This window comes from Macrotis lagotis, chromosome 2 (genome assembly GCF_037893015.1).
Source record: "Macrotis lagotis isolate mMagLag1 chromosome 2, bilby.v1.9.chrom.fasta, whole genome shotgun sequence".
Taxonomy (NCBI): Eukaryota; Metazoa; Chordata; class Mammalia; order Peramelemorphia; family Peramelidae; genus Macrotis; species Macrotis lagotis.
This window is the reverse complement of record NC_133659.1, coordinates 146,117,895-146,262,073: the sequence shown is the minus strand read 5'-3', so window position 1 is coordinate 146,262,073 and position 144,179 is coordinate 146,117,895. Positions and strand designations below refer to the sequence as shown.

General features: G+C 35.6%; 1 protein-coding gene across 2 annotated transcripts; it reads left to right on the top strand.

Annotated features, from left to right (window-relative positions):
- The first annotated feature begins 30,051 nt into the window (after window positions 1-30,051).
- Window positions 30,052-128,617, top strand: ACTN2 (actinin alpha 2). Of its 2 annotated transcripts, none has more exons than XM_074222950.1 (21): window positions 30,052-30,246; window positions 78,008-78,122; window positions 79,878-79,997; window positions 81,160-81,246; window positions 88,353-88,440; window positions 90,774-90,852; window positions 94,170-94,251; window positions 98,167-98,252; window positions 99,496-99,588; window positions 101,380-101,610; window positions 102,117-102,264; window positions 105,030-105,180; window positions 107,680-107,788; window positions 109,232-109,372; window positions 112,486-112,668; window positions 114,105-114,239; window positions 115,935-116,114; window positions 117,125-117,271; window positions 123,322-123,387; window positions 124,312-124,470; window positions 127,759-128,617. In XM_074222950.1, exons 1-21 carry the CDS (start codon window positions 30,121-30,123, stop codon window positions 127,915-127,917), a joined length of 2,685 nt encoding a protein of 894 aa, XP_074079051.1. In that variant the 5' UTR covers window positions 30,052-30,120; the 3' UTR covers window positions 127,918-128,617. The 2 variants fall into 2 exon arrangements, with proteins under 2 accessions (XP_074079051.1, XP_074079052.1); XM_074222951.1 differs by lacking the exon at window positions 98,167-98,252 and adding an exon at window positions 96,585-96,670.
- Window positions 128,618-144,179: the final 15,562 nt, after the last annotated feature.

Genomic DNA, 144,179 nt, shown 5'->3' with positions numbered 1-144,179 from the left:
AGTTAGGCAACATAGATGATAACCATTGCTTTTATTTCTTCAATTATTATAAATTCATCATTTTTGTTTTTGTTACTGATATCCAATTTAGTTTTTTCTTTCTTTTTAAAAAATAAAATCACCTAGTGGTTTATCCAATTTATTGTTGTTTAAAAACAATTCACTTTTATTTATTAATTTAATGTTTTTCTTCCAATTCTGTTAATCTTCTTTGATTTTCAGAGTTTTTATTATTTATTTCTTTGGAGTTTTTGAAAATAATTTGATCTTCTAGATTTTTAGTTGTATGCCAAATGTGTGGATCTGTTTTTTCTCTCTTTTATATATGTAAGTATTTAGATAGAGCATACATTTTCCCCTAAGCATTGCTTTGGTTACATCCCATTGATATTAGTATATTATCTAATTGCCATTATCTTTAATTAAATTAGCGATTATTATTATAGTTTATCTTTTGAATAACTCATTTTTAGGATTAAATAATTTCACTTTAAATAATTTTTAATTTATCTTTCAAAGTCTCTGTTGAATATAATTTTATTGTACAATGATCATAAAAATGTGTTTAATAGTTTTATTTTTGTTTGCAAAGTTTTTCTGCCTAACACATGGACAATTTTTGTGATGGCACCATGAACATCTATGACATAGGTGTATTCCATTCTTTTCTCATTCAAATACTCTTCAGAGGTCTATTATATTTAACTTTTCTAAAATTCTATTAATCTTCTTTATATTCTTCTTGTTTATTTTATTTAAGAGGTGGCAAATTGATATGCCCTGCTATTATAGTTTTGGTATCTATTTCCTTCTATACCTAAGATAATTTTTTCTTGAAGAATAGATACTATGCCCTTTAGTACATATATATTCAATGTTACTCATAATTTATTGTCCATGGCACATTTTAGTATTATGTAGTTTCTCTGTTTATTTCTTTTAATTAGGTTTATTTTGCTTTTCCTTTGTTTGAAAATATGGTCACTACCTTTATCTTTTTTTTTAACTTCAGTTGAAACATATAGCCTTTGCTCCAGCTCCTTATTTTAACTCTGTGTATCTCTGTTTCAAATATATTTGAAGATTTGAACAACATATTGTCAGAGTCTGGTATTTATTCTATTAGCCTTTTCCATTTTATAGGTGAAACCATCCCATCCATAGTCCCAACTATGATTACTAACTTTGAATTTCCCTCAATCTACTTTTTAATACTTTTTCTTCTCTTTTTTTCCCTTGTCCTTTCTTGAAAAGTCTGTTTTACTTTTGACCACTGCTTTCATCAATCTGCCATCTCCCTTATCCCCTCTTTTCCTTAAGCCCTTTCCCTCTTACTTCCCTATTGGGTAAGATGATATACTCAGCTGTGTGGATTTGTATTCTTCCCCTCCTTTAACCAGTTCAGATAAGAGTGAAGTCCAAGTGTTACCAACTCCCCACCCATCACCTCCATTTGCATAAGTCCTTTTTTGTGCACCCCATTTCTGTGAGATAGTTTTCTCCATTCTTCCTCCCATTATCCCTCTCCTAGTTCATTCCTTTCCCCACACTTCCATTATTTTTTCAAAATCAGCAAAATATTAGAATCACATTCTGACCTTCTTTCTATTTAGATTCCATCTCTGCCCTCTAGTGAAGATAAAGTTCTGAAGGGTTATATGTATTATCTACCTATATATGAATATAAACAGTTTAAACTTGTTTAGTTCCTTGCATTCATCTTGTTTACCTTTCTATGCTTCTCTTAAGCCCTTTGTTGTAATGTCAAATTTTCTCTTCAGATCTGGTTTTTATCTATTTATCTGTTTTAATCTGGAATGCTTCATAATCCTCTATTTTATTAAATTAATTTGATTCATTATTTCATGTTTTTCCTTTGTAGGATTATTCTAAATGCTGCTGGGTAGGTTATTCTTAATTTTAATCCTAGATCTTTTTTCCTTCTGAAATATATTAGTTACTGGGAACAATGAGATCTTACATTGATATGGCACTACAGTATACTAAGATATAAAAGCCTTGTACATTATTAATTAGTTGTACTTGATGGATTTTCTGCAGCCTTTAGAGTCAACACATTCCTTTGCCTGGGTGCACTATGGTATAAGTTAAGGAAGTGAGGAGGAGCTGTACCCAACTGAACTAGTGGTGTATCCTAGGCAGATATTCTTTAATGCTATTGTTGAGTAAACTTTTTTTAGGTTATATATCTATGAGTGTCTTTTGTTCTGATCTCAAGCCTAACTCATGCCTGACTCAGAATACCTTACAAATACTGAAGACAACTATGATGTCCTCCTCAGATCTTCTTTTCTCCAGATTAAATTCCCTTAGATACTTCAAGGGATCTTCATGATCTCTAGCCTCTGGACCCTTCTGGTCTTCCTTAAGATGTGCTACAGTTTTTTTTTAACACCATTACTAAAATATAATGTGTAGAACTAAGCAAAACACTTACTGTGTGTTTGAGTAATATAGTAGCCAAGTTTAATGATTTCTTCTTCTACTCTTTAATTATAGGATTTCTAGGAATAGTACATCTTTATCTAGATTTATAAATGGAAGTCCGAAAAAGGAAAGAGAGACAAACATAGATTAGAGCTAAGGAAAAGATTTAGTAAGAGTGACCAAGATCAACTCTCAATCATCTGCCTGCAGAGGGACCTCAAGACAAACTTTTAAACCTGAGATAGCTTCCATCTTGTCACCCAGTACCTTCTCAACTATCTTCCTCTCCTACTGAGTTCTTTCATATTTAAGAATGTGAACCAATTTTAGTATGAGCCTTGGCAAAATAACACTTTATTGGCAAAACTTCAACCACTTAAAAACCAAGGACCAAAAACCCTTGTAACTTTTCAAAGCAAAATATAAATGACATTTATGTGCCTATTCAATTATTCATTGTTTTAGCACATATATGCTATTGTTTACATTCATTGGATGGGCAAATGAAAGTCCATTGTGTAGTATTTATCTTTGATTTTCCTAGGACTCACTTATTTGTCCTCTGGGGTAAAATGAAGTGATAGCAGAAAATGGTTCATCTGGTACCATTGTCTTGGATTATTTTCCTTGAGGCCATGGCACTTCTGTTTGATGCCACCAGCTATATTGGATGGCATAATTGGATGGCACTAGCTCCTGAAAGAAATATCACTCAAGAAGTCCAGGGAAATCATGGCAGGAATAAAAATTTCATAAAAAGCCTAAATGGCATTCATATCAAAATTCTGATCTAAAGAAAAAAAGTAAAAGAGATGTATTTTAAACATCAATGAAATTTCTCCTCTGAGTATTTGAAAATTTCTGACAATTTGTTTATTAAATATATATATATATATATATATATATATATATATATATATACGGCATGGCATACTTTAAAATCCAATCTGTATGTATTTTTAATATTTCCTCCATCATGTTCTTAAATTCAGATAACAAAAATGTAAGATGTTTGCTAATATCTGAAGTGTAAATGTTCACATGGAAACTTCAATAACTGACTTCAGAAGGCAGAGCTGACTTCAGCCCATAACTGGTCCTATCTTTCTTTAGTATGCTTTTTTATCTACCAAAGTAACTTTTAAAAAACCCATCCCATTTGATTGTGTTTAGGTCCTCCCCCGCATCAGTTTCAATTCAGTCTAATCTAACAGTCTTGATAATTTTTTATAGGATCATGCCATACTCTTACACTATTCTACTGTCCTGGTTTTGCTTCCTTTCTGTACATTTCTTTCTAAAAATCTAAATTTGGTGAGTTTTCTATGAATTGATCTCTTCAGACAAATCCCATTTTTCTTTCTCAATATAATTATTTTTCTTTGAGTCTTCAGAACTCATTCTTGAGCATCTCCCATCCTTCCTGGACTGACTTCCCAGTATAGTAGTTTAGTCCAAAGGATCAATTAATTTTCCTCTAAAACATCTGAAATCTCTTTTTGTAAAACCTAGAGTGCATGTGGCTGGATTTCTTCTCATCTATCAGATCCTAGAATGAAATAATCACTTTCCTTCAGAGTTCTCATCATTCATTTTCGAATCAGTAACCAGTGAGAAATGGTGAGAATTAGATTAATGAAAATCAGATCCAAAAGAGTGATGATGAATCATGTTTCCTAACTCTTGGCAGACAGGTGCTGGAGGTACAGAATGAGACATACAGTTTCATTTATAGCCAATATATGAATTTGTTTCTTATGACTATGCTAAGTGCTTTATAAATATTCCCTATGATCATCACAAAACTGAGAAGTAAGTGCTATTATTATCTCCAGTTTACATATGAGAAATTTGAGGCAAACAGGGTTAAGTGACTTCCAATATCACACAAATAATAAGTATCTGACACTGATTTGAACTCAGGTTTTCCTAATTCTGAAACAGCATTCTATCCACTGTAACTCACAATGACCATGAAGGTAGCTAAAGCAGGTGCTTTGGAACACTTACAGCCTGGTTAGATATAAGAAACACCAGTCCTCTAGACTTTGTCTTGCTCCTGGACTTTGATGACTCTAGAAGACAGAGTGAGGCCAATGTTTTCATGTAACTCTATTTCACTTAAATCCCATTCATGTGTAAAGCAAAAGACCTTATTCATACCATTTTGTCATTTTTACCTATCTCAAAGTCTAGGCAAGTGATGAAGCCGCAGATGGGAGCTGTAGTCACAACTCTGCATACAGATTGCCCAGGTCATAGGGTTATCTTCTTACTGGAAGCAATAATGGGATTCAGCAGTCCCCTGGGTGTCTGAATAGCCTTTTAAAGACTGCACTTCTCACTTGCATGTGTGAGAAAGGGGCTAGAAAAGGTGCCTTAAAAATTATCCACTTTACCAACCCTGACCTACTTACAGCAGCAGGTAGGGATATCACCCTGAGGTTGAAACACAAAAAGAAATGCAAAAACTTCTGCAAAGATGATTCTACTCATCATCAGTATATACAGAGTGTGAATGCTTATGGACAACACAAAATTCAGTACATCTGTTATCATGGACAACTACTGCACTGATGGGAAATTATTTACCTTGAAAAGACTATAAGCCAAGACTAAAGTGGAGGGAGAGTTGGTGCATAAATTTTTATTTGCAAATGATTGTACATTCACTGCAACCTCTGAAGTTGAGATGTAACAAGTATGGATCATTTCTCTGACACTTGTGCTGTTTTGGTCTAATAATTGGCACCAAGAAAATAGAGATTCTCTACCAGCCAGCACCATACCATCTATACATGGAACCATTGGTTATAGAAAAAGGAGAAATTTTGAATATTGTGGATAAGTTCACTTACCTTGATATCATACTTTCTAGAGATATAGGCATAGATAATAAAGCTGAAGCACACATTGCCACAGCTAGCTTAATGTTTGGGAACCTCCAAAGTGAAGGGGTTTTAGACTATCTAACAAACTGAAAGTCAACAGAGTTGTTGTGTTGACCTCATTATTGTATGACTGTGAAACCTGGAAAGTTTACCAGTACCATGCCAGGAAAATGAATCACTGCTATTTGAATTGTCTTAGGGAAATTTGAAGATCACTTGGCAAGATAAGGTACCAGACACTGAGATCCTTTCTCGAACCAAGCAATCATATTCCATTGTAGGGTCCAACTCCAATGGGCCAATCATCTTGTTCAAATTTGTCCACACACACACACATTTGCCTAAAAAACTATTTTATGTTGAACTTACACAAGATAGGTCCTCACATAATGGTCAGAAGAAGCAACACAAGGACACTCTTAAGGTCTCTTTGAAAAACTTTGGAATAAATTACATTACATCGGAGACTGGCAAAGGATTGCTCAGCATGGTGTACCTGCATCAAAGAAGATCCTGTCCTCTATGAGTGAAGCAGAATTGCAGTAGCTCAAAAGAAACATGAAATGCACAAATTGAGACATCTCTACTCCAAATGATATATGGACTATTTGTGCCTGACTTGTGGTAGAACTTTCTGAACTCATATTGTCTGATCAGTCAAGTTGAACACACTGTAGCTTGATGCCAATAGAGTGATATCATTTTGGTCCTCTGGAAGAATAAAAAACAGTGGCCAACCAATAAATATGCATGTATGATTTTGTTGTTGTTGTTGTTATTTTGTTTGATTGTTTTTGTGAAGGCCGAGGGCTAGATCCATGATTTTGTAAGTGTATGGAATTTCCATTGTGGAATGTGCAACTCAACAACTCCTCTGAAATTAGAATTTAGAGAGTTGCCTGGAGCCACTGATAGGCAAAGTGACTTGAATATGATCAGATGCTATTATGTGCCAGAGACAGGACTTGTACCAGTTCCTGAGTCCATCAGCTCTTAATCTACTTTGCTGTGGGGCTGCTTAAGTATGCATGTATGTCTATATGTGTGTTTGTGCATATAGGTTTATTGGTATATACATTACAATCCAAATGTATGTATTCTATGGTCTATAAGTATATATTTGCGTGTATTACAATCTAAATAGTGAGCCTCTGGACTTGCTCTCTCACCCTACTTAGTGGCATGGATAGATGAGACCTGATATCTGGAAAGCCTTATTCCATGTCTTTAAAGGGAAATTGAAACAATTTCTACTTTTGTGAAGTAGAAGGAAAATCTTGGCCAAGACAGTAGCGGGAGAGGGATAAGTAGAATCCAGGACAGCTGTGGACAGGTAATTATCCCTCTCCTGTCTCCAAGAGAGACTTTAGGGCTAGAATTATATCTATTGACTTTATTTCAAAAATTTGTAGCCTAAGTCTATGATACTCTAGTAAAGGAATTCTGAATAAATTTTCTGATTTTTCTCAAGGAAAGGCTAATAATTAGTTTATTCTCCCAAGCTTAACCCTCTCACACCAAATGATTGATACATATACAAAAACATTTCATTTACTAACCAAACCCAATTATCCAAGCAAAAAGTAAACATTAAACAGAGAAAGTATATGGACTCTTCAGGAGTAAGCTAAAATCTTAGTTCAATCAAACAGATAGTAATCTCTTCAGGAAGAGGTGTCTTTTCTTTTTTCTTTTTTTTATAAAGCAGACTCTGGGGTTACAGGGTTTGGAACTCAATGGATATGGTGGGGGTTTGCTTCTTTCACTGCAGCTTTTACTCTTACATTTGCCAGTCAAAAGTTTGCATTCTCTTTCTAGCTCACTTCTCTACTTCTCTCTTCAATATTTCTTCATATATATTTACTATCAATAGCACAGTCTTTTAGGCAATTAGGAATCACATCTCCCTTCACAGGATCACAGGGCTGTTGTTCAGAGAATTGCTCGCCTTGCCTGAATGGGAGTCTTGTAGCTATCTATTTATCTAGATAGAATTATATTCCTATCAATCATATTTATATAGATATAAACACACATATATGCATATATTGCATATATATATATCAATAAATAGATACTGTATAAGCATACTATGTATTTGTATATCTAAATATGTATCTACCTATATAGATACACATCTATAATTATATCTTATATATGCACACATATGAATGAACATTTGTGAATCTAAATACCTATATTTATATACATAAATATATATCCATAAACATGAAATCTCTCTAAGACTATAAGCCTTTTTATGGCAGGGGTCTTTATATCTCTATCTCAACCTAGTATAGAGTCCAATCACATAATACACTCTCCATAAGTGTTGGCTGCTGCAACTGATAAAAAGATACTTTTCATGCTGCATTCTTTGGCTTAGTTTTTAATTTTCACCCATCCAGATTTGTTCTGCTTATTTCTAAAAAACAAGACCATTCATTAGCAGCTCTTTCATATGAAAATCTATAATTGTAATTTTCATCCTGATTCAAGCACTGCATTGGGGATGAAATAATCATCTCCTGAAATACTGTAATCAAAATATTGTTGAACTTCTTCTGCCTCTGCTTATGGAGACAGGGGTAGTATCTTGAAAGACACACTACATTGAATGAACCAGACAGTCTTCAAGTATCCTTTCTCCCCTGAGCTAACCTCTAGGTAAGGACAGTATAAAACCAGCAAGTGACAGAGTAAAGTTGAAATTTTGCCACCTGTTATTTCAAAACTTGGAGCAAGTTGTCATCAGAGGACATGTTTCTGGGCATCACTTAGCTCTGGAAGTACAGAGAATATAAATTGAAATTTTATTTATAATACCATCTAAGCCCCAGGTAATTTATAAAGATCAGTGACCCAACAGATTGATACCACTTTGGGACTAAGTATTTTTTAATTTTTATTTTTAAACCTCAAAAAGCTAAGGATATTGACTTAATGTGAAACTGATGTAGTCATTTTGATATTAGGTATGATTTTCAAGGATTTCCACTTTTAACACAGTATAAATTATTTTCCTCTTAGAGGGTATGTGTGTGCATGTGTGTATATGCTCATTCTTTTCAAAAATTTGTTTTATTTTGCTATTTTTATTATGAATATAATCATCAACACACATGAACATTTCCAAATGTCATTCAATCACATCTGACTCTTCATAATCCTATGAATCAAACTTTGCCAGATCCTTCTATTCTCTACTACTACTACTACTACTATTCTCTACAACTAAAGTCTGTCCAAGCTTATCTTCATTATTTCCATGATCCTATCTATCCAACTTATGCTCTGCCATCTCCTTCTCCTTTTGCCTTCAATCCTTCCCAACATCAGGGTATTTTCCAATGAATTCTGTCTTCTCATTATGTGGTCTTACAATTTAAGCTTCATCTTCAATTTTTGTCCTTCCAACCAACAATCTGAATTAATTTCTTTAAATATTGACTGATTTGATCCCCTTGCTATCCAGGAATTTTCAAAAGTCTTCTCTAGCAACAAAATTCAAAATCATCAGTTCCAAAGTGCTTAACTTTCTTATAGTTCAACCTTTACAGTCATTCATTAATATTGGAAAAACCATAACTTTAACTATATGTATCTTTGTTGACAAGGTAATGTCTCTGCTTTTTCATATTCTATCCAGATTTGTCATAGCTTTCCTTCCAAGGAGCAAGTGTCTTTTAATTTCATGGTTGCAGTTGCCATCTGCAGTGATCTTTGAGCCCAAGAAAAAAAAAATCTGTCGTGATTTTCATTTCTTCTCTGTTTCCCAGGAAATGATGGAACTAGTTACCATAATTTTAGGATTTGTTTGTTTTTGTTTTATGTTAAGCTTCAATTTAGCTTATATACTCTCTTCTTTCACCCTCATCAAAAGGCTTCTTAATTCTTCTTCACATTTTGCTTTCAAAGTAGTATAGCCTACAAATCTAAGATGGTTGATAGTTATCTCCATAACCTTATTTCTTATTTTTGGTGAGTCATACAAGCCCCTCTGCCACAACAAGAGAGTGATCCAGGAGGGTCCATTTCAATACATAAAGAACCAAAAATAAGAGGTGAAATTTAGAGCTTTTATTACATAATTTTCAAAAGCATATGTTAGATTTCATAAGTAACAAAATCACCCTGTTTGACCAGTGCCCTTCTACCACATGATTCTGCCTCTCTAGGATTTTATTCAATGCAATTCAATTTTTAAATTTTTTTTCCACCTCATTTTGTTTTCTTACATACAAAGATAATTTTAAACATTCAGCTGTTTTTTTTAGTTTTTGCAAAGCAATGGGGTTAAGTGACTTGTCCAAGGTCACACAGCTAGGTAATTATTAAGTGTATGAGGTCAAATTTGAACTCAGGTCCTCCTGACTCCACCTAGCTGCCCCAACATTCAATCTTTTGAAAGCTTTTGAGTTCATATTTTTCTGTTCTCCTTCCCAACCCCCTCCCCATGACAGCAAACAATCTGATAAAGGTTGTATATGTATAATTATGTTTAACATATTTCCATATTAATCATGTTGTGAAGGAGGAATTTTAAAAAGGCATGAAAAAGACAAAGAAAGAGAAAGCCTAAAAGAAGTTTAAAAAAGTGAACATAGAATGCTTTGCTCTGCATGGGATTTTCCATACTACATCTCTCAGTATTATCCTTGATCAATGAACTACTGAGAGGAGCTATGCCCATCTTAGTTGATCATCTCACAATGTTGTTGTTAGTGTGAACAATATTCTCCTGCTTCTGCTCATTTCATTCAACTTCACTTCATGCAAATCTTTCCATGCTTTCCTGAAATCAGTTCATTCATGATTTCTCCCCAAACAATAGTACACCATAATATTCATATACCATAACTTATTCAGTCATTTCCCAATCGATGGGCATCCCCTCAATGTCCAATTTTTTGTTACTACAAAAAGAGCTACTGTAAAAATTTTTGTATATGTGAGTCTTTTCCCCTTTTTTATGATCTCTTTGGGAATGCAATTCAATTCTTAAGTCATTTACTAAAGAAAGGAATGGCAACACCTACAGAAGAGCTGCATTAGTAGGTGGGATGATCTCTTCAAACTCTACTACTCAATGGCAATGATAATCACCCATCCCTCTTCTGTTGTAGTCTTGAGTTAGGTGAATTGACATATCAGGTCCCCTTTAAGACATCATTTATTGGTCTACATGTCTTTTTTATTCTAGTACAGCATAACTTTGTTGTTTTATCTATTTCTTAAGGTTAAGTAATTATTATGTTAATATGTCAAAGTATGGAATTTTCACTCTCTCATTTTTATACTTCCTAACATTAACATTTTAGGTCTTCTATATAGACCAAGTTCTAAGCACTAGTGAAATAATCTAAACCATGCCAGATTAGGACATTCCTTCCAAAATGAGACATATTATGCCTTAATTTTTTTTTTTTTGGTGAGAATTGCCACAAATAACTATGCTTCTGGCTATAGTCTAAATAACATAATCCTTGGAGACAGTTCAGATTCTGCTTTTGGGTTAAGCACAAAAATATCCTCTCCTTGAAACTATAAGTATGTAGATATTCTCACATGGACAACCTTATATGTAGACTGAGTAGTAGTGGTGTGGTTCCAATACCCAAGGCCCTCCCCTCCCCAAGACAACCCCCCCCACTGAGATAACTGAAATTCCTCTGTTATTATTTCATTCTATAATGTCTTTCCGAGGTCCTATTAAAATGTAACTAATCCTGATATGGGCATACCGCACTTAATCACAGACATGTTAAAGTAGATGAATTTGTATTGTAAAAATACCTAGCATACTATAATATTTCACACAAACACACATAAATCACCCCCTACTTCTTTGTATGTTAAAAAGTCACTGGTTTGCCTAGGGAAGGGTGAACTGGTTCCCATGCTCATCAGAATGGGATCAGATCTATGAATATCTTTTGTACCTCTAGTAGAGGCAAGATAAGGAGACCCAGTGATTTTTTTTAAAAGATAATTGGAATAAAAATAGCAACATTTAATGAAGAAATATGAATTTTATGTATAAAGAAACTCAAGGTGATTAGAAAGAGAAAAATGGGCAAATGAACATCAAGGACCTGTTTATGATGATGCACTATGACTGAAGTTGATTCAATATTTTGATTTTTCAATAAAATCTTAGTTACTTAGGCAATTGATTTTTTTTTTGAGACTGATCTCTCTATCTTGCCTAGGCTGAAAGGGAGCAGCCCCTGATAAGCCCAATCCTGGAACTAATGGGCATGAGAACTTTGTCTTGCTCCATTACTAAAATTAATTTTGTTTTGAGTGTAAGTGAACAATTCTTGAATTCCATTGGCAGTCAGGGAATGACTAGAAATTATGGGATGCTAGAGGTAGAAGAGATTTTAGAGAGATACTCAAATCCAATTCCTTCATTTCACTGATGAAGAGACTGTGTCCTCAAGAGGTTGCCCAAAGTCACACAGAACCTGACTCATAGACCAGTAGCCTTGCCACTACAGCATTTTCAGAATCCTAAACAAAATCTTCGATTAGTCATTTGCTCATAGCTACCTTATGAGATGTCAGCTCATATCCCAGTTTTAAACATGAGGAAACTGACCTGCTAAAAATGTTAAATGAGTTGATGGGCAAGGCTGGCAATAGAAACTAGTGCCTTTAAAACCCCTAGTGATTGCCCACAGGCCTACACCACCTCAGTCTTTTGGTTATAAATAGAATAAGCTGACAGGTGGACAGCTTTCCTCTTTTTTAATAGTATCTCAAGTCCATACTAACATGAAAACATGCAGTTGAAATCATGACTCGCCTCAGTGACACTGTACTTTTGTATATTCTTATGCAGTAAATATTCCTAAAACCTATGTTGCAGGGACTACACATAGGTTTGGTCTTAAAGAGAACTAACTTCTTTCCAGTTTGGTGTATAGGCGTGATAAACCTGATCTAACAGCAAGAAGCAAGGGTCAGTGTCTTCTGTACACTGAGAAGCTCTCAGGAAAGCCTGGAATAGGCTATTCTCTATCATTAGGCCTGCCCCTCACATTCCTGTCATTGAGTCACTTTAAAGGCTTGGCTGGGGCTCACCATTTTTTCCATTCTTATGCCAATGCTATTTGTAGTTTCAGCACCTGTTGCCATAATGTGCTAGGCTGCTAAGGCTGAGGGTAAATTCATTTGTAGTATGCTACTAACCCAAGCTCATTTAGAGTGTCTGGCTTTGTTCAGTTATTCCATGCTAAATATCAATAGATATTTTAATATATTTTAACTGTCTGTTTCATTTGAGTTGAGCAGGAAAATACTTATATTATTAGGTTTTCATAGCCCTAAACCATTCTTAGGTCTTAGATAGGATTTTTGACAATTCAATCTCTACTCCATTGTCATATTTTTTTATTGTTTTTAATTGATTGTATTAATCATTGTACTTCCCACTTAAAAACCTTGAATGGCTCCCCATTGGGTACTAAATAAAATACTAACTCCCTCTTGAGCCTGATATTCAAGGTTTGGCATAAATTAGTTATAGCCTCCCTTTCCAACCATGACTACTTTTATATACTTTATGTTCTAGATAAATTTGTTTTAAATTTATATACTTAATGTTCTAGATAAACTATACCCTGAACCCAACCTTTTCCCCACTCTGTCTCTGTCTCTGTCTCTGTTTCTTACTATCAGCTCCATTTATACTGATAACAATCTATCTCTGACTTAGCATATATATTTTAGAGATTTGTCTGAGACAATAGAGGTTATATGGCTTCCCTATAACAGAGGTGAGACTTAAATTTAGATTTTCCAAATAAAACACTATCTATTATGGAACAATAATTCTATTTGTGTATGATAGGAAACAATTCCTCAATAGTCCATAGGACTGAATCTCTAACAGAAGCATTTTAGGTATCAGTGACAAATAGTTGAGATAGATTTTCTGGGACCATGAGTTTTCTCAGAATCCCTCAAATTATATCTAATATACTGTCTACTTCACCTCTGGGAAACATCAGTCTTACATATAACACACAAATTGATTGCTTTATCATTAATGAATTCAAAGTTCATCTCCTGTTCTAGGAGAGATCTATCACATCATATGCCCATAAGTAAAGTTTAAAATATCTATTAAAGCACAAATTAAAATGTGAGGCACTCTGTAATGGAAAGGATGCTGGACTTCAAATTGAAAAACCTGGTCTCAAATCTTGACTCTACCTCTTATCAGGTTCATTTTCTTTAGGAGAAGGTTGCAAGGGAAGGAACAATTCTTATCTTCACTCATACTCCTTCAGGAACCTTTTAAAATCAAATCTGAGGCAGTGAAGTAGAAAGTTTAAGTGACTTTGAGGAATTTAGACTCGAAAGCTAGGGCTTAGATATGAGGGAGAGAATATTTGGAAGAACTTTGGTTAAACTAAAGAACAACAAGTAGAAGAAAGAGCTTAATTTGAAACCGGTCAGGAAGCAGCCAATCAATAATTAATCATTTTGTTCAGTACTTATTGGCTAGGGATGTGCTAAACCTGGAAAGAAAAAAAGAAGAAATTTTATTAATAATATTAATAATAGCTATCATTTATATGACACTTTAAGGTTGGGAAACCCTCTACATATATTATATCATTTTAGTCTCATAATAAGCCAAAGAGGTAGGTTCTATTATAAACATCATTTTACACTCGATGAAATTGAGGCAGAAAGAAGGTGGCTTGCCTAGGGTCACACAGCTAGTAAGGGTCTGAGTTTGCATTTAAACTCAGGTTTTTATGACTTGCAAGTTTAGAACTGTTTACCCTGGTCTAACTGCTAGAAAAAAGAGAAGGGAGAGAGAGTTCATAAAGCAAGATAAGAAAAGGTAAGTTAAACAAATTAGTAAAGAAAACAATTGATCAAAAAAGTATTGAGAAAAGGGAAAGGAAAAGGTGTGGCTGTAAAGTTATCAAGAGGTTAAAAAAAGTATAAGAAGGTGATTAAGAGGTCAGGTATAAATACTCATAAATAATTCAAAAAACAAGGCAGAGAGTCTCAACTGGTATGGAAACCAGGACTAGTTTTGTAGTGACTTAACCTGAATTTGTGCGCTAAAGGTGTTTCAACTGTATGCAGAATTATTTCCCAGAAGATAAAGGTACTCTCCACAGCCATCTGGGACAATGAAGTATTCCTTAAAAACAAAATGGCAACAGAGCTTTAATGGATGGATGGAAGCATTTGAAGTGACAGAGGATAAACTTGATCTTTTTCAGAACATTGGAGAATAGAAGAGTGTCAAACAGAGGGAAAAGGCACATGAAAGGACAGCTGTATAGCTAGAGATAAAATTAAAAAAAACAAACAAACATGAAATTTGAAGCTCTTCTAGGAGGTTGAGTAAATTGAATGCTCTGAGAGAAATTAGCTGCTTATTCCCAAAGAATGATAAAATGGAGTCACCAAATCTAGGAGTAAAGGGAAGAAGAAGAAAAAGAAAGAATACAAAGAAGAAGAGGAGAAGGAGAATAATTACCACTGGTTATTCCTTGTTCAGGAATATCAAAGAAGCTATTTGCCAGTCTGATAACAATAAGAGCAATTATTGTCTTCCCATACTGTGTATCCAAGACAATAGAGAACTTCCCAAGATTCTGGAAAAATAGCTGACTCAACTTTGTTGATTCAAGTGTACATAAATAGTACTGTTAAGAGCAAGTATCACCCCAAGATTACAAAGTCTTTGTCAAATAACTAGACATAGATACCCAGGTTGTGTAGTCTTCACTGTCATCCTCTGAAAGCAAGAGATACAGAAAAGAAAAATTGACTTGGGGAATGAACAGCTGGTTAAGAAGATGGATATCTGAGACAGGATTTGGATTTCTGCACTAGGGCTTATAGTAAAGGAATGAGACACTCCTGGTCAAGAATGGCATGCACATAAAATGCTGGTAAGAATATATTTATCTGTTGCCTTGAAAATCTAATCAAATCATCTTTAAGATAAAAAAAAGATGGGGGGAGGGCAAAACATGTCTCTATACCAACTAAGTTAGATACAATAAAATATACAGTGATGAAGAAAAATGTTTGAGATACCCAGACATTTATAGGAAACAAATCCATCAACTGAGTAAAACCAATGATTTCAAATATGTACAGAGGCAGATAGATAGCACAGTGGTTAAAGGACTAGTGCCTTCAAGTCTTACCTCATATACTTACCTGCTGTGTGACCTTGGACAAGTCACTTAACAACTCTGTTTGACTCAGTTTTTTCAACTATAAAATGGGGATATGGTATCTACCTCCCAGGATTGTTGTGAGGATAAAATGAGATGATATAAAGCACTTAATCTAGTGTCTGACACACAGAAAACACTATATAAATGTCAGTTGCTGTTGTTGTGATATACAAATGGTCAAAATTTAGGCAAAATTTAGGCAAAAGAGGAACTTGAGTTCTTGCAATAAGGCAAACAGCCTAGGAAACAGACTTGGCAAGTTGAAATCCATGACTGGAACATGACTCTGGATGGTTATATTTTAATCAAAAGCAATAGGAGATAAAAGGGGTAAAGGTAACCTGATAAAATAAGATTTAGGCATACATCATTTTATTGTGCTTTGTATATACTGTATTGTTTTACAAATTAAAAGTTTAGGTCAAAGAAGTCTATTGGTGCCATTTTTCCAACAATGTGTTCACATCATGTCTCTTTGTCATATTTTGGCAATTCTCTCTATATGTCAAACTTTTTTCATTGCCTTAATGATAATTTCATCCTCCATAAATGTTGAAAACAAAAAGGGGTGCCTTTTATTCTAGATTTGATTCACACCTGCTCTTAGGAAGGAACTATCACTTCTAATTTGGAAGGTGGAAATGAAGTGACCCTTAGGTTGGTAGTGAGCTCTCTATCTCTTAGAATTTAGTACAAGAAAGAAAAAACAAAACTTGGAATAGTTTGACATTCTCTCTAAATTTAGATTGTTTCCAAAAAATGTTAGATAGGGTCACTTGCACTGATTGCCTGTCAGACCCAAAGAGTAGACATTAATGGTGTAATATCAGCCTGGCAGGACATCTCTTATACAACTTTCCAGGGATCAATTTTGACCTTGTGCTGAGCAACAATTTTATCAATATCTTGAATAAAGAGATGGATCCTGTCTTGCTTGTCAAATCTGCAAAAAATACAAACCTGGGAAATAAATTTTGTATCCTAGATAATGAGTCAAGCTCAAGAAATATCTTGACAGATTGGTATTGTGTTGAATCTACTAGGGTGAAATCCATTAAGGATAATTGCAACATCTCACACTTGTGTTAAAAAAAAAATCAGTATAAGATGGGAGAGGCATGATTGAATAACAATTTGCCTGAAGGAAAAAAAAAACACAACAGCAGCCAGACTCAGATCTGCCTTTACCTGCCACTGTACCCTGCTGTTTTATAATTAGCAAATATCATTTTGAACCTCTTCCTCTCATGATTCCACCATCTTCTGGCACTGACTGAAATCTGACTCTCCCTTGACTCGAGTTGAGACTTGAGTCAGGGGATTATTTTGCATCCCTGGCCATCTTTTCCAATATTAGTGGCATCTTTTCTCATTCTCCCTGAGTCACTGCAGTCATCTGAATAGTCTTTATCACCTATTTCCAGTCTCAGACTCTCACTCTAGAGCTATTACTCAACCACTTCTTTCAGGTTCACTTTATGCAAATATAGAACCTAAACCAGATTCTAGTGGCTGTTAATTTACTAAAACCAGGAAATCCTCCCTTCTTTCATCTCAGGGAGAAGAAAAAAAGGCCAAAACCTCTTGTAAATACAAGCTCCTATCTTGTCTTCTAGAGTAGATTAGCAGATTTTTCCCACTATTGTCCCTTCTCCCATTGATCTTCAATTTCTTCCCAACTACTAGTTCCTACTCTGATCTCTTCAAATATGCCTTTCTGCCTTATCTTAAAAAAACACAAACCTTTTATTACATGCTATCATTCCTATAAATCATGTGTTTTCTCTTCTCACCTAAATTTTAAAAAGCTATCAGCATTCAATGGCTCTTACTTTCTTCTAATTTCTCTGTAGTCTGGCTTAATCACCTGGCAGAAACTGCTCTCTTCAGTTAACAAGATCTTTTAAAAAAAAGTCTTGTGTTTTTACTTCATCATAGTTTTCCCAGTATTCCTCTCCCTCCCCAAGAGCCATCCTATATAAAAACAGTATTTTTAAGACAAAAAAAGGAAAAGAAAAAATCAATATAACCAAGAATTACATTGAAAAAGATAGAAAACATGTTCAATGTGCAACACCTGCAGTTCTCCCACCTCTGCAAAAGGAAATGTCCTCCTTTCTCATTTTTTTTAGATTTTTTTTTTCAAGGCAATGAGGTTAAGTGGCTTGCCCAAGGCCACATAGCTAGGTAATTAAGTGTCTGAGGCCGCATTTGAACTCAGGTACTCCTGACTCAAAGGCCAGTGCTCTATTCACTGTGCCACCTAGCCACCCCATAATTATACTTAATCTTTATAATTTTGCACCATTCACTTTTGATATTTGTGTCATCTTTTTATGCTTAATCTTTAAAATTTCCACTTTTGATTTTTGTGTGTGTTTGGTGGATGTTTTTCTGTTTACATTGTATGTTGGTTTTTGGTTCTGCTCACTTCACTCTGTAGCATTTCTTACAGCAGAGTCATAGTCCATTGCATTCCATCATCATTTGATTAGCCATTCCCTATGTCTGTCAATGGACATTGACTTTAATTCTAGTTCTTTGATATCACAAAACATATTGCTTTAAGTATTTTGTTAAATATAGGGACTTTCTCCTTATCAGTTGCTTCCTTTGGGGCAGAAGATGAGTAATGGAATATCTGGGCTAAAGGGTGTGGATATTTTAGTTCCTTTATTTGCATAATTCCAAATTGCTTTCCAAAATTGTACCAATTCACAGCTCCACCAACAATGAATTAGTACGCCCATCTTCCCACATTTCCTCCAACACTGACTTTTGCCATTGTTTGTCATCTTTGCCAGTTTTCAGGGTATGAGATAAAATTTCAGGTTTGTTTTTATTTGCATTTGAAGTGATTTGAATAATTCTACCATGTGGTTTTGAATACTTTACAATTTTTCTTTTGAGAATTATTTGTTTATATTCTTTGACCACTTATTATATGAGGAACCTATATTGGTCTTATGTGAATTTGTTGGATACCATATCTTGGATACCAACTCCTATCAGAAAAAAATTTATATAAAGATTTTTTCCCTTTTGAATGTTTTCTTTCTCATACTAGGTACATTAATTTTGTCTCTGCAGATCTTTTTCAGTTTCATGTAGTCAGTTATTAATTTTATCTTTTATAGTTACGCCTATCCCTTGTTTTTTGGTTAAGAACATATCTCCTATTCATAGCTATGAGAGTTATATGATTTATTTCTATCCTAATTTTTTATAGTTTTATCTTTAAGAATAACATCATATATCCATTTAGAATGGCTTGTGGAAGTTTTAAGTCTAATTTTTTGCCAAACTACTTTCTATTTTTTCCCACAGATTTTTTAAAAATTCAAATAGGAGCTCTTTCCTAAATAATTTCTGTTTTCTGCTTTATTGAACACTAGATTGTTGAATTCCATTGTTTTTTAGTTTTCCTTGTCTAGTCTACTCCATTGATATACTTCTTTATTTTTTTAAGCAATATCAGATGATTTTGAAACTCTTGCTTTGTAATATAATTTGAGATCTAGAGGCACTGTTCTTCTATTAACTCCCCCCTCTTTTAATCATTTACCTTGGTATTCTAGATCTTTTTGTTTTTCCAGATAAATTGTCTTTTTTTTTTTTGTCAAGATCAGGAAAGTATCTCTTGGATAATTTGATTGGTATAACCTGAAAATCATACATTAACTTTGTTAGTACTGTCATTCTTATCAAATTGACACAACCCAGTCATGAACAATCAACACTCTACCTGCTTTTTAAGTTGTTCTTTATTTCTTTAAGGAATACTTTTTTTAAAAAATTTTTGCAAGGCAATGGGATTAAGTGTCTTGCCCAAGGCCACACAGCTAGGTAATTATTAAATGTCTGAATTTGAACTCAGGTACTCCTGACTCCAGGGCCAGTGCTCTATCCACTCTAGCCACCCCTAAGGAATGCTTTCTAATTGAATCTATGCAAGTCTTTCATGTGCTTTGGTAGACTGATCACAATATGTAGTTGTTTGGAATGGGTTTGCCCTTTATATTGTCCCTGAAATTTTGTCGTTGTGTAGAAATGCTATTGATTTCTGAAGATTTATTTTGTAGCCTATAGCTTTGTTGAAGCTGTTAATTGTTTCAAATAATATCTTTGCTTCTTTTCTATGATTTCCAAGCACGCTATTATATCATTAGTGAATAAGGATAGTTTTATTTCCCTTTTTAATTATCTTTATGCCTTCAATTTCTTTCTCTTATCTTGTGCTAGCATTTCTAGGACTATATCAAATAATTGTGTAGAGAATGGGTTATTCTTGCTTTCCTATTTTATTTATTGGAAAATATCCTACTGTATCCCCAAGGCTTTTTGATTTAGATGGTTTTTTAAGTGGTAATTTTTAAAAAAGGTCCCTCTATGGCTATACTTTTTTAAGATTTTTAAATCAAAGTCTTCTTTTTGTATCTATTGTAATAACCATGGGGCTTGAGATGTTTTTGTTTTAAATACAATTAATTATGTTGATTGCTTTCCTAATACTGAATGATACTTGGTAAAGATCCAACTATTTATGAATAATGCTTTCTTGGATAAACTGATATAGTCTGTTGGGATTGTATAAAATTTTTTGAATTGATATTCATTAATGATATTAGCCTATAGATTTTCTTTTGTGTTTTATTCTTCCCTGATTTAGATATTAGAACTATATTGTTTTATAAAAGCATTCTGGAGGGATCTTTCTCAGTTTTTGAAATATATATACATGTGTGTGATATGTGAGTATATATATATATATATATATATATATATATATATATATATATAGTATTGTTTTTAAGCCTGAAAAGGAGATTCCATAAATCTTTTAGTTCTAATTTCTAAAGTAATTTGTTTGGTTCTAGATTTTTTCCCTTTTGTTTATCTTTCTGTTAAACTTGCCCAAAATGAGAGAGGGACATTGAAATCTATCACTATTGTGTTACTATTTATGTATTTTTTTAGCTTGGTTAATATTTCCTAAAGTATATGGACCATATATAGTTAATGCTGATATTGGTTTGTTGTCTATACTTCCTTTCTTCATCATGTAGTTTCTTTGTTAATCCATTTTTATGTTTTGAACATTTATTTTACCTTTGATAGCAAAAATGAAAATCCTGATGTTTTACATTGACTTGGTGTATAGTAAATTTTTTTCAGGTTCTTTTTATTCTGTGTATTGTTTTTGTTTTTTAAAATCTGTTTACTATTAATAACAGATTGGGGATTTTGTTTTCTTATTCAATTTATCTTTCATTTTATTGGAGTGTTCAATCCATTCACATTTTGTATTACAAGAGTTAAGTTTGTACTTTCTCCTATTTATCTCTAATTTTTTTAAGTTATGATTTTTTCCCTCATCTGCTGTAAACATAGTACTATTTTCTCACTTATTTTAGATTAATCTTTTTTATTGTAACCCTATTTTCCTCAATTCTCTTCTCCTGATTCTTAAGCCTTTCCACCCCCAACTCCTTTCCCTACTTTTGAAGTTTTGCTTATTTGTTCCTTTTTCTTTCTTGCTTTATCTAGCTATTAATTTTTTCATTTCTTTTTTCTCTCAGTTAAACAGTTAAATAGAAACCCCTTCTTCTCCCTTTCAATTCATTTTGTTAATTAGCTTTTAAAATTCATTTCTGCATCTTTTTCTATAATCTATTTCCCTTAGTCTTTACTTTTTTTAAATCTTCCATATCTATACTTTTATCTTTTAGTTAATATCTGTTATATTTAGTGGTTCTTTATTCTCTATTTGCCTCATGGAATTGAAACTTTTGAGAGAACTATTTTGTAAACTCTAAACAGTTTATGCTATTGCTTTATAAAGCTCCACTGCCATTTTTCTGTTTGTCTATTAGAAAAGTGCCAATCTCTGCAAGTAGTAGACAGAATATTGCCTTATGTAGACTTCTTCCTATGTTCCTGATAATGCTGTGAATTATTGATCTTTATCCTGTCCTTCGTCATTGCCTACACCTCTCCATTTAACTCAAAATTTCTTCCCTGAGTCTTTACCCTCCCATCCTTTTGCTATCTACTAACCCTAGAAACTCTGATTCCCCTTCTCCTGAGGTGGCATGAGTGATCTCTCTAAATACCAATCCATAGAGAACATCCTTTGTAAGGTCTTTATTTTCCTTTATAGAATATCTCTCAATAACTTCTCTGATCACTGAAAAAAGTTTTATCTCTTTTTCCCTTTTTCAATTCCCCCTTTACTTCCTTGTCCACTTTTCTTTGGCTTTCTTCTTCCAGAGATTTTATAGACAATATTTTTCCTCCATTTTTAGTCTTTGACTTGATTAAGGTACATTATGTATTCTCTTTTATTTTCTTCTTCTTCCCAGTTTAAAAGACCATCTTAGTTTGTAATTTAGTCTCACAAGCGCAAAACAAACAAACAAAAATATTTATTCATTTAGAGGCAGGGTATTGTAAGGTTTAATCCATGATGATTCAAGACTCTAGGGTTATTTGATTTGCTCACACCCTTGCTTCACTTTGTATATTCAGAACTAAACTATTAATAGCCTGTCATTATTTTGTTGTGGTGGTCCTTGGATGTTTTATTTGTTTGCCCTTCTTGTGCTTCTGTTTCTGGGGTATTTGATAAATAATTTAGTGTTCTTTCTAAAAGTGTTTTGAATGTCTTTTTTGAATGTCTTTATTATTGAACATCCATCTATTTTTTTCCATTTATCATTAGGCTGAGATCTGAAGGGTAGTTCACTTTGGGCTGTATCTTGAGCTCCATTATTCTTTGGAACACATTATACCATTCCTTCCTGAGTTTTCTGATGGGTACAGAATAGTCTTTTGTGATTTGAATTTTCTTTTTTCTTTTTTCTTTCTTTTTTGGTATTTGAATGTCTTTCTCCTGTTACTTGTAGAATTTGTTATTTCTCAGTGAAATTGTTAAATTTAACTATTATGTGTCTTGGAGTTTGCAGTCTTGGTTTTTTGTTTTGTTGTGATTTTTTTTCTTTTTCTGGAGGTAATATTTGGATTCTTTCAATTGATCATTTGTTTTCTTTGCTCTGAAGTTTCTGGTGAATTTTAGTCTATCATTTCTTGCATTATAAGGTTCAAACTTTTGCCTTATGTTTTTTTTTTGGAGATCTATAATCTTTAAGTTATTTTTATGAATCTTTTCTTTGAGACTATTATATTTTGCTTACATGGGAATCATGTAATTACTTTTTTGCTTCTTCTTACAGATTGTATTTTCATTCCCAATCAATTAGCCTCTCTTTTATATTTGTGTTGAGACTTGCCACAGAAGATTTGTTTTCCTATTCTGTCAATTTCTATTGTGCAGACCTTTATTCAACTTTCATAATTTCTGTTTTTCTTTTAAATTATTCAAAAAACAGTATGCTCTATTTCCATGCACTTCTCAAAATCCAGAGTGCTCTGTCTCATCAGATATTTAATCATTTTCCTTTGTTTTGCAGGTTATATTTGCTTCCATTTATGTTCACAGTCTGAATTTTCTTCTCCCTGAAATCCTTGGTAATTTCAGTTTCTCTTTCTATTTCTCACATTCTGAGTCCCTTTTGATGGTGATTACTCTGGGGGTTAGATCTCAAAGCATCTTAGCTTCATCCTATACTGGGCAATTTATGTACCAAGGGACTTCTGGGAGTCAAAGCTAGCCCCAGAAGAATTTTGGACTCTTCCCCTCAAGACTTAGTGGACATAGTGGATAAAGCACCGGCCCTGGAGTCAAGAGTACCTGGGTTCAAATCCAGTCTCAGACACTTAATAATTACCTAGCTGTGTGGCCTTGGGCAAGCCACTTAACCCTGTTCACCTTGCAAAAACCTAAAAAAAAAAAGACTTAGTGGAGTGCCTCTTCAAGTCCTTCCACCTTCCACCACCCTCTACACCCTCAAAAAAGATTTTCTATCCTGTTCATTCAATTCTTCCATTGCCTGGCTCAGCAGTGCTAGCTCTGCCACATTGCTATTGCCATTTCTGCCATTTGGAGCTAGGATAGTACTAGGAGGAGAAGGAAGAGTTGAGCTATAGTATAAACCTAGATATGAATCTTGCCCCAATCCCTTCAGTCCTCTGCTCTAAGTTCTGTAGTAACACCGAACACTTCTATGTGACTATTGCAGCCTGAGCAAATTTCTGTTGTTTGAAGTTTGAATGGTGCTGGTTTGGGGCGTGAGGTTGAACTCTGTTGTAAGCTTATGGGTTGACATATGCGATCTTGATGTTGGAAGTTGGTTTGGCATGGTCTGCGGGCAGGGGGGCTAGGTTGCTTAGAAAACAAGATTTAGAAATATCTAGAAAACAAGAGTTAGACAGTTAGAAGTTATTGGAGTTTCTAACCTTGTTTGGGTTCTTGATGGTCTAGACCATGGAGACAACTAAAATTGCTTTATCTTTGACATATAATTTTTATATTGGAGAGGTTTGAGAGGTTTTAAGAATGGGATAAAAACTTAGTTCTTCATATTGTTAGTCATATGAACTGGAAGTCTTGCCAATTATGTTATCAAATCACATTAATGCCCTTTTCTCAGTCCTCATCTTTTTTATTTTTTTAGGTTCTTTTGCAAGGCAAATGGGGGTTAAGTGGCTTGCCCAAGGCCACACAGCTAGGTAATTATTAAGTGTCTGAGACCGGATTTGAAACCAGGTACTCCTGACTCCAGGGCCGGTGCTTTATCCACTGCGCCACCTAGCCACCCCAGTCCTCATCTTTCTTAACCTCTCCACAACATCTGGCACTATTGACCACTCTTAGATACTGCCACCTCTCAGTTTTCATGGTCCTACTCTTTCTTTGTTTTCCTATCTGATACATCTTCAATCTTTTTTTGCTGGATCCAGATCTAGAAAATTCATCAACCCAGAAACTGCTTCAGTTACCTCATCAGTACCCTTAGTTGTCTTTGCCCCTCTGATTGATGGGCAGAGTAAAAATTACTCCCAAATACTTTCTTTAAAGAGGGCTCAGAAGAAGAGTCAACTCCTTTCTTATCACTTGTTCTGTTTGATATCCCTCTACCAACATTGTGCCTTCTTTATGGGGACTCTGTGCCCTTCTTTTCCCCTTTTTTTTGGTGTGTGTTGTCTTCCACATTAGATTGTAAACTATTTGAGGGCAGGAACTGTCTTTCTCTTTTGTATTGGTAATCCCATTGTTTAGCACAGTGCCAGGTGGTGCTGTGTTTAGAAAATGTTGCATTATATGTCATACCCACTAACTGTAGGCATACACTAGGCTCTGATTTGGGCCCTCTTTTCATTTCTCTTTTTAGGCTCATTTACTGATTTGATACACTCCCATAGTTTCAATTGTTATTTTTATGTTAATGACTCCCTTATCTGCACATAAAACTTAATTTCTTTTCTGTGCTCATTTGGATTCCCTTTCTTTCCACATATATGGCCACCACTCTGGTTCTCACTTTTTTTGTGACTTTTTGCTTGGACTATTGTTAGCCTTCTAAATTTATTTCTTTGCCTAAAGTCTCATCAATGAACATTTTTTGATCATTTGCTATATTTCAGATTCTCCACTAAGCACTGTAAATACAAATACAAGCACAGAGATAGTCTCTGCCCTCCATTAGTTTATATTCTGATAGGGGAAGACAACACATAAAAGGAAGCAGAAACAGAAAGGGACTAGAGGAGTAGAACATGGGTGATGGAAGGAGGTAGAATGAGAAAATCATAAAAAAGTCTGGAGAGTCAAGAGTCTAGAGAAGTCTTTATTCTCTACTATCAAATCTCTACAGAGTTGTGCAGACATTCATATATATATATATGCATATATATATATATATATATAATTTATTTATTTTTCCAACTCCATACTACTGGTAGTTTTCAATGATCATTTTTGGCATGGTTTTGAGTTTCATATTTTTCTCCCTCCCTTCTCCCCCTGACAGAAAGCAATTTGATATTGGCTATACATCATATAGGTATTCCTAAAGTACATGTCTGAGTAATGCCATTTCTCTGTACAAGAAGCATCTACCCTTTCCTTCAAAATATAGACCGGTTCTGGTTCTGCTCCTCACTAGCTGGGTTGGTCTTTAGAATTCTGTGGGCTTCAGTTTTGTCTTCTGCCAAGTGAGAAGCATAGACTAGACATGCTTTAGGTTCCTTTAGGTTCTTTCCAGCTTCCCTCCTTCACTCCCACTATTGACCTCTCTGGTTTCCTTTAAATTGCAAATAAAATCCCACTTTCTGAAGGAAGCCTTCCCCAATCCCTCTTATTTTAATGCCTTCCCTCTGTTAATTGTTCCCATTTATCCTGTATATAGCTTGATTTATATGTATTTGTTTGCATGTTGTTTCTCCCATTAGACTGTAAGTTTCTTGAAGTCAGGGACTCTCTTTTTCCATTTTTTTTTTTTTTTTTGTATCCCTAGTGCTTAATACGGTGTCTGGCACATAGTAGATAATAAATGTTTATTGAATGAATGAATAAATATTACTTCAATTCTTTGTGCTCCTTAAAACCCTTTCTATACAGACAATTTTGGATACAATATCTAAGTTAAAAAAAAACAACAAAAAAAGAAAATTTGTTTTTTTTGTTTAAAACCTCAAAAAATTTTTTCAAAAGGACTATATGTTTTCTTCAGGTTTAAGAAGTAGTAAATATATGCTTCTTATTCTTCAGTGAGCTAAGAGAAAAACTTTGGTTGAAAGTAACAGGTGGTAAAAGGAAAAAGGGAAACAGGTGGCCTAGTCCCTAGGGCCCCATGAAGTCAAGAAAGGAGATGACTGACAATCCAGCCCAAATCCATGAAAGGGCCCTGAAGACTTACAGGGACAGGAAGCCCATATCTACAGTTCTCTATTTGAACCCCATGGAGTTTTGATTCATTTACTTATCTTTCACCTTTCCCCTCTCAAACCAGTTTCCTTCCAAATCCTCACCTAAGAGTCCCCATCATTTTCTCTTTCCACTTTCCCCTCTACTTTCTCTTTTTTTTTAGGTTTTTTTTTTGCAAGGCAAATGGGGTTAAGTGGCTTGCGCAAGGCCACACAGCTAGGTAATTATTAAGTGTCTGAGACTGGATTTGAACCCAGGTACTCCTGACTCCAAGGCCCGTGCTTTATCCACTATGCCCCCTAGCCATCCCCCCCCCCCACTTTCAACTTCTGTTTTCCCTATACCAGCTATTCTAAACAACCACTTTAAATATTTTAGGTTTTTGCAAGGCAAATGGAGTTAAATGGTTTGCCCAAGGCCACACAGTTAGGTGTCTAGGTATAAGTGTCTGAGGTCGGATTTGAACTCCTGGGCCGGTGCTCTATCCACTGCACCACCTAGTCACCCCCACTTTAAACATTTTAAAGACACAAAATCTATTTCGAAGTCAGAAATGCTAAACTAATACATGATGACATTTCAAAAAATTTTAAATGAGAAAATTCTAGGCCTGACCCGAAGAATCTTTAGTTCTTAGAGGAAAAACCCTCTCTGCTTTTTGTGATGATATATAGTTTTAGGGAAAAAATTTATGAGAAAATGAATTGTGAGGTCAGAAAAGCTTGTATATATGGAGGATTGCCTTCTACTTTTAGCTCTGCTGCTGTCTGTCTTTGTGTGTGTGTGTGTGTGTGTGTGTGTGTGTGTGTGTGTGTGTGTGTGGTTTTAGGTGACCTCAACAGAGTCACCTAATCTTTTAGAATGTTAATAATATCTAGCCTCCTAAAACTTTTTATGTGTGCATTATTTGTATCCAATAATGCAGTCAAAGGGTGCTACACATTAGTCCCCATTGTTAATTAGGCTGCACAACTATGCTGTTGTTTATTTATTCATCCATTATTTCACTCAATAAATATTTATGGAGTGACTACTTTATAAAAAGTACTGTACTAAGGTCCAAAATTGTACAAAATACATGAAGATAGATGTAAAGTTGTGAAGAAACTCCTAGACCATTTAAAAATCTAGTCCAACCCTCCATATTTTACAGATGAGGAAGCAGGCTAAATGAGAGATTAAATAACTGAACTTGGACACATAGTGTGAAGTGAAGTGAAGATTGAAGGTCAGAACTGAATCCAGTCCTTTGATTCCAGAGCCAGCAACCTTTCCATTGTAGATCTACTTCCCAAGTCCCTGCCCTCGAAGAACTTACAATTAAGTAGTGTTGAGGACTGTTCTAAAAATTCAAAAATCTAAATGAGAACAGTTGAAAGAATGGTTGCATTTAAGCCCTGAGAAGCAAAAAGGGAATGTGACCAGGAAAGATATTTGAGTTGAGTCTTGAAGAATGGGAGACAAGATCTTCAAGTCCAGAAACACCCCAGATTGTTAGAAAGTCTATAGTATAGTCTTGACCTTCAATCAGTTGAACAAACTTACTTAAAAATTACTGATTAAAATAGGTGATTTAAATATGAAAAATTCATGGAAACATGGGAAGACATATGAATTGATATTAAATGATATAAGCAGAATCAGTAATTAAATATATACAATGATGATAGCAATGCAAATGAAAAGAATAACAAAAACTCTAAACTCAATACTGTAAAATTTTAATGGTTGAATTTAACCACTTAGAAGAAAGAGAAAATATATAGTACTCTTTTTTGCAGAAGTGGAATTCCATAGGAGTGGAATACTGAATATCCTGCCAGACTCCTTAATGGGTATGTAGGTAGTTGTTGTAAACTGTTCCCCGCCCCTTTCTTTTTTATTCGTTAATATAGTCATTGATTCTTTGAGTAGGGAAATAGGAAGGGTTACACATGGAAATGAAGGCAATATGAAGACAAAATATCAGTAAAAATGGAAGTGTGTTATAGTAGCTGAACATAATTTTCTTATTCAAATAAATACAATAAAATGGGATATAGATGAAGCTTTAAAAAATAAAATGCATTATTTAAATGAAAAATATCATCATTGATTTAAAATTACCATACTAAGTAACTGATTCCTAGAATTATATGCTTAGAGACATGAAAATGTTACATTTGCTGATTAGAGATTTTTTTAAATCTCCAAAGCAGAGACAATTTAAAAATTAAACTACTCCTTAAAAAAAAAAGAAAAGAAAAATAAGTTACATGTTTTTAGGTTTAATTGTGTAGACTCAATAGAACAAGTCACTTTACCTCTCTAGGACTGGGAATATACCAATGAGATGACTCTGCTCTGAGGTAACCCTTGGACATTTGTTCAGAGCTCCTAGAGGATTCTGTGATTGCTACTGGGGACCAGACAGAGTTAGCCCTTCCATGACAACTGCCAAGGCAGTCTATTATGGCACACAAGGGGGTCAAACATTTCCACTAGGGCAATTCAGCAGGAGTCCCGTTGTTAGCTCCTTTATTGTCAGTCACTGGCAGGTCCAGATATCACTCTTTCTGTCTCCATAAAATCATAGCATTTAGAGTTGGAAGGGCTCTCAGAGCTCATCTAATCCAATGATCTCATTTTACAGATGAGAAAACTGAAGACTAGAAAAGTAAAATAGCTTGCCGAATATCATAAAGCAGAGCCAGGATCCAAGCCCGGCTCCGCGAAATCTCTACTTTTGTTCATCTGAATCTCGGTTTAACTGGGTCACTTGATTTGGACATTGAAATATAAAAGGTGAATTAGATACTGGAAATTCCATTTGTGGTTCTGAGACCGATATAGGTTTTTTTTTTTTTTTTTTTTGAGTCTAGGCGACAGGCTGTAAGAATCTTATAAAAATATGAGAAAAGTCGAAGCCTTAGGGATGGGTTATTGGGAGCTGGATCCCCCGGCAGATGGGATAGTTCCACAGAGAAAAAAAAAGAATACGCCACCCCTTTAGGGTAAAAGCTACTCTAGGGTCAGGAAACATCGAGTTAGAGGTCAGTAAGAAAAACAAGGATTTGGGGGTGAGGTTTGACTTCTCGCCTTTTCACGAGAAATAAAGTTCCCAAGATGACAGCCGCTGTGGGAGACTGGGGTTTAACATCACACAGAAGGCCACGGATGTCCTGAGTTTTCCAGCCCTGCTTAGGGAGAGTTGGGGTGGGCGGGGAGGGAATACATAAATCTTGAGGGATGGGGAGAGAAGTGCTGAAAAAAGCCTGACTTTACCAGAGACACCAAGATCGTGGCGTGGGCAGCTGGGGAGAAGGCAGAGGACTGGAAGCAAAGGGAGAAGAGAAGCGGAGGTGGGACTTGTAAGCGTGGGGCGGGAGCCGGCTCGGGAGCTCCAGAGGGACTGGGAGCAAAGGGGTGGGATGAAGGGGGGGCGTTCGGGGTGGGGAAGGGGAGCTGGCACGGCCCGGGCCCACACACGTGACAGGTGGCGGGGATATTAAGCGGCGGCGGCCCGGGCTCGGAGCCTGAGCTGGTGCTCGCTGGAGACTCATCCGAGCAGGCGAGGCTCCTTGCAGCCGCGGACAGGTAGCCCCCCGCCCCCCGCAGCCGCCTCCCACCTGCCCAGCCAGCCCCGGTCCCGCGCACCTGGGGCTCCGCGCTGTCCCTCCTGCCCACCCCGGCCCAGTCGCTCTCGGAACCGGCCCAGCCTGCGTTCGTCTGCCCAGCCGACCTGAGCGCCATGAACCAGATCGAGCCAGGTGTGCAGTACAACTACGTCTACGAGGATGACGAGTACATGATCCAGGAGGAAGAATGGGACCGGGACCTGCTGCTGGATCCCGCCTGGGAGAAGCAGCAAAGAAAGGTCAGCCAAAGGCGCCGCCGGGGTCCCGAGGTGTCCTGCGTGTCTGGGCTGAGGGGCGAGCCCGGGGCGGGGGGGAGCCCGAGTGGCACCTACCTGCCTGCCAGTCACCACCTTCTGGTTCCCGTCCCAGGGGCATGCTTAGGAAGGGAATCCATTTTCAGAGATGGAAATAGTATTGTGTAGGTTTTTGTGGTTGTGTGAGTGTGTGTGTGTGTGTGTGTGCGACATAAATTTAGAGCAATTCATAATCTTATGGAACTCTTTAAGATGAAAAATGAAAAACACACATGCACAAAATATAGCCTGTCCCCAGAGTCTTGATGTCATGCGAAGCTTTAACAGTTTATATATGTAGGAATCATGGAAAGAAGGGTTTGACCCTCAAACCAGTTTTGACCTCAGCGGGGGGGGGGGGGGGGGGATTATGTTTGCCTTTTATATGGAAGTTTTTATCGGATTCTGTTAATAATGACCTTACAGGATCACTGTGAGGAAAGCTCTAATCACCGTTTAAAATGAGCTGGAACTATTATTAATAATTTATTTTTTATGAATACCATAATAGGGTAGCAGGGTTTTTCTGTTTTATCTCTATTTCAGGGAGATGTTCTCATGAGTTAATTAAAGGATGTCTGTAGAGTGCTTTAGGTCCCTTGGAGAGAGATTCTATATGAATACCAACTAGTATCATTCACTGAAAAGACATTTTGTTAACACTCTTTAAATATAGTTCATTGAGGTAAGCACCGGGGACAGAGGAGTCAGCCAGGTTCTAAAAACACTGACTCTGCCTCTCCATTCTGGTTGGTTCTGAACTGATCCAGTGGAACATTCCACTGTTTCTTGATCCTCTTGGTTGGAACAAATAGGGAATGTTCACCAGAAGGTTAAAAGCTGTAGCCTTTTTATTGGGCAAGAAGACTCTTCAGGCAAGCCAATAGAGACCTCTTAACCCAAATCCTCTGGTCACATTGTCCTAATAAAAGTAGTAGGGCTTTATGGTTTTTCCTTCCTCCTGGGGGTGGAGCAAAAGGGAACTTCCCCTTCTAAGGGATTGACTTTAGGATGAGTGAATGACATAAGTGTTCAGCCATGTATGTACTTCTCTCACTAATCGTCTATGTACTTTTCTTGCTAATTCACACATTTATCCACCAACTCCAATGCTCAATAAATGATGTGATTGTATTTACACAAGGAAGATTGGATTTTGAGCGTTTATACAAATTACCCATCCCTCAAGCCTGCAGTTTACTCCCTCATCATCTCAGTGTGTCAGATCCTTCATGAAGTTTGCCTCTTTCTACACCCAAACCAATCTGAAAATGACCTCAAAATTTTAATAGCACTTTGTCTAGAACTCCTTTGTCATTCTTGTCCCCATCTCCTTGAGGAAAAGAATTGTGGTGCCCCTCTTCCCTCCCTCTCCTGACCCAATCTCCACAGTGCTTTGCATGTAATAGAGACATAATCTATGTTTGTGGATTAAACTGAATGAGAATAGTGAACATATCCCACTCACACTTCTTCACTCCCAAGTAACTACATTAAGTAATTCTTACTTAAAGTGTTCTCACTTTAGATAACTGACATATTTTTCCCATTAAGTAACAAAATACCATACTATTTTTTCTTTTTTAAATCAAGAGATTTCTTTTGTAAACTTTTTCCTTAGAGGATCTTTTTGATCAAGAGATTATTACATTTCAGTTCCTATTCCTAATTCCTAAAGTATTGGTTATTTTTTCCATTTTAAAATTAGAGAAATTTTGAAATTAATAAAAGAGAAGTTGAATTTAAGAGGAAAAATTATAAGATTTCAAAGACAATGAGATTTTTCATGATTATAGTGAGAAAAATGCAAATTCTTAAGAATGTTAGTCATGTACCTTTTTTGATTAAAATATCACTGATCAACAGAATCTAATGAATTGTGTTTTTGGAAATCAGTTCTTCAAATTTAATAAAAAAAGCAAATTCAAGTGACTAAATCCAGAAAGTAATCTGAATAACCAAAGAAATAGCTGAAATTAGCCTTATTTTTCTAGACACTGAATTTGTATTGAGTGTGGTATGCTATTTCCTCAAAGAATTTTTCTTCTTCCAGTCATTCAATCTTGATTTGTATTATTTAAATGTTTTCTTTTTAAAAAATGTTGTTTATATAGCATTTTGTTTATGTAGACCAGTAAATCTTTGTTTTAAAGTTTGCTTTTTTCATCATGAGGAAATATCATGTCCTATATGAGATCCATTTTTTTTGGAAATTATTGGTTTAAGTAAGTGATGCCTTTTATTACAGAAAAATAACAGACTAAAATTAATGTGAATTTCTGAACAACATACCGACAAATCCTTGGGACATGAAATTTTTAAACCCTACTTACACTATTTTCTAATGAAATGACTCTGTTCTAAATTCCAAAAAAGAGAGACTTGGGATATTTAACTGCTTGCATTGGTTTATTATTTTAATCTATCAACTTTAAAACACTTGGGGGGATATATATATATATATATATATATATATATATATATGTATTAAGAACAGACCTGGTTCAGGGAGCTTAAAATGTGATTAAGGAGATAATAGTGAAAATTCTTTTCTTTAACTTAAGACTAGATAGATAGATATAAAATATGTATAGCTATCTATATATGTGATAATGTACTAGAACTAGATCTAAGGCTATCAGTATTTACAAAAACCCCCAAAACCTAATGCTAAATAAGTTTTTAAAATAATTCCCTATTCTACTTTTGCTAGAGAAGATACATACACTCTCAACTTTGCTCAAGTCAGTAATATAATATTGAACTGTGATCTCAATGTAGCCTTGACAGTGTACTACATTTATGTCCTATGAGACAATCTGTTGGATCAGGTCAAAAATAAAATGCCATTGTTTCTATTATGGGCCATTCTCTTCACACTTGCCATTTAAGTGATATGCCTGGTATGAAATCTGTCAACAGATGCTGGTAACACATGATGACGTCTATAGGGTTACAATGGATGCAGTGCCTAATAATAAACACAGTTCATGGTCTATGGTAATCCAGACTCTTTGATTTGGAATTTTTTCATACAGAACTTTTAGTGAGTGTGATGTCTTTTTAGCAAAAGGAACAATATTGTCGACAGTGTGGTATGGGGGGGATAGGGAGTTGGCCTTGAAGCCAGGAAGACTTAGGTTCCAGTGACATATCTCACACAGATTGGCTGTTTGACTCTGGGAAAAATCTCTTAGGACTATAGGTGATATCATACTTTAAGTTGTAGAGAAGGTTCTGACCTACTTTTGTAAAAGAAGTTTTCTCATTGAAGAGTTTCCTATATAGCAATAAAATAACAGGTCTAGTCCCCATCCTTCTCTCTATGGAGGTTCTGGTGGATGTATTGTGAAAATAAATTACAAGATGAAGATACTAAATTTATTTTTTCAGATGTTCCTTTAATTACCGTGGATAGGGAAATACATCATACTATATTTGAGTTTTATCAGTGTGGATATTTTCTCAACACAAATCATAGCTCTTGTAAGCCTTTGATAAGTGTTTGTTTTGTTTTGGTAGGAAGAGTTTCTAAGGTAAAAATGTGATCACCTCATAATGAACCTCTCCAAATTTAGGTAGGATGATGCTCAATTGATAAATAGCATCAGTCCTTGAGCCCTTACTCGATTTCTTTCGAGTTTGGTAAGACCTGTTTGAGTTGATATGATTCTAGCATATCTCTAGCATTCAGAGAATCCACAATTGCCTCCATGGAATAGGACTTTTATGGATAAAAGAAGTGAATATGTCTGTATCATATTGAATGATCAACTTCTGGGTAGAAAAATTAACATAAGGTTGATTTTAAAGTTTAAAATATAAGGTTGAAAAGATTGAGATGATGAGATTGTTCATTTGTGTTCTTTGCAGTGTACCATATATTTTTTAATTATATCTGATAGTGTTAGTGTCTTCCTTTTCAAGATAAATACAGTTCCTTATAATGTGCTATTCAGTTTTTTTTATAGTTCATTTCCTGGAAGCAAGCCACTTCTGTAACCAAGGACATGCTTTTAATATATGTTTAGTTATTAACTGAAACCTAATCATCAGGTGACTTGTCAAAGCAGCAATGCTGAAAATGTTTGTTCTCTCAGTAGGGGCAGAACTCTGTATCTAATGCTTATCTTTGTAGACACCAGTCCAATCCCTATAAGGTAATGAATGAGCATGTATATAAAATGGCCATGTATATAAAGGATGTTCATATCTTCATTAAATAATTAATGAAGAAACTTGGAGTGGGATGTTGGAGGGAAGGTAGGAAAAGAAAACTTGTTTACCCTATCTGGGGCTCTGTTATTTTTTTAAAACAGAAAAATTCAAGAAACTAATAAATAGGTTACAGTGGAGTTTTCCCTCATAACTCACAATTTAAACAATATTGATTTACCAAAGGCATATACATCTATCAGCCCTGTCATCTCCATGCTAAAACACTGCCAAATAACATTGAGAGTATGGAACACTACTTATTTGGAGCCAACTGTCAGAATTCAGGATTCAGCAGCTAACTAACCTAATGGTCTGATATACTTGGCATAATATAGTATATATTTCTTAAAACATGTTGTTTTGTGTATGTACCAACTTCAGATTAGACTTTGCACAGCATTTTCTCTCTCTCGTTATATTTTGTTTACTTTAATAATTCTAAACATTCTCCCCCAATTACATTAAAGACAGTTGTCACCATTTATCCTTTTGCAAACTTTTGAATTACACATTTTTCTACCATTCCTCCTTCCAACTTCCCTTCCCATGGCAGCAAAAAATATGATATAAATTGTACATGTACAATCATGTTTGATGTATTTCCATATTAGTCATGTTGTAAAAAAAGAAGAATTAGAACTAAGGGAGGAAAAACCATAAAAGAAATTGTAAAAAGTGAACATAGTATGTGCTTTGTTTTGCAATCAGAATCTACAGTTTTTTCTCTGGATGTGGACATTTTCCTTAACAGATCTCTTGTGATTCTCCTTGATCATTGAACTGCTGAGAGGAGTTGCATGCATCATAGTTGATCATCACATGATTTTGCTATTAAGGTGTACATTGTTCTCCTAGTTCTGCTCACTTCATTCAGCATCAGTTCATGCAAGTCTTTCCATGCTTTTCTGAAGTCAAATTAATCATCATTTCTTACAGAACAATAGTACTCCATAACATAGCTTGTTCAGCATGGTATACTCTCTTTGAGGGGAGAGAGGAAGAGGTCAAAGCTCATTCTGCCATACCACACTATGTTCCGTGAGGAAAAAGGATGTTTATATTGAATAATGATTTGATTTTGGTAAATATTTATTGAATTGCGTTTGATTTAACTTGCTCTAGCAAATGTTCTGATTGGTAACAAAGCCCAAATACCCCTTACATTTCTGAATAAACCTTCAAGAGCCATCTTCTTTACAGTAAATTATTCTATCCTTTATTTAGGTATTCTATTCCCTCTTCTGGGAAGAGGGCAATTCTTGAGTGATTTATCTTTTTGTAAATACTGATTCATTTTAGATTGTTAGATTTATTGTCATCTAGTTAAACAAAATATTCCTAATAATTATTTTAATTTCATCCTCTTTGGTGCTAGTCATCCTTTTCATTTTTGGTACTGATAATTTGGTTTTCTTTTTTTTTTAAATCAAATTAACTAATGGTTTATCTATTTTATTTTTTTCCATAAAAACAGATCCTAGTTTTAGTTATTAGTTCATTGATTTTTTTACTTTGGTTTTCTTAATCTCTTTTCTGATTTTCAGGATTTACAATTTGTTTTCAATTTAAATTTGCTCTTTTTTTTCTACTTTCTTTATTGCATGCCCAATTCATTGATCTTCTCTTGTCCCATTTTATTTATGTAAGCATTTAGAGGTATAATTTCCCTAGGTATTACTTTGACAGCATCCCGTGAGTTTGGATATGTTGTATCGTTGTTATTCGCTTTGATGAAATTATTTATTGTTCTCTGATTTGTTCTTTGACTTTCTTTAGGATTAAATTATTTAGTTTCCAATTCATTTTTAATCTATGTTTCCATAGTCCTTTATTGAATGCAATTTTTATTGCAATTATGGTCTGAAAAGGATTCACTTATTATTTCTGTTTTTCTGATTTTGGTTCTGAAGTTTTTATGCCCTAACACAGGGTCAGTTTTTGTGAAGGTCCCACCATGTACATTTGAGAAAAAGCTTTATTCCCTTTTATTCCCATTTAATTTTCTCCAGAGGTCTGCTATATCCAACTTTTCTAAGATTCTATTCATCTCCTTAAACATCTTTCTTGTTTATTTTATGGTTATATTTTTCTAATTCTGAGAGGTAAAAGTTGAGATCCCCCAGTATTATAGATTTATTCTCTATTCCCTCCTGTAACTCATTTAATTTTTCCTTTAAGAATTTGGTTGCTATGCCATTTGGTGCATATGTTTAGTATTGATATTTTGTTGTCTATGACACCTTTTAGCAAAATATAGTTTTTCTGCTTATCTCTTTTACTTAGGTCTATTTTTGCTTTTGTTTTTTTTTTGAGTTCATTATTGCTATGCCCTGCTTTTTAAAAATTTTTTTAGAGTTTTTTTTTGCAAGGCAATGGGGTTATGTGGCTTGCCCAAGGCCACACAGCTAGGTAATTATTAAGTGTCTGAGACCTGATTTGAACCCAGGTACTCCTGACTTCAGGGCCGGTGCTTTATCCACTGTGCCACCTAGCCGCCCCTATGCCCTGCTTTTTTAAAAATCTCAGATGGAGCATAATAGATTCTTCCCCAGCCCCTTATTTTTATTCTGTGTGTATCTGTTTCGGATGTGTTTCTTGTAAACAACATATTGTTGGATTCTGGTTTTTAATCCATTCTGCTATCTGCTTCTGTTTTATTGGTTCATTTCATCCCATTCACAATCACAATGATGATTACCAACTTTATATTTCCCTCCAGTCTGTCTTTTCTCCCCATTAGGCTACTCTCTCTCGAAAGAGTAAAATACCCTGTCTCTCTTCAAGAAGTTTGTTTTGTTTCTGACTACGGCCTCCCTTAATCTTTCCTCCCTTCTCTCCTTCTATACTCAACTCACCATGTATGTTATTCCCTCTCTGAGCCAATTCCATTGAGAGCAAAGTTCAACTTTACAAGTTGTCCACCACCTCTAACCCTTATCTTCCTCTCTGCTGTAAAAGCTGTTCCTTTCTTGAATTTTTCATATGAGATAATTTATCTCATTGTACCTATTCTTCCCCCCTTCTTTTCCCCTCTCTTTCTTATTTATTAAGTATATTTTTTGGACATCATTCCATCATAGACAACTTGCATCCATGTCCTCTGTCTATACATCCTCCTTCTAATTGCCTCAATAATGCTGAGTTCATAAAAGTTATAGATATCTTTTTCCACATAGGAATGTAAACAGTTTAATCTTTTTTGATTCCCTTTTGTTTCATTTTCATGTTTACCTTTTTTTACTGACAGTCAAAATTTCTATTCAATTCTAGTCTTTCATTAGGATTGCTTGAAAGCCCTCTATTTCATTAAATATCCATTCCCCTCATCCCCTGAAGGTCCTTTGGAATATCATATTCCAAGCCTTCTGATCCTTTAATGTGGAAGTTGCAAAATCTTGTGTGATCATGACTGTGATTCCACAATATTCCAATTATTTCTTTCAGGCTGCTTGCAATATTTTCTCCTTGATCTCAGGGCTTTGGAACTCAGCTATAATATTCCTTGGAGTTTTCATTTTGGGATCTCTTTTTCGGAGCTGGTTGGTGATTTCTCTCAATTACTATTTTACTCACTGGTTCTAAGATATCTGCATGCACAGTTTTCCTTGTTAATTTCTTGAAAGATGATGTTTAGACTCTTTTTTTTTAAATCATGGCTTCCAGGTAATCCAATAATATTTAAATTATCTCTTCTTGGTCTATTTTTCAGGTCAATTTTTCCAATAAAATATTTTCCTTTTATGTTTTTTTCTTTTTAAAAAAAATTTAAAATTCTTTTTTGATTTCTTGTGGACACATTATTTCTAAGGAGTTCTTTTCTTTAGCTTTTGGTATCTCTTTTTCCATTTGACAAAGTTTATTTATTTATTTATTTTAATTAAAGATTTTATTTGAGCTTTAAAATTTTACCCCCAATTTTACTCCCCCCCAAAAATCAAGTCAGTCTTTACTTTGTTTCCATGTTGTACATTGATCCAAATTGAGTGTGATAAGAGAGAAATCATATCCTTAAGGAAGAAACAAAAAGTCTTAGAGATAACAAGATCAGACAATAAGATATCTGATTTTTTTTTCTAAATTAAAGGGAATAGTCCTTGAACTTTGTTCAAACTCTGCAGCTCTTTATCTGGATATAGATGGTATTCTCCATTGCAGACATCCCAAAAGACAAATTTTATTTATTAATGTGTTATTTTCTTCAGTATTTTTTATATTTCTTTTACCAAGCTATTGGCTTTTTTTCATAATTTTCTTGCATCATTGTCATTTTCCTCCAATTTTTCCTTTTCCTTTCTTATTTGATTTTCAAAATAGTTTTTGGAGCTTTTCCAGGAATTGGTTTGTGTCTTATTTGCATATTTTTTTAGGTTTGTTTGTTTGTTTTTGTTTTTGTTTTTTGTTTTTTTGCAAGGCAATGGGGTTAAGTGGCTTGCCCAAGGCCACACAGCTAGGCAATTATTAAGTGTCTGAGGCCAGATTTGAACTCCAGGGCCCGTGCTCTATTCACTGTACCACCTAGCTGCCCCATATTTTTTCTTTGATGCCTTGCTTATAGTTGCTTTGACATCATTGTCTTCTGAGTTTGTATCTTCCCTTTCCTTTATCTATTTTTTTGATTTGCAAGGCAATGGGGTTAAGTGACTTGCCCAAGATCACACAGCTAGGTAATTATTAATTGTCCAAGGATGGATTTGAACTCAGGTCCTCCTGACTTCAGGGCTGGTACTCTATCCACTGTGCCACATAGCTTCCCCCTACCTATATTTGTAACTTAATCTTCCCTGTCACCATAGTAATCTTTTATGGTTAGGTTCTTTTTTCTTTTGTTATTTTCCTTACTTTTTCAGCCTATTTCTTGATTTTTAGCCTCATGTTAAAGTTAGGTTTTGTTCCTGGGGTGGAGGGGTACTATCCCAAACTTCATGTTTTTTGTTTTGCTGTTTTTCAGAGCTAGTTCTGGGGATCTGTAAGTTGTCAATGCTTCCAAGGTGCTATGATCTAAGGAGAGATGTGATTACTGCTCTTCTGGACTGTATTCTCATCTTAATCCAGGAAGGGACGTTGCTCCCCCCGCTAGATATAAGTGCTAGTGCTCCTGTTAGCTCTGGAGTAGGGGGCCTCCTCATTTGTAGTCAAATGTATTCCTCTCTGTCTTGGAGCTGAGACCAGACCCCTTGCTTCCCCTGTGAGGGGCCAAAAGCATTCTTCTCTGAAACTGAAACTAGGGCCTCTATTCTTTAGTGGCCAGCAAGTGTTTTTAAACTCTCAAAAAACATGGGTCTGAAATTTGGTGCTGTGTTTGGGCAATGCAATAGGATCTTGAACCCAGCCAGCAAAGGGTTCCCTCTAATCTCTCTCTGATCATTTGCTCAGTCTCCTTATTATCTGTGGACTGACAGCTTCTGAAGCTGATGCTGCTCCTAAATGCAGTTGCCTCCTCCTTCTGTTGCTGACATTGCCAAGGTGCTACTCCTGGCCTGACCACCACCATCAACGTGTGAAAGACCTTTCCTGTTCAATGTCTTAAATTGTCTTGGGATGGAAAAATTGTTTCACCCTTTTTTTGTTAGTTCTCCAGAATTTCAAGTTGAAGTGTGTTGAAGTTGTTTGGAGAAGAATTTGGGAGAATTCAGATGAATTGCCCTCTCCCAATAACTTTTTTTTTAAATTTTTTAATTTTTAAATTTATTTTTATTAAAGATATTATTAGAGTTTTATAATTTGCCCCCAATCTTGCTTCCCTCCCCCCACCCCCCACAGATAGCACTCTGTCAGTCTTTATTTTGCTTCCATGGTGTACCTTGATCCAAATTGGGTGTGATGAGAGAGAAATCATATCCTTAAAGAGAAGTCTAAGAGGTAACAAGATCAGACAATAAGATATCTGTTTTTTTTTCTAAATTAAAGGGAATAGTCCTTGCACTTTGTTCAAACTCCACAGCTCCTTATCTGGATACAGATGGCACTCTCCTTTGCAGACAGCCCAAAATTGTTCCTGATTGTTGCACTGATGGAATGAGCAAGTCCTTAAAGGTTGAATATCACTCCCATGTTGCTGTCACAGTGTACAGTGTTTTTCTGTTTCTGCTCTTCTCACTCAGTATCAGTTCATGCAAATCCCTCCAGGTTTCCCTGAAATTCCATCCCTCCTGGTTTCTAATAGAACAATAGTGTTCCATGACATATATGTATATATATGTATATATATGTATATATGTATATATCTATATCTATATCTATATATCTATATCTATATCTATATCTATATCTATATCTATCTATCTATCTATCTATCTATCTATATATATATATATATATACCACAGTTTGCTAAGCCATTCCCCAATTGAAGGACATTTACTTGATTTCCAATTCCTTGCCACCACAAACAGGGCTGCTATAAATATTTTTGTACAAGTAATGTTTTTACCCCTTTTCCTCATCTCTTCAGGGTATAGACCCAGTAGTGGTATTGCTGGGTCAAAGGGTATGCACATTTTTGTTGCCCTTTGGGCATAGTTCCAAATAGCTCTCCAGAAGGGTTAGATGAGTTCACAGCTCCACCGACAGTGTAATAGTGTCCCAGATTTCCCACATCCCTTCCAACAATGATCATTATCCTTCCTGGTCACACTGGCCAATCTGAGAGGTGTGAGGTGGTACCTCAGAGAAGCTTTAATTTGCATTTCTCTAATAATTAATGATTTAGAGCATTTTTTCATATGGCTATGGATTACTTTGATCTCCTCATCTGTAAATTGCCTTTGCATATCCTTTGACCATTTGTCAATTGGGGAATGGCTTGTTGTTTTAAAAATATGACTCAGTTCTCTGTATATTTTAGAAATGAGTCCTTTGTCAGAATCATTAGTTGTAAAGATTATTTCCCAATTTACTCCATTTCTTTTGATATTGGTTACATTGGTTTTATCTGTGCAAAAGCTTTTTAATTTAATGTAATTGAAATCATCCAATTGGTTTTTGGTGATGTTCTCCAACTCTTCCTTAGTCATAAACTGTTCCCCTTTCCATAGATCTGACAGGTAGACTAGTCCTTGATCTTCTAATTTGCTTATAGTATTGTTTTTTTTATGTCTATGTCCTGTAACCATTTGGATCTTATCTTGGTAAAGGGTGTGAGGTGTTGGTCTAATCTAAGTTTCTTCCATACTAACTTCCAATTATCCCAGCAGTTTTTATCAAAGAGGGAGTTTTTATCCCAATGGCTGGACTCTTTGGGTTTATCTTCCAATAACTTTCAAAAACACCATCACCCTGAGTACATGGTGTTTCCAAAGTCACAGGTTAGTTATAAACTTTATAATCTTAAAATATTCTAAGATTTTTGGAACACCCTATATATTGCGTCTCCCATTTCTGTTGCTTAGCCAATAGGAACAAGATGTATGATACCTCTTTGAGGATAATTTGCTTTTATTTATCTAGTTCTTATCATTATGCTTGGTACCTAGTAAGAAATTAATAAATATTTCCCCATTCATTTTTTCTTCATTCATTCAGAATAGCTTGATAATACTTTGTTGGGGATGAAAAAAGAAACTTCTGTATCCACAAAGGACTTATTATCTAGTTTGATAAATGAAAAATACAAATCTGATATAGAAATGATATGGAATTAAGAGCAAGGATGTTTCCCTACCCAAGACAAGTGTTATACCTGCTAGTGCTTCAAGAAGGGGAGCAGTCAATGTGACATGGAGTAACATAGGAAAGCTTCATGAGGAGGTGGGATCAATCAGTAGGTCAGTAGACATTAAGTGACAATCAACTTTGCTAAGTGCTGGAGATACAAAAAGGAGCAAAAGACAGTCTCTTGCCCTCAAGGAACTTACAGTCTAATCATGGAGAAAACATACAAATAAATATACGCAAAGCAAGCTATATACAAGGATAAATTAGAAATAATTATCAGAGAAAATGTATTGGAATTAAGAGGGGTTGAAGATTTCCTGTAGAAGGTGAGATTTGAGGTGGTCCTTGAAAGATGGATAGAATTTGAAGAAGAAAAGGAGGAGGAAGTCCATTTTAATCTGGAGAGATATAGTGAGCAAAGTTGTGATAGAGAAAATTAAAATATATAATAATGCAGCCATGGATTCATTCTTGATTCTTCATTCACCTTAATCCCTCATTTTCATTTAATTGCCAAGTCTTGCCAATTCTACCTCTATAACATCTAGACTCTTTACCACACAGTTATTACCATAGCTCAGGCCTTCACTGCCTCTCTCCTCATAGACTGAGAGTCTTAGGTATCATCTGATCCAGCCCCTCATATCATAAATGAAGAAACTAAGGTCCAGACTAGTCAATTGATTTGTCCATTAAACCATACCGTCTCTTATTTGGGGCTTTTTATTTTTCTCCTTTTTCTTTTCTTTGGAGAAAATACTACATATCTGAGTTTGAATCTGATTCAGCTACTTATAGCTGTATGAACTTGGGCAAGTCACTTAACCATTTAGGGCCTTAATTTTCTCATCTATATACTAAGGGTACTGGACTATGTAATTTTGAAGATCTCTTCCAGCTCTTACTCAGAATTAAAGCTCATTATGATTCTGTGAGCTATGAATTTGCATTTATATTGGTCTCCTTGCTTCCAATTTCTCCCCATTCTCAGCCATCCTTCACAGTTGCTAAAATTATCTTAATGTATAGGTCTGAGAATGTCATTCCCTTACTCAAAAATCTTCAGTGATTATTGTATCTAGCATAAAATATTAAATCTCCTTAGTCTGACATTTCAAGTCCTCTGCAATTTGGATTCAACTGATTTTTTGGTCTTATTTCACCTTTGTCACCCGTCCTTCATATACTCTGCCATGTTATAACCAAATTGTCCTACTGCAAATGGCATTTTATCTCTCCTCTCTCCTTGCTTTGGCACAGGCAGTTCCCTGTGCCTGAAATGCACTCTGGTCTTATCTCTCTTAAGAGCTTTGTCTTCTCTTAAAGCTCAGCTTAGGTGCTAATTTCTATATGAAGTCTTTTCTGTCCTCCCAACCTCCTTTAGGATTTCTTTCTTTTTAAATTACCTTATGCTTACTTAATGGGGCACATATTGTTTCCCTCTGATAGGATATACGTTTCTTTAGGGCAAGAACTATTTCATTTTGTCTGTTGTGGGCATAGTAGTCATATAGTATGGTGTTTGCTCAGATTCAGATCATTACAGAAATCAAAGATATTAGTGTGATGATACAAAAACTGGGAATGAATATATTGCAAATATATTGAGTATTTAATTTTAAACTATTTAGACAATTTAAGCTATAAAAACTTTAAACTTTTAAAACTTCATTTACATGGAGGAATAGTAGCAGAGCTATATTTTGATTTTGAAAGTTATTGGGATGGTGAGTTAAGCATCCTACCCAGTTAGTGATGGCAGTATACAATTAATTATAATTCTAGAGCTAAAAAGAAGTAGTATGGAAGGGAGTATTGGAACAGCAAGGTAGTTAATAAGAAGATAGTTGGGGAGTAGAACAAAGAGGGTTTTAAAGGAAATGTATGATATTACTTTTTCTATTGAAAAGCTTAAGTTGAGTTGGAAAAACAAAATCAAATTTACACAAAACAGTCAAGTGATAATATGAAGCTATATATATGAATCATAGAATTTAAAATTTTTTTTAAGATCTGGAAGGGAATCAGGAAATCAGAAAGAAACTGAGAAATGAAGAGTTTATATCTAGTAAATTAAAGACCTGGTGTTCAAACTGATTCCAAAGGGCAGTGGATTAAAATCTCTGGACAAGTGATAGGGACCAACTTCATATAACCAATATGAGCAGGCAAGGAGGTAAAAAGAGAAGCATAAGGTAGTGGGCACCACTATTTCTAGACTCTTTGAAAAGTGACTTGATAAGAATTACTGCTCTCAAATTTGTGTCCCAAATTGCTGGAAAAGGGATAGAGAGAGAGAGAGAGAGAGAGAGAGAGAGAGAGAGAGAGAGAGAGAGAGAGAGAGAGAGCTGACAGTTCATCTATGTAGATAGTATGGTGGTCCTTGAAAGATGGATAGAATTTGGAGAAGAAAAGGAGGAGGAAGTCCATGAGGACATTCATGGATTAACCAATCTAGTTTTTCTCAAATGTTTTTTGTTCAAACATTTTTTGACATGAGGAAAAAAACATTAAGAATATTTAAGTTTTCAGCTAAGAAAGGTCCCTAGGAATTTGGGCCAACACACCCATTTCTCCAACTGTAGGATTCTTTCATCACTATTTTCCCAAAAGTTAGACTGAGGATATTGCTTTTTTCCCCCCTCTGATGACAGAACTGCTATTTTGACCTTCTGATACCATTAGCAAACCTCTGGAAGTTTCCTGATTTAGGGAAATTTTGAGACACATCCATTGAGAACCACTGGTCTAGAGATTTGGATTAGAGGACCTCAAAGGAGAGCCACTTCAGTGCAGCACATGGAAGACAGAGTGATGGATAATATTATGGACAAACAACCAATAAACAAATGCATGATTAAAATATATAATCAATTTCTAATAGAAGCAAAATATATATACATATAAGAAGATAATATTTATATGAATTAATATTCATATGAATACCTTGAATTGAGAAAGTATGTCCATTTAACTGAAATAGACTTTTGCGAAAGCTGGGCCTTTAGGTGATTTATGAAGCAAGATGTTAATGGCTCACATTTAGGAAGTAGTTGCTCTATAAACCTTATCTAACTCCTATTTTAGAAGCAACTCTGTAAGATAAGTGGTATGAGTATTATTATTTTTTTAATTTCACATATTTAGACACCAAGGTTGTTGCTTGTCTAACCTGAGTTGCCTAAGATATATTCTCAGATCCACAAGGAAGAGGGAATGACATTCTCCTTTCACAAAGTCACAGGTCATCTAGTCTGAATTAAAATTCTCTCTACCGTATTCATTATATCACATTTGCCTTCCCAATAACAGTAATTCACAATTTTGTTGAATGTTATGGTTACAAAGTATTTTTGGAGCATTAAAAATTTGATTAGGTAGGGAAAGCATTGTAACGTCTAATTATTTCATTTTGGTTTTTGCAAGGCAATGGGGTTAAGTGACTTACCCAAGGTCACACAGCTAGGTAATTATTAAATGTCTGAGGCTGAATTTGAACTCAGGTCCTCCTGACTCCAGGGCTGGTATGCTATCCACTGTACCACCTAGCTGCCCCTACCCTTGTTATTTTTTAAAGAAAATAGGACAGTTGAACCAAAAGGGCAGAGAGACACATGAGAACAAATGTCAAGGAAGCTGGTCATTTAAGAGCTGATCCAAATAAGGACTAGATTTTGCTCTGAGGTCTTATGGAGATTGCACTACCTGAGGTATGACAGACACCTTGACGTGGAATTCTGTCCTTGGAATAGGATCCTGGACTCTGTCCTACTTGTGCAAATTGAAAAAAACCCCACAAAAAGTCTAGTTTATGGCTCTGTTTACATAAATAACTATTAATATTATTGTATATAGTAGATGCTCAATAAATCATTGTTGAATTAAATCAAAAACCAGAGTTCATTAGAAACTTGAAAATCCAAATAAGCTTTTCAATGGGTGGGAGAGTAGGAATCTAAGGCTTAGCTGAGAAACTTAATTAACTTGGCTACAGAAAGCTGTCAGAGTAACTGCCGCTGAGAAGACACCTACAGCAAAGCACAGATCTAGAGTGGGTGGCATAACCACCATGATGAGCAGAGGAGTTGATGTGGAGTACGTTGGAGGACAGTCAGAATTGTTGCAGCGTTTCCCTGGGAACCATACTAATTCTTCCAAAAAGAACAGAAAGCAAAGATTAGGGGGAAGGATTGCTAACTGTGCTAAGAAAATTTCAAAGGAAAGAAAATTCTTAATGTGAGAACTCTTTGTCTTTTTAAGTAACCCTGGGGAGAGGAAGCTGAATGCCTTTCTTGAGATTTTTTTTCCTCCTCTACCCATCTCATTCCCCAGATCAAAAAGACATAAATTATTGGGGTTTTTAAAATGTGCCTTTGCCTAAGAGCATTGAATGTGAGGGGAGTAAAAAGTAGTGAGAATTTAATGTGTACACATTTGGGAGAGAAATTAATTTTTGGGCAACTAGCTGTTAGCAAACATGTTAAATAGAGAATTTATTGTTGTTTAGTTGTTTTTCAGTCTTATCTGACTTCTCATGACTTCATTTGATGTTTTCTTTGCAAAGATCCTGGAGTAGTGTACCATCTCCTTTTCCAGCTCATTTTACAGATGAGAAAATTGAGGCAAATAGTGTTAAATGACTGGCCCAGGGTCATACAACTAGTGCCTGAGGCCAGATTTGAACTCAGGAAAATGAGTCTTCTTGACACCAAGCCCAATCACTCTAGCCACAGCATCATTCAGAAAATTTATCATAGAGGTCAATTCCTTATATTAAGTCTTACTGTGTTAGTTCATTTTAGCAGGAAGGCAGTCTTGGATTCTCCAACTCCCTACCTTTAAAAGGTAAGCCCTGGAAGAAGGCTTTGACCATAGGCCCAGAAAGGGAAATACTATCTGACTACAGGTCTAGCAGATGTTAGAGAGGCTCTTCTCCAAAAGATTGGTACAGGTAATGAATTTTTAGTTTAGTCACAAAGATTCATGAAGATGATCTCTTAATGTAGGTAAGAGTTGTAATTTGTGTCAGTGGAAGTAGTCCCCTCATAGAAGAAATCACATATCCTAGAGATATTGGAGTAAGTCCAACTATCTAGAGGTGCTAGATGATGCAGTGGATAGAATGTTGGACCTGGAGTAGGGAAGGCCTACATTCATATTTGGCCTCAGACAGGCCTGCTTCAGTTTTCTCATTTATAAAGTGGGTGTAATTATAGCATCCACTTCCTAGGATTGTTGTGAGGATAAAATGAATTAATATGTGTAAATCTTATGAAAACCCTAAAGGATTGTATAGATGCTAGCTATATCATTTTTCTTTTCTTTTGTTTGTTTGTTTGCTTCTCCTACAATCCTTTGATCAGAATGGTAGAAGTTATGCTTGCCATTCTCCCCTTCCTCCCCCCCCCACCCTGCCCCAGCCCCAAATCTTTACCCAGAGCAATTTATATGAATATCAACAGAGAGATGTTTTGACAAATTGATGGATCTGGGATCAGTCAATCACCTTGTATAATCCAGGCACTGTGTTGGGCACAGGGGTGCAGAAACATAGAATGAAGCAATCATCTAATATTTATTAATATTTTGCAGTCTTTTCCATTGCCCTTTGGCTTATCCACATTTTAGATTTTGCTTTCATCCATTTTCCTTCAAAGACATATAGCATTACTTGGAGAAAAAAAAATAGGGCTTTGGCAGAAGGGGGATGTTTAGAATCATTGAAAGTATTATGCTGTTTCACAAATGCTATCTACCTGGCTGTCATATTTAACTCTGGTTAGCTTATTTGTCTATTTGTGGGACCCCAGAAATGTATACTGATTAACTAACTTGCTCCATATAGCAAGTGACTATCTCATCATCAAAGAGTCCTGTAGTATTCTGGGGTTTGGTGGACTCAATTTGGTGCTTTCAGAAAACATGTACAACTGCAGAATCTGATCATCTATTGAATAGAGTTGTTTCTTATCACCATTATTTGTTATTCAGTAAGTATTTATTAAGCTTTTACTTCATGCCGAGAGCCAGTTACAAAGAAATGCAAAAACAGCTCTTGTCCTCTGGGAGTTTACCTCTTCTTTATTAAAGAATATTGTTTGAAGGGAATGACTAGGTTTTACTCTTTTTCTTGTTTACTTTGTCCATTTGGTTTGAGATTCCTGCTTTCTAGGGCAATTCTTTCTGTGTAAATGCTATCCCTGAAGAACTGGAGGGGGCTTTTGAAGAGAGGCTATGGGTTGACCATGGCATTGTTTGTATGGAGTCCTTCAGTCCTCCATATTGTAAAACTGAGTTAGCTTCTTTTTTCTTTTAGTTTTTTTTTTTAAGGCAAATGGGGTTAAGTGGCTTGCCCAAGGCCACACAATGGCTGAGACCAGATTTGAACCCAGGTACTCCTGACTCCAAGGCTGGTGCTTTATCCACTACGCTACCTAGCCACCCCCTGAGTTATTTTCTTAAAGGGTTGGGGGGAAATTTGATTTTTTCCATTCCACTCTCAATCCCCACCCAAACTGACAGACCATTGCATGTTGTCAAGAATGGAAATATTGTTTTTAAGAATTAAGAAAAAAACCAAATAGATCAATCCCAAAACTTCTTTAAGGAATAAGGAGTTTGAATTCTGAAACACTTAGAATCACTTAGAATCATTATTTCAAAGTTAAGGGGACCTTAGGAAATCATCTGATCCATTTTACAAATGTTTAGATTGTACCCTTCTTAGATGAGAAAATTAAGACCCAGAGAAGGCTGAAGATAAAGACCTAAACTTTTCCCCCAAACACTTCCCTCTACAGATTCTTCTAAGGCTTCTGAGGGCACCTCCATCCCCTCATTCCCCCAGGCTTGGAACTTCATTGTCATCCATGATTTCTCAAGCATATTCAGCCTACATATCTAATCCATTGCCTGGTCTTGTTATTTCTACCTTCAAAACATCTATTCTATCCATTCTGTTCTATCCTCTCACATAGCCAGCACTATAGTTCCGGTCTTCATTCCTTGCTGTGTGTGATACTGCTATAGCCACCTAATTGATCAAGTTTTTTCCTATTCCAATTCAACTTTTATTTATCTGCCAAAGTGATTTTTCTAAAATGTAGGTTTGACTTTGTCACTCCATTATTCAATAAACTCCATTGACTCCCAGTTACCTCCAGGATCAAATATGAAATCCTTTGTCTTTTAAAGTTCTTTTTAACTTGGTCCCTTCCTTCCTTTCCAGTGTTCTTGTACTCTTTCCTTCAAAAACTTAATGCTATAGGTATACTGATCTATCTTCTGTTACTTGCACATAGCAAGCACAAAAATAAATGTTTGTTTTCTGAATGACTAGGATTAGAACTCAGGTCTTTTAATCCTAGTTTAAGTCTTTTTTCCACCACCTGAAATTATTTAGACTGCCAAAACAGCAGTATTTTTTTTGGACTTTTCCTCAAGTTTGAACATTGCTTTGGAGATAGATAGTGGATAGTGGATAAGCTTTTTCTTTAAATACCCTTTTGAAAATATAGTACAATTAGAATAGAAATTCAATGGCACTAGGTAGCTTTTAATCTATGAAATAAAATGTTTTCAAAGAAAGTAGAAAGCTAAAGGTAAAAATGTTCAAATATTGAGCATTAAAGATTTACTCACAGTTGAGAAGTCCAGTGAAGGAGTATTATTGGAGGAATGCCGATATTATCTGAGGGAAGGAGTATTTTTTCCTTAATATGACCAAATAATTCATTGAAGTGAGGTTTTGTTTCATTTAAACATATAAAATATGAAAGTATAACAAACATCAAAGTATAGCTTCTTCATTATTTACCATGTATAAAGTTTTATATAAGTGAAATTAATTATCTTACTTTTGATTTGAGTGCTTTATTTTAAGTAGGAGGCTTATTGGATGAGACTATAAATCATAATACCAATTAAAATATGTGATGTGCTTATGATACAAACTACTCTTCTTGAAACTTGCTTGTAGAATGCAATTTAAAAATTATTATTGCCTTGAGGGAAAAAAATGTCAATTTTTCTTGTTTGAAAAGATTCTGAATAAATATTGGAATTAATTTGAAGTAAGTTTGTCTTTATTTGTTTTGTTAAATACCTAAGAAATTTAACTAAAAGAATGTAGTGTGAATGCTGGACAGTTTGAAGACAAATTTTAACAATTCTTTTCCATGATTTTGGACTCTAGAGTTGGGAGGAGCCTCAGATATGTAGGTCAAGCCCTTATTAAATAAATGAGAACACTAAGAACCAAATATGAAATTACTTACCCAAAATCACAAGGGTCTAAAGTAGCATAGATAGAATTTGAATCCAGATTCTTTAACTACAAAGTTATTGTCTACTTCCTACTTTTTAAAATATTGTGAAACATAGAATGACAAATTATTATTATTTGGACCTCTTCAATTTTTTTCAACTAGTGGGTTTTTATCATTTATTATTAAAAACTATTCAAAAATTTAAAAATAGAATGTTGAACATTAATTTTAATTGCATTGCAAGTCAAAATCAATCAAACTTTTGGTCAAATTGAAAAATGCAAAACAATGTATTAAAATAGTCTTGTCACAAATTGATCTTTGTCATTAGACCAAAAGCAGTATATTTGGTATTGCCTATTTCTTGGTGTTTTGAACAATGTATTTGTTTTTATTTAACACTTTTTTGAAAGACAATGGGGTTAAGTGATTTGCCCAAAGTGACACAGCTAGGTAATTATTTAGTATCTGAGGTCAGATTTGAACTCAGGTTCTCTTGACTCCAGGGCCTGTACTCTCACTGTGCCACCTAGCTGCCCTGGGAACCATGTTGGTTTTTTTTTTTTTTTTTTTTTTTTTTAGGTTTTTGCAAGGCAAACAGGTTTAAGTGGCTTGCCCAAGGCCACATGGCTAGGTAATTATTAAGTATCTGAGGCTGGATTTGAACTCAGGTACTCCCAACTCCAGGGCTGGTGCTCTATCCACTATGCCATCCAGCCACCTCATTGTATTTTTAATAAAACAGAGAAAATCAAGAATTTCTGCTTGTAGGGTTGTATTTTCTTGACTTTAAAATAGTATTTAAACCCAGAATTCTAAGATAGGATTTTTCTTCAGAGTTCTTGGGTTCTCCATTCATTCAAGACTTTTCTGTTTTTAAGGAGGATTGTTGTTTTGTTTTTATTTTGTTTTTTGAAATTTTCAAGCTGAACAGAAGCTTACATAAAGAAAAAATTAAAATAGGAAAAGATATATTCAACGATATATTTGAGATATATTCTAAAGGCAAGCTTGAACAGTTGATCCATTCAGTCATTCATGATGTTAAAAGGGGAAAGTGACTACAGGGGAAGTCAATTTGAATCTCACAAATAGATTTTTACAGGACATGCCGTTAGAAGCCTCTTCTCAGAGCTCTTGGAGATGTTTGCAAATACATATCTCTGACTCATCTCCATAAAAGAACCACTGCTCTAGAGACAGTTGTGAGATTTGGCTCCTTTTTGGAAATGAAAAAGAAGACCCTTTAACAAGGGTATATAAGCTCTGTGTAGATGTTCTCCAACAGCTGGTCAGTTTTGTTCTCATGGACTCAATGATTGAGAATTACTGCATTTCAGGTCTATTAAGGACCTTAGAAATGAATTAGTCCAACCCCAAAGAGTTCTATAGGAGATCAGCATGGCTTAGTCAAAAGAACACTGGATCTATGCCAGGATATCTAAGTTTAAAATCTTAGATCTGTTACTTAATTATAAGAACATGGACAAGTCTTATTTTTTTATCTGAAAAATTAAGATTTGATAATGATAGAATTTGAACTCAGGATTTCCCAGCTCCAAGACCAGCTTTCTATCTATTAAACTATGCTTCCTGGTATAATTGCTACAACTGTATTCTATTTGCTATATTGCAAATTTTGGATAAGAAAGTAGTAGTAACAGTTTTTCTTTGTAAAAATATATTATCATTTTAAAATGTAGACATCTTATTAATATTAAAAAATGTTCTGAAATAAAATAATTTTCTTAGCTTTTAAAAATTATTTGTTCTTCTTTTGCCAAGTATTTTCTTTATGCACATATTTTATTTGACACAGGCATATTTTATTTGTCTCCAAGTTTATGTATAAATTTTTCCAGATCAGAGAATAACTTCTTAGGGGAAAAATGAGATATTTGATTATCATGGGCATATTTAATTGTGCCGTGAACTTTTCAGAACAGTAGAGTCAATAGATCAACTAACATTTTAAATATGACTATAAAGAGAAACAACAAACAAACAAACATCATCACAAATTAACTAATCTCATAAATCCATCATCAACAAACAAACTTTATGGAAGTAACTTTTCAGTCTCTGCTATATTACTTCTAGAAAAGCAGAATGTGACTGTTTATTCATCAATAGAACCTTCATCTTCAATTTCTTCAGTTGGAATTCATCCATCACTTTATACTCTCAGAGTTGCCTCAGGAACAGAGATGGTGATTTGCTCATAGTAATAGAGGTGAAATTTGAACTCAAGTTTTCCTAACTTGCAGACTAGTATTTCATCTACCACTCAAACTGCTTTTCTCTTAGTGAATACATGCTTAAAGTTAAGAAACACTCTACCTTTCATTTACTATTATTTTGAACTGCTTTTTAAGTACCAGGACTGTTGTGCTTAAATACTTAGCAATATAAAATTATATAAAAGAAGCTCCTTGTCCTTAAAGTTTCATGAAGATTTATAGAAGAGCACTTTATTTAATTGTAAAAATCATTTTAAGTTGTTTTTCATGCTTTGGGGAAATAAGAGTAAGCATAGAATAGAATACTATATCTCTAAGTAGAATTGATCTGTCTTTTCATATGAGATTACTGGGCTGACCTGAGACCTAATTGTGAAACAGGTGTTTTTGACTTCCATGTTCTTCCATGTTTTGGCACTTCTCCCATTGTCAGCCTCTCACTCTGCAATCCCTACTCCACTCATACCAATCCAACTCCATCCCCCCAATTTTTTGACTGCCTAAGGTTTGTCATTAAAATGCTCCTGTCTCCTCTCCTTTAAAAATTATGCATGAATTTTTTCCTTTCCTTAAGGCAATAACTAGCTATTCTAATAAATAAATTCATTTTAATAGAAGAAAGCTACCCTTCCCACCCAAGCAACATTTATATGTTTTAATCTAGGCTCCTTGGAATTTCATGTTAAAAATTTCAAGTTAAAAAAGAAGGATGGGGGCAGCTAGGTGGTGCAGTAGATAGAACACCGGCCCTGGAGTCAGGAATTACCTAGCTGTGTGGCCTTGGGTAAGCCACTTAACCTCATTTGCCTTGTAAAAACATTTAAAAAAAAAGATGAAGCTACTTCATGATATTTTGAGGCAGGCCATACCTTGGCTGAACTTTTAAATAATACTATCTAGACAGTTGTTAGAGTTCTTAATCTATTTTTCTTTTCCTCTAAAGATTCATTATCCCAAACAACAATTCTGAAGGCTATTGTGAGAGTGTCAAGTATTTTTGTTGTGGTTGTTCTCCTTTAGAATAGCATCATTTATTGGAAGAAACTTAGAGCTTTTCTGCAACAATTCTGATAAGTGATACTCTAGTCTTTCTCACACCACTCCACAAAGTCATCTGCTCCATAATTGCTTGGCTTTCATTGTTAGGAAGTTTTCTTTAGAAGGCACAGTCATAAGTCCTACCAATATTTCCTTTACTCTCTTAATGTTCTTGAATTTGAGACTGGAGGCTGTTGGATATGATACTCTTACATTTTTATTTCCTCCCCCCACGCCCAGTGTAAAGCCCTAGGAAGGAGGAGGTCCAGTTCTACCCCCAAAGACTTTAAAAGTGGTTGTTTCAAGGATATTTTTAGGGAAAAGCCTCCCAATGATGCTTCCAGGGAGGATTAGATAATCAGATTCACTCCCTCAAAGCTTCTTAAGTTTCAGGGAGTGTGCTTTGGAGTCTTCCTTAACTGATATCTTAGCTATCTCATTTTTGACATAATTAGCTTGAACCTGAAAAGTATAGGAGTTTCTTGAAAAATTATCAGATAGCTGTCTGACTGCCCCTAAGTGAAAATTGATTAACTTCTGTGTGTTCTTATATGGAGGAAAGGGCATTGTATTGAGAGACTTAGGACATATATATTCAATCTCAACTGTTATTTACTACTTAGGGGATCTTGGGCTGTTCACAACTCTGGCCTTCTAAAAATGAAGCATTTCTGATCTCTAAATCTCTAATCTCTGATCTCTAAATCTCTGATCTCTGATCTCTAAAATCCCTCCAAAGTTCTAAATCTTATGAAACTATTCATGTAAATTTTATTTTCCTATCTCTAGGTCTCCTTCTGTTTATGAGAACTATTTATGATTTTTTTTAATCTTTGAGGAAAAATATCATGTCCAATACAAAAGAGCTTTGTATTGAAGAAAGCCCTGGACTCTGTCAGGAGTTGGTTTTTGTTCTTGAATATGCCACTAACTGGTTCTGTGACCTTGAGAAAAAAAACCACTTAACCTCTTTGGGCCTGTTTCCTAATTTGTAAAATAAGTGGGTTGGACCAGATAAATCATAGGATTTAGAGCTGAAACCAGCTCCAAGGTACTCATTTGTTATTTTCAGATTCTTAAGTCCAAATGAACAATTAAAGGGATTTGCTTATAGCATTATTCTGACTCAAAGAAACCTATATGACAAAAATCCACCTAAAATGCTTATAGGAGAGAAAATCAGTCCATTTTCATTATATTAGTGTAATAGAATGACTTTTTTAGAAATTAAGGTTTGATCTCCCCCATCCCCAATTTCTGTTCTTAAACTATAAGATAGAATTTTCTGGTTTGGCATTTTAAAGTCCCAGTAATTAAGCAGAGATAATACTGTTAAATACCTGGTGTGTAACACTCTGTTCTATTGCTGTATTTAGCATTCTGGTAATGAGATATTAAAAACTTCAAAGGAATTGTGTTTCATAGTCATAGAACCTTACCAGTCTGTTCCTAATTCATTAGTATTTTGGAATATAATTTCTATGTTTAAAGGAAAATAATATGCTTTAAAATTAAGCAAAGCACTATGTTAAGTGATTAATTTAAAGAATCTAGAGGTTTCTTGTCTAATAAACAAGATCAGCAGTTTTCAAAGTGTGTAAGTCTCCTAGACTCTTTTGGAAGGTATATGATATGAAAAATGTTTTCAGGATTAAGATGCTTTTAATCTCTAATACAGTAAGTATCAATAGATATAACCCACATGAACAAAAAACTCTTGGGGGAGCCTTTCATAAATATTAAGAGTATGGAGAGACCTTTGATCAAAAAGTTTGAGAACTATTGGACTAGACTTTTATCTGGAAAAATCTTGAACCTTATTATTATCTCCAGCTAATAGGAAAAGATCAATAGCTGTCATTACTACTAATAAAAATAATTACCATATGTCATTGTAAAATTTTTGAAATAATCTATTCATATATCAGTAAAACATATCATCCTTGATGAATTTATGAGAAGGGAATAGGCTGACTTTAAACAAATGACCTCCCATGGTGGTCACACAATTGACCTCAAGGGTACTCAATCAACATGTTGTTGGGTAGACCCTGGGGGGAAGATTTACAGAGCCCATGGACAAGAGTGTCACAGAATGAAAAAGAAAAGACCATTGGGTTTCAGTCTGTCTCACTGGAAGGTATACCTACCTATGTCTAATGAAAATCATAGATACAATAGAATGAGAGAGAGTATAGTTAGAAGGTAATAGGTATTTTAGTTACATGAGAGAACTAGAAAAGAGAAGGGCTGTTGTTAATTCATTTTTCTTTGTGACCCCATTTGATGTTTTCTCGGCAGAGTTACCAGTGTGGTTTGCCTTTCCTTCTCCAGATCATTTTGCCAATGAGGAAACTGAGGCAAGCAGGGTTAAGTGATTTAAGGGTCTGAGGTCAGATTTGAACTCAGGAAGATGAGTCTACCTGACTCCAGGCTTGCATTTTATCTACCACACTGCCTAGCTGTAATTCTAAGTAAAAAATTTGCATCTATTTTCTTAAAAATGCTCTTTGGTCCCAATTTTCACCTATATGAAATGAACAAGCAAAGTGAATCAAGTGGGGGGGCAATCCTTGTTATTGGTATAAGCAGGCAAGGGAACCCCATCCCAGGACCATCCTGCAGAGAGTAGGAAGGCAAAGGTAATATTATCTTCCTCTTTAAAAAATTTTAATAGACTGCTAGAAGACATCACTTTCATATTCAGAGAATTGCTTATGTATACATATAAGAGTCACCATAACCTTAGATGAGAACAGACTGTTAGAATTGTACTCAATCCCCAGGGATAGCAGCCAAAAAACATGTGCCACAAAAAACTGTTTATTATAAATTCAGGTTCAATGAAAGCACTAATCTAGCCTTATAGATAGTCATTTATCTACATTTCTGGAGTTCTTGATAATATGATGAATTTGTTTCAAATGTTTGTTTTCCTCTATAATATAGGTAACCAGGGACCTCATTGTAAAGTTTTATTGTTATTCATTTATTTCAGTTGTGTCCAATTCTTTGCAACCCATTTGAGGTTTTCTTGGCAAAAATGCAAGAGTGGTTTGCATTCTTTCTCTAGTTCATTTTACAGATAAGGAAACCGAGTTAAATAATTAAGTGACTTTTCCAGGGTCACACACCTGGTGTCTGAGGCCAGAATTGGGCTCAGGTCTTCCTGACTCCAGACCTGACTAAGTTAGCCTGGCAAACACTTCACATTTATTTGAAAAGTTGAATTAATCTTTAAGAACTTCAAATTTCAATGCTCTACACATAAGGGTTGTCATGTACAGAATAGATTTGTTCTATTTGTGCATAGGGGGCAATGCCAGGAGCAATGGGTACAAGCTGCAAAGATAGGGACTTGAACTTGGTGACAGGAAACTTCTTAACAATACAAAAATGAATCCTGTTACCTTTGAGAGGTAATAGGTTTTTCCCTCCTTAGAGGGAAAGTCTGGGTAAACTACCAGAGACAGCTAGGGGGCTCAGTGGAGAAAAATGTTGGGTTTCGATTCAGGAAGGGCTGAGTTTGAATTCTGCCTTAGATCCCTAAAAGCTGTGTGAACTAGAGCAAATCACTGAAATCTCTGCTCCTTAGTGTTATGTGTGTGTGTGTGTGTGTGTGTGTGTGTGTGTGTGTGTGTGTGTGTGTGTTTGTGTGTGTGTGTGTGTTTAGGTTTTTGCAATGCAAATGGGGTTAAGTGGCTTGCCCAAGGCCATACAGCTAGATAATTATCAAGTGTCTAAGACTGGATTTGAACCCAGGTACTCCTGACTCCAGGGCTGGTACTCTATCCACTGGGCCACCTAGCCACCCCACCCCTCAGTGTTTTTAATCTGTAAAATGGGGATAACAGTAGTTTCTTCCTCCTGAATTTGTTGAGAGATTCAAATGAGATAACAGGTGTAAAGTGCTTGCAAATCTTAAAGCATGAGATGTTTGCTATAATTAATGTTATATTATCCTGAGGATTTCTTTGGAATGGGGAAAAGACCTCCAGAGTCCCTTCCAATTCTCAAATGTGATTCAGTGATAGTGCCTCCTGGATGAGTATGTCTAAACTGAAGCACTAATCTGTTGGTTTATCACTCTCAGAGATAAAGTGCAGATATTTCCAAAGGAATGTTCTTCAATTGAGTTACTCTAGTCAGAGACTGCATGATTGGCTATGGTGGCGCAGTCTAACGTTCCCTGACCAATAGCATCCACATAATTACCATAAGCTATAATTACTTTAGGCAATGTAGCATGAGATTACACACATTACACACAAGATTATTCAATGTACTACACAGAGTAGATACTTAAACATGTTTTTTGCATTGATTTGAATTGTTACCAGAAGGGGCCCAAAGGATTTCTCCACCAGCTGTTGTGTTGGCTTATTATAGAGGCATTCATGATGCTACCAAGCACAACATGTCCTAAGTAGGATGAAGGAAAGGACTGGGGGGTTAGAAAGTATTTCTTACTGTAGGCAGCCAGGTGGTACAGTGGATAGAGCTCTGGTCCTGAAGTCAGGAAGACTTCACTCTAAAAGCAGCCTCAGATACCCTGTGACATAGAGCAAATCATTCTTCATCCCTTTTTGCCTTAGTTTCCTCATGTGTAAAGTGGAGCCAATATCAACATCTGCTTCCCAAGGCTGTGGTGAGGCTATATATTATTCAGATTTATTTTTAATGTTATTTTATTTTTTCAAATACATACAAAGATAGTTTTCAACATTCATCTTTTTGTAAGCTTTTGAGTTCCATGTTTTTCTACCTCCCTCTCTTTCCCCCCTATGACAGTGATATGGGTTATACATCTGCAATCATGTTTAACATATTTCCATATTAGTCATGTTGTGAAAGAAGAATCAAAACTAAAGTGGGGGGGGATCGTGAGAAAAAGAAAAAAAACAAGTTTTTAAGAAGTGAAAATAGTATGTTTTGGTCTGCATCCAGATTTCATAGTTATTCCTTTGGCTGTGGATGGCTTTAGAGAATGGATTTAAAATTAGAAAGGATTTAATCGAGCCTGACTTGTATAAGGTAGTGAGGTTAGATTGAAGAATCTGACTCCAGATTCAGAGTTCTTTTCATCAAACCACACAGATTGATTTTTAAAATATGTGTAACATAGATATAAATGAATGTTATTGCTAATATATAGTACTAATATATTTTATATATATAACATAAATGTGTGTAATATATACACAAACATACTTGCATATATTTGTATAATATATATGTACACACATACATATAAACATTAAAAATATTATTTGCATGGCACATGCAGTCAAAATTCAACTTACATTTAAATCAGTACAGTCTAGTCTGGCTTTGGTCTAACTTTACAGAATATATCCATATGACTCCTACATTCTAAATTCCAACCAAAAATGGCCTTACTGTATCCAATACAAAATCGTGTTTCATGTGCCTTGGCACAGGCTGTCCCTCATGCCTGAAATGTTCTCCCTTCTCCTCCCCCACCTTACTTCCATCTCTTACAGTCTCTAGCTCTTTTTGAGACTCAGTTCAGACACTACTCCCAACATAAGACCTTTCCTGATTCCCCTTGATATTCTCCCTGTCCCCTGGAAAATATTTACCATTTATTTTTAAATATTTATTTTGTATACATATGTATGTATATATATATATATATACATACATATATATATCTGCATATTTATATATGAATACATTTGTGTGTATATTTAGATATACACAAACATATACATTTATGATATATAATAAAACATACAAAAATAAATAGATTATATATATTCTAGACCTATTTTGTATGTGTTATTATATTTATCATATAAACATAATTATTAAACATTTAAAACTTATTTATCACATAAATATATAATATATTTTTATATATTTACTTTTTTATTTACTTAAGATTGTAGGGTCATAGATATAAAGCCTTAAAACGTCCTTAATTTTACATATGAGAAAAGTGATGCTCAAAGATTGCTCAGTCTTGCCCACTTATAAGTAATAACTGGTAGAGGTGTTTTTTTGTATTCAGAATCTCTGACTTGTAATTAAGCATTCCTTCCCCTGTACTACTCCATTCTTTACCCTTACACAGTTTTCCCAGGAAGTCTGAAATGCTTACCCTCCTCACTTCTGCCTTTTGAAATTCTGGTTACCTCTGTGGCATGACTGAAATGCCATTTCATTTAGTGAGGTTTTTCTTGACCCTTTCCCAATGCTTAGTTCTCCCTTTGGATAATTGCTTTGTATTTACCCTGCATATATTTACACATATATTTCTCTCCAGTAAAATGCAAACTTCTTGAGGGCAAGACTCTTGTATGTCTAGTGGCTAACACAGTATCTAGAATATGGGCAATACTTAAATACTTGTCAAATTGAATAATTAACTTTATCCTGGTAAGTCTGGTAAGTCTTTGGAGTCCCTAGAATTTGAACTTTTCAGTGAATATATTCAATGGAATGGATAGAATAAGACTGCCTTTCCCAAAGGACAATGGAAGTAGGGGTGGGGACATGAGAAAGAAACTGAAAACACATTTGAGCAGTCCCTAAGTGCAGGATATGTTCACACAAAGAACACCACTTGTGTTCAAACTTCTCTAGACCACTCATGACTGGTGTGTTCAAAGGTGTCTGGTATCTACCTGTCTTAAATTGGTACATTTGTAAAGTATTTCAGCTCCCTTTATCCTTGACTCTTGTACAATGCTAGCTCAAATTTCATAAGTACTCACTCATACTTTTGCATCCAGCCCATTTTAGGATCTTATCACCTCTTGCTGAGCTGTTATAATCATCTCATAAATTTCCTTTCTCATTTGTAGGGTTCATTCACCACTGTATCTCTCCTTTGCATAGCTCTTTCTAATACACAGGTCTGATCTCTTGATTAAAAACCTTCAAATATATTTAATTCAATTTCAAAATTCAATTTCCTTTTTTACATTCACCATTATAGGATAAAATGTAAATTTCACAGCCTAGCATTCAAGGCCTCTGGCAATCTAGTTTGAACATTTTATTGGAGCCTTATTTTTCGTAGCTCGCCACTCATTCTACATTCTAGCCAATGTGACTAGTAGCTAGTCCTTACTTGAGGGCGTGTATGAAGGTACACTCTTTCATTTCCATCTCTTGAAATCCTCTAGACCTTAGATATCATGTGTCACCTCTTCCAATGAAGATTAACCCTCCCCACCAGCTGAAAGGAGGATCTTTCACTTTAGATTATCTTAGAGCACTTTGTAAATAGACTTCTTTTCTTGTATCAAATGCTCTTTTTTTTTGTATAGTTCATATCCTTTTTTTCAGTAGACTTTTTTAGTAGAGTCAAAGACTAGTTTTCAAAAAATCTGTTTATCTGACACAGTGCCTTGAACATAGTAGGCATTTTGAGAAATGTTTATTAGATGAGGGAGTTGCATGAAATGTAAGTTTTTTTGGTAATATCACAGTGATAAGGGATGTTAAGTTATGTAATTCTGGTGATCAAGATAGGAGTAGACACTGACTTGAGTAGACTCTGAGCCTAAGACTTGCAGGCTCAGAGAAATGAGAAATATAAGAAATTCAAGACCATATAGGTAAGTGAAATTACACATACAAATCCAGGCTCTTATCAGTTGTCATCTCCACAGGTTAAGAGGCACAGTGAAATTAATAGCAGCTTGAAATGGTAGCCTCCTGCTGCTTCTGTGGTACCATTCTTTTATATGACATTCCAATTTCTTATGTGGTAGTTAACTTGGATCAGAATATTTAAAATTTTAACATACTTAATAATGGATTTTGAACACTTTGGAAGAAAGGTTCTAGAACCTAGGTTGTTAAAAAGTCTTATTAACTACTCCCCCCCACCCACATTCCAAATAATGAGTCACTTCTCTCCTTACAGAAAACTGTAAGGGACCTGTTGATGTGCAAGTGGCTCACGTGGAAAGTGAATATGAAAAGAATTGGGGAAAATCTACTTCCCTGAGTTAATGGCTGAAAAACCAGTCTGAACCAGTCTTTGCTTGATCAGAAACCTTTCTAATATTATCAGAATTCTGCAGTGACCCTCTAATTTTCAGTCTAAAGATTATTGGACAGTCAAACACAAGAAGTTTAGAGATGTTAGTCAATAAGTATTTATTAAATATTTACTCTGAGCCAGTCAGTGTGCTAAGTGCTGGAGAGACAGAGAAGTAAACTCCTAGTCTAATGATAGTGACAGTAGTCAAATAACTTTGTACAAACTACATACAGAATAATTAAGAAATAAACAATAGAGAGAAGGGGATTCCTTAGAAGATGAAATTTTAGTTGGGACTTGAAAAAAAGAGAAATCAGGAGGCAGAGATGAAGAGGAAGAATATTGCATGCATAAGGGACAGTCAAAGAAAATTCCCAGAATCTGGAAATCTTGTTCAAGGAATCACAAGGAGATTAGTATCATTAGAACCCAGAATACATGGGGGGATGGGTAGGTTAGGTGTAAATAGACTGGAAAGATAGGATGTTGTTGAAAATTCACTTTCTGAAACATCTGCTCAAAATCAAAACTATGACCATTTTTATAAGTACTAAGAAAGCTGCCTTGTACCCCCACCTGCTGTGAAGAGAGTGCTCATTCACACATCCTTAGTTTTATATAGACATATAAGTGGCAGTGAAATTATCTCATGTTTTCTCTGATGCCTATTGATCCCATTATGAATTTCACAACTTTTAGCACCTAGGATTCCTAGCTGACACTACCTGTTCTTTGCTCAAAAGGTTGATAGCAATGAAAACTAGTCCTGGGGGGCCGCTAGGTGGTGAAGTGGATAGAGTACTGGACCAGAGTCAGGAGGACCTGAGTTCAAATCCAGAATCAGACTGGATTAATTGTAATAAATGCCTAGCTGTGTGACCTTGGATAAGTCACTTAACCCCAATTGCCTTAAATTAATAAAATTAAAAAAACTAGTCTTAGTCAAAGATGGAAATGGAATGATTGCTTTAATTCCTCTGCTTTCTTAGTATTTGTGGGTTCCTTAGAGAAGGGGGTGGGAAGTAAGGAAGTGAGAAAAATGTGGAATTCAAAATTTTAACAGAAATAAATATTGAAAACTATCTTTATGTATATTGGAAAAAATAAAATAGTAAGATAAAAAAATTTATGGTCTCTTCTTTTTTTCTTGGTTATACTGGTGATACAGTAATTGCTGCCTTGACTGTACTCCTATATTCTGAGAACTATGACCCTGCCTTCCAAACTTCAGATTGTTAACAAAGTTGGGTTGGGAGAAAGACCCATGCTCATCATCATCAGCTAGATAAGTTACACAAGTAGCATCATGAATGGGACTCCAGATTTGGAGTCAGGAATACCTGTCTGGTACACTTGCTGCAGCTATGTGGGCATTTCACTTAACCATTGTCTGCCTTGGTTTCCTTGTTTATAAAATGAGGGTAATAATAGTGCCTGCCTCTCAGGGTTATTGTGAGGATAAAATGAGATGATATTCATAAACTGTTTTGCAAATGTAGTATATAAACTCTAGCTATTACTACTAGTCCTGATTATCAACCTCAGTTTCTTCATCTTAAAACAAGGATAATAATAGCACCTCCCTCACCGGGTTGTGTTGCTACATATGTAAAGTACTTTGAAACTCTGAAAGGTTTTATAAAAGTTATAATTATCATTACCTCTCACTCTACATTTCTTGGGGTCACTGAGGGGATTATAATTCTCCTTCTCCCTTGATTTGCTGTAACCTGTTCAATTACAAAATAAGACTTCAACTTGACTTGAGAAAAGAGAATAATCTGTCATCATCAATCATCTTACCTCTAGGGAAAAGTCTTCCTGAACTTTTGGGGATGAGTAATCTTTCAACACAAGTTTTCATTGTTTTGGAATTCTGATTCACTTCTACTGAAATCATTTCAGGTCAGCCAACAATTCTGACCTTGAACCCAAGCTAACTGCTGCATTGTATGTGCACATATACACACACACCTTCATTCATTTGTTGAAGCCCTGCTATATGCACAAGGGAAGATAACAAAGATGAAGAAGATGCGGCCCCTACTCTTCATTATATGATCTAAAAGGGGAGCCTTTATTAGTTTACTTGTTGTCAAGGAAAAGGGTGGGAAGAGAAGAAGGCAGAAAAATGTGAAACTCAAAAACTTACAAAAAGATGAATGTTGAAGACTATAATTGAAAAATAAAATAACATTTAAAAACAGGATATATATGCAAGAAGATCATGATAAGGGCCAAAAGAGACAAACAAAAATATATAGGAGTCAAGTTTAGGGAGAAATCACTTCAGGATGGAGGAGTCAGGAAGGATCTTATGGAAGAAAGAGAAATATGTATATTAAAGATATAGAGTACGTGACTTATATACTCACTTTCTTGAGGTTTTTTTTTTTTGCAAGGCAAATGGGGTTAAGTGGCTTGCCCAAGGCCACACAGCTAGGTAGTTATTAAGTGTCTGAGACTGGATTTGAACCCAGGTACTCCTGACTCCAAGGCCGGTGCTTTATCCACTGCACCACCTAGCCACCCCACTCACTTTCTTTACATAGTAAGATAGTGCTTGGTCTTTTGGGAGTTGAAGGTCTGGAGATCTATTTCTGTAAGAGCTATAGAACTGAAGGGACAGTCTTTATAGATAAGGGGGAAAGAGGTAAGTTTTCACTGCTCTCTGCTTCACTGAATCCCAGCATTATTTTAGGGAGGGGGAGAGGTAGATCTCTGCAGGAGCCATGAATGGGGAGGGAGAAGTGACATACATAAAAAACAGAGGACAAATTCCTTGGAATAGGAGTTCTTAGCATTTTTTATCTTCCCCCTCCCCAATGGTCTGTTCAACCCTATGGATTCCTTTTTAAGACCAATGTTTTTAAATGCACAAAATAAAATATGTGGGACTACAAAGGGAAATCAATCAAGTATATAAAAATACAGTTTTCAAAATACTTTTTAAAAAATTTCAGGGACCCCGAGTTAAGAACCCCTGCCTTAGTTAGAAGCAGAGTGCTGCTGTGTGAGGGCAGAGTACCAGATTGGGAAATAAAACAGGCCTGTGTTCTCCACCTAAAGCTATCCTTAACTTAGGAAAATTACTTTACCTATCTTGACTTTGTCTTTCTTATTTATAAAAATGATGAGACTGAATTCAAAAGTCTTTCTCAGCTTTGAAATTCTGATTGCATTACTCTGGTGGGGACAATAATCTTTATTCTGCCTCTTATTACTTGCTACCCTCTCCTATAATCTCATACATTTGTAATTCTCAATTAATTTTTCTCCATATAAATATTTTTACATGTGGTTGTCGAGTCCATACTATTCTTTGTGCTAACTTTCAGGTACTTTGATTATTAAATGGGTTTTTCTGTACTGAGCTGTTTTTTCAAAAACAAAACCAAACCCAGACCAACTAAATTATATTTGAACTTTTGGAAGTCATCTTAGGGATTCCTTTTCTCTGTCTATGAGGGTGCTTCTTTCTATGTGAACTGACTGTTGAGATGTCAGAAAAATTGATCAGGCAGAATATTTATTTGAGTGATTGGAAAAAACCTGGATTTAATTCTTAATACTAAGTCAAATTATCTGTTTTGAGTTGGACTTTATAGTTATGAAAATTCCAATTTCTTTTGGTGAATTTAGGATTTAGAGCTGGATGAATTCTTAGGATCATCTAGTTTAGTGACTATCATTTTAAAGATGAGGAAATGGACACACAGAAATGTTAAATTACTTGCTCCAGGTAATTATACAGGTAATAAGAAAGCAGAGCTACTATAGATGAGTTCAGAAACACTTGTTTTCAATTATGTCTGACTCTTTCTGCCCCCATTTGGGATTGTCTTTCCAAAGATACTGGAGTAGTTTGCCATTTCTTCACCAACTCATTTTACAGACGAGGACACTAAAGCAAATAGGGTTAAGAAATACAAAAAGTAACTGTCTGAAGCCAGATTTGAACTGAGGTCTTCTTGATATTGGTACTCTAGCCACTGCTACAACTTGCTACCCCTTCATCTTTCCTATCCAAAAGCAAATTATATATCAACTCCTCAGGGCTACTAAGGGATGGAGAAGCTAAGTAAATTGAACTTTCCTATTTGGGGGTTAGGTCTCTGTACTTATTTTTGCCTTTGTGTGCTTTAAATAAGTGAGTATGTATTTCTTTTTACAGTTGTTTCTAAATAGCGATAGTGACAATGTGGTTTTATGGAAAAACTTGGGTGTGTATTCTTAGGTACTTCATTTAACTTTTCCAAATCTCAACTTCATCATCTAAAAAATAGAAATAATAATAACTCAACTACTTTCTTCATAGGATTGTTGTAAAGTTTGGCTTGGATAGAGCGTAAAGGAAAAGCAATTTGTAAAACTTAATGCACTATGTATAATATCAACTATTATTATTATTATTTCCTAGTTCAATTGTACTCCTAAATTAAAATTTTATACTGGTGGATATTGAGAAAGAACTATGTTCATTTCTTTTGCATCTGAGTCTTTTTGACTAGGGTCCACTTTAAGTATATTATCAACTAGCATATTCTATGCACCTGCTCTTTAGAGGTCATTCCAATCCATATGGAACCTTAGATTCCAAGTAAATTATTTAGAAAGAGGTAAGAAAATTGCACCCTCAAATCTAAAAATTGAATTATCTCCTTTGTGTGAGAAAATTATTTTAAATTCTTTGATTAGATATTACTTATTTAGTACTTGTTATGCATAACAGAAGTATCAGATTCATAGCCTGCAAAATTCCCAAGTGCCACAGAACCAGAGTAAGATGTAATTGGAATATATTTAACAAATAAGTAGAAATTCAAGCATCTGGAATCCGATTTGTTTAACTCCAAATTCAACCCTCTTTTGGGTACACCAAGATATATGATAAGAAGGGCACAGAGTAAGATCTAAAATCTGAGGAATGAAAGTCATTTCCTTTTGGGCAATTAGAAAGGACTCCAAGGAGAAGATGGCCTTCCACCTGGATTTTGTGGTATGGGTTGGTATTCAACATGTAGAAATGAGGGGTTTGAAAAGGGCATTCCAGGCAGAGGAAAATGGTATGAGGCAGGAAGATCTATGCCCAGAGATCAAGTGTTTATTTATTGAAGAATAGTGCAATCCCTGGTGGTAAAAGCATAAGGTTCTTTGTGTTCTTTGACCCCAGTCCTCCATGCATTCCTCCTGTCTGTACACAATAGTGTTATGTGAAGTGCTAAGCAACAGCATATTATGTATAGTTATTGAAAGTGGGAACATTTTCCTGTACTTAAGTAGGTTTAACATAAAATCGTGACTCTAAGATTACCCTTTTCTTCCTAAACTTCCTACTTGACCCATTTTAGTTGTTTAAAACTGATTTCTTCTTCTCCTTCAAACTAGACCTGCACATACCTTGAATTAATTTGCACTGCCTGTGTTAAAGCTGTTATTTTCTTTTCCCCATTATTTTGTGTTTCTGTACTTCTTTTGTATTTGTAAAGAGTTTTTCTGTTGTTGTTTTTGGTTAGTCATATTTTTATAAAAGCTCTGTGTGGTTCATTTAACATCCCATCTTACTGATGGGGAGAGAGATAAAGCCAGAAGAAAGTTGAAGTGGCTTACCTAAATCATACAATCAATTGGTAGTCAGAGTCAGTTTTAAAACTGAAGGACTGAAAGTTCACAATGCTGTTTCTTATTCTGAATTACCTAACAGGATTTTAAAGATTGAGATTTGTGGGCAAAAGACAGAAGTGGATAACTACCATGGCTGTTTCATTATGTAAAGTTCTGAGAACCTTGATGCACCAAATGGCCTTCTGAGATATTTTGGTAATAATAGATTGAGCCTTTTCCAAAAATAATTTGCCATCATAGTATATATAATTCTCCTAATATTATCATGATCCTTATGATTGCTGGTTTATGGAATCAGATTTTCTTGTTTAACCCTATTATTTTACAGATAAAAATACTGAGGTCAAGGGATGTGAAGTAAATTGTAAGGAATTGGGAGGAAAGCAGAGGCTTCTGTACTCCATTCTCAGCATACCATGATGTCTTATTATAATACCATTTTCTTTGTTTTCATTGTGGGTCTCACTTTTGTAAAACAAAACTCTTTGTGAGGTCCTAGGAAGAACAGTAACTGGATTTTCTAAGATAGTTGCTAATTCGGTTTTATTTTATTTTTTTCTAAATCCAATTATTCCTACGGTACGGAAAATGGAATTAACAATTAATTTGCACTGTTTATGGGGTTGCTACTATGTTTGAAGCAATGTTTTAGATGTTGGTTAGATAGAAAATCCAGCAGAAACTCCTTTTTTCTGGCTCTTTCAAATTTGAATGAGAAAATATTGACCATCATATCACTCTAGATGTATGATTTGACTATTTTATCGTCTATAGCTAGGTAGAATAGTGTTCTCCTCCTGGGAGCTACTAATGAAATTCTTAAGGGTAACATACAACCTGTTTAAAATACTTGACTTTTTCATAAATATCAAAGGTCTCCAAAGACCTGTAGTCAGTCAGTATCTTTACCAATGATGTCAGTTAACCACGTGGTCCCCCGGGGAAATTTAACCCTACCAAAGGATTAATCCACCTGCTCTTTATAGGGTAGAATCTCCTTCCATTGCTAAAACTGAAATCCCATTTATTTCAACACCCACACATCTCCCCAAGGATTTTTAAGCTCTGCATCCTTCTGGGAGACCCTTACATTTGAAGCTTTTAAAAAAAGAAACCAGGAAGACTATTTAAATTTTGGCAAATTAGGATTTGTGAAATGAAGGAATATAGGAATGACCCTCATTTGAGAAAAAAAAATTGAAACTTTTAGAATAGCAACTTAGTAGAAAATTATGTTTATAAGTAGATTTACTTGATGGGACTACAAAATCCATTGAGTTGTGGAGTACTGCTGACAAATTTGTTCCTCTTTATATTCATTTATCCATTTTAACAAATTTCTATTAAGTACCTACTGTGCTCATGACAATTCTCTCTTGTAAAGTTAACAGGTAACAATCCTTAAGACTATTTTAGAATGGGAAGAATCACAAGATGTGATGTTTAAATACTTGCTTAGGAGAAGAAAGAGATAAAATTGAAGTTGTAAACTCTAGTCTGCTAGGACCATCAATTTCTTTTCCCTCTTTTCTGCTCCATTTTACCTTCTGTGTTAACTGTTACTTTACAAGGATCAACTATTATGAATTCTACCTAACAGGAAGCTTGGAAAAATTATCATATTCTAGAAGCATATATAGAAAGCATATTCCTGGTGGCTCTACTTGTTAGAGATAATTAATATGGTAGGAAACTATTAGCTTGTAACCTTTTAATAAAATCAGATAGCAAGTTGAGAAAGTATAGTTGAGTATTTGTGACCCTTTAATAGTGATTTGGTTTTTAAAAATTGTAATAGATGATAATAATAATAATAATAAATAAATAATAAAATGTGATTAGATACCATCCATATTCAGTTATGGCCTGGAGCTCTGTTCAGCAAATGTTTTATTTCCATTTTATTATTTTTTTCCTCCTTTCCATACATTATTGGGGTAGAAACAAAGAAAAATCATGACTACTTTGGTGAATTTACATAGTCAAAACAAATCATCTTTGGTCTTCTGGAATCTTTTTTGGCCATTGCATTGATCAGAGTTTTTTTTTAAGTCTTTAAAAGTTGTTTTGTCTTTACAATGTAGCTGTTATATACAATATACTATAATACAAATTATTCTTCTGGTTCTGCTCATTTCATTCTGTTTCAGGTCATATAATTCTTCCCATGTATCCCTGAAACTGACCCTTTTATCTTGCTGTGGCACAATAGTATTCCATTACATTTATGTAAGACAACTGAAGTCATTCCCCAGATGATGAGTACCCCTTTAGTTTCTAATTCTTTGACACAACAAAGGAGATGCCAAAGTATTTTTTACAGAGAAGTCCTATGTTTTCTTTTAAGGGAAAATGAATGAGAGAATATTGACCATCATACCACTCTAGATGTATGATTTGACACAATCTCAACACAGAAGGTCTCTTTTTTTTTCAAGATTATTATCTTGGGTAGCTAGGTGGCACAGTGGATAGAGCACCAGCTCTAGAGTAAGGAGGACCTGAGTTCAGATCCAGTCTCAGACACTTAATAATTGCCTAGCTGTGTGATCTTGGATAAGTCACTTAACCCCATTGCCTTAAATAAAAAAAAAGATTACCATCTCAATGCAATCATTATTGTCATAAATGTAAGACAACCTCTACAGACTTTGGTGATGAGGGATCTGAGATAAATGTAGTACATTATCATGATTTGAGCCTAAACTATTGCAAACAGTCTTATTTGTTATCATTCCTCTTAGGGAATATTGGAATGGTCTTTACAGTTAAATAAAGTAATGGAAAGTCTTGGCTACCCATGACTTAAAAAATAAACCAGTTTTTGTCCTGTTGTATAAAAGATCAGTTTAATAGGATTTGACTCAATGTAGAGACTACTTTAAAGGCACGGAAATCCAATTGACTTTGTTGAAGGTATTTTAAAGTTCTAAAGTTTGGGTTCTTCTTTTGATTTTTTACAAATAATAGTGGTTTCAATTTTGTTTTTCTTTCCTTCATAGTGCTTCATTTTTCACAGCAAGTTGCATGGACTCTGGTTTAAATCCTTGCTCAGCTGCCCATTCAATTTTAATCAAGTCATTTAATGTCTGAGGTTGTAGTCTCACTTTAAAATTAGGGAGGTGGACTAGATCACCCCTGAGATCCACTGCAACTGAAAATCTATCATTCTAAAGTAACCAGCCCCTCTGGCTTTTTAGAACTTGTGTCTATCCACCTGACCTAATTTGAAAATTAATGGGATTGAGTTTACATATTTATTCTTAATTAATGCCACCAAAGCTCTTTATTCTTCCTTTTCTCTAGATAACCCTGGATATGATGGATCAGCTTTTACACAACAATTTTTGCTTCCTTCTTGAACAATTCTTTCTTGAGGCAACTTTAATGGCTACCTTAAGAATTTAGTAGCTTTAGGAATCTGGGCAAATCATTTTAACTCCAGGGCTGGTACACTATCCACTGTACCACCTAGCTGCCCCCTACCCTTGTTATTTTTTAAAGAAAATAGGACAGTTGAACCAAAAGGGCAGAGAGACACATGAGAACAAATGCCAAGGAAGCTGGTCATTAAAGAGCTGATCCAAATAAAGACTAGATTTTGCTTTGAGGTCTTATGGAGATTGCACTACTTGAGGTATGACAGATACATTGACGTGGAATTCTGTCCTTGGAATAGGATCCTGGACTCTGTCCTACCTGTGCAAAGTGAAAAAACCCATAAGTAGAGATGATGATGTTCACTTCTTTTTTTGTGTATTTAAAAACAGTTTCTTGAATGAAATAGTTCACAAGTGAAAAAACATTTAGCAAGTTATTGCTAATAAAAACAAGAAAATCACTATACTTCAGGAGCTTAGTAAGGCCAGATAGCAAAAATGGGAGAATGGTCATCAGGCTGTCAGAATGATGATTAGAGTCCTAGGACAATCAATTGGTATAGTTTTGTAAAAATTGGTAAAATTGCTTTGATCATTTATTCTCCTTTTTGGGAATTTTTAAGGAGAATGATGTCTTAGGGTATATTTAAAGGCTGCAGGGCTTGGTGAATCCTCACCAATCAGAGCCAGAAGAAACTTTAAGTCAAAACTGAGTAACAGACTATGACTATGATTGAAGGACCAGACCAGTTAAGTGTGGGGTGTAGTATCTTATATCTAGTGGTACTCAATAAATTCCTATTGAATTATATCAGGTTAACCACCAAATGATCCTCTCCTCTTCTTCTCCTCCCCTCTCCTCTCCTGTCCTGTCCTCTCCTCTCTCCTCTCCTCTCCTCTCCTCTCCTCTCCTCTTCTTCTCCATGAACTTAATAGATACATGTGATTGTAAAGAGAAGAAGGAAGAATATTTAGAATATTTAGACTGTTTTCTGAATAATTCAAATGATAATTTTATGACAGGGTTCAATCTGATATGCCCTCTCAATAAATATTCCTTTTCTTGAAAATGCTGAAATTTTCTTTTTTTCCCTTTTTTCTTAACCTTTTACTTCTTTCTTTTATCCCTGCTGATCTATGTGCAGTTCTCAAGTCCATTCAAAAATCTTTGAGAGCCATCTTTCTATATAAATCCAGGGTATTCTTAATGAGTATATAAATAAGGAGCAAGCAATCTTTTTCAAATAATATTCAACAACAGACTACTTCTTTACTATTTTTCAATTAGTTGAAAACTAGGAAATAGGATAGCATTGCATTTATGGCTTGTTCATTGCAAATAAGCATTTGATTCAGTAGAATAAATGAGATAAAGTATCTGTCATCCATATATCAAAATCTTTCAGTATTCTTTGGAAGGTATAAAATGTTTTTTTTATTTATATAAAATGTTTTTTGTTTGTCTGTTTTAATGATCTGATGATTTTATCTTGCAAATACTCAACAAAGTACAGATTGAAGGGGGGGGGTCTCTGTTAATGGTGAGGTCATCCAGATCAGAAATATAAAACTCTAGGTCCTTACTTAGCCTTGAACTCCTGAAGGAGGCCTAGGATCAGACTAAAATCGAACTGGGAAATGTTTCACAAATATTTATATATATATATATATATATATATATATATAAAATACATCAGATAATTTTGGTTTCTGGTTTTCTAAGAATTAATTGACCAGCAGAGAATCCCTTTCTTCATGAGTTTACCACTGATCTAGCTATTGCTGTTTGTGGCTGATACTATGTATAACATCTCAGGACTTCTGGAAGAGATTTATAATCACTCAAAGGAGTTTGCCTAGACAGGAATGATCAAATGGATGAAGAATGTCTATTGCCTAGATCTCAACATGCATTTGATCTTTTCTAGCAGTAAGTATATCTGGGAGAGGTAGTCTAGATAGACAATGACCTGGACCTATAGTTGAAAAAAAGGAAGATAAAAAGATGTAAAGAAGGAATTGAATTAATGAAAAAATTATTTTACTGACCCCATGTGCCCCTTCTGTTTCCCACAAAAGCAAAAAGAAAGCATCTTTTCAGTATTAATTTTATTGGTTCCACTATATGGAAGAGAGATATGGTCCATGCTGCCTCTGAAGAATTAAAGATAAGTACTAGACATTAGATACCAGATACTAAGGCTGTGGAGAGGCACAATGTGGGTGTGAGCAGGTTCCAAAACATAATCAACAAGAAACTCTGAACTAACAAAAAAAAAAGAAAAAGAAGGAATAAAAGTATTATCAAGGAATTGTTTGACAGGGAGAAAAGATAATCTGGTCATATGATAAAAAGAAAGGATAACAGGTGGATAGGTAGAGTGCTCCACTGGACTTCTCTTAGTGTTAGGAGAAATTTGGTGAGGCCTCCAGAATGTTGGGTGGAGCCCATCTGGTTAACTTTTGGGAGACAAGTGTCACATAATATGGTAGATAAGGATGTCTTCCAAACTATATCATTGAGGGAAATTCTTGAATGATGACTTCTACTTCCTTAAGTTATCCCTCTTATTTTTTATTTGACCTGAAAGACCAAAACTCATTCTGGATGACTACAAAGACCACAAAGCAAAGAAACTTGCTAGAAACATTTGTATACTCCACCAAATACTTGAGTTTTGTCAGGTTTTTCATCTTACTGATGTCTCCCAGGCTCATTTAGCAGGGAATGGTAGTAGGAATGGTGGGCCAGGGCAAAACAAATGGGAACAATCTTTCCATTCTAGACTGAAACAATTCAATTTACTTTAGAAAATGGAAATTAAGTTCTGTGCTGGCACAAAATCTTCCCCCCCACCCCAAATTCATTTTGTAGTACAGAGCTATTGAAGTCCTTTCTCATGTTAGTGTTTTGTTGGTTACTAGCTATTTAAAGCACATGGGAGAGGTATTAAAGATATTTTTTAAAAATATAGTTAAATACATTTACATTTTAGTTGAATTTCCCTAGATATTAGCAGCTAAGTAAAAAATAATTACCTTAAATATGACATCTACCTCTAGGATACTCAAATAGACTCTTAAAAACTCTCCCTGGGGATCAACATATTGACTTTTTTTGGTGGATTTTTGAGGTGAAACTTGTATTGATAGGTTGATTTTAATAGTGTTGTTAGTACCATTTATTTTCAAGATTACACGAAAAGATTTAAATGACTAGGTGTGTATACATAGGTCATCATTTGTCAGTAAAACTGAATGAACAGAAATAGATACCTATCTAGTTTTAACTATATACTCTCCTGCTTCTCCCCTTCCCCTGCCTCCATTTTAATCCATGTTTCCTTCAGAGTCTAGGTAATACCATTAGTGTGAATGACATTAACTAGGAAGGCATTTAAATTTTAAGGTTGTTTTTTTAAGGGCTTTGAGTATTTTATACTAAACTATAGCAAAAGACTTTCAAACTTTCTCCTATACATAATGAAAGTTTAACTCAATGTATTTAACTCTTAATGAATAATTCTTAATGTAAACCATTGAACTGTTATTTGTTTAGCTACCTTTCATAAATTATATACTCCAAGGGAACTGCTGACATCCCAAAATTAATAATCTATTGAACAAGGCTTGGAAATCCCTTTATTTTATTCAACTATTTTTAAATAAATTTTTTTAAGGAGATTTAGCATCTATCTTGTTATATTTTACTTGAAAAGAGCATATTTCTTGAAAAGTTGATTGCCTTGTTCAATCTTTATACTATATCTTATTTATTTTTTCCCTTTATGCTGGGCTAGCACTTTGTTTTTGGGACCAGCAGCTGCTTTGAGACTAGGGGGAATTTACATTCTTAGTCAACAGCTGTCTGCTGTGTTTCTAATCTTGTTTTGGCAGGAAATGGTTCATAAATGGAAGCCAAGTAAAAAGGAATCTATAAACACAATAACTTTGGATGCCACCTAATGATACTATTTTTCTGAAGAGTTTACCTTTAGCCCTTTGGATCATTGATCTTTTGTGTGGCTTTTTATTCTGTGTAACTTTTACCCACTTACTTCCATCCACAGTGCTGGAGTTCTTCCTGTAGTTCTTTTCATGTTACGTGAATACTAGTTTGCCCATTCCTCCCTCTTACCATACACTGACCAACGTGCTTTTCTGGACAAGCAGCTCTTTGCTGACATACTGTCATTTTATGTCGAATTTTTTTTTTTGGGGGGGGGTTCAAGGCAATGGGGTTAACTGACTTGCTAAAGGTCACATAGCTAGGCAATTATTAAGTGTCTGAGGGCAGATTTGAACTCAGGTCTTTCTGACTCCTGGGTCGGTGCTTTATCTACTGCACCACCTAGCTGTCCCTATGTCACATTTTTTAAACAATTTTTTTTAGTTTTTTTTTTTTTTTGCAAGGCAAATGGGGTTAAGTGGCTTGCCCAAGGCCACACAACTAGGTCATTATTAAGTGTTTGAGACCGGATTTGAACTCAGGTACTCCTGACTCCAGGGCTGGTGCTCTATCCACTACGCCATCTATCTGTCCCTTAAGCAATTCTTGATTGGACTTATGTTGCTGTCTGCTCATTTCTGCTGTCTGCAGAAATTTCAAATAAATGTATATATATATATATATATATATATATATATATATATATATATATATACATACATACATATATATGTATATATATATATTGCAGGTAGTCAAATAACATGATAATCATAATAGTTTCTTGCAGGCTGGCAAGGAAGAAGGAACTAAGAATTTTCTAAGTGTCTACTATGTGCCAATCACTGTGCTAAGTGCTTTATAAATATTTTCTCATTTTAGTCTTATAACAACCCCTGGAGTTAGGTACTGTTGCCATCCCTATTTTACACATGAAGAAACTGAGATTGACAGAGGTTAAGTGACTGACCCAAAGTCACACCCCTGCATGGGTGCCTGAGGTTGAATTTGAACTCTGGTCTTCCTTACTCCAAGTCCAGTTCTCCATCCATTGTGCCACTTAGCTAGCTACCTACTTCAGATATTTCTTAGACTATCTACACTAAACTGAGATCTACACAGAGACACACAAAATGTTTTCTTCTTGTTCCCTAGAGAGTGATATGAATTATTTTATCTTTCATTTCATCATATGGGCAAGATTTAAGTTATGAACTAATGTGTTTGAGAAATTAATTGTTAAGTTGATGGTTTGAGTTCAGAGTGCTCTTTTTTATAGAAACTTTTATATATAGTGATTAGTTCCCAGACTGGTGCACAAAGGCATATTTAACCCTAATCACTATGTATAATATTGTTCATATGAATGGAATTAACTCTTGAGTTTCACCTTCTAATGCAGTGGCATATCTCTCTCTCTCTCTTTCTCTCTCTCTCTCTCTCTCTCTCTCTCTCTCTCTCTCTCTCTCTCTCTCTCTCCAAAATCTGAAAGAGGAATATTTCCATTTCATTGGAAGTTGCCAAGCTAATAAAAGCTCCAGATAAAGTATGATTATACTAACAAGTTATATCAAAATTTGCATAAGAAGAGGAATCTAATTCCATTTAGGAAACAAAAACATTTTATATTTGGCATAGGTCTAACCACTCTAGGAAACTCCCCCCTCTTTTTTTTTTATTACGTACAAATATAGTTTTCAATATCCATTTTTTGTGAGCTTTTGAGTTACAAATTTTCTTACTTCTCTCTTTTTTCCTCCCCCCTCCCCATGGCATTGAGTAATTTGATATAGGTTTTATATAAATATAAATCATATGTAATATAGTTCCATATTAGTCATGTTATAAAAGAAGTGGAAAAAAGTAGATCTCTTTTTTTAAAGTTTTTTTGCAAAGGCTTTGCAAAGGGTTAAAATGACTTGCCAAAGGTCACACAGTTAAGTAATTATTTAGTGTCTGAGATACGGATTTGAACTCAGGTCCTTCTGACTCCAGAGCCCATGCTCTATTCATTGTACCACCTAGCTGCCCCTAAGTCTCCCTTCTTAATAAATTCCAGTGGCTTCCTATTTTCTCAAGGATAAAATATAAAGCCTTCTGTTTTGCATTAAAAATCCTTCTTAACATGACCCTTTCTTAACTTTCTAATTTTCTTTTATTTTCTTCCCCTCCTCTAACTTGAAAAGCCAGCTGGCCTGCTTGCTATTTTTCCCTTTTGACTCATCATTTCCCATGTCCATGCCTTTTACATTGGCTGTCCTTCATGTCTGGAATGCTCTCCCTCTTCTGGTCTCTTCAAGACTCAACTCAAATAGAAAACCATACCTGGAGTGTGGAGGACCTTCAGCCACTTGCTAGCTGTGTTACCTTGGGCCAGTCACCTACCCCGATTGCCTCCAGGGTCATCTCCAGTCTCCTGATTCATATCTGGCCACTGGACCCAGATGTTTCTAGAGGAGAAAGTGAGGCTGGTGATTTAGCACAGCACCCCTCATTCCAGTTTAATTCATGTGCATGTCATGGTATCACCTCCCTGATATCATGGTTTTCTTCTAAGGATAAACAACTACAACAACTTGCTATCTACTTTGTAAACAATTGTTTGAATATTGTCTCCCACTTTAGGATGTGAGCTTCCTGGGGGCAAGGGCAATGTATTTGCTTGCCAGTCTATCTCTAGCACCGAAGCACAATGCTTGGCCCAGTCAATGATTAGAAATATGTGATGACTGACTGAGTGAAAAGGGAAACAAAGGAGTGGGAGAAGAGATTTAAAATCTTTGTCATTAAGAACTATAGTTTAGTTGGTGAGATACAACTATAAATAGAGAATATGAATAAAATTCAACATTTAATAAGTACCTACTGAGTGTGGAACATTGTACTAAACCTAGGTTTGATACAAAATTTAAGCTAAGAGCTGTTTCTTGACCTCATGTTCCTTGGGAACTAACTGGGAAATATGATACATAAACAATATAAAATAATATGTGATAAATATTTTTTAAAAAGACTCAAAGTACTTGCAAAGTTAAAAGCAGAAGTCATTACATATTGTGGGAGTGATCATTCAAGGCAGGAGATGAGTAAGTCAATGGCGATAGTCTTTTAAAGTTCAAGCAGGAGTTCTGGGTATTTCATCAAACGAACAAATTTTATTAAATACTTGCCTTAAGCCTTTAATTTTACCTGTTTCTTTCATGTTCATTTTCCTCCTTTAAAAGACTGGACAGGACCCAGAGTCCTCATAATATATGTGAGCTTGACTATCTTTCAAAAAGGAAAATTTCTGATTGTTCTGTTTGTTTTACCTTCTAGACATTTACTGCCTGGTGTAATTCTCATCTAAGAAAAGCTGGTACTCAGATTGAGAACATTGAGGAAGATTTCAGAAATGGCCTTAAACTCATGCTTCTTTTGGAAGTCATTTCAGGTTGGTGGTAAAGTAGTTTTTTTCATTGATATGACCCCCAATGCTTCTGTTTTTCTACATATTTAACTCTATGTGCTATCACCTGAGTGAAAAGAGTTCCTCGAGCCATAGCTTCAAATCTTGGCTTTGATCTGTGATTATATTTCATCTGTGAGACTTAATAACTGTGTGATTGCAAAAATCATTTAATTTCAGTGATCCTCAGTTTCTCATCTGTAAAATAGAGATAATGTTTGTGTTACTTGCCTTAGAGGGTTGTTTTGAGGAAATCACTTTGTAAATGGTATAGTTGAATTAGTTTTTCTATTTATTCCAGGATGTATTCACTGAGTGTTTTCCTTTTAAGGTATTCAAGCTTTGCAAGTGCAATATTGGAAATAACTCTTTAGCAAAGTTCCTGTATTCCTGGAGATTTTTATCTATCCTGAGAACTAGCTAAATTCTACCATAAACTCATTTCCTAGTCCCCCCCTTCAAAATATTATGTGTCTCCTACTTTGACAAACAAGAAGAAATAATATCCTGTCTCCTCTCTCCCCCAACCTACCCTTGCTGCTTTCTTTTCTCTCAGTTCTTCATAGTGCTAGAATATATGTACCTAGAATTTATGTACTTTTACTTTTTTCTTGAAATAAAGGAACTATAGACAAGGGTATACTTTCCCCACACAGTGGGAAGAGTAAACATGCTTAGGGAGCAGATGTAGAAAGGGACATTATTATGAAGTATGCTAGGTGGCTCAGTGAATAGAGCATCTGCCCTGGAGTCAGGAGGACCTGAATTCAAATCCAGCCTCAGATACTTAATAATTACCTAGCTGGGTGATCTTGGCCAAGTCACTTAACCCTATTGACTTGCAAAAACCTAAAAAAAAAAGAAAGAAAAGAAATACATGGAGAGGCATGCATATTAGGAACATATGATCATGGTATACATAGAATGGTTTTTACATAGGGAGCATGTGGGACTAGAGTACATGTTTGGAGGAACATATGAGGCCTGGTCATATTTGTAGAAGGTTCCTGATTCTTTAAATCTGCTAGTTACAATGGAAAATGGTCCTCACCTCACACATCAGGTCCCAGCATGGCTGCTGTGCCTATAGAATGGGTAACATTTCTTCCAGAGCCCAAATTTAGTTTTTAGTTTAATACTGAATAAATGGACATAAGCTACATTGAAACCATTTTTGCCTTATAATTTATATATATGACTGGTTTTAAAGACTTCAAATTTACAGTCAAAAAAGTAGATTTTTCTTTAATGCGCATGTCTCCATGTACTGGCTAAGTCAGTGTCACTGTTTATTGAGTGACTGGTAATTATCTCAAGCAGCTGAATTTAGATTTTTTTTGGCTTCTCCCAAGGGCTGGCCATCAACTGAGAAAGATTTAGTGGCACAACCCTCTCTCTCACACAACTCATCTGTAAGAGCCTCAATGTAAGCTGGTCTTTCAAACCAAATCCCAGGAATTAAGTTTCAAAAGTCTACATGTTTATAATACTCTACTTTATCTTGAAGTCCATTTTATCTAAAAATGACTGTGATTAGTTTCCTGAGATTACCATGATTGCAGGTTATTTTCTTCTCCTAGTTTGGTTCAGTGAACCAAAACAAATTGGTTTTAATGATCAAGTAATCATTAAAATTCTACCAATAAAATTTGCTTTAAGAAAGCTTGGATCCTGGATATTATTGTCTTGGGTCTTTAACCTGGTGTAACCAACACATATCTGCCATTTTTTCCCTTACAGGTGAAAGGTTGTCCAAACCTGACCGAGGAAAAATGCGCTTCCACAAAATTGCCAATGTCAATAAAGCCCTGGATTACATAGCCAGTAAGGGTGTGAAACTGGTATCCATTGGTGCTGAAGGTAAGCTGAGGTACTCATCTCACGAAGATGTTATAAGGGCAAAATGAGAGAAGGATGGGTTAAAGGGTTAAAATAGCATACAACACTATACAAATGTAAAATAATATCATAGTAGGAGCAGCTCATGACACAGTGAGCAGTGAGCACTGGGTTCAGAGAAAGGGAGACCTAGGTTAAATCTAGCTTCAGATACTAGTTAGGTGACTCTAAGCAAATCATTTGCTCCATGTGCGCCTCAGTTTCCTCAACTGTAAAATAGAAATAATATTAGCAACTGCCTCACAGGGTTGTTATGAGGATCACATGAGGTGATAGTAGAACAGCACATTATAATGTACTAGGTAATAATGTTTCATGTTTTTATCCTTCATTTTTGAAGAAAACCACAATATCAGGGAGATGATGGAGGACATGACAAGCATGTGAACTGGATTAAATGAGGGTGTGCTGTGCTAAGTCACCAGCCTCACTTCCTCCTCCAGGGTCATCTGGGTCCAGTGGCCAGATATGAATCAGAACAACTGGAGATGGCTCTGGAGGAAAGGCAGTCAGGGTTGAGTGACTTGCCCAGGGTCCCCCAGCTAGTAAGTGTGAAGTGTCTGAAACCCGATTAGAACTTCTGTCCTCTTGATTCCAAGGCCAGTGCTCTATCCACTGTGTCATGAGCTGCTCCTACATCATAGATACTCTATAAATGCTTATTCCCTTCCTCTTACTAATAATTATACATATAAGTTGGCAGAAACTGAGACTATCTTACACTGTTAGTCACTGACTCTTGTGACCATTTAAAGTCCAGTAGAGTCTATATAGGAAGAGCATGGTTCCTGAGACTGATCTGTCTCAGAACATGTTCCCCAATAGATGCTTATAAGTCGGGAACTTAATTGGTTGATTTCAGTCAAATTGTATCTTCAAGCTTTGTGCTTGTGAACCAATTCTGAATTCATCCAGGGACTGAAGAATTTGAGCCCCACTACCACATTTGAAGTCATAAATATAAAGATTATAAGTATACTGGTGGACCTATAGAAATGTAACAATTTTTTTCCTTCTTGAATGTAATTTTAAGCACTACTGTTAAAGGAGTACAATGGTGTGTTTCAGATAGTATTGTTGAAGAATCTGTTTTTAAATGTTCTTTTTTTTTCTTGCCTCACAGAAATTGTTGATGGCAATGTGAAAATGACACTGGGTATGATTTGGACCATCATCCTTCGCTTTGCTATCCAGGATATTTCAGTGGAAGGTAAAGTATATGGGAGATAACCTGAATATGTTAAAATGTTTACAGAAAATAATGAAAATGAAATGTATTCTACAAACTGAATTTTGTACAAGATTTTCTAAATAAAACAAGGATTTTTTTGTACAGGCTTTTTCCTAAATATGACTGTACCCATTTAGGAATGTTGATCATTCAGTTTTATTATTATATCTGCATCAGGGAGTTAAGTGTCAAAGTAAATTGAGTACTGGACTTGGAGTTGGGAAGAACCAAGTTCAAATCCACCTTCAGATACTTCCTAGATATGTGACTCTAGACTTCTTTTTTTCTGAGTGTTAATTTCCTTATCTTTAAAATGGGGATAATAATAGCATCTAGCTTGCAGAGTTGGGGGGATCAAATGTGATAATAGATGTAAATCATTTTACAAACCATAAGGTACAATAGCTATTCTTGGACTGGGCTTGAACAATGCTGTCATTTGGTGGGGGGGTGGAATCTTTATGGGAAGGATTAGTGATATGTACAGAGCACAAGTAGTTAAGAAAATGTAGTTATTTAGCTTCTTAAATGTTTACTACAGGATTAAAAATAAGTTTAATGAATTCATAGCTATCTGGTTGAATTATTTAATTGAATAACTAAAACAGGAAGAATTCCAGGTACAGAAAGAAGTTTTTGAAAATCAAGTTTTCCTTTCTTAACAGAATCTTGATTCTTTCTGGTGGTTCTTTCCCTAGTCATCACTGCTTCACAATAAAAATATTTTAAAGCTTTGAATCTCCAGTGAAGATGAAAATCACTAGTTTTTAACTCCCACTCCATTTATAAATATTTTGATCTACTCATTACTGCTAAAAGGTGTTAAGTTGATTTCTCTCAAAATAGATTTCCTATTTAGCCTAAAGTCACCAACTGTCTAGCTAGTGATAGGTCTATTTGAGGAGAGTCCTATTTATTCCACATCCATTAATTAATTTGACCAGCCTTCAATAACCATATTTTGGAGCTCCAGCTTTCACTTTCATAGTCCAGCAGAATGCTAGGACATCTTCTGGTGCTGATTCTTTCTAGTTAATAATCAGTTATGAAATGTTTATTGAGCTTCTTCAAGGCACTGTGATAGGCACTTTAGGACTGGGACACAATTTTTGCCCTCAAAGTGTTTACAGTAGAATTGGACCATTCAAGATGATTAAGATCTTTGCATAGATCCATCAATCAGTGAATTAGCAAGCATTTATTAAGCACTAACTTACTATCTTCCTGTAACATGTGCTTGAAGAAAGGCAAAAACATGAAAATAATTCATGCCTTCAGGGAACTTACATAATGGGGAGACAATATATGAGCAGTTTCATATAAAATACCTACAGAGTAGAGAGAAGGTAACTTTAGAAGGGAAGACTCAAGTGACTAGGGAGAACATGAAGGCCTCTTATAGAAGAAGATACTTAATCAGAAGCTTAAAAGAAGTCAAAGATGACAAGAGATGGCAGTAAAAAAGGTATGTGTTCCAGTCTTGAAGGGACAGCCAGTGCAAGTGGAGATGGTAGATGGAGGTGGTATTATTGGCCCAGAGAGTAAATGAAGGAGAATAAAGTGTGAGAAGACTCAAAAGATAGGAAGGGGCCAGGTTTTGAAGAGGATTTTTCTATTTGATCTTTGAGGTAACGGAATTTCTGAAGTTTTTGGAGCTGGGAAAGGAACATGGGCAGACCTATGCCTTTGTACAATTTATTTCACCTCTGTGTGGACAGTTTGAAGAGGGGAGAAGGTTGAGGGAAGGAGACTAGAAAACTATTCCAATAATCCAAGTAAGCGGTGTTAAGAGCTTGAACTGGCATGGTGGCTCTGTAAGTGTAGAGAAGAGGATAGAGAGAGGAGATGTTGTTCAAGTAGAAATGGCAAAATTTAGAAATGTGTGGGGTGGATGAGTGAGGAGTTGAGGAGGATGACAAGACTGTGAACTTGGGAGCCTGAGAAGGTGGTAGTGCCTTCAACAGTTATAGTTGGGAAGGAAGACAGGTTTTGTGGGAAAGATGAGTTCTTATTTGAATATGTTGAATTTGAGATACACATAGGGAATTCAGTTTGAAATGTTCAGGATGCAGTTCGAAATTTGGGATGAGAATTAAGAAGAGAGGCTGAGGCTGGATAAATAGATCTGAGAATTATCAACATAAAAATGATAATTGAACCCATGGGAACTGATGACATCACCGAGTGAAATGGTATAGAGAGAAAAGAGAAAAAAAGGCATGCTATCTTAGGAAAATCCATCATTAAATGAGGGGAAGAGTCTGAAGATCCAGCAAAGGTAACTAAGAATAATAGACATGTAGGAGGACCAAAGGAAAAAAGTCTCATGAAGATCCAAACAGAAGAAAGATGATCAACAGTATCAAAGGTTCAGAGAGGTCAAGAAGAGTGAGGAGTAAGAAGAGGTCATTACATCTGGGAATAAAGGGATCAGTAGATATTTGGGAGAAAGTAGTTTCCATCGATTGGTGAAGTCAGAAGCAGATTGCAATGACTTTAAAAAAACAATGAAAGAGGGAGCAGCTAGGAGGTGCGGTGGATAGAGCACTGGCCCTGGAGTCAGGAGTACCTGAGTTCAAATCTGGCCCCAGACACTTAATAAATACCTAGCTGTGTGGCCTTGGGCAAGCCACTTAACCCTACTGCCTTGCTAAAAAGAAAAAAGAAAATAAATGAAAGAAAGAAGCATATAGAAAACTTTTCCAAGCATTTTTAGCAGAGAGATGGAGACAAAGAATATTAGTGCACAATAGTTAGCCAACATGGTAGGTTGAGATTGGATGAAATGTGATTGTGTTTTTAGGCAGCCAAGATATAGAGAATGAATGCATGAATGAATGAATGAATGAATGAACGAATGAAAGAATGAAAAATCATCTATTAGGCTCTTTCTTTGTGCAAAGTACTCTGCTAAACGCTAAGTACACATAGGAAAGCAAAACAATCAGTCCTTGTTCCCAGGGAGTTCACATATTATATATACTATATATATCCTATTATAAGGAGAGTTAGTTCATATATAGGTAATTTTAGGTGCAAGTTAGTTGGAAAGATCCAGTGGTTCTTTGGGTGCAGTGGCAAAGCAAATAGTAATACATATTCTTTAATGCCATTTCCATTGATAAAATCATATTTGTGCCTAATATGAACCACATGGCATTCTCTTTGTTGGTGAAAACTTTCTTTTCAGGGTCTTTGGTTGCTGTGTCTCCTTAAGTTGTAGTAAAATAAAAATAATAATAATAATAATAGCTATCATTTATATGTTGTTTTAAGGTTTGACAAGTGACTTGGCAAACTTTAAAGCCAAATAAAAAGGATGGAAATTCTAGCTCTTATTGTAGCCCGTACTTTCTCAATAGTCTTACCTCACAGGGTTGTTAATCTCATTTGATCCTTGCCACAATGCTATAACATAGATGCTATTATTATCCCCATTTTATAAATGAGGAAACAGAGGCAAAGAGGCTTGCCCAGAATCACACAACTATTCAATATCTGAAGCTGGATTCAAACTCTGGTCTTCCTGACTCCAAGTCTATCACTCTGTTCACTGAGCCACTTGACTGTCTAGGCTACAGCATCTACTAAAGTTGTTATCAGATTCCATATCTACAAAGGTTGCTTTTGCAATCTGGGCCAGAAGTAGGAAGGGTGATCTGGACAGGGAGGGTGAAGCGGCACATGTCTGTTCCAGGGTACTTGGGATTTAACTACCAGTTCATGGACTCTAATTGTCTCTTGATAGGTATAGCTATCTCTAACTTAGTACCTACCCCATCTGGAAGAACTGCAGAGTGGTTTCCAGTCCCAACTTCTTGCTTACCCTCATAGCTGGAATGAGCATCTTCCTTAGAAAAGATTGAGGGGAGAAGAGGTTAGAGATGTCTGTTTTACTCCCTGTAAGCAATACAAGCACAATTATGTAATGCCCCAGGGTCATGTGGAACCTCTCCTCTCCTTACACGTGCTACTAAGAAGACCATCCATATGTGGCTAAAATTTCTGTTAAGTCATAGGGGAGCAGTGTCTGCATGGCCAGTCACTTGAGGTTCTCTTTTTGTTTCTAAATCATTCTTGCTCTACTTCAAAAAATGAAAAACAAAAAGTGATAAGGATAGACTCCAGTGATTCAGACTCAGAATAGGGATACAATGAAATATTTGTGGTCATAAAATTCAATAAAATAACTGGTGGTTGTGTTGGCAAAGATGTCAGATCTTCTCCAAATGGGTTGGTTTCCTACGTGGGAGCAGGTAGGGGCATGGGCAGAGTACTGGGCTGGAATTTGGGATCCTTGTTTAAGCATCCTGGGCTGTCTTTTTCAGAGTCCAAGTGAATATAGCTGAAGAATGTTTGCCTTGTTTTTGCCTTGTGACTGCTGTCTTCTATCTCTTCCTCAGGATGATTTTCTGCTTTAGCTACTTTTTAATTTTTGTGGAAGTTAGAAAGCAGTAGATAGGGAGAAATAAAGATTAGAGACAGATTTAGAGTGACAATGAAGAGAGGGAAGGATGAGACTCAGGGTGCATGTAGAGAGGTTGACTTTGGCAAGGATCATGGTCATCCCTTCATTAGAGGTGGTAATGAAGGAAAGTGATGGTGATAACAGGAGAAAAGAGGAGTCTTCTCATATGGTCCGAATTGTTTTGGTGCAGTAGGAAGTGAAGTTCTTCCCTGAGAGCTTGGGAGAGGGGAGGGAGAAAGGTGAAGCAAATTTGAGTCAGAGAGGAATAGAAGCTTACTTTGCTGCATTGTAGGCTCCCTTAACATTAGATAAACAGTTGTCTCCAACAGCATATTTTTGTAGCTTCCTCTATCTTTATTCAATAGCCCATGAGTAGTAAGTAGTGCAGGAAATAAGAGTGCTAAAATTTAGTTAATTTAGATTAAGCACTGTGCCAGATAGTATAAACTGCTAAAAGTATCAATTCATAAAATCCTTAAAGAAAATAATTTTTTTAAAGTACATGGCATTATTCCAAACAAGGTAGTAAAAGTGTGGCTCTTTTAAGATCTGGTTAAATAAAAAAGAATGATTTATCTATTTTTTTTTTTTAGGGTTTTTTTGCAAGGCAAACAGGGTTAAGTGGCTTGCCCAAAGCCACACAGCTGGGTAATTATTAAATGTCTGAGGCCGGATTTGAACCCAGGTACTCCTGACTCCAGGGCCGGTGCTCTATCCACTGTGCTGCCTAGTCGCCCCTATCTATTTCAATTTATAGTTTCTCTAAGTAGGAGGCAATAGGGTCTAATGGAAAACAGATTGGAAGACCTGAGTTCATTTTGTTAGCTCTGCGATCTTGGGTAATTCATTTTCCCTTTCTTGGTTTACTATTTGCTCATTTGCTTTTGTTTTTGCAAGGCAATAGGGTTAAATGACTTGGCCAATGTCATACAGCTAGGTAATTATTAAGTGTCTGAGGATTTGAACTCAGGTCCTCCTGACTCTAGGGCCAGTGCTCTATCCACTACGCCATCTAGCTGCCTCCCTCCTTGATTAATTGTAAAACATCTCTGAAGTCCTTTCTAGCTCTAATTTACTGTAATTCTATCAGTTGTTCCATATATAAATGATTTTTTAAAAAAACTACAGGAATATTTACACTTACTTAAAATATCAGTTGTTTCACCTGTAATCTTGTTTCTACTATTGCATTGTCTCTCTTAGCCAACACTTACTAAACCAGATGGTACAAGATAAACATCAGTTCAGTAACATCTGAATCATCACAAATTTTAAATTAGTTACATTATGAATCCAGCAGATTTTACCATATTTTAAAGATTATATATTAATTGTATCATCCATATGTGACTGTCCTTAAGGAAAATCAGGAGTGCCAAAACTGTTATAATTCTGGATCTTGCTTAATAGCTTAAGTACAATCTGTCATATTAGTACTTGGCATTTTCTGGCCATTTTTATAGAGGGGGTTTTTATTAGACAGACTTTCCTCAAAACAACTAGCCACAATTAAATGTAAAAAAATAAAGCATAAAACTCTTCTTTAGGCAGATATTTTTTTAGTCTTCAGCATAGTAGTTAACAAATTATCTTGGTAATTTAGATTTTATGGAGTCATTATTCTTTAATGAGCTCACTGTAACCCTCTGTGAGTTTACTGTTTTATGAAGGGATTTTTCATAGATATAATTTTCTTCTGATATCCTTTTTTTTAGTAGATTAGGCCTGAGTCACTTTGGGGGTTGTGGTATCCCTTGATGTACTGATATTTTAATTTAAAAAAATTAAAAAGATAGATTTATCTCATAAAAATTTGTGGTCTATCTGTTTATGGATATTTGGGGTAGGGAGGTGTTGCTTCCTTAGTGTATAATGGAGGGCACATGGTATATTGGAAAAAATATTGGATGTAGAAACAGAATCCAGATTTAAATCCTGCATCTGCTAATTTTTTGGTGTATCCTTTAGCAATTCACCTCTCTTCTTTGGGAGATTTCTCCTTAGATTTCTCATCAATAAATTAGAGGAATTGATTCAACAACATCTAAGATCCCTTCCAGAAGGAGATCTATGGTCTTATGATCATGTTTATCTTGTGGGGGTAATGATAAACATACATTAAGAACCCTAAAATCAATTGTTTTGAACTATATATTGTAACCATGTTTCCAATTTGACTAATGTCCATAGCAATGGATAACTAATTGTATTTTAGTTTCACTTGTTTTTCCTGGCAATGCAGAACTACTAATGTTGTTTGCAACAACCATCTTGTTTGCAGATTTGGGAAGCCCTAGAAAGTTGTTAATTTCTCTAAAATTAAGTTTTTTATATTTTTTATGATGGTGATCCTGAATTTTATGATTGGTGATTCTGCTGCTGATCCTGAATTTCCTTTATATTAGAGTAATCATAGGCTAATATTTGCAGAAGAGAATGAACAGTCTGAGATCAAAGTTCTTGTGATCCTCATCTGTAAAAAATGTTAGCTTTGGGGCTGGCTTTGTTCATTAGCCACTCCAGAGGTCTTTGATTGGGTAGTGGTGCTGGTACTGAACCTTGTGAACCCAGTTGTGACTCTTCCTTTCTGTACACTCTTTTCTGGTTTTTATTACAGAAACCTCTGCTAAAGAAGGTCTGCTTCTCTGGTGCCAGAGGAAAACTGCTCCTTATAGAAATGTAAATATTCAGAATTTCCACACTAGGTAAGAGATCAGAATCTTTTTTTTAATTGTATTAGAATCAGTGGGTGGTGGGGCAGCTAGGTGGCGAAGTGAATAGAGTACTGGCCTTGGAGTCAGGAGTACCTGAGTTCAAATCCAGCCTCAGATACTTAATTACCTAGCTGTGTGGCCTTGGGCAAGCCATTTAATCCCATTGCCTTGCAAAAAAAAAACAACCTAAAAAAAAAGAATCAGTGGGTGGTGTGGAGAATAAATGTTTATTCATACTAGTATTTTTCCTCTTCTCCAGAGGTGAGAAAAGCATTTTCTATGAATACAGAATTTCTGATGTCCAGTTTTACCTGGGAGCAAAATTTTGCATGCAAAAAATAAAAATCTCATCCAACAGGTTTAATTTTGGGGGATAGATGTTGTGCAACACCTGAATAATTCATCAAAATTGGCAGATTTCAGCCTTTAGCAAATGGACCAAAAGGAAGAAAGAGAAGGATAGAATCCTTATTTGATCAGGAAAGAAGAATTGAATTCCAACTTGCACTTCTCTGAAATTCAATAATAGCCTTTTTTGCTAAGTTTCTACAGTTATATAAGAATACTATGTCAATAATATGGGTAATTATTTAAACAAATATTTATTAAGCATTTACTGTGCTAGGCACCCTAGACAACACAAAAGAACAAAAAGCTCTGGGTCTTATTTACCAATTTAGAAGACAACATTTTAGATGCACAAAATAGCTATAGAGGGAGCTCTAAGGGAGTGCAACATAGTAAGATATCTACTGCAAGAAGAATACAAAGGAGCGGCAAGATTATAGCATCTATTTTGGAATGCTTTGGAAGCAAGTAAATATTGGGATATGTTTCGAATAAGAATTTGTAGTGATGGAGAGATGGGAAGAAGACAATCTCAACAGATTAGGTAGCCTGAGCAATGATAAGGAGACTGGATAGAGAATATTGTGGGTGGGACAGCACAATGAGATTAAGTTGGTTAGAATAGAGGGGTATCTGGAATATTTGAAAGTTAAGATTGGATAGGCAAAATGGAGGACTTTGAATATCAAGATTGAAAGTTTGGTGTTATCTTTATAAGCTCTAGGGGGAATATAAACAATAGGAAAAGGGGCAGTTGGTGGCACAGTGAATAGAGCACAGGCTCTGGAGTCAGGAGGACCCAAGTTCAAATTTAGCCTCAGATACTTAATAAATTACTAGCTGTATGAACTTGGGCAAGTCACTTAATCCATTGCCTTGCAAAAAACCCAAAACAATAGAGATTACATGAGTCAGTATGGTTCAAACAGTCCAAGGATCCATGTTAGTCAATTACTTTTCTCCCTGCTAATCCCAAAGTCACATAAAAAAACTTAGAGATTTTGCCCCTTTTTCTTGATATTATGTAGTGGACTCATGTGGAGCAAACTAATCCAAAAGCTAAAGGAAAGAACAGAAGACATGAAGGGCATGAAAGACCCACAGGGAATATAATTGGGTTGACTTCTTAGTACATGAGTTAGAATGAACAAAGTCAGTTCCATTTTCTTAATGCAAAAAAAAAATGATAAATTCTAAGATAAATTGTCTCTAAAAATGTATAGTCTCTGGATTTCAATCTTGCTCTCTCTCTCTCTGTGGTTCTGTCTCTCTCTGTCTGTCTCTCTGCTCCCCGCACTCCCCAAGCTATTTACAATACTCCTAGGACTCTAACTTCTGTGAAATTCAGATGAAAATTAGGAATTTTAGTGCCCTAGTTCCAATCTCTACTGGTGTCATTGCAAAAAAAAATTTTTTTCCTACTTATTTTTATTAGCTCTGTCCCAGGTAAACTCATACTTAAGGTATCAGGGCTCTAAGCTTTCCATTCAATGTTAACATTAACAGAAAGTCACATAATAAGGTATTTTGTATTTTAAAATAATCATATAATTCAAATTTCTAGTTTACAAATAGATTGTATTCCAAAAATCAATCTCTAAATTGGTTGTTTGGAACTCTGAAAGTATTTCTCTATAGAAACTATGTTATAATTGGTAGTTTCCAAGCAAATTCAGTCTCCATTATCTCATGTTTAGTTCAATCAGGAGAGGCTCAACTCTGGTAAGTCTGAGATCTGGTAAAGAGGTTGGGAAGATGGTGGTGGTGGTATCTATAGGTGGGAGGGAGGATGAGAAATCCCCTGCGTTCCTTAATCCCCACAAAATAAGGGTTTAATGGTTCTTAGAGAAAACTAATCCCCACAAAATAAGGGTTTAATGGTTCTTAGAGAAAACTGGGACCAAGTTCAGCACTGTGCCAATGTAATCAATGATTTGATTAACTTCTATTCCCATTCTTTTTAACTCCTTATAAAGCTGGAAAGATGGCCTTGGACTCTGTGCGCTCATTCACAGACATCGACCTGACCTCATTGACTACTCAAAGCTTAATAAGGTCATTCTGGGTGATGAAGCATGCTGACCCTTAAGGGTCCTGACTGTGTTCTTTGGCATGTTCTCTTAAAAATGGGTATATTAGCACTGAACTAACTCTGGGTATGCTTTTTTTTTTCTGCCAAGAAGAGGCCTTTAAAAAACCAGTAGTGCTATCCAAGCTAACCTTTCCCATGAATGAGAAGCATGGCTCTTGGGTCAGACATATGTGTCTTTTATTGTTTTGTTTTTGCATTCCTACCTGCTAACAGAGAGCTTAATGTGATTGTCTGATTAAATTAAATTGAATATCACAAGGAAAAGGGGGGGAAATCCTGTTAATTCAAGCTGTGAATTAATAGATGTTGGGCGGCTAGGTGGCATGGTGGATAAAGCACTGGCCTTGGAGTCAAGTACCTGGGTTCAAATCTAGTCTCAGACACTTAATAATTACCTAGCTGTGTGGCCTTGGGCAACCCACTTAACCCCATTTGCCTTGCAAAAACCTAAAAAAAATGTTAAATTGTAGAGCTTTATTTCTTCCTTGATATGCTTTCTCACTATCTGAAAGTAGAGACCGTATTAACTCATTTTTATGTAGTCCTAGATTGAAGCACTTTTAGACAACTTAGTGATACAAATGTTCCCATTTTACAGATCTGGAAAAAAAGGAATGCATATGGAAACTCACATTTCAATAGCAATTTAGAGTTTCTAACATTACTTTATTGCAACAATCTTGTGAAGTAGGTCATATAAATACCTTATCCCCATTTTTTTTAAGCTAAAGAAACAGGTTCAGAGAGGTTGAATTACTTAAATAATATCATGCAACTAGTCACGTCAGCTCTATCTCTCAGCTCTAGGTTTCTTGATTGCCAGTCCAACATTTATTCTTCTCTACCATTCTGTCATTGATGTTCAAATTAAAGCAAAGCATCACCCCTCCTAAGTTATTAGGATGTTTTGCTTTTCCACCCTAGAAATTATGTCAGTTAAAATCTTTTTATCAACATAACTCACAACTGGTAAACAGAGCTTTCAGACGGTAACACAAAATTTCTTTCTGGTAGCTGCCATGCTTAATTGGCTATTTTGAGGATATCTTTATTTTTGTCTTTGAGCATGGAGTTTGCTTCTGCCTTATATTATTCTCACCTGTGTGACTGAGTGAGTAGGTGGAAGAGTAATTTTCCTTTCATTTTTGTATCAGATACCCACAGACTTGGGCATCATAGGAGGGATTTAATGGTCACTATTTAGAAAATGGCATCTGAAATAAGATAATGCCATGCATGAGAGAATTGAGTGACCTCAATTTCTTAGTTTATCCAGTTTGCTCCCCTCCCACCTGCTAGATAAAAGATAAGGAACAGGAAGTAGTGTGGTACAGTAAAAAGAGTAGATTTAGAGTCAGAGGACCTGAGATCAAATCCTGACTCTACTACTTAGAATGTGTGACCTTGTGAAAATTTAATATCTCTGGGTCTCATCTGTCTACTTAGGTGTTTAGACTAGATGACTTTAACTAGTTGGCCTTAAGACCCCTTCCAGTTCAAAATCCAGAAATTTGTTGAAAAGTAGATTTCGACCCCATATAAATAAAAATTTCCTAAAAGAATTTTTCAGAAGTGGAATGAACTACCTTAGTAGGCAATAAATTCCCCATCCATTAAAGGACTTTAAATGAAACTAGAGGAATATTTGTTAGGAAAGTTTCAAAAGAGATACTTCTTAGATATACTATAGTAAATGACCTTTGAAGCCCATTCCAACTCTGAAATTCTAGGATTCTAGAGTATTTTTCAGAGTTCCCTTTTAGATTTAAAAAAAATCGCATCTTTGTACCATTATTGCTTCTGTGGTACCATTGAGAACAAACTCTAGTTTTCTTATTTTAGAGTTCAAGAATTAGGAGGAGGAGACAGTGATAGTAGATTTAGCTATCTAGATCATCATCATGTCCATGTTTTTTAATCAATTCTACCCAAAGCAATTCAAAAATATATATATAGATTGTATTTTTATGGTGAAAATAAAGGATGGATTATAAAATGGTACTTTCAATTTCTTTGCTTATAAAAGCTTTACACCTGGTTGTACTTCTTGAAGTAGTCCATGCCCCCCTAATATGACTATAACATAAAAAAACACTCTAATATTGTCAACACAGTAACATATATATCTATAAGCTCTACTTTATCTCCAGCAGTTTATGGTGGCTTAAAATTAAATATTGATAAGTTATTTAAAACTGTTAGTTTAATACCATATTTTTTTAACTTTAAAAAATTCTTATATAGCTTTGCAAATATTAGCAAGAAAGTAGATTGCCACCACTATTTGGTTGACAAAATAAAGTTGCTTTTCAATCAAGTGATTTATATGCTTTCTTAAGTTATTCACAATTGGTTGGAAAAATTTTTGGTTGAAACAATATGTACCCTGAAAGACTGGGAAACTTATTTATCTGCTTTATTCAACACTGTACATTGCACTATGATTAAGTGCTCGATATCTGTGCTTGTCAGACATTATATATAGTTTTATTATTTTGTGCTACCAGTTCATAATACTGCAGAATTTTTATTGAAAGGATAAAATGATTTCCATGATGAATTCTATAGTAGGCATGTCTTTCAAATTTCTTTCTAGACTTCTACCCCCATTTTGTAGACTCTTTTTTTTTTTGCTCTTATTACTTCCTCAAAATATGTGATCTTCACATGGGGTCAGTAAACCTACAGCATCAATTAAATCAGACTTAGAAATATTAGTCTTAATGTTCTTGAATTCCTAACAGCTCAGATTCATATGTCAAGGAATATGTTTTGAGGAAAGCATTTATGTCATTATCAGGAATGATGTTCAAAATAAGCTTTTATATCCAAAGAGTTCATCCTGGACATTAAAAAAAAGCCCAGTGAAATGACACATTTTCACTACACTGTGTTTTTATACTAAGAGCTTCATAATTCATTTTGATATTTATAAGATTATGCATGTACAGTTTGTCTTGGTATGATATTGGTATGTGTTTCCAGAATAAATTAACTCCATTGTGATGTCTTTATTTATATTTTTCTCCAAAAAAATAAGTTTAAATGCATCTTATTGGTGTTGGGTAGCAAGGAAACTAAAACTACTTAAGCTTTGATGTATTTTAGTGAAAAAAATGTGTTGGGGTGTATCTTATTGAAAAATGTGTTTGGGGTAGGGTAAAGAGTAAAGGTATTTTCTTCAGAAAGCAAAATATGTTAAGAACATTACTAGGAAGAATTGGATTTTTAAAATGCTATGGATATTATTTTAATTGGTTATTACTTTTTTTCTGTGCAGGATGACCCTGTGGGAAATATTAACTTAGCCATGGAAATAGCAGAAAAGCATTTGGATATCCCCAAGATGTTGGATGCAGAAGGTGAGATTTGAATTGTACTCAGTCAGTGACTTTTGTTACTTTTGAATGTTATTATGCTAATCTCAGCTCTGTGCAGTATAATTTTGCAGCATTGCATGACATTTCTTAATAAGTGATCATTTTGATCATGCAAATGTTATTGCAGAACTTCATGCATAGCTTTTACCTTGAAACTTAAAAGTTATTCTTTTGAGAGAGAGAGAGAAGAAACCTTTTCTCAAATTAATCTATGATAAGACAAGGAGGTAAGGAAGAAACCAAGCATTTTCTGTGTAATGGAAAGCAAGAATGTAGATTTATGCATGCACTTTTAAAAAAATTAATTTGAAAATGACTTCCTCAAATATGAGAATTATAAAATAAGAACTATAGAATTAGCCTGTTCCTCTCCAATAGCAGTTATCCTCATCATACTTGAAGTATTTGTTTAGCAGGGGAGACCACTAAATCTCTATCACTTTCCTTTGAACAATTTTCAGATATTCTATAAAGATCTGGAAGAGCTTCATCTTTTTCTGTAATGTTGTATTTCTTAATGTATCACTCATTATGGTGTCTTGTAGCACATATGTTTTTATGCTTGTTCTGTGAATACAGGGTGAGTCAAAATTACACCTAATATAAGCCACTTTTAGCATAGATAACTCTGAGTCTCTTGTCTCACCCTGTATTTATTATTAACATCTCTAGGCTCTGTGTTGCCACTCATTTGCTCTTATGTAAATAGTATACCAAGTGTTTTCCATCATTTTCCATCAGTGAGTTCCTTCTTCATTCATTTTTGATAGTCTTACTTTATGTTTCATTTTTTTCTTATTCATTTTTTCAACTTATTGAGCAATACTACTATTGCAAGTAAAGTATTGTGTGCTGATGCCAGTACTTGAGGAACCAGTTTGATTATGGTCTCTGTATGATTGCTTTAAAGAAATGCAGTCAAGGTCACAAAATAATAAAGGAATATCAGAAAAACACATTCCTAATTTTTCCTCCAAATTTTCTCTTTTCAAGCTCTGTTTATCCTTGTGGACTCTATATTTTGCCTTGATCCTATGGGAAGTAATGATTCATGGATCATTCATTGTGACAATTCTGGGGTGGGGTTGGGGATTGTTAAATATTTTTAAATTTGTGAAGTAATTTCCAAATGATCTAAAATTGATCTTTCATAGTTGAGTCCTTGATTCAGAGAGTCACTCATTTCCTACTGGATCATTCTACCATTTCTTCTGGTATTATTGACACTCCTACTGTTTCCTGAAATTCTGATTTCTGGTTCAAGAAGACTTTCATTCTTTCTGTTTGTCAAAGAAGTTTATATTTCACCTGCTCTTTCCTCTATTGTATTGTCTCACTTTCTTTTCTTCTATTTCTTTCCCTCCTCTTTTCATCCAAATGTAGAAGATTCACATATTCCTTTGCTCATATGCTATGTTCCCTTTTTTTATAACACCATCTTATAAGAAAGTGATGGCAAATGATTAGAAATGTGACTATAGAAATAGGAATACTTTTAATATCTATTGTGTATTTTTCATCTCATAAGTTTTCCATGTTCATTTTTGGTAAACTTGAATTATTAAAGTAGCATTATACTTACACATCTGTCATTCTTCCATTGTAATGTTGCTGACTAGTCTCATCCTTGAAGTTCTCTCATCCCATCTACTGAGACTTTCTTTGTCCCATGTTGCTAATTGCCCTGTTGTCATGTGTCTGTTGTAGAGCACTAAATGGGGACATTTTCATGCCTAATAGACCCATCCATGAAACTGACTACATGATCTATAATTTTACATTTGGTGAGGTTCTTCCTCATCTTAACTAATCTAACAACCAAATGAAAAAAAAGAGAGAAATCACTTCATTGATGCCAATTTCTTATAATTCATAACAATCCCTCTCCTCCTTTTTATGTTCTTTTTGAGGGGAATTAGCAACAAATATATATATGAATGAACAGAAATCTTGATGATTCTTGTTTCCCCACAGTATATGGCAACATCAAGAGCATTGGATTTAGGTTTTACATTCCCAGTGCCTATTTCCTGTTGAGCCTTAGAGCTGTATAAATCCTAAGTCTAGCCTTAGCCCTGAATGTGAAATGTTCACTAGTCTAGGACTCCTCCACAGCAGCCTAAGGAACTCATACACTTCTCTTGGGTGCAAAGTGTTGGGTTTTTTAGGTACTATTTCCTTGGTCTGATCAGAGCTATAACATTGTCCTGAACAGAAAAGAATCTCTTGCTTCCCTTTCTCTGCCTGATGGTCAGTCAGCAGAAGGCTATTGTCTTTAGAATGTCCACGCAGTTAATCTTCTTTTTTCTACACAGATTTAGTTTACACTGCCAGACCTGATGAAAGAGCCATAATGACTTATGTTTCCTGTTACTACCATGCATTTGCTGGTGCACAGAAGGTGAGGATGTAAATGATGAGCAGCTACCTCTCACCCTTCACCTTCTGTATCTTAAATTTTTTTCCATTGTTTGTTTTTTCTTTTTCCTTTTATCTCCTTCCTTCCTAATAAGAAAAACCTTGGTGCTTAATAGGCAGGTGTTTGTCTCTTATAGACTGGATTTCTTTTAAATCTCTTTTTTTCCCATCTGTGTAGCCATCAGCAGTTTATGTTTTATTTTCCAAAAGAATTCCATGCTGTTTCACAATCCCACATTCTTTTTAACAATAGTGTTTTGAAACCCAGTGGCTGGCTCTTGGCCTGTAGAATTTCCACATGTCTATCTAATTGAATTCTGTCCTTTGTCTAAACCTAGTACAGAAAGAATCAAATTCTAAATTGAAAGAAAAAAATATAGGAGGAAGAAAGATGAGGGCAATCAAGTGGGTCTGTTTTCTCTTTTCTTGTGGGGTATTAGAGGAGCCTTTATGAAATATTCATTTTCAGAAATATGACAGTAAGTGACTTGTTTTTCTCTCTCTTCTTGTTGGATATTAGAAGAGACTTTTGTGAAATATAGCATTCATAAATGTTACAGTAAAAATAATTGTGAATGTATGAGTTGTATCCCTTTCTCATTGTGTTACTACTGACAATTTTTAAATGACCTGGTAAGTAAACATAGTTACTAATGACTGAGTCTATGCACAGTCAAATTCACATTTCAAGGTAGAAAACAGGGGTACAAAGATAAAACAATAAATCTTATTGGAAATATTTCCAGCATTCTGTTTGTTGATATGTTCCTCAGAGAAAACCAGAAGCCTTTGCATTTTCATCTGGCCTAGCCAATTTAAAAGCTAACAACATGTGGGATTGACTGCTCATTAGGAATAATTATAATGTCTTATTGTTCATTCTTGTAGTCATGTTCTACTCTTTTTGACCCCATTTGGGGTTTTCTTAGCAAAGACACTGGAATGGTTTGTCTTTTCCCTCTCCAACTCACTTGACAGATGAGGAAACCAGGGCAAATATTGACATCAACTTGCCTACGGTCATACAGTTAAGTGATTGAGACCAGATTTAAACTAAGTTAGATGTCTTCCTGGATCTAGACCCAAGTCACCAACTAGTACCCATGATTGATGAACAAGTAAAATTCTCACCTTAACTGGGCTATCAAACTTTAAAGAAACCAAACACACATACACAAACACACACACACACACACACACACACACACACACACACACACACAGACTCTTGATTTGCTTTTAAAATTTTTGTATCTTTTAATTCTTATTCTAGATGTTTGTTCCAACAAATCTAATATAGGATTTATTCCAGTTTTTGAAGTTCATGGGTTGGGGGCAGATGCTCATGCAACACAGAAAAGTCATCAGGTCAATTAAAAACCCATTCTGTTCTTCCTTTTGTTTACTTTGTTTTTTACTCTTCATTTTGTGTATGTGTATGTGCTTGTGTCTTTCTTTTTTTTTTCTTCTCCCCTTCAGACATTGTGAATACTCCCAAACCTGATGAAAGAGCTATCATGACTTATGTCTCCTGCTTCTACCATGCTTTTGCGGGAGCAGAGCAGGTATCAGTTCTTGGTCCATCTGGATTGTTATGCTGTTTTTTGGCTTGATTTTTTTTTATATTGTCTGTTTTGTATGTGTATGTTTATTGTGCTTCACATCTTATCCGGGCTAAACATTTTGAAAAAGAAAACCCGACAAACCTATTTTTTTTAACATTGGCAAGTATAATGGTTTGAATACTTTAGTAGTTTCAAAATATTTTTGCACATCTCTTATTTTGAGATTTCTCTCATTTTACTTATAACTTAAGAATATAGGTGGCATAACAATTCTGCTATATCCAGTTAGCAGTGAAGAGAACATTTGAAATGAAGAATTAAGTGCCCTTTAAAAAGCTCCTTAATCCTCTTGTGAACAAACCTGCCAATGTTGCATGATTTATTCTAACATCTAATATTTCCAATTAAAAGATTTCTTTAATAAAAATAACCCTTTATTAGGTCATTTTGACTTCAGAAATTTTTTTTTATTTCAAGTGATGTTCTGTAGTGTCCCTTGGCTTTCTGCACATTTATTTATCAGTACTTCTGAACTACTTTTATAAATCTGCACTTGATGAATCCTGCCAGATGTACAGATTTGGTAGATAAAGTATGTCTTGTTTCTTGTCTCTAGGAACACACACGTTCCTTAGGGCCACTTCAGAACTGAAGACAAGGAAGTGGCATAGTTTAGGGATTTTGTGGTGAGGCATTGATTGGAATAGGGCATGAGCCTGGAAGCCTGGATATTTAACTATCTCCAATTGACTCCACATTACCTCAGCTTCCTTTTCATAAAAGAAAAGCTTCTACTTTGGGCAGATTCTTGTGAGAAAAATACAACTCAACTTTGGTATCACACTTTAAGCCCTGTGAAGAAGTAATATCTTATAAATTCAACCTATTCTAAACAGAGGCAGTTGAAAAATAGATATTAAATGACCTGAGATCATAGTGTCTTTGAATGGTTTCCTGGGAGAACCCTCCTCTCCCTTGACCCTGGTACTAACTTGCCTGATGTTTTAAAAATATGTTTTTACTTTAACCTTCTTGACTTGCCATTTAAGTCTAAATGAAAACTGTAGGTTAGGTGTAAAGTCACCTCCACTATTCAGAAATATTTGTGTTTGATCTGATTGTTCCCTACACTAACACACATGATCTGCTCCATTGGCAGCAACTTCATTTCTTCTCATTACTGCCCATTTCCTACTACATCAGTATCAATAGAGCTGTCCTGTTTACCTATTGTGTTTTACAGGCCGAGACAGCAGCTAACAGAATATGTAAGGTTCTTGCTGTGAATCAAGAGAATGAGAAACTGATGGAAGAATATGAAAGGCTAGCAAGTGAGGTAAAGAAAGACTGGTGAACTATATTGCTATCAACACTTAATCCAGATAATGAGACCCAGATGGTGATAAATTGATTACCAGTGGGGGTTTTATTTTTTTGTTGTTTTTGGTATTTTGCATCTCAGGTGGAGTAAAATATAGCAATAGACATGGATTTGGAGGCTGCTAATCCCTTAGCAATGCAATTATTGGCAATATGTCATTGGAGAGATATTTCTGACAATGCTAAGTTGTGCTCATTAAGGATTATAAGAGTAGTTTTTGATTATATTCTTAGCTGTGATGGGTGGTAGAGCACTAACTGTAGGGTAACTTCTACTAGATGCCACGGTATTCATGGGACTGCAATCTACCCCTAAGTGCTGAAGAACCATTCTACTTCCCTGAAGCATCATGGGAATTGGCATCATGGAAATTTGTCTGGATGGAGGATGCTCCATCCCTTGCACATCATAGGGATATGATAGTGTTCAAGCGTCTTCACCAAAGTATTTGAAGAGGGGTTGGTTATGACCCTAGCTAGAATCCTGTTTGTTATGTTAAATCTCTTTTCCCTAAAGCTAGGGTTGTAAAAAATAGCCCTTCTCTCACAGATTGAAGAGACTTGACTTCCTTAAAAATATCATTTTCCTCCAAGTTGAGGTAGGAGAAAAGAGGTTTATATATCCAGTTTACCTCTTAGGTGAACACTAATGATATACCATCAACTGAAGATGGAAAATAATTTTAGTAGAGGTGGTACTACAGGAAATTGTGTTCACTCTAAGATATAAGTTAACATATCCCAAGATAATCCCCATAAGATCAATCTAATGTAATAGTGTTATGTGTGTGTGTTGACAAATGAATAGATGTCTAATCTAATGGTTCTGTCCCAAATTTAGGCTGGACCTAAATCCTTTGATTCGTTTCTCTCTTTACCAAGTCTCTTCTTATTTTTTATTTCACTTCAACTGCATGAAATATATATAGATCACTCTTAAGGAAATATCCTTTTAAATTTAATTTGTTGTCATCCTCCAATTAGGTAGGCAGAAAGGTAATTTATGAGTGGTGCTTTCTGCATGTCACTTCTAAAAACCTAGATTTTCCTTTACAAGGTATGTGTACTTCATATTCAGAAATCCCCTATCATACTTAGTTTTTTTTTCAAGTTGAATAGATTGATGATAGGTATTTCGAAATAGAATTAGTCTCAGGGGTGTGCTTCCACTTCTTTCTGGTAAATGATTTCATTATAAGCATGGGCCCAATTGAAGAGCAAATCCCAGATGATAATTTGAATTAAACCTGACCTTTTGCCAATTTACATGGAATTGCACTTCTACAATGCTAGAATTTTTATTTGGACACTCCATCCAGCATTTGTCCGCTATTGTCTGGTTCCTGAGTTTACTGTAAATGTCACATTTGTAACACATGGCTTGCTTTGATACCTCAAGTTCTCTATTGCCCAGGCAAAAGAGTAGTAGATGATTATTAATTAGGAGTTATGGGTGGATTTAGCTATAGTAATAAAAATACAATAGATAAGAAATTTCTAGAATTTCATCATACTATTGCTAGTGTCTACTCTCCTCCTATCTCTTTCCCCCACCTTTTTAAGGCAATATCTTATATATATATAGGTCTTTACAAACTTTAAAGCATACTATAAATGTTAACTATTATTGTTATTATTATGTTTATATATAAAATAATAAGTTTACTTGTTTTAGATTAGGGATTTAGTTTGTTGGAGAAAGGGTTTTCTTTTTCCTAATGAAAATGATGATTTATTTTGGGAACAGCTATTAGAATGGATTCGCCGCACAATCCCCTGGCTAGAGAATCGGACCCCAGAAAAGACAATGCAAGCCATGCAGAAGAAACTGGAAGACTTCCGAGATTATCGTCGGAAGCACAAGCCCCCCAAAGTCCAAGAGAAGTGCCAGCTGGAGATTAACTTCAACACCTTGCAGACTAAGCTGAGGATCAGTAACAGACCAGCTTTCATGCCATCAGAAGGCAAAATGGTTTCAGTACGTAATCTTTTCTTTGAGAGACACTCACTTGATTTAAAGATAAGAAATGAAAGTTGCCAAGCAGAGTACTCCATCAGAGGGTTTCCAAGTCAAGCAGCTTAACTATTAATAGTTAGTTTTGAGTGATTGTCAATTATGATGTGATTTTGGTATTTTGGCTCTTTTCCCCCCCTTTAGCAGTATGGAGCCTGTGCCCTTCTTCTTAATACATGGGGATATCTTTCCTGTTTTCTTGGATGTGGGGTAGTTTGAAGCTTTATCCTCTTCAAATTAAAAACTAATTTCAAAAGGTTTATCAGATATTTGTTAGTTGATGACAACATTTTGGTTAAATAAAACATTTTGTAAGTCATTGAAGATATTTGGTCATCTTCAAAAAAATCAGTAACTATTTGAATTTAAAAAAACAACCATTGTCAAACATGCATTATTGGATTTTTATTAAGGGCAAAATAGCAAAGATGAAAATAATTGGTATTTTTTTGTTCCCAAATTTATTTTAGGATATTGCTGGTGCTTGGCAAAGACTAGAACAGGCTGAGAAGGGTTATGAGGAATGGTTATTAAATGAAATAAGAAGACTGGAACGCCTGGAACATCTGGCTGAGAAATTTAGGCAGAAAGCTTCAACTCATGAATCTTGGGCATATGGTAAGCAGTTCAAATTACATGTGAGAGGTTTGTTAGACCTGAGCTGTGATCAGAAGAATTGGAAATGTCATTGATTTGTGTGACCCTGGGAAAAATGCCTTCACTTCTTTGTTTTAATGCTTCTGAATGAAATTAATTTAAGAGGTGTATGAAAAAATTCTTTTTATAATCTAGCTAATAGTTATTGCCCATTCATTCTATCTTACTTAACTTTTTTTCTGCAGTGATGTTTCTTTTACTCTCAGCTCATAACCTACATCTCCCTTTGCTGGATTCTCTTGAATTAAATAAGATACTTAAATTCCTCATTGGCATTTTTTTGTTGCCTATGCTACATCCAACACTGTCTTAGTTGTTATAGGGGAATATCAACTGGCTAAGCATCTGCCAGTAGAAAATTTGTTGAATTCTATATGAAATAAAATTTTCTGTTCTTGAAAAAACTAACCAACAAAATATCTCATTTTATTTTTACAATCCTGCTGCTTTATTTCAGATTCATTCTAATTTCCTTCAGATCTTAGGCCTATCTATTCAAGTTAACAAACGTTTATTAAGAAGCATTTACTATCTTCCAGGCTCTATGCTAAGAACTGAAGATACAAATACAAACAGAAAGAAAGTCCTTGCCCTCAAGGAGCTTACATTCTAATTGAGGAATACCACAAATAAGAGAAAGCTGAAATTGATATTTGGTGTTAATGAAGCTGTGGTGCAGCCAGGAGTATCATCTTCTTTAAAATAGGGGTTCTTGGAGGAGTCAGCTAATGAGAGATTGAGGCTACAGGGGTGCAGGATACTTCTAATGTATGGCATCCAAGGGTTGATTTCAAGAGTGGAATGGAGTGAGCTCACAGGGTGAAGAGATTTTTGAAGACACTGTAGAGAAAGACTAGGAGAGTCAGGAGAGTGCTGTCTCGAAGGGAATGAAGGTGATCATGAGCATATTTCCATAGCTGTGATAATAATTTTTTGACATTTTATGATCATCCATTGGGTATGCTAAATGGTAATAAAAACTTTCATAAACATAGTATTGCATAGTCTGAAAAATCCTTTTATGTACATTTTTTTTCTTTGAGCCTCACAACAGTCATTTGAAGTAGAGATTGCATTTTTAATAAGGAAACTGTAGACTAAAAGGTAAAGTGATTTCCTCAGTGGCATAGGGTAATAACTGACTCCAGTTGAAGTTCTCAAGTCCTACTCAAATGAACTTAGCCTGTCTACCATGCTACTTCTCTGTAATACTGAGAATGAAGTCTTTCCTATTGAAATAGAAATATAAAAGAGGAAATTGATACTCTTCATTTGTTTTCAATCATATCTGATTCTTTGAAAACTCATTTGGAATTTTTTTGACAAAGATACTATAGTAGTCTGCATTTCCTTCTTCATTTCATTTGATGGAAGAGAAAACTGAGATTACTGACTTGCCCAGGGTCACACAACTGTCTGAGGTCATATTTGAATTTAGGAAGAGTTTTCTTTTTTTTTTTCTTTTTTTAAATTTATTTTTATTAAAGATATTATTTGAGTTTTACAATTTTCCCCCAATCTTGCTTCCCTCCCCCCCACCCCCACCCCACAGATAGCACTCTGTCAGTCTTTACTTTGTTTCCATGTTGTACCTTGATCCAAATTGAGCGTGATGAGAGAGAAATCATATCCTTAAAGAGAACAGAATTCTCAGAGGTAACAAGATCAGACAATAAGATATCTGGTTTTTTTTCTAAATTAAAGGGAATAGTCCTTGTACTTTGTTCAAACTCCACAGCTCCTTATCTGGATACAGATGGCACTCTCCTTTGCAGACAGCCCAAAATTGTTCCCAATTGTTACACTGATGGAATGAGTAAATCCTTCAAGGTTGAACATCACTCCCATGTTGCTGTTAGGGTGTACAGTGTTTTTCTGGTTCTGCTCATCTCACTCAGCATCAGTTCATGCAAATCCCTCCAGGGTTCCCTGAAATAGGAAGAGTTTTCTTGACTCTAGCCCTAGTACTCTATCCAATGCTCCACCTAGCTGCTCTAGACAGGTCATTACTCCTACTTTTCTTACAAATTATTCTTAGTATTCCTTTTTATCCATTAATAATCTCTTGTTATGAAAAAATAGTTGATTTCTAGTCTCCCCCTCTTCCTTCATTTTAATTAATTAATTTATTCAGTTTTAATTACTCTCTAAATTAAAGAATGGAAACTACCTGAGACAAGTTGTCTTCAATTAAGTTTGGATGAAGGTCATCACTGTTCCAAACTGTCAAGATTTAGGCAGTATTTACAGGGAGACTGTTATTCTAGGAATAATGTGTTCATATCTGAACACATACATTTTGGGGAATTACAGAAATAAATAAAAATGAGGCTATAGAAGGAGTAGGTCAAATGGATGGAGAACAAAATATAATCTCTAATTATCATGAGTAGAGTGACACTGATATAGGTAGACATAACTAAGTTGCTAAGCATTATAGTAGAAAATTAGGTTATATTATATGCTAAATGAATTGATTTTTCAATGTATGCAAATTTATGCATGCCAAATTGTTGTATATCACATTGTAAAGGCTCCTGGAAAAGCATTACTGTGAGTGATGTCCCAAGTCCCAATTGAAATAGGTATGTGCCACTTTATGGCTATTCTTTTTCCTCCTTCTCTTGGTTCTTTGGTACTATGGTGTTCATGGGTCACTCTGCAGATATGAACATGTTGACCTGTGGCATCAGAGTATTCATAATTCCTTACCACAACCTTTTCAGGCAAGGAACAGATCTTGCTACAGAAGGATTATGAGTCTGCTTCTCTGACTGAAGTCCGCGCTTTGTTGAGGAAACATGAGGCTTTTGAGAGTGACTTGGCAGCTCACCAGGACCGGGTGGAACAGATTGCAGCCATTGCCCAGGAGCTGAAGTATGTTCTATTTCAAGGCGTGCAGCTGCTGACATTTAGCTGATAAACTCTTTCCAGAGAACCTGATCATGTCATAGGTACAATGTAAGAATTCCACAGATAGCTTCTCAAGTAGATTATCCAGAGTCCAGCAGGGGAGACCTTCCTCTCTCTTCCTGGCCTAAATTTAGCAAGAGAGCCAAACTGGGGAATTCTACAGCAGGAGGTGATTGTATGTGTGTGTGTGTGTGTGTGTGTGTGTGTGTGTGTGTGTGTGTGTGTATGTGTGTGTGTATGTGTGTACATGTGTGCATTTTTAAATGGACTTTAACTTTAACTAATATTGTTTTTCACCTCTGGTAGAAATTATTGTTTTGTTCTCATACATCACTATCCCACTATCCATGACTCCTGGCACAGTTGACTATATTGGCAAGAAGTGAATCCTGAGGAGTTGGGAATATAACTACTGTTAGATATGATTGGGACTGAGGAAGATTAAACATCATCTTGCTCCAAAAAGAAAGTTATCTGCCTTGTGATAGGGAAAATACTCCATGACTCTCAAACTCAATATTATATTATAAAATGAATTCAATTCCTTATCAAAAATATATTTTAGGCAACTTCTTGGGAAGTGTCAGCCTATTGTTGAACCCATAACATTTTAAAAATTATAATTTTTGCCCTCTCTATTAAGTATACTGTTAAAGAATTATTTAAATTTTCCTTGAACTGGGTAAAAGTAAATACCTGAATGATGAGGTTTTTTTCCCTGGAATGTGCCAATATATTCAGTAAACACTGAATAAAATGCAGCTAATTTTTAATTCTTAATCACCTTATTTAATCAATCAACTCTCTAGGCTTGTTGTTTCTCCTTCTCTCTTGTCTTTTCATCTTTGGGTCATATTATTTCTTATTGAACCTACTTTAAAACAGGAGAAACGAAAGGAGAAGAATTCCAGTTCTATTTTGTTGCCTTTTTAAATAGCTAATTAAAGTTTTGATTAGACTTCAACTTTGACCAAAGTTTGAGAAAATTTGTATATTTTATTCATTTGTGTGGTTTCTTAATCATTATTATAGATAATCAGGAGATGTTCATATATGACATTTAACTTTTACTCTTATTTCATTGTTATAAATTCTACTTCTTTTCTTTTGACCAATAATGAGTTGATAATCTAGAGCAATTTCTGATGTACACAAACGGGAAGAAAAAAACCCAAACAATTTACATATTCTTCCACCTAAGCTGCAATATAAATGCCAAGTACAAATTTAATATTATATATTGAAACTATATGCATCCCAGATAGGGACTGGTTTAATTTTTCACTAATTAGGTGGAAGTTGTAAACTGAGTGAGAATAAGGGGGGGAGAGAGGAGAAAAGAGAATAAAGAGAAATATCATTAAGTAACAGAAACAAGATTTTATTTAATCAGGATGAGAAGATATAAACTTGAGCTACACTGAAAGGCACTTAAGAGATAAAGAATTTCTTTATAGTTGCCTAGCACCGGAACAGGTTATTGATAGATTGTGTAGTCTCTTAGGAATCATTTCTGAGATGAAAATATATCTAGTTTTTAATGGTATATTGAAGATAGGATGGACCAGTTGAAATTTCAGAGTCCATTCCAACTTGTCAATGTTTTCATTTAACTGAAATGGAAATGGATGGACTATACATAGGTATGGATTTCATGCAGCTAAACTTGCCTTTAACTTCTGGGAAATACATGTTAAAAAATCTATCAGCATTTATATTTTTTCAATGAACTGCATCAGATCACTGTTTTACAAAGAGACCATGCAACCCATACAACTATTTTCTGTGAAATGGAAGTAGATATATCCTGGAAATTGTTGTTATTGCTTTTCTCACTGGTGTCATCAATAATGCTGCCCATTTCATTTGTTAATAAGTGAAAAGAGTTTTGCTTTGCTCACATGGGGTAGGTCACTTGAATATTAGAGAACCCTTTGGGTTCATATGGTATCCTACATCCAGTGGCTAAGTAGAATGTGTTTTGCGACAGACCAAAGACACAAAGCAATGGAAGTTATTCCCACTCAGCTTCTTTTGATGTCAACAGAATTCTAAGGTCTGTCCTCCAGATCAGAGAGTTGACTTTGTCACAGATTCACTGCCAGATCTTCTTTAAAAATAATCATCTCCAGAGACCTGAACTATCGAACTAAGAGAATGATAGATGCCAAAGTACTAAGTACAGCCCATATTTTTTACAAAAATCAATACTATGTTTAGAATAAATATAGAGATATTATGAAGCCATTAGCCAGAATTTTTTTTTTATTCTTTTCTACATTTATCAAGGGTTAATGAGGCTATGACATACATAATGATAAAAAGTCTGAAACTGAACAGCAATTGTCTGAGTCAAAACATCTTTGTTTTCTAATCTCTGACCATATATTTGAATTGTTGGCCCTATGTACAATTTTAGCACATCTTCATAGGAATGATACATTTTTTTCTACTTTTCCTTAGTGAATTGGATTATCATGATTCTTCAAGTGTCAATGACCGATGCCAAAAGATCTGCGATCAATGGGACAGATTGGGGACACTTACTCAAAAAAGAAGAGAGGCCTTAGAGGTATAAAGCTTTGGAGCTGCCTGTTTGACATAAATTTTCTCAGTAGAAAAGTATTCACAGTGCTAAACTATAATTGTTGCAGGCCAGCATTATGGGAAGAACTACTAAAAAAGATTCCATATCAAAGGGGTACAAAATTAGGGGAATCATGGCTAGAATTGGGACAAATAAGTCAGTACACACACACACACACACACACACACACACACACACACACACAGTTACAATTAAAAAACACTCAAATTTCCATAATAGAATTGGATACCATAACACTGAGAAATTTCAAAATTTGAATTCCCAAAAGTCTGTCTAACTGAGATTAAACTTTATGGAAACCCAATGAGAGATGAAAAATAACAATGGGAAAAAATGTGATTTTTAAGAAATATTTTTATAAAGCAGAATTTGGATGAATTTAGTCACTAATAGATGACATTCAATAGGTGTCCTTATGTCATAATAAATATTTGTCTGTTAGCTGAGAATTATTTTCTTCTGTACTTAAAATAGGAAGTATTTCAATTTTCTGAACTTTGCTCTGATGAAATTTAAAATAGTAACTTCAACTCTCCTAAAAGCCAACAGACTATTTTGTTTCTTCCTTCAAAGTTTATTAAAGAGTGAAGTTTATGTATGTAAAATTAAAAGGTTCAAATAGTTTAGAATGAAAGAAATATTAAACTAAATGTAGAGGGTTTATTTGCATCCAATTGCATCCAATCCCTCCAACTTCTATATATCTTTTTTCCCACTTCATTCATTATGAGACAAAAGACAAATCTATAGTTGTCATAGTAATGTTCTGTTTACCAATAAAATCCCTGAAAAAATTTTAAGTAATAAAGAAATATTTGCTAATTTAATGTACCTGAATATTATTTTCTTCCTGTGACATGAAAGGCAGAATAACCCCTCCAAACTGCACATTCTTTTTCTTTTTAGTTCCTCTTCTGGGTGACCTCAGGTTAGTCACTTAATTTTGCACCTCTCCTTATATTTATAAATTAGGAATGATACAGCATAGTCTGCTAGCCAGCATATTTGGGGAGAAGAATATTCCTACTAAATCCTGGTTGAAAGCAAATTATTATGGATAGAATTTTAAAAAAATTAACATAATAAAATTCACTTAATTATTATAGTGTATATAAGTATATAATACATAATAAAATACACTTAACACTGAAATTATAGTGAATATAATTTAATCTTTAACTTGGAAAGCACTTTAGTATCTTACAGCACCTCACGTTCACTATTCTGAGCATCATTCTGCATATTGCTGGCTAACAGAATTCTGGTTACCAGATAGCAATGAGTTTGCTACATTAAAATTCTTCTCAATTAAATCAGGAAATTTTTATTTTATGAAGGGCTTTTATATTTCCAAAAAATTTGCAATGATGTCACCAATGTTAAATATCTTTTCTTATGTATATACAGAGGACTGAGAAACTGCTAGAAACTATTGATCAACTTCACCTGGAGTTTGCTAAGAGAGCTGCCCCCTTCAACAACTGGATGGAAGGTGCTATGGAAGACTTGCAAGACATGTTTATTGTGCACAGTATTGAGGAAATTCAGGTACCTGAGCTTCAGAAGAATCTCCTGATCCATGGGGAAAAACTATAGCATTTAGTCTGTTTCTACTGAAATGAATGTCACATACCCAGGAGAGCCCTGACGATCTTTGTCTTATTAGCACTTATTATGGTGCTTTTCATATAGTAGGCACTTAGTAACTATTCTTTATAATATATTTGTTTGAACCATAGATTACCTTATCTTATAAACTGTTTGAATGCTATTTGCCTTGATTATAAGACGGTTAAAAAAGTGGAAAATTCTAAGATTACACAGGAAACTGGGTCTTTGTAAATACACAATTTTTCATTAGAATTCTTAGTGTGATAGACAAAAAGGCATAAGTTTTGTGGACCAATGAAATATCACTGTGTAGTATGCATTTATTTGACTGGTAGTGCCTAAGATTTAGGGAAAAGTACCATTTGTGAAATTTTGCCATTGCCTCAAGGAAAAAAATAAAGTTAAAAGAAGCAAGAAAATAGTTGATAGATTCCATAGACAAATATTTGTAAAAGTCACATTTTAAACATTAAAAAAAGTGACTCTCTCATAATACTTTTTTTTTGAGAAGGAAATTCAATCTTCATGCTAATTTTGAAGGTCAGTTAGGTGTAGATCTGCACAATGGGAGTTGAAGAATTTCACAAGCTGGTACATCTGCTCATGCTCCATCTGCAATTTCCAGTAGTTATGGAATTCAGAACTAGAAAATCCTTGAAGATAATCTACCTAAAAAGATAATCTAATTAGAAATGAGAAAACTGAAGAACAGGGGAGTTAAAAGACTTGCCCAAGGTGAATAATGACCAAATAATGCCAAGTAAATTGTAAAATTGACACTTGGGATTTGTCAGCAGCTGTTCTTAAAAGCCCTGATGACATACATGAAGAGTTTGCTCCAGGATTTCAGGATATCATCCATGGTTTACAAATAGAATGAATAGAAAGGAAAATAAATTGTTTTACTCTCAGTGCCATCAAACATTTTATAAAGTAGAAAAGAAATGCTGAATATTTGAATTCTGGCTCAGAGCTCGAAAATTACAAATTAGACCTACAAGTCAAGTAAGTTGTTTTAGTTTTTAAAGAAATAAAAATTGAAATGGGAGGAGAGGGGAGTGTGGATTGAGACACTATTGCTACTGGAAATTTTTTTCTCTATTTTAGCTCCTAACTCAGATTAAGATTGAATGAAAAGTCTTGAAAAATGCTCAGAAAATTTTTGAGGAAGGAACAGAACATATCTGATAAGAGTACATCTTAGGTTAGAGACAAGAATTTAAAGCACATTTAGCCAGTAGTCCCTTCTTTCCTCACTCTTAATTCATCTTTTTCTGTCTTTTCTTTCCCATGAGTGCAGGTAGCATAATCCCAAACTGAGCAGGTGTGTAGTGGCAACTAAAAAGCCTAATCCCAAATTTGTCTCCATTGCATCCACACCACTCTAGACTTTCTTTCAAATTACTGGGTCTATAAATATTAGATGTACCTAAGTGGAGAAGAACCAAGTGTATGTCTGTAGTTTGGGCTAATCCTAGGCTTCATGATTCAATTTCCAGGTGCCATGGAGACCAGGATTTGTCAGATTCTGGTCTAATTTAAACTCCCATGCAGATAAATCAAGAACATTTAGATTTGGGTAAAAGTAGAAAGAACTATTCAAATGCAAAGTATATTTTTATGTGAAATGATTACTTTGAACAATGATAATAAATTCCAGAATAGTTTTGTTGGTTTTTCTTATATATTATGTTTAAGTACAGGCTGACAATCTAATATCTTCTAATTTTGGAATAGACATTTTCTGTTCAAGTGATTAAGTGTACTTATGAAGCCCAGTTTGAAGTTGAAGGTTGTTTCTTTATTTGGAGAAAGGTTAAGTGCCAATATTGATTTGTTACAGAATCCAGCGTTAGCATTAATCTCTCATTGTTTTATCATCCACATGCCAGTTACACCTTTGTGTAGCTATATATAAGGCATCACTGTCAAATTCTTTAGGTCCAAAGAATAGGTTTGGTAAAGAGTAGTTTTTATAAAACCTGATGGGGACAATAGCTTTATGTCCTTTTCTTTTCCTGGGAGCTGAGAGGAATTTCTCTTGAGGTGTTAGGTTTGCAGTATGGAGATATAAAACTCTTATAAACTAAAACTAAATTAAACTCTATTAGCTCCAAAAGGGGACATCTATCTATGCAGATGATCAAGAAATACTGTTTATTGTTCAGTAGTTTCAGTCATCTCTGACTTTTCAGGACCACATTTTTTTTTTTTGTTTTGTTTTGTTTAGTTTTTCCTCTCTCTTATTTTGGCAAGTTTCTGAGAGTGGTTTGCCTTTCTTTCTCTAACTCATTCTACAGATGTGAAAACTGAGGCAAAACATGGTTAAGTGACTTACCCAAAGTCACACACATCTGTCTGAGGCCAGATGTGAATTGCGATCTTCCTAATGCCAAACCCTCTATTGTGTCACCGATACCAGTGATGAATAACAATGTTGATAAGTCATCCCTTTTTTAAAGATTCTGGGCCATGATTCAGTATTTATTTATTAAGTGGGTCAAGATATACTATGCAAGGTGCTAAAGATACAAAAGTTAAAAAAAACCTGCTCATAGTTTAAGGCATATGTTTCTGATTTTATCTAGGTGCATTCTAGATGATTGTATTTGCTTTAAAATCCGAGTTTGGTCCATGTTGAAAGAACTTGACTTGTGTGCATGAAGTGATAGCTAATAATGATATAGTGCATACTATGTCCCAGATCCTGTACTAAAGTAGCACTTTACAATTATTATCTTATTTGATTACTATGACATCCCTGGGAGGTAGATGCTATTATTATCCTCATTTTACATATGGGATACTGAGGCAGATAGAAGCTATAAATAGCTCGAAAGTATCTGAGGCTGCATTTCAGGTACGCCTGACTCCAGGTCACTTAATACACATTATAAAAGTATTAAAAAAAAAAGAAAAGAAAAAGTCAAGCTTCCCTCTCTGATAGATCCTTAAAGATATACGTTAGTACAGAAATGAATACTGAAGGTTGTGAAGATCTCTTACACTACATTGAATTGGACTTTCCTCCTTTCTCTACTCCCCTGCAGAGTTTAATCACTGCCCACGAGCAATTCAAAGCAACACTGCCAGAAGCAGATGGTGAAAGACAGTCTATCATGTCCATTCAGAATGAGGTGGAGAAGGTTATTCAGAGCTACAACATCAGAATCAGCTCAAGCAACCCATACAGCACCGTCACCATGGAAGAACTTCGTGCCAAATGGGACAAGGTGGGTATTTGGGCAGGAGTGGGGGGATCAAGGGAGGTAGCAAGAAGAGAATGTGGCAAGGTTAATAGTTAGGGTACTTGAAGATTGCCTAGGAACCTTTGACTTCTTACCATGGTCAAAATCTAATTCTCTCCCTCCTTCTTTCCTGCTCCTTTTTCTCTCCTTCCCCTCCTCTCTCCATCTCTCTCTCTCTCTCTCTCCCTCAAACACATACACACACACACACACACACACACACACAAGCACACTGTATTCTTTCCAAAGATAAAATATATTCCCATGCTCTGCCTTAGAAATGCTTATGAGAAATGTTTCTTGTTTGAGGAAAAAGAAGCAGAAAATTTTATTTGTGAAGATTGGTAGGGAAATGTTCCAAATATTGGATTAATCAACATGATTAATGATGTACCATCGTAAAGGCAATTTTTAAAATGGATAAATTTTAAGACATCAATGTTTAGAGTCCTTAATTGCAGAATACTTTAGGAAACAAATGTTGTAGTCCAAATATATGAATTTAAAATGCAGTAATAACACAACACTTTATGGTTTATGGCATGCTTTATCCATAAATGTTGCAAATAATGCAAATACTTTTATATTTATTTTATGAGTGAAGGGATGGAGCCTCACAGAGATTAAATAATTTACAGGGTCACACTAAGCAGAACCAGGAAACAAATCCAGCTCTCTTGACTTTAGGTTTAGTGTTATTTCCATTTTATCATTTCACTTCTCTTAGGTGGAGGGAAGTTCCTTAGAAGGATATACTTCATTTGGGAAAATAAAGAAATGCCTGATTAATATGCTAGCCATTAAACTCTAGAAAAGGACCCTACTCAAATTTTATTGTAGTCATAAATGTTACAGCTTGGACCATCTCTGCCTCAGTCTTAGATGAAAGGCAGTTAGCTAATTTAAAAAAAAATGACATGGTAAATCAATTTTGCTTTGCTGATGTCTCATCTCTAAAGAAAAAAAAATATCTACCCATGTAAACTCTAGATTTTGTGGGTCCTGATTTTTGTACAAAGTAATTTAGGGACTATGAAAGATATGTTCTTGAATGATGCCTTAGTAAAGCAATCCACCGTCCTCATCCTTGGAGGTAGTTTTCAAAGCCGCATTCTTTAAAAGATTTACTTTCAGGTACTCATATTTTTCTGAAGATAAAGAAAATTTTTCCTTTAGATTTGGTTTCTTTGACTCTTTAGAAGATGGTGGGCCCTGTGTTTCTGTATCATCTCCAACCCAGCCACACACTTTTCCCAACCTCTTTCTTTTCCTCCCCTGCCTCCCTGTTTCACCTTTCATCTCCTTATTCTCCTGTCCCCTTCTCTCTTCTCCCCTTTGGGATTGTCACTGAATCTATGTGGTAATCCTTGTTGGTAGAAGAGATACCTTTTAACACTTGATGCACTTGTGTCCTGTGACAGGTCAAACAGCTTGTGCCAGTAAGGGATCAATCCCTACAAGAGGAACTGGCTCGCCAGCATGCTAATGAGCGACTTCGGCGCCAGTTTGCCGCCCAGGCCAATGCTGTTGGACCATGGATCCAGAACAAAATGGAGGTAAATCATCATGTTGTTCAGAGAACTTCTATCAGAATATTTTAAAAAACTTTTACTGGGGTGGCTAGGTGGCACAATTCGGCCTCAGACACTTAGTAATTACCTAGCTGTGTGGCCTTGGGCAAGCCACTTAACCCCATTGCTTTGCAAAAGCCTAAAAACAAAAACAAAATTTTTACCAACTCAGACAAAGGTTATTTTTTACCAATATCAGAATAATTTTATTTTTCATCATCATCAATCATTTATATTAAATATTTACAGTTTTCCAGATACTGTGCTGAGCAATGGAGGTACAAAAGAGGACAAAAGCAAGACCCCTATTCTCTAGGAATTTAATGGAGAGATGGCTTACAAACAATTATGTATTTTCAAAATGTTTGCCTATTGTGTATATCACAGGTAATCTCAGGGGAGTTATGATTTATGTCCCAACACATTTCCAAAAAAAAAAAAAAAGGATTTGAAATGACAGTAATTTCTATCAGTGTTATAAGAACATATTTTCTACTCTTTCCTCCACATTTTAACTGCTTCAGATTGCTTTTAACATCTGTAGGACTATAGCCATTTGTGTGGCTACTTTCCATAGACAGGAATCTTAACCAGAAAGTGTTATTGGCCTCCCTCTGAAGAAGGAAGGAAAGATCTTCTTTTGGAGATTGGTTTACTTGGCAGTTAATGAGGATGTTGGTGGGGGTCTTAACATTTTTTCTGAACAAAGGTCTAGAATTTAAACAGTATCATGAGTTTGGAGGAACATATTATTCACCATGTGGCTGTGCTCTGGTGTGGGTTATATTAGTTGTCAGCAGGAATAACTAAACTTTTCAGAGCAATAAATGCTCATTCTTTGAAAAAATTATAAATGCTGTTTGTAGCATTTAAGTCTCTGGGTTTATCCTGTTTCAAGGAACAAACCAAGGGAAAATTTATTAGGATCATTACCCAACTTCTATCCCCTGCCTCACATTTTTAGTGCTAAAATAACAATTTTTGAAGGTAAAAAAGGCACATGTATTTACTATAGGAAGCTTGAAGTATTTCTGAATGTTAGTTCATTGCTGCATCTATGCATTTTGTTTTATTCTTCAGGTCATATTATATGTACCTAGTTAGGAACATTTTAATCCTTAACATCAGTGAGAGTTAAATCTCTGGTCTTTCCTTCCTCTTCTCCCCTCTGTATATTCCTATAGTCTTGTTATTTTCTATTTTCTAAACTTTTTCACTCCCATCAAATGGGAAAACTAGGCTTGGAGTCAGAATGATCTTATTTAAAATTCTACCTTAGTTGCTTATTGGCTGTGTGACCATGGGCAGCTTACTCAGCCTCTCTGGATCTGTTTCCTAATTTATAAAATAGGGAAGGTTGGACTTGTTGGCCTCTAGGGACCTTTCCATCTCTGACTCTTAATATCCTTTGGCCTTATCACTCAGGCTCTCTCAGAAATGAGGGAGGACTAGATGGTAGATTCCTGCTCATCATCATGCAAAGATGGAATGGCCACTTATTAGGCATGTTGTAGAGAGTTCTAGTGCAGGCAATAGGTTGAACCAAATAGCCTCTAAATTGGGTTTTTTTCCCAACTCTTGAGACTCTATAATACTTCTACATTGTCCTAAAAGTGAACTAGTTTTTCCTAGTTTGTCTGTGTAACCACTTGTCTTTGTCCATCTGTGTCCATTGAACAGGAAATTGCTCGCAGTTCTATCCAGATCACTGGGGCTTTAGAAGACCAGATGAACCAATTGAAGCAGTATGAACATAACATCATTAATTACAAAAATAATATTGACAAACTGGAGGGAGACCATCAGCTTATCCAGGAAGCCCTAGTATTTGACAACAAGCACACTAATTATACCATGGAGGTATGTGAGTCATGAATTTGTGACAATAATAATAATAATAATAATAATAATAATAATAAATTATAACTAGCACTTTGAAGTTTGCATCTCATTTTATCCTTTTAGCAACCCTAGAAAGTAGGTACTATTGTTATTCCAATTTTAGAGATAAGGAAACCAAGGTAGGCAAAAGTTTGGAACTCAGGTCTTCCTGATTCCAAGTTCAGTACTCTATCAGTTCTGCCATAGAGCACGTTATATTTTACAAGGTGTTCTATGTATATATTATTTCATTGATTCTTACATCCTCCTGAGAGATAGTTGATATAAGTTAAATTAATATAATATATATTATACATATATATATATAATATTTAATAAGTTGATATAAGTTAAATTCCTATACCCTGCCTTTGCTCAGAGTACTCCCTGCACCCAAATTAATTTGGATTGTTTTTAAAGTAGAGAAGATGAGTGTTTTTACTGTTGATATTTTTTCCTCTATGCTCAACACTGGATTTAAGATTTTTCTCAGTGGGAAGAACGTCTCATTATCCAAATCACATTTGGATAGCAACTTCTTCCTGCAGTTTTGATTATTTGATTTGTCCAGAAGAAATACAAAATAAGGAAAAGTCAGTATTTCCTGTTCTAGTAGAGTTTTTCATGTATACAAATGATTGCCTGATCTTTCACTTTTAGAGCTCCAGTATTATGAAGGGATCCTGAGAATGTCTTACTAGAGAGCCCAGTTCAATTCAATAAATATTATTAAGTACCCACTATTTATAGCACCCCATTCCAGGAGCTGGAGGGTGACAATGTTAGAGAAGATAAATTGCCCTCTCGAAGCTTACATCCTATTAATAAGGGATCAACTGTGTAAAACATGAGGAAAGAATGTAATGAAACCTTCGAACTAGCTCTGCTTTTCTCCATTTGGATTGATTCTAAGGCTCTGGACAGGAACAGGCAGAGGGTGATTGGACTAGTTAGATGGAGAACTAACAATTTCATATTTTCTCTGGTAGCATATTCGTGTTGGATGGGAGTTGCTGTTGACAACTATTGCCAGGACTATTAATGAGGTGGAGACCCAGATCCTTACTAGAGATGCTAAGGGTATTACCCAGGAACAAATGAATGAGTTCAGAGCATCTTTCAACCACTTTGACAGGGTACAGTACTCTTTCTGTTTTCTTACTGTTATATAGTTAGATTGATTTTAGAATGACCTATAATACTTTCTTTTTCAATGAAAAGAGAATGCATTTGTTTTTATTATTTAGAATTTTTTTACAGTTTTTCCCCGAATCTCACTTCCCTCCCCTCCCCCTCCCCCCACAGAAAGCAATCTTTTAGTCTTTACATTGTTTCCATGGTATACATTGATCTAAGTTGAATGTGATGAGAGAGAAATTATATCCCTAAGGAAGGAAAACAAAGTATTGTGTCTGATTGTTGTACTAATGGAATGAGTAAGTCCATCAAGGTTGATCATCACTCCCATGTTGCTGCTAGGGTGCACAATGTTCCTCTTGTTCTGGTTATTTTGCTCAGCATCAGTCAGTACAAATCCTTCTGGGCTTCCCTGAATTCCCATCCCTCCTGGCTTCTAATAGAACAATAGTGTTCCATCACATACATATACCACATTTTATTAAGCCATTCCCCAACTGAAGGACATTTATTCAATTTCCAATTCTTTGCCACCATGAACAGAGCTGCTATGAATATTTTTGTACATTAAGAATAAACATAATACCCCTCTCCCCAAAAAATATAGACCCCCTTGAGAAATAAAGTAAAAGAAAGAGAAAAAAATGTGTTTCAGTTTGTGTTCTGATACCATCAGCTCTGTCTCAGGTGCATCACATTCTTTATGATAAGTCCATCACAAAAGTTACTTCTATATTTTTCCACTGTTGCCATTACTGATTGTAATTCCCTCCATTCATACCTCCCCACTACCATATATTATATTTTCTCTCTCCTTTCACTCTGTTCCTCGTCTAAAATGTGCTGTAGGGTAGATGAGTGGTACAGCAGACTTATCACTGGCCTTGGGGCCAAGAGGTCCTGAGCCCACATACCACCCTCTGAGACCCAGCAACCACCTGGCCCCATGGTCCCGGACAGGCCACCCAATCCCAGCCCCTTGCAAGAAGTAAAAAAGAAAATGTGTTATATCTGACTATACTCTCCTATGATCTACCCTCTCCTCTGTCACCAACATCCCCCCTTCCCCCTTTCATCCTTCTCTCCTTTTTACTCTAGATGTCTATACCCTATTGAGTGTGTATGCTGTTTCCTCTCTGAGCCATTTCTGATGAGAGTGAAGGTTCCCTCATTACCCCTCACCTTCCCCCTTCCATATCATTGCAATAGCTCATTGCAAAATATATATCTTTTATATAAAATATCTTAGCCTATTCCACCTCTCCTTTTTCCTACTCCCAGTATATTTCCCTTTCAGCTATTGACTCCATTTTTATGACATATTATATCTTCAAATCCAGCTCTCTCCTGTGCTTCATCTATAAAACCTCCTTCTACCTGCTCTATTAAATGAGAAATTTCATATGAGTATTATCAGTATCATTTTTCTGTGCAGGAATATATGCAGTTCATCATCATTAAGTCCCCTCATATTTTACCCTTCTCTTCCGCTTATCCGAGCCCTGTATTTGAAGGTTAAACTTTCTGTTCAGCTCTGGTCATTTCAACAGGAACATTTGAAATTCCCCTGGTTCATTAAATGTCCATCTTTTCCCCATAAGAGCATGTTCAGTTTTGCTGGGTAGTTGATTCTCAGTTGCATTCCAAACTCTTTTGCCTTCTGGAATATTATATTCCAAGTCCTATGGGCCCTTAATGTAATTTCTGCTAAGTCCTATGTGATTCTGACCGCAGCTCCACGCTATTTGAATTGTGTCCTTCTGGCTGCTTGTAATATTTTCTCTTTGACATGGGAATTTTGGAACTTGGCTATAATATTCCTGGGGGTTGGGTTTTTTTTAATCTCTTTCTGGGGGAGATTGGTGGATTCTCTCCATTTCTATTTTGCCCTCTGCTTCTAGGATATCTGAGCAATTTTCCCGTAGAAATTCTTTAAACATGGGGTCAGGGCTCTTTTCCTGATCATGACTTTCAGGTATCCCAATAATTTTTAAATTATCTTTCCTGAATCTGTTTTCCAGAGCAGCTGTTTTTTTCAATGAAATGTTTCACATTTTCTTCTAATTTTTCATTCTTTTGGTGTTGAAGTATTGTGTCTTGACTTCTCATAAAGTCATCAGCTTCCTTTAGCTCCATTCTACATCTGAAGTATTTGTTTTCCTTAGAGAGATTTCTTATCTCCTTTTCCATCTGGCCAATTCTGCTTTTTTAAAGCATTCTCCTCAATAACTTTATGAACTGTTTTAACCATTTGACCTCAGCTGGTTTTTAACATGTTATTTTCTTCAGCATTTTTTGTATCTCCTTGACTAAGGTGTTGTCTTCGTTTTCATGTTTTTTTTCTGCATCTCTCTCATTTCTTTTCCCAATTTTTCTTCTATCTCTCTTACTTGATTTTCAATATCTTTTTTGAGCTCTGTCATAGCCTGAGCCCAATTTCCATTTTTCTTGGAGTCTTAAATGCAGGGGCTTGTACTTCCTTATCTTCAGATTGGGTATTTTGATCCTTCTTGGGATCATAGACAAAGTATTTCTCAATGATATTCCTCTTTTTTCTCTGTTTACTCATTTCTCCAGCCTGTGCCTGGTTTGGGGGTGCTTGCTGAGCTTTTGGGTATTAGTGGGATACCCCCCCACCCCAGGATCTCAATGTATGAAGCTCTGATTGCTCTCCTGGTCTGTGAATGACCACAAGTGTATCCCTCTGCCACAGGGCTGGTGGGGGGTGATGGCTAGACTACAGTCAGGATCTGAATGTGGTCATAGCCCCAGAGTTGATTCCAGGTACAGAGGACAGACCTCAGAAGTCTCTCTCTACTCCCCTACCTTCGGTGGACTGAGCACTCAGGGCTCAGTTGCCTGGAGGCTCCTGCTTGCAAGCTCCACTCCTTCTTCTGTTTCCTGGATCTGGACTGCCCAGCCACAATCGCTATGCTGAGTGACCTGAGGGTCTGGGTTTTGTGCTTGCTCTGGCAGAGGTCCCCCTGCTGATCCTCCAGGTTGTGCCTGGTGCTCCCCAGGGTGCAGGTCAGGAAATTGCTTCTGCTGCAGTAAGCCGTTGGCTACTAGGTGCCCTGAGGCTCTTTCTGAGAGGCTGAAGTTTCTGTACTCTGGTGAGGGCCACCCCTCTAACCCCATGATGTGGAGTTTTTCCAGTATTTTCCAGGTTACCTTGGTCTGGAGAATTGCCTCACTGGATCTTTCTGTGTGTTCTGTCTCTCAAAAATTTAGTTAGAGTCATAATTTTAAGATTTTTGAAATATTATGGAGGGAATACCTAGGAGAGGCTCTTCTCCTGTTGCCATCTTGACCTACAATCCTTCCATCAAAAGCCTTAATGTTTTAAAAAATACAGAAAAGCAGAATAATAGCCATATTCTTCAAAGGGAAAAATGACAGGAAAAAATAAAATGCTCTTTAAAAATAAAAGTTTAGCTAAAACACATGAAATATATTTTTATTTGTTGGCATATATACTATGTATATATGTGTGTGTATATATATATATATATATGTATGCATTTCAGTGAATTTATGTTAGTATTTTGATGATAAAAACAACTGACATTTTCTATCACCATTTAGTTATAAAGTACTTCACATTAATGTTCTCATTTAATCTTTAAATATCTCATGGTTAGGGAAAATATTATTAATGAATCACTTAAATTCACACAGCTAAGAAGTATCAGAATGGACACTTGAATCTCCATCTTCTGATTTGTAGTCTAGAACTTTTCCCATTTAAACTTTAATGTGACAAAACTAGATCTTTGGTAGGCTAAAACTTAATAAATACTGGATGATAAATTTCAGTTTTCTTCTGCTCTGCAATGTTGTGCACTTTTCCTAAGTAATTCTGTCAAGGTGAGGAGCCTTACATAAATTCTATTTTTTTTAACCTCTATCTCTTCAAAATAGCTAAATAAAATTACAATTCATTATAATAAAGTAACAAAATTTTCTAAGCAAACCTTTACAAAAGATCAGTGCTTCCCTACATTAATCTACTTGTAAAACCTTGGGAAAGACCAATTTTTTTTGAAAGATATCCATAAAAACTAAGACTCAGATAGTTCACCTTTAAATAGCACTTTAGCATTACCAAAATACTTTACACATTTGCACGTTATCTCCTCTGATCCTCACAACAATTCTGTGAGGTGGGTGCAGCAATATTCCCAACTTCATTTATGATAAAATGAGACTCTAAGAGGTTAAGGAACTTGCCCAGTGTCATACCAGCTGTAAGTGTTTGAAATGGAACCCCATCAATCCCAGAATTTTCTGACTCTTTTAAGTCAGAATTGGAACATTAATCCATTACCCCTTGTTGCATGTCCAATAGATAGCTGGTAATCCTTTATTCATTTAGACAACCTTTATGTCCAGGCACTGAATTGAAAGATAATGAAAAAGATAATTTTCACCATGTTTCTTCTTAAAGTTAGGGTCAATTTACTTTTGTGAAGATTAAAAAAAAAAGATGCTCATTTTTCCTGTGCTTCAGATAGGTTAGCATGAATTATGGACTTTTTAGAGGTTGTCTCACTTATGTCCCTCCTTGAGGAAGAACCATATTTAATTCAATCCAAGGTCACAAACACTTGTATTGTGTTTGTGACATACTTCAGAAAAAAGATTTTGTAACTTCCCTTTAATATTCAAATAATAAAATAACATTCTACTATTCTAAGAACTTAAGTTTACTGAACAATGGAAGAATGACCAAAGATATCATTAGAATTTTAAATGGACTCTCCATACTAGTATCTGAATTATATTCATGCTGAAGAAGCAGTTCATTTGCAAACATATGAAATAATTGTCAGAATAGTAATGTTGTTCTTCCTTCCCTTATATGTTATTATTTGTTAAACACTCACCAAGTACAAGATTCTAAAGGAGCGTTATATAAATTCAACTTGTTCTCTGATTTTTTTCTGTATTGTTTAGCTAATCATATACAAACATGTGAAATTCCATAATAGTCTGAGGAGCTGGCCAGTTTTTTTGTGTAAAACAAAATATCAGAAAAGTTTATGCAAAGTATGAATTCACCTCCATTGTTTTAGTTGTCTAAACAATATGACTTTTCTTGTATTTTAATTTATACTATTTCATATAAGCCAATGGCTAATGCCATTGGATGGTGGTTAACATATCTATTAATATTATAGAGCTATTATTTACATTTCCTTTTTAGCTATCAACTCAAGTATGTTTAGTTTTGGGGCTCTGTTGTGTACTCTACACATAGGATGAGTCTGCATGTGCCAAATTAAGGTCGATAGCATTTAAGTTCTATCTTAGAATACATCAGTAGGAAAATGTCTTATAGATGATTGATGGGGTTGTGGGCATGAATATTTTGAGTTATTGCTGATTAAATGTTAACTATTGTGGTATATCTATAAGTTTTTGTGTTCTTTAAAAATTATAATTATCTACTAATAATTACTATAAACCCTTACTAGAAGATGTTATAATTTCTTAGAATCTTTATTATAAAAAAATTGTTAAGAGTTTGTACACTTGGGGGCAGCTAGGTGGCTCAGTGGATAGAGCACTGGCCTTGGAGTCAGGAGGACCTTAGTTCAAATGTAGCCCCAGACACTTAATAATTACCTAGCTGTGTGACCTTGCACAAGTCACTTAACCCCATTGCCTTGCAAAACAAAAAAAAAGTTTATACACTTGTTAGAAGCAAATGATTTATAGTGATTTTCCAAGTTTTTCCCAATAACACTGAATAGTTCTTTCTGCTTTTGTCTCATTTCTGGATGTGTTCTCTTTGCCTGGTCCTGGTCTGTTCATGGCTCTTTTTAATTTTTATTTTGACCCATTTATCTTTCTGATTGTTTTATTTGTATGTCTCTATGTTGTATGTCAGTTTTATCTCTCCTATAAATCAAGGGTTATCTTACTGGAATGTTATCAAATCAAACTCCTCTCATTGGATTGATTCCATGTTGGTGTAACTGTCCACTTTGTGGAGCTGGAATAATCTTCCCCCAACTTCATCTTTGTTTCTTATATTCATCAATAGAGGAAGAATGGCTTGATGGATCATGAAGATTTCAGAGCCTGCTTGATTTCCATGGGTTATGATCTGGTATGAAAAGAATTGAAATTGTCTTATATTTCACAAAATAGAATTAGCAAATTGATAATAAAAAGTAGGAAATAGATGGCTAGAACTCTGGAGAATGATTCTTTTGTAGCATGTTTGAGGTTGATTTATTTTAACACCATAGTAGTTATTCCTTGTTATTGTACAAAATGTATTATAATAGTGACAAAACTCATTTAGATGCTTGCTTTTTTTTTTGATGTTTGCTTTTTGAGAAAGAAATTGGCAAAAACTACTCAGAAAAAAATTCTCATGATTTTTAGGACATTTTTAATCATTTACATTTAAGTTTAGAAAGCTCTCAATAACAAATTATTTGACTTTTAAAAATTCATTCTGGCTTTGAGAATTCTAATAAACCTAAAATTCTTAAATCAGTTCATTTATAAATGTATTAGTTAATTTGACACTGATACAGGCCTTTGAAACAATTTCACCAGGACTAGATTCGAACATCCATGCTTCTAATTCATTGGCACAAATTTTCCAAGTTTTCATTTAGGAAACATACATATATCATCTTTCCCTTTAAATTAAACCATTCCTTCTCTTGGGGTAGTAAGGCAGCAGGGATAGGTGACAAATAGAAAACTCTGGAGCTCAATAGCTCTTGGTATCATACAATAAAACCCTCTGAATTAGTATTTTATTTGTGGTGAAAAGCACAAGGTCAGTGGAGCTCAAAGTGTTAAGCGGATGACTCCAAATCTTTTACAAAAAAGACTGAAGGCAATAAGGACCTGCATCAATTGATGGAAAAACATAATTTTACTTTGAAATGAAAATTTTCATCTTGATATTTCTATGCAAACAAAAAGAAACTTGCATGCTTACAGTTGGAAGAACTGATACCTAACTGTTGATAATTGTGGATCATGGGAATGTTTGTTTTGCATCTTATTTCAGGGAGAAGCTGAATTTGCCCGAATTATGACACTGGTCGATCCCAATGGACAAGGAACCGTCACCTTCCAGTCCTTCATTGACTTCATGACAAGGGAGACTGCTGACACAGATACAGCTGAGCAAGTCATTGCTTCCTTCAGAATCCTAGCTTCAGATAAGGTCAGTTCCTGTCCTCCACATTGAATTTACCAACCCAGGTGCAGTGAATAAACCATCAGGTCTGGAGCCTGGAAGACCTGTTTTCAAATGTAGCCTTGAATCACTTACTAGATGAATTCACTAGGCTAATCACTTAGCCCCTGTTTGTTTCAAGTTCCTCTTCTGTTAAGTGGGGTTGTTGTGAGGATCAAATATGAAAATATTTATGAATGGCTTAGGACAGGGCCTGGCATATAATAGCTATGTAAATATAGATAGGTATATGGATATCATTATTATTATGATGATTACTATATTTTTATTGTATTTGATTATACTTAATCAAATATGATGTTCTATTGATTATTATATTATTTTTGCTTTTTAAAAAATACTTTGCATTGGCATTGTGTTCTAAGGTCTGCCATTTTGAATGTCACTATTGAATCTAAAGACCAGAAACTCATAACAGAGAATTATAGTACATTCTGTTCCAGGGCTTTGAGTATAAACTTCACATTGAGTTTCATGGAAGAAACCTGAATAACTGGTTCATACCACAATATATGTTTTTGAATTTAGAGCTTTTGCTACAAAGAATAAAAGACACATAACTCAGGTGACTAAACATTTCAGCTCTTCTGGTAAGGAGAGTGATTTCTGGGTCTCAACTATTAGATCATGGTTATATGAAATATTCAAGTCATTAAAATGAATATAATATAAGAAATCTGCATTCTCTTCTACTTGGGGTCTAGGAAGGAGATAAAGTTTGATGTTCTGGGTTTCTATCAATTGCAACTTGAGAAAATAATTTTATAGGATGATAGGATTCTGAGGCAGAAAGGTCCTTAAGAGGTCATCCTGCCTAATTCTCTCATTTTACATTTGGAGAAACCAAGGCCTCAAAAGTCCACAGTCTTACTGTCTGAAAGAAGCGGAGCTAGGACTGGGACTCAATTCAATTTGAACTCAATTTTGGTCCTATGTCTTTCATTTTCTTCTACTACATCATGATTCTTCCTCAGAATCCTATTGTGAAGCAAGATATGTGACTTTCACCATAAAGAACTTTCCAAGAATACTAAGACACAGCCATAGGGCTCCAACCAGCTCCAATTGGGTTGTTCCACAAACAATTAAGGCATAACAGTTAAGAAAAATCTGGGAGTTTTAAAAAGGAATATTTACTATTCTATAAAAAGAAGACAAAGAGTGAACATAAAAGAATTGGTTTGCTTAAAAAGAGCAACAAACTAAAAGTTGGAGGATTTAGGTTTGAATCCTAATGGCCACTCAGCTCTATGACCCGGCTATATTAATGAGACTCCCTGAGCTTCAGTCTTCTTCAGTAAAGCGAAGATTGCAATGCATGGTTAATGATAGGAAACCCCTTTTTTAAATGTTACCAAAAATAAGAAAGATTATGCATATCTCACAGGAAAGTTTTTGATTAAACATTTTAAGTTAATAGTATTTGTATTCATCTCTATTGTATTTATAATAGATATCCTTCCATACAAAAAAACATACTTTTATTATACTTTTGGTCCAAATTTTTTTTCAAAGGAACAGAACTATGAAAAAAAATCAATGGGAAAAGTGAAATATTTTATAGAAAATTCATTTTACAGCCTTGTGTCCAGGAACATATCTCTTTCCTTAGAAAAAATATTCCCATTAACTTTTGTGTTTTGAGACCTGTCCTTCATCATTCCTTTGTTAGTATAATAGCAATACTTCCCAATTTGTATCATGGATCTTCATGAAAATGCTGATGAAAGATTTTAAACTGTCTTATATGAAGTGCTTGCTATCCCCATGTAGCTTTCATAAGGTCTGGCAGTCATTATGCCAGCTCCTACCCCGACTGATGATTTAGGTTGCATGAATCAGGGGCAGATAGAGTTACATCACCCCCTCAAAGTTCTAGTGGTACCTCTAAGAGGTCAAGAAGATTCTTCTCTAATGCCCATCAGCTCAGATTCCCCACCCCCCCATATTCCAGTCTATTTTCCTTAGTATCAGTTTTCATTGATCAAAACCCCAGGTTTGTTTATCCAGATGCCATTAAAGGAATATTTAAAAAAGAGATATAGCAAAAAAAAGAAGTAAAAACACTTCTCTCTTCAACAGCTGGGGTTATATGCTCCCCTCTACCAATTTGCTCCCTGGAAAGTATGGTTCAATGTTGATTGAAACAGTTGGCTCAGAGCATTTATCCTATTAAGTTCACTTCCAAATGTAGCAGGACCTGAAATCTTGGCTTTTGGGTTCCGGTACTGTTGATCTGGGTCCAAGTCACTTCTCAGGGCTGTGCTGATGGACAGGGCTTGGCTATCTATGACCTCTGGCATGAACTCTCATTCCTGTACCTCTGGGGCTCTCCTGATCTTTCAAAGCTCACAAGGTCACAGCCTAATTCATGTCATCTCTGATATTCTTTCACCTAAGACAGAAAAGGACATAACAGGGGCAGAAATAACAGCTGAGCCATATGCTCACTAGCTCTGTGTCATGCTAGATGTGGAGAACTGACCACTGGCACCAACTCTCTTCCTGCTTTGGGTTTGACAGGACCTGAGGTCCCTTCCCATGGGGTCTTTTGTATGTACTCTTGGTTCTCACTCAGTAGTCAATCTAAGATCTATTATCACCTGATTATCAGGTTGAAAACAGTCCTACTTCCTGAAGTAGAGGTCATCATGTACTTCAAGAGGCAGGTTCACCAAACCTCCATTATGGTTGGACAATGGACAGAGGATGCTCTGAGCCTGGGCTGGCCAGTCCTCTGTTAAATCACTTCCCTCCCCCTTTTTTTTAGCTTTTTTTGCAAGGTAATGGGGTTAAGTGACTTGCCCAAGATCACACAGCTAGGTAATAATTATTATGTGTCTGAGGCCGGATTTGAACTCAGGTACACCTGACTCCAGAGTTGGTGCGTCTTTTATCCACTGCAACACTTAGCTGTCCCTCAGGGAATGTTTTGAACACATGATCTGGGTCCCAAATCCACAATAGTTCTTTGGGATCTTGTAGTGTCTGTATTACATCCCCATTTTATGCATTGATAAATCATCATTTTACTTATATATGTTTGTTTATCAGTGGCAGAGTTAATAGCAGAAATTAAATAACTAAACAAAAAAATTTGTTTGCAGTTTCATGTTCTTTCTACTGGAATGCTGATTAAAAGAAAGAAATTAAGTAAAAAGTTGAAGTAAATTTAATAATTTGACTCCACAGTATGATTTTTGTGACTTTTTTTCCTACCCTTAAAATGCAAATTGCTGTATATGTGTTTTCCAGCCATACATCCTGGCAGATGAGCTGCGTCGGGAGCTGCCTCCAGATCAAGCTCAGTACTGCATCAAGAGAATGCCAGCCTATTCTGGGCCGGGCAGCGTCCCTGGAGCCCTGGATTATACTGCCTTCTCATCAGCACTGTATGGGGAGAGTGATCTGTGATTCTGTAATCATGGAACACCAGAATGCAATAAAAGTTGGAGAAACAGTTTGCTTCCTGGAAACCTTGACAGGCTCTTTTAAATTAAAGAAAACCTTTTTAAGCATTCTTCAAGCTCAATTGTGACCACCCAGTGTAACATACTAGACAATATTAGTGTCTGTGTCAGAGTGTGCCACACTTAAATGCATAGCTTTATTGTGGGTTTCTTAGTTTTTAGCTTAACACAGTAAAATTTTTAGAGGGATTTCAGGCAATCCCTTGAACAGGAAGAAATTGGGAGGGTACAGGATGAGACAGAAGCTTAAGAATGTGAATATTCAAAATATTAAATATTCAAAAATCAGAAAAAACACCTTATTACAATTTGGCATAATAAACCTCCTTATAGTAATGCCCTTCATAGCTGATATAGTTATGTAATGATGTGCCTAGGGAAATGTGTCGTGGAGGTCATTATTTTCTTTTCTTGCTTATCCAAAGATTAGCTGTAGCTAGGATATTTTCATGGTTTTTGTGGCTTCTGCAGTGGAATTTTACATGTGTGAAATGGAACTTTCAGGGAAAAGAAACAAATAAAAAACAGAAAGTCCTTTAGTTTTTTTTAAAGGGTGAGAAAGTGGAGAAAGGAGGGAGAGAAGGAGAGAGAGAGAGAGAGAGAGAGAGAGAGAGAGAGAGAGAGAGAGAGAGAGAGAGAGAGATTTCAGCCTACATGCAATGATTGTAGGGGCTGAACTTCCCAACCAGGGGACACTGTAAGCCCTTGCTTCACTTGAAACACAAGATGTGGGCAAACATTAAATGATGTTGTCTGCTAGGGAGAAAGCTAGTTTATAACAAAGCTTTTAAAATTATCTGTATATTTCAATGAGTCATTTCTTTTTCCTAGGACCCTTAACACAGATAATTAAAAGTGGAGACTGTACATAGAATCTGTATTTTTAAATTGACAGTTTTCTATATATTAGTTCCTAATGAGACACTAGTCAGAAGATGACAAACTTGGGGTTCTACAAGATTTGCTTTCCATCATGCCTTTAGATTTATAGCTCCTTAGGAGGAGATAGGTAACTTCACATCAATGAGAATGACTAAGAGAGAATGAATTCCTTCCAAAGGTTATGGGAAGTTGCTTTATTCTAGGAGAATCTACCGTTACATCTATAGGATTAATTTATCCCCTGTAGCATATCTAAATTACTCAGTTGCATTCACAGTAGCATCCATCTGACCTTCACTCAGTATAATGGCAGTGTAACCCATCTGAACAAGCAGTATATGGTTATATCTAGAGCTATATTCCATAGATGGTATGGTATACATTCACCAAACAGTTGTCTTGGTTTCTGTTGAATGTTCATTAAGCCATTACTCCTTAAGCTACCGTATGCTGTGACTCCCCCCCTGTTTTTCCATCTTGTTGACAGCTTGTAGAGAAATAAAGCAATAACTTTTTTTAAAAACATCTGAGTCCTTAATCAAGAAATGAAATAAAAACAAAGAAAAACAGTCACAAAGCAAAATAAAATTAACGCTACCTCCTAAAAACACAATATATACTATAATGGACCGTCTAAGTATTTTTTTTTTAGAAAAGTTCCACTACCAATTGAAATAAATTCCTTGTTAAAAGTTGTGCCATGTTTTTCCATTCAAAACTTCTTGAATCTTAAACACGCTAACAGTTTTTTAAGGGAAAAAATACCCAGTTTTGCAGGTCATTTGATTTCCTCTAATTTCATGGGAGTTTTGTAATTTTATTTTAAATTTCTTCATTAAGTGTTTGGAAGTTAAAAGAGAGAAACCCTCTAAAAGATGATATGCCTTAAACAAAGCCCTTTACATACATGGTCTCTTTTCATCTTTCTGATTGTAGTACTTTTGATCTCTTGGTCGTGGTACTTTCCAAAATTGCTTCAAGAATGGAGCCAAGTTATGGATGTGAAAAGGTTAAGGTTAAGGCCTTTATATCTTTTGCTATAGGAAACTAAATATGTTACATTTTCACAATTTCAAAAAAAATTAAGTGACAATTTAATGCCATACCTCAAATTCAGTGGCACTTGGTTGAGCACTTACCCTCAGATCTGAGACTATTGCTGCTCCTCCAATTAGAAACATTCAGAAAAATCAGAAAGAACCTCTCCCTTCTAGCTTATGATTAAATTGAGAGGCTTATGATCCATATGGTCATCAGCTTATAGGAAAAACTATCTCTATATTTTTTCCCATCATAACATTCAAGCAAGAAGATGGATCAGTAGTATTTGCTGGAGAATGAAAAAAAGGAAATGATCAAATATTCAAATAAAGTATTTGATAAGCACATTTTAAAGTTCCTTATTTCTAAACCTGGATTGTGTATTAAAATTTTTTATAATGAAAAAAAATTCCTGTTTGGATTCTTAAAGAACAATCAAAATTTTGTTTTAATATGGCTCACACAGGTTTGAAGATGTGACTAATTAAAGTTAAGTAATTGGCCAATAACTCCTGATTGGAAATTGTGAAAGAACAGTGATCATTGGAATTAAACTGGAAGAGTCCAGTATGAATAAGTAACAGGTCCGCAGAAAATAAATGACAAGGAGAAAACCTTGCTCTGCTTGCCTGAAATATTTGGTAGCAGCTGCCTTCTATCTTGGTATAATTAGACTTTGTATACTTTGATGCATTCAGATGTTTTATAGACCTAAAATGTCAAGCTTGACAGAACCAAAAAGTGGATTTCTTATCCCTGGACATCTTTAAGGAGAAGATGAATGATTGCTACCTGGTCAGAGTTGTTGTAGAGGAGCTTCTTATCTCCTGGGTCAGAGTCTTCTGGAGCCCTTCCAATGAAGAAATCATCTAATACTTGAGTCTAAATAAGGAAGGGAAGCCTGGAGAAAAGGAGAATTTTTTGGGACTGCTCTAAGGGTCTCCTTAAAGGATGGATATGGCTAGTATTTTAAATAGCATTTTAAGGTTTATAAGTTGCTTTATGAGTATCTCACTTTATTCTCACATTAACCTTATGAGATATAAGCTATTATCTTCATTTCATAGATGAAAAAACTGAGATAACCAGAGGTTGAGTAACTTGCCCAGGGTCATCCAACTAAAAAGTGTCTGACGCCAAATTTGAACTCAAGTTCAACACTCCATCCACTATGCCACCATATTACCTTAGCAAATAGACTGAGGTACTTAGCAAAATGTTGAGTAGTTAGATCTATTAAAATATATATATTAAAAACATATCAAATAATTGTTGAAAGGACTAGTTGTCCAATAAAGGGATCCCTCAGAAAGTGGATCTTTTATAAACTTGTAAAAATCTTTCCAGAAAGTTCTAAAATTGCAAAGGCTACAGTCTTTGCATTAATGTGAAAAATCAAGAACAAAGTGTCTAACAAAGAAGGGAAAGGAAAAAAGTTACAATTTGTGGTATTTGGGCATAATAGTATCATAGTTTCAAGGCCTTAGAAAATGAAATAAAGATTTTACAAATCTCAAAGATTGAAATGATAATAATTTTGTGAGAAAATGAAATAAAGATATCACAAATCTCAAAGACTGAAATGATAATAATTTTGTGAGAGCAGATTTAATTTTGTTCATTCATAGGAAAATAAGTGTCTTCTGATAACTGAGAATCTATTCTTTTCTGGTCCTCTCTGAGATTACTTTCCTAGTATTTTTCTCTAGTACATACTTACCTATATGGGGTGTATGGGGTACTCAGAGAAAATTTTCACATCTGCTGTGAGGGCTTGCTGAACCCTTTTCAGGGACCTCTAATCCAATTCTCATCTCTGTATAAGCACAATGGTCACACTTTAGTAAAACCATGTAGGCAAACCAGCTACAACAGGTTAAGGGTAATTTATAGCCCTCAGCCCTGTTCACTCCAAGCATTGATGATTTATCCTGCTGGAATGAGTTGATGAGAACAGTTTATTCTAATGACCATGAAGGTAGCTGAAGCAGACAATATGGAATGCTTAGAGCTTAGTCAGACATGGAAGATTCCAAGGTCACCTATTGCCTCTTGGGCCATTGCCAGTCATCCTTTTGTCTTAACATTGGACTTTGATGTCTCAGGAAGAGTGAGACCAACTGCATCTCTCCCACACATAGCCAATTCATTTACAAATCAAGACATTGCTCTTTGTTGTCATTTATCTTCTTTGAAAATGAAGGATATGTTCATCCTTCAACAATAGCAACCTAGTTATATACATGATGCCCCCCCCCCCAATTAGACTGAATTCCTTGAAGAAATGATCTATTTTTGCCTTTCTTTTTATCTCCAACATTTCAAAGTCTGGCATGAAGTACACACCTTAATGAAAATCTGCTGACTGGCCCTTGTATATATTTTTTCTCAATCAAAAAGAATAACTTTGAAAATGGAGTCTTGGTAAATTTTAGTTCGGTTTTATTCATTACTTAATTTCAATTATCTAAGAATATGAGGCCACAATATTGCTTCTATGATATGTAAATTAGGTTCTCTAAGTTAATTTATTATAATCATTTGAATAGAAGTGTACGATCAATCAACAAGCATTTATTAAGAACCTACTATGTGCTAGGTGCTTTGCAAATGACAATGAAAAATCCCTACTCTCAAGGAATTCATATTCTAAAGAGTCAAGGGAAGGAAAGAAGAGAGAGAGAAGTACATGCATATGTTTATTACAGAATAAATGTAAAAAGAATTTCAAGTTAGGGTAAGAAGGGCTCTAGGAATTGGGAGAAATAGATGATCTATGTTGTTAAGGATCACAGGTGAGTAGGTCTCTGACCATGATATTTGAATAAATCCCCTTGGTGGAAGGAGCCTGCTCTTTGCCTAGTTCAGTTCTCCATCCCAGGAAGCTTAAGTGGTTACTTTCTAAGCATACAATGTTCCTGGAAGATAAGTGGTTATGTGCTTATAATACAATTGATATGCCAGGACATATAGCATGGCCTGGGAACAAGGGAAGTACTGAATGTTCTCAGGGGATTAGATAAAGAAGGGACCTTTCGATCTTTGCACTATATAAGCTTGTGTATGGTTTAATAAATGATTCTTTTCCATCTTGTCTGAGTCTCATCTCTTATTAGACAGCCTTCAGTCATGTAACTCTGTAACTCTTTCCTTGCTCTGCCACAGCAGGACCCCCCAACACTATGTCTTAAAAGAAGGTGGGGATTCTTTGAGACAAGGTGAAAAGAAAGTACATCCCAGACTTAGGGGTCAGCTAGTGGAAATACATAGACACACGAGGGCAGAGAAAGGAGAAAGACATGTGCAAGAAATAGAAAATCAAAGTGCTTGGTAAGGTATACAATAAGGTTAGAAAGATGGGTTGGAATAAGTTGTGAAAAGCTTAAAACACTGAAACAGCAAGTTTACATCTAATCCTAGTGGCAATATACATAGGAGCAGCTAGAAGGCAAAGTGGGTAGAGAACCAGATCTCTGGCTTCAGATACTAGCTGTGTGACCTTGGACAAGCTTATTGACCCAGATTACCTCACATTCAGGCCTATCTTTAGTTTTATTGATTTATATCTGGCCACTGGACCCAGATGGCTCCAGAGGAGGAAGTGAGGTTGGTGACTTAGCATAGCATTGCTCTTCACTCAAATTCAATTCACCTCTCTGATGTCATGGTCTTCTGATGTCATAGTCATCTTTGAAAATGAAGGAAACGACAACTAGGTAGCATTGTGAGGGCAGTTAGGTGGCACAATGGATAGAGCACTGGCCCTGGAGTCAGGAGGACCTGAGTTCAAATCCAGCCTCAGACACTTAATAATTACCTAGTTGTGTGACCTTGGGCAAGTCACTTGACCTCATTATCTTGCAAAAACCAGAAAAAAAAATGAAGGACAAACATCACCAGAGGCAATAAGGAGTGAGCATGGTCAAATCTGTCCATAAAGACTATCATTTTGGTTACTCTATGAAGGATGGACTAGAGTGGGGAAAGATAAAGTCATTGCAGTAGTCTAGGGGAAAGATGATAGAACATCAATTAATATGATGTCTCTGAGCAGGAAAAATGGGTTGGAAATAAGAGATGTAGAAACTGAAATTATAAGATTTAGCAGCTAATTATATTTGTGGGATGAGAGAAAGTTGAGGAGTCAAGTGTACAGTTCAGGCTAAAAGACAAAGAAAGGTGGTATCTTCAACAAAAATAGAGGGATTTGGAACAGTTTTAGGGGAAAATAATCATTTAAAAATATGTTGATTTTGTGTGTTTTCAGGACACCCAGAGTGAAATGTCCAGTAGTTGGTGATGTATGATGAAGAGGTCAATGGACTTCAGTATCTTGCCTCCTGGCTAAGACTCAGTAAATTCCTGCCCACCCCCTCCCCAGGTGTAAGACAAGCCCCTATTAACAAAACAATAAATTCCTGCCCTAGTCTTTGACCTACTTCCTCACATGTACTCATCTGAGCTACAACTACGTCTCCCTGATTATACCCTTAAAAGATCACCTTCTCCTCAGTTGAGTTGCTGCCTCTTTTAGGAGGCCAGACTGCTCTTGGGGAATTGTGATCTCACAAATAAATGCCTTTATTTGAATTGGAGAAAGCCTGAGAATGAATTCTTTCACAGAGACAACCTGCACCATAAACCCCAACATTTTCCCCATACCTCAATATATGACTTATGTGAGGGAGAGACTGAGATTGAACATATTGGATGTATATTTTAGAAATTCACATTTGTGCAAATAAAATTGTTGCCAGAAAAATGTGATTCAGAAGAATTTAGGGATAAAAGGGAGATGAGCAAATCAAGTGCTGACCTCTTAAAGAGGAAGGTAGATAGGTAATTAGGTATATATTATTGAAGGCAGTAACTCAGAGAGCAGAAATGAGAAAATTAGGAATATGTAGATGAGGAATAGCTTAAGGAGAAAAGATGAGGTAATTAAGGACAGGTAGAGGAGGGGGCAGTAGCTCAAAGACCTAATATTTTCAGGCTAGGGCAGGGATCCATTGTTTTGTTGATAGGGGCTTGTCTTGTGTCTTGAAGACAGGGACTTACTTAGTCCTGCCAGGGGACTGCTACTAAAAAGTTCAATGACCTCATCTTGATAGCATGGACAATGGGATGGGGGTCAGTGTTAATGTAAAGCCAGCTCAGAGGCAAGCTGTTTGACAAGGGCAGCAAAGAGGGAACAGATTGGTTATAGAACATGTTTCCTGTCCCAGTAGTTCCACTACTACAAAATCATGAAAATATACTGCATAGGTGTGATTCAAGGGGAACTAAAAAGCTACCTAATTTTCCTTATCCTACTCTTCTGCTTAATTCTGAAATAGGGGAATATTGGATAGAGAAATATAGCTATTTTATATATATATAATATATATATATATATATATATATATATATATAAATTATAACTATTAATTTGATCCCTCTCTACTGAACATATATTTCCCCTACCTCCCCAATCTATTGTCCAAGCTATGAGACTAGGTCAATTAACTTTTTTTTAAAAGAGTTTATTTATTGTGAGTTTTACAATTTGCCCCCCCATCTTCCTTCCCTCCCCCCATCACAGAAGGCAGTCTGTTAATCTTGGCAATGTTTCCATGGTATACATTGATCTAAGTTGAATGTGATAAGAGAGAAATCATATCCTTCTATTCACTTATGTTTTAAGGGAGAGTTCATCCCATCAACATTCAAAGTTATAATTACTAATGCTTTATTGCCCTCCATGCTATCTTCCCTCTATATTTTTCCCCCTTTCCCCCCTTTATCCATGTTCCCTGGTATTTTGCTTCTGGATACCTCCACCTTCAGTGTGCTTGCCCTCCTATGTCAACCCCCTTCCCCTTTTCCCCCTTCTTCCCTCCCTTCCTTCTGTTAGTTCCCCTTTCCCCACCTCCCCATTTCCTCCTTCTCCTTTTCCCCTTTTAATACTTAAAAGGTAAGAAGTTTCTTAACTTAACTGAGTGTTTGTGTAAGTTAACTTTAAGCCAAGTCTGATGAGAGGAAGATTCAGGTGGCTCTCAGCTTCTCCCTTCTTCCCCCTCTATTACAATAGGTCTCTTGTACCTCTAAATGTAATGAGATTTACTCCATTCAATCTCCTCCCTCTTCCAGTCACCTTACTGTCCCCCTTTTTAAGGAGGTGTTGTTTTTAAATCATGCTATCTGAGTCATAGAAAAGTCATGAGTGTCCTTCACTTCTGGCTAAGTATATTCTCCCTAATAGAGTTACAATTCTCAAAAGTTATGAGAACCTTTCTCCCAGGTGGGTATATAGCCAGTTTCATCTTATTGGATATCAGTTTTTTTATTACCCTCTTTTTTTAACCTTTTCATGTATCCCTTGAGCCTCTTGTTTGATGTCCAAATTTTCTATTTAGCTCTGGTCTTTTCATCAGGAAATGTTGGAAGTCTCCCATTTCATTAAATATACATCTTTTCCCTGGAAGAGAAGGCTCAGCTTTGCTGGGTGGTGGATTCTTGGCTGTATTCCAAATTCCCTTGCTCTTAGTAATATCTCATTCCAGGACCTTCGATCCCCTAATGTTGATGTAGCCAGGTCCTGTGTAATCCTTACTGTGGCTCCTTGGTATCTAAATTGTTTCTTTCTGGCTGCTTGCAGGATTTTCTTTTATCTCATAGTTCTGGAATTTGGCCACAACATTCCTTGGTGTTTTCATTTTAGGATCTCTTTCTGGAGGGGATCAATGTATTCTTTCAATAACAATTTTTGGGATGGCTAGGTTGCACAGTGGATAGAGCACTGGCTCTGGAGTCAGGAGTACCTGAGTTCAAATCTGGTCTCAGACACTTAATTACCTAGCTGTGTGGCCTTGGGCAAGCCACTTAATTCCATTGCCTTGCAAAAAAACAAAAAAAATTTAACAATTTTGCCCTCTGGTTCCATGATATCAGGGCAATTTTCCATCACTAAATCCTGTAATATTGAGTCCAGGCTTTTTTCCTCTTCAATGTTTTCAGGAAGACCTATAATTATCAGATTGTCCCTTCTTGATCAGTTCTCAAGGTCAGTGGTTTTGCTGATGAGGTATTTTATATTTTCTTTTATTTTTTTTTTTATCTTTTTGGTTTTGTTTAACAGGCTCTTACTGTCTCCTGAAATCATTAGTTTCCACAGACTCCATTCCTTTTTTAAGAGAAGAATTTTATTTATTTACCTTTTGCAACTCCTTTTTCCAATTGGTCAATTCTATTTTTGAAAGAGTTTTCCATTTGACCAATTGAGGTTTTGAGAGAATTATTTCCTTTTTTATTTGTCCAATTGTATTTTCCAATGATTTGTTTTCTTATTGCAAGGTGTTAATTGTCTCTCCCAAATCTTCCAATTGATTTTTAAACTCCTTCCTTATTTCTTCAAGGAAGTCTTTCTGTGCTGGAGACCAGATCATATTCTCCTCAGAGGTTCTAGGTTTCTCTGAGTTAGGATCTTTTTCTTCTAGGAATTTTTCTATGAACCCCTTTTTTCTGGCCTTTCTTCATTTTACTCAGATCTTAAGTTGACAAGGGGCTCATTCACAGAGGTTTGGTGTTGAGATCCCTAGAGGCTTTACTCACTGGGTTAAGTAACTCCAAGGGGCTGGCCAGAAGGCTGTGTTGGTTGCTTTCTCTGGAGTATCTGTGACTTTAATTTGAGGCCCTCTCCCTTAACTTGGAGTGGGTAGATGAAGCTGTTGAGTTTTTTATCTTTGATCAATGGTGGATTTTGCCCTAGGGCAAGGTAATTGCTCTCCCTATTCATGGCTGAGGGAGGTTTTTCTGCTCACAGACCTGGGGCAGAGGTGGGCTGTAATTGTGTTTGTGGGAAGAGGCTTCAGCTGAAATGAAGCACTGGAACTCTCCCTCCAGTTCTACTGGCAAGTTCCAGACCTTCAGTGCTACAAACAATGCCTCTACTCCCTAGTTGGTCAATCAGGCTTGCCCCACTTTTAGGCTTTCAGGCTCTAGTCTGCCCCACTGATCAGGCTATTGGAGCTCTTGAACTCTCACCCACCCTGTCTCTGATCAGACTGGTTACATTTTCAAGGTCTCAGGATCTTGTCTGCCCTGCTGATCAAACTAGTTCAGTTCTCAGGCTCTGACCCAGTCCTGTGCTCCTGGCAGAGTCAGCCTTCTGTGCCCAGCTCATCCATGATACTGGAGGACAAACCTTGAGGTAGATCTTCTCCTAGTTTCTCTTTCTGGGCTTTGTGAATAGGATTTCTGTTAAGAGGTTTATTTCATATTATTTATGAGGGAAGATCAGGAGATTAGCACTGTGCTTGTCTTCTCTGCTGCCATCTTGGCCAGAAGTCCATAATGTCTAAATTTTCAGAGTTACCACAAGATTCAGGGCATTATTATTGCATTCCAGCAACAATATAAGCCTCACAGTTTTTCAGGTTGCCCAGAGCATTGTCCACATTGTTGACAAAAATCCAAGGAAAATCATCTGAATTCTCTGGCATACTGAAATTATTACCTGGCCGTCTGACCCAGATGAGGACCAAAATTAATCAGAAGCCATGGTGTGGAGACTTCCAGATTCCAGATGTCAATTAATTTTTAATAAAGTACCTTGCCCCTCCCTGGTAAGGACTATGTAAACCCCTGCCCTCAGGTATAAGAAAACAATGGATCCCTACCTTAGCCTGAAAGGATTATGACCTCTCACACCCTCATCCACAAAACTTTCATGACCTCAACCTCTAATTTCTGAACCATTCCCCGCCCCCACCTATGTCTCCCTACATCCTCCTTAGAAGCTCAGCTCACTCCTCAGTTGAGCTGCTCACCGCCCTTTGGAGGATCTTGCTCTGGGGAAGAATCATCCCCTAAACTCCTGCTCCTCTTCCTTTAGAGGGCAATTTATTCAGAGGGGAGCATGAGTCCCACTTTGCCCTTCTCTACTATTTATTCCCTGCTTGCTTGTCCAACTGTGAAGGCAGTCCCCTCTAGGGGAGTGTGACCTCCCAAATAACCTCTCATATTCTTTCCTCCCTGTCCTTGATATTGTTACCAACCCAGTTTGTGGAGGTTTCTTCTTGTCCCTGCCCTTAAGGAGTTTATATTCTAATAGGAGAAGACAAATATAAAAGGAAAATTAAAAGCTGGGGTTAGGAGGTATTAGCCTGAGGGGATGGAGGTGGCTTCTCAAATAAGTCCCAAATAGTACAGTCAAACTGAGAAATGAGATCTTTGAGCTGGGTCAGCTCCTTAAATGGAGGTTTAGAGTTCATTCAGAGAGGAATAGGTTGGTGAAGTGAAGGACCAAGGCTCATGAGATCTTCCAGGATGATGAGGTTATCCACAAAATGAGCTTCCTGAGGGTAGTGGAGAAATAAGACAGAGAAATCATAAAGAAGAGTAGTCAGGGAAGAAATAAGACAATTTATTGGGGCTTAAAATCCTGCCTTTGTTTTTCTAACTTCTGCTGAACAAGTATCAACAAAGATTCTGGGTTGTGAATTTTTTTTTCTAATGTGAAAGTGAACAGATTATGTGATAGTCTGTATTTGAAAGCAACATTTTCTTCAATCATCTGCTGAAAGGGATTTGAGACTTATTCATTTCCCTAGAACTGCTGTTAGTAGTTAGGCAGCAGGGTAGCAGAGTGGATAGAGAACTGGGCCTTGAGTTGGAAGTTTGGGTTCAAATCTGAATAAATCATTTAATCCTATTTGCCTTAGTTTCCTCCTCTGTAAAATGGCAAACCATTTCCAATATCTTTGTCAAGAAAATTCCATATCCCAAGAAAATTCCTAATCATGAAAAGTTAGACATGACTGAATAATAACAAAAGAACTACTCTAGATATTAAATTTTAATGTGATGAATTCTGGAAATACTAAAAGGAATATTAGTAATTAATATCAAAATTCCACAAATCACATTTGACTAAAGGTTTCAGGGGTGCAAACTAATGTGAAAGAATTCACTTAAAAGGGGGGGCTAGGTGGCATAGTGGATAAAGCACCAGCCTTGGAGTCAGGAGTACTTGGGTTCAAATCCAGTCTCAGACGCTTAATAATTGCCTAGCTGTGGGCAAGCCACTTAACCCCATTTGCCTTGCAAAAAAAATCAGGAAGGAGTTTAAAAATCCATTGGAAAAATTGGAACAAGAAACTCAAAAGAAAATTAACATGTTGCAAGAGAAAATTAACATCTTGCAACAAGAAAACAAATCCTTGAAAAATACAGTTGGACAAATACAAAATGAGAATAATTCTCTCAGATTTTCAATTGGGCAAATGCAAAAAGCAAATGATTGTCTCCAAACTATACTTGGGCAAATGGAAAACTCCTTCAAAAATAGAATTGACCAACTGGAAAAGGAGTTGCAAAAAGTAAATGAAGAAAATTCTTCTCTAAAAAAAAAAGAATGGAATTGATGGAAACTACTGACTTCATGATACAAGATTCTGTTAAATAAAACCAAAAGATTGAAAAAATAGAAGAAAATGTAAAATACCTTGAGAACAGATCAAGAAGGGACAACCTGGGGGCAGCTAGGTGGTGCGGTGGATAAAGCACCGGCCCTGGAGTCAGGAGTTCAAATTCAGTCTCAGACACTTAATAATTACCTAGCTGTGTGGCCTTGGGCAAGCCACTTAACCCCTTTTGCCTTGCAAAAACCTAAAAAAAAAAAAAAAAGAATTCACTTAAAAGAGCAACTCTGACCCAGAAGAATTTAGGGACAAGAGAAATTTAAATCTGCTTTACTGTGCATATTAAAGAAACAAAGAAATTGAGCAACAAAATGGGTTTCATAGGGAAATCTCCAAGAAAGTCCTAAAGAAAAAAGAGAGATTAAGTACTGTTGCAAGGGCATTGTAACTGGGTTGAATAAATAGCTAGCAGGGGATAAAGGAAGGATTATATATGGTACATGCTAGGAAAGGGATAAGGGAGGAGTTAGGGTAGTGCAAAGGAGGAATTAAAGAATGAGTAACAAGAAGGGGCATGTAAATAGACTCTGCATATCCTGAGGGATCAATTTAGTATCATCTGCAAGGCAGACAATGGGATGGGAGTAGATGCTCTAGCTCAAAGACTGAATCCTTCCAGGCTAGGGCAATGATTTGCCCTGATCCTTGCCAAGGGTCAGGTACTTCACTGAAGTTCATTGACCTCATCTTATCAATATAATTGTAAGCCATAGCTGAACTTATCACAACACTTTAAGTAGATAAATTTAAATGAATCAAAGGAAAACTGGTCTGCTAAAAACCATTTATTAGTTGTCATGAAATACTCTTAAAAAGATGGCAGAGATTATGTCCTTATCTTTGAAATAAGGAGACTGGTCTAGCTGACCTACCGGGCCCTTTCCCATTCCAAACCTATGATCCTGTTGGAGTAGAGGAAATGTTAAAGAGAAATATTTTCTATAATTAATCTTTCACAATACAATGACCATGTATCTTACACTTACATTGACCTCTATACCATTGCTCAATAAATAAGCTCTCTTGCCCCTATATTGTTAGGGACTATTGTGAGCAGGAATACTGTAAATTATCATCACCTGGTGCCTCTGAACATCAGAACCTTGTTTTACTATGTGCCACGGGAGTGGGAGTGGATTAGAGTATGGGAAGGACATTTAAGCACTTACATTCTGGTGAATAAACGGAGCACTTGGAGAAATTGATGGAGTACTTGTCTCCTTTGTCGTCCTTGTCTCCCATCCCTCCATAAGCCACTAGATAAAAAAAAAGCAGTCAGAGATTTAAAGAAGGCAGTGGGGGAATATGGGGCAAGATCACTTTTTGTCAGTCTACAATTTGATACTCTTGCATATGCCATATTAATACCTAATGATTGGGAGCAGATAGAGCATGGATAATGGAGTTCATAGAACAAAGTAGACAGATGACTTTGAGGCATGCACAAGGTCCCAATGTCACCACATGTAATTGTTCATAATATGTGGTGACCTGTGCCATGTAATTGTTCATAATATGTGGTCCCAATATCACCACATATTATGAACAATTACATGGCACAGGTCAATTTTTCAACAATGCAGTCCTATATTATGGGTTAGAGATATATGAAAGAATTGTTACCTGTGTAAAGAATGCTTGGGGATGTATTCTAATATAAAAAGATAAGAAAGAACCATTTGAACTTATTAGACAAAGAAATAATGAGGCTTTTGTAAATTTTTTTGCCAGTTTCCAGGAGGCAGGAGGAAGAACTTTACGATATGTAGCAGGAATAGATGTATTAATAAAACAATTAGCATGGGCTAATGCAAATGCTGATTGTCAGAAAGCAATGATTGGCTTAAGGGATGCCACCACTGAGTAAATGATTCAAAGACATGACAGAGTAGAGTCTCAAGTGTATCCTACAGAATTAATGAAAGAGGCATTTGCTAATATGTGCATTGGAAATAAAGAGAAATGGATTTGCTTTGTTTGTGGAAAAACTGGACATTTAAAGAAAGATTTTTGGAGTGCCCAAGGAGCTAAACCCAGAAAGGACAGGGCACATCATCCTAAAACTCTGTGCCCAAAGTGTGAAAAGACAGAACACTGAACAATGAAATTTAAATGGAGAAAGCCCCCCCACCACCTGGGCCCCCTCAAAAATAATCATGAGGTATGATAGTTCAGGACCAGCAGGAAATGGAATGGAAAAATCAGTATGTAGCTTTGGCAGCAAGCCAACCCACATCAAACTATTGATGGTCAAAAGGAGTTTGCAATCATTTTGGCTCCACCTAATCTAGAGTATACTCACATTATACCTTTAGTAAAGCATGTGAGTGGGGAAATGTTCTCTATTGCAATAATGAATGCTAATGATGATGATAGCTACATAAATGAGAATCAATGCACAGCTCAGTTACCTGTTTTTTCAAGATCTGGTATAAATAGGAAGGAAAGTGAGTTGAAAAAGGGATCAAAACCACAATGAAATTATGTTTACAACTGTGTTATCCAAGTAGAAGGAATTGCTTTCCTAGGCTTGATTGACACTGAGGCAGATCAGACTGCTATCCCCATACAGAACTGGTCACAAGTTTGGTCTAAACAAGCTGTCTATACTAACCTAGTAGGCATTGGAGGCTGACAGGAAGCAGAAATTTCTTGTTAACACTTGAAATGGAAAAAAGAAGATTAAGCAGGGACCATCACTCCTTTCATGGTTGAAGGACTCCCTACAATATTATGGGGAAGAGATATATTATATCAATTAGGGGATAGAATTAGCACAGATTCTTTGATTGGGGCTACTGTTGATTTGGGAAGTGGAGTCTCCAAGGCAGCACCGAAGGGAAACCAAGCTTCCTCAAGCAGCAGTCTGCTGCCAAGCATCAGCACCATAGCAAGTGAAAGTGATAAGAATTCAATGTTGAGGAATCAGTGGAAGTGGAATCTCTGAGACAGTGCCACAGAGGATGAAGCTTTTTGCTCAGCAGCAGTCCATACCAGTGCCATGCGGAGGGATGCCGAGGACCTGCTTGCTGCCCCTTTAGGCATTCATTGCCAAAGACCCTGATGCAGAGACTGAGGTTGATGCAGACTTTGATGCAGACCCTGACACCTTCATTGAATACAACTAATTTTACTATTCAGCCTAAAGCAGGGGTGGCATAGAGACTTTTGCTCTGGCAGCAGGGGGCTGTGAATTGCGTGCTTCTTGTGTTGAGAGGGAAAATGTCACATATTGTTGAACAGTTTGTTATGGTGATGGCTACTGTTCACAAGGTGCGGCAACTCCAGGTTGTACTGGTGTTAACCGCTTAGGTGATTTCCATTGCTCTTTTTCATTCTCTGTTGTTCCCACCCTCTGCAGAGGGAGAGGAGAGGGAGAAGGGAAATCTTCCTTTTTGGAACTTTGAAACTCAAGTTTCTGTCTCAGATGGAATGTAAGCTTTGCTACAAGGACAAGAACCCTCCAAAAACTTTTTCTAGAAATCAAGGGCCCCCCATGCCTTCTTCAGGTTTGGGGAGGAAGGGGAGAGTGTTGGGTAATGACTATGTTTTTTCAATAGGTTATTGATTAGGAAGCTTTGTGGTTCAATTAGCTAAGAAAAAAGGGGGAGAAGATTTTTTTCTAGGATTGGAAAATTTGGATTTTGTCTTTCAAATTAAGCCTACACCTATGACTAGTCTTGATTGGTCATGTGTGTATGTGTGTATTTGAACTTCTATAGGGCATTTGACATCTCTCTCCTGGTCTGGAGAGGTGGGAAAATGTTTCTATATTCTGAGGTCTGGTACTGGCCAGAGTGTCAGTCTAAGCTTGGTAAATATG

Excerpts from the sequence above, each read along its gene's own strand:
- ACTN2 (XM_074222950.1), top strand. The coding sequence starts at position 30,121 with ATGAACCAGATCGAGCCAGGTGTGCAGTACAACTACGTCTACGAGGAT. Across the intron at positions 79,998-81,159 it reads GGTATCCATTGGTGCTGAAG|AAATTGTTGATGGCAATGTG; the intron begins GTAAGCTGAGGT and ends CTTGCCTCACAG. Across the intron at positions 98,253-99,495 it reads CTTTTGCGGGAGCAGAGCAG|GCCGAGACAGCAGCTAACAG; the intron begins GTATCAGTTCTT and ends TGTGTTTTACAG.